The sequence below is a fragment of the Pristiophorus japonicus genome, chromosome 22 (assembly GCF_044704955.1).
Source record: "Pristiophorus japonicus isolate sPriJap1 chromosome 22, sPriJap1.hap1, whole genome shotgun sequence".
Taxonomy (NCBI): Eukaryota; Metazoa; Chordata; class Chondrichthyes; family Pristiophoridae; genus Pristiophorus; species Pristiophorus japonicus.
In genome coordinates, this window is record NC_091998.1 from 1,008,247 (window position 1) to 1,132,326 (window position 124,080).

The 124,080-nt window shown below is 52.1% G+C and overlaps 1 long non-coding RNA gene and 1 pseudogene across 1 annotated transcript; one reads left to right on the forward strand and one right to left on the reverse strand.

The window, feature by feature from the left end:
• The first annotated feature begins 55,122 nt into the window (after nucleotides 1-55,122).
• On the forward strand, nucleotides 55,123-110,792 carry LOC139234579 (uncharacterized). Its single transcript, XR_011588319.1, has 6 exons — nucleotides 55,123-55,220; nucleotides 62,834-62,980; nucleotides 66,130-66,179; nucleotides 83,218-83,313; nucleotides 109,985-110,034; nucleotides 110,268-110,792. It is a non-coding gene; the product is annotated as an uncharacterized lncRNA (long non-coding RNA).
• LOC139235238 (U2 spliceosomal RNA) lies at nucleotides 66,643-66,801 on the reverse strand (annotated as a pseudogene).
• Nucleotides 110,793-124,080: the final 13,288 nt, after the last annotated feature.

Sequence of the window (124,080 nt, forward strand, 5' to 3'; positions counted from 1 at the left end):
GGGACACTGGGACACGGAGATACAGAGACACTCGAACACTGGGACACTGAGACACTGAGACACAGACACACGGAGACACTGTGACACTGTGACACTGGGACATGGTGACACTGGGATACTGGGACACTGGGACACTGGGACACGGAGACACGGAGACACTGAGACACTGAGACACAGAGACACTAGGACACGATGACACTTGGACACAGGGACACGGAGACACAGAGACATTCAGACACTCGGGCACTAGGACACTGGGACACTGGAACACTGGGACACTAGGACACTGGGACACAGAGACACTACGACACTGGGACACTGGGACACAGAGACACAGAGACACAGAGACCCAGGGACACTAGGGCACTAGGACACTGGGACACTGGAACGCTGAGACACTAGGACACTGGGACACAGAGACACTACGACACTGGGAAACTGAGACACTAGGACACTGGGACAAAGGGACAGTGGGACACGGAGACACAGCGACACCATGACACCGGGACACTGGGACACTGGGAAACTGAGACACGGAGACACAGAGACAACGTGACACTGTGAAATTGGGACACTGGGGTGCGGGGTCACGGAGACACAGAGACACTAGGACACTGGGACACTGGGACACTGTGACACAGAGACACTGAGACACATAAACACTAGGACTCTAGGACACTGGGACACTGGGACACGGAGATACAGAGACACGGAGACACTGTGACACTGTGACACTGTGACACTGGGACATGTTAACACTGGGATACTGGGACACTGGGACACGGGGACACGGAGACACGGAGACACTGAGACACTGAGACACAGAGACACTGGGACATGGTGACACTGGGATACTGGGACACTTGGACACAGGGACACGGAGACACAGAGACATTCGGACACTCGGGCACTAGGACACTGGGACACTGGAACACTGAGACACTAGGACACTGGGACACAGAGACACTACGACACTGGGACACTGGGACACTGGGACACTGGGACACAGACACACAGAGACACAGGGACACTAGGGCACTAGGACACTGGAACGCTGAGACACTAGGACACTGGGACACAGAGACACTACGACACTGGGACCAGATACACTACGACACTGGGACACTGAGACACTAAGACACTGGGACACAGGGACACAGGAACACGGAGACACAGAGCCACTAGGACACTGGGACACTGGAACACTGGGACACTGGGACACAGAGACACTAGGACATTAGGACACGAGGACACTGGGACACGGAGACACAGAGACACAGAGACACAGATACACTAGGGCACTAGGACACTGGGCCACTGGAACGCTGAGACACTAGGGCACTGGGACACAGAGACACTACGACACTAGGACACAGAGACACTACGACACTGGGACACTGAGACACTAGGACACTGGGACACTGGGACATTGGGACACGGAGACACAGCGACACCATGACACCGGGACACTGGGACACTGGGAAACTGAGACACGGAGACACAGAGACACTGTGACACTGTGAAACTGGGACACTGGGGTGCGGGGTCACGGAGACACAGAGACGCTAGGACACTGGGACACTGGGAGACTGTGACACAGAGACACTGAGACACATAAACACTAGGACTCTAGGACACTGGGACACTGGGACACGGAGATACAGAGACACTCGGACACTGGGACACTGGGACACTGGGACACTGAGACACGGACACACCGAGACACAGGGACATTGAGACATGATGACACAGGGATACTGGGACACTGGGACACTGGGACACGGAGACACTGAGACACTGAGACACAGAGACACTAGGACACGAGGACACTTGGACACAGGGACACGGAGACACAGAGACATTCGGACACTGGGACACTGGGACACTGGAACACTGGGACACAGAGACACTGGGACACTGGGGCACTGGGACAGGGAGACACAGAGACACATAGACACTCGGGCACTAGGACACTGGGACACTGGAACACTGAGACACTAGGACACTGGGACACAGAGACACTACGACACTGAGACACAGAGACACTATGACACTGGGACACTGAGACACTAGGACACTGGGACACAGGGACACAGGGACACGGAGACACAGAGACACTGGGACACTGGGACACTGGGATACGGAGACACAGCGACACCATGACACCGGGACACTGGGACACTGGGAAACTGAGACACGGAGACACTGTGACACTGTGAAACTGGGACACTGGGGTGCGGGGTCACGGAGACACAGAGACACTGGGACACTGGGACACTGTGACACAGAGACACTGAGACACATAAACACTAGGACTCTAGGACACTGGGACACTGGGACACGGAGATACAGAGACACTCGGACACTGGGACACTGAGACACTGAGACACTAGGACACGAGGACACTTGGACACTTGGACACTGGAACACTGGGACACAGAGACACTAGGACACTGGGGCACTGGGACACGGAGACACAGAGACACATAGACACTAGGGCTCTAGGAAACTGGGACACTGGAACACTGAGACACTAGGACACTGGGACACAGAGACACTACGACACTGGGACACAGAGACACTACGACACTGGGACACTGAGACACTAGGACACTGGGACACAGGGACACAGGGACACGGAGACACAGAGACACTCGGACACTCAGACACTGGGACACTGGGACACTGGGACACGGAGACACAGCGACACCATGACACTGGGTCACTGGGAAACTGAGACACAGAGGCACAGAGACACTGTGACACTGTGACACTGTGAAACTGGGACACTGGGGTGCGGGGTCACGGAGACACAGAGACACTAGGACACTGGGACACTTGGACACAGGGACACGGAGACACAGAGACATTCGGACACTGGGACACTGGGACACTGGAACACTGGGACACAGAGACACTGGGACACTGGGGCACTGGGACACGGAGACACAGAGACACATAGACACTCGGGCACTAGGACACTGGGACACTGGAACACTGAGACACTAGGACACTGGGACACAGAGACACTACGACACTGAGACACAGAGACACTATGACACTGGGACACTGAGACACTAGGACACTGGGACACAGGGACACAGGGACACGGAGACAGAGAGACACTGGGACACTGGGACACTGGGATACGGAGACACAGCGACACCATGACACCGGGACACTGGGACACTGGGAAACTGAGACACGGAGACACAGAGACACTGTGACACTGTGAAACTGGGACACTGGGGTGCGGGGTCACGGAGACACAGAGACACTAGGACACTGGGACACTGTGACACAGAGACACTGAGACACATAAACACTAGGACTCTAGGACACTGGGACACTGGGACACGGAGATACAGAGACACTCGGACACTGGGACACTGAGACACTGAGACACTGAGACACTAGGACACGAGGACACTTGGACACTTGGACACTGGAACACTGGGACACAGATACACTAGGACACTGGGGCACTGGGACACGGAGACACAGAGACACATAGACACTAGGGCTCTAGGAAACTGGGACACTGGAACACTGAGACACTAGGACACTGGGACACAGAGACACTATGACACTGGGACACAGAGACACTACGACACTGGGACACTGAGACACTAGGACACTGGGACACAGGGACACAGGGACACGGAGACACAGAGACACTCGGACACTGGGACACTGGGACACTGGGACACGGAGACACAGCGACACCATGACACTGGGTCACTGGGAAACTGAGACACAGAGGCACAGAGACACTGTGACACTGTGACACTGTGAAACTGGGACACTGGGGTGCGGGGTCACGGAGACACAGAGACACTAGGACACTGGGACACTGGGACACTGTGACACAGAGACACTGAGACACATAAACACTAGGACTCTAGGACACTGGGACACTGGGACACGGAGATACAGAGACACTTGGACACTGGGACACTGGGACACTGAGACATGGACACACGGAGACACTGTGACACTGTGACACTGGGACATTGAGACATGGTGACACTGGGATACTGGGACTCTGGGACACTGGGACACGGAGACACTGAGACACATAAACACTAGGACTCTAGGACACTGGGACACTGGGACACGGAGATACAGAGACACTTGGACACTGGGACACTGGGACACTGAGACATGGACACACGGAGACACTGTGACACTGTGACACTGGGACATTGAGACATGGTGACACTGGGATACTGGGACTCTGGGACACTGGGACACGGAGACACTAGGGTACTGGGATATTGGGACACTGGGACACTGAGACACTGAGACACAGGGACACTGAGACACTGGGACACTGGGACACAGAGACACTAGGATACTGGGACACTGGGACACTGGGACACTGGGACACTGAGACACAGGGACACTGGGGCACTGGGACACTGAGCCACTGAGACACAGAGACAGTAGGACACTGGGACAAGGAGACACGGAGGCACAGGGACATTAGGACACTGGGACACTGAGCCACAGAGACACTGGGACACGGTGACTCGGAGACACTGCGACACTGGTACACTGAGACACTGGGACACTGAGATACCGAGACGCTAGGACACTGGGACACAGAGACACTAGAACACTGATACTCTGAGACAGTGAGACACAGATACACTGGGGCCCTGGGGCACTGGGACACTGAGGCAGAGAGCCACTAGTACACTTGGAGACTGGGACACTGAGACACAGTGACACAGAGACACTGGGACACTGGGGCACTGGGACACTGTGACACTGTGACACTGTGACACTGTGTCACTGAGACACTAGGACACTGGGACACTGAGACACAGAGACACTGAGACACAGAGACAATAGGACACTGGTACAATGAGACACAGAGACACAGAGACACTGTGACACTGGGGCATTGGGACATTGGGACACTAAGACACAGAGACGCAGAGACACTAGGACCCTGGGACACTGGGACACTGAGACACAGACACAATAGGACACCGGGACACTGGGACACTGAGACACAGAGACACAGAGACAGAGAGACACTGGGACACTGGGCCACTGGGCCACTGAGACACAGAGACACAGACACAGAGACACAGACACAGAGACACAGACACAGAGACACTGGGACACCGGGACACTGGGACACTGAGAAACTGAGACACAGAGAAACTGAGACACAGAGAAACTGAGACACAGAGACACAGAGACACAGAGACACTGGGATACTGGGACACTGGGACACTGGGACACTGGGACACAGAGACACTGGGATACTGAGACACAGGGACACGAGGAAACTGGGATACTGGGGCACAGAGACACTGGAACACAGAGGCACTGGTTCACTGGGACACTGGGCATTGGGGCACTGGGGCCCTGGGGCACAGAGACACTAGGGCACTGGGACACTGAGACACAGGGACACAGAGACTCTGGGGCACTGGGACACTGTGACACTGTGACACTGTGACACTGTGTCACTGAGACACTAGGACACTGGGACACTGAGACACAGTGACACAGAGACACTGGGACACTGGGACACTGGGGCACTGGGACACTGTGACACTGTGACACTGTGACACTGTGTCACTGAGACACTAGGACACTGGGACACTGAGACACTGAGACACTGAGACACAGAGACAATAGGACACTGGTACACTGAGACACAGAAACACAGAGACACTGTGACACTGAGACATTGGGACATTGGGACACTAAGACACGGAGACGCAGAGACACTAGGACCCTGGGACACTGGGACACTGAGACACAGACACAATAGGACACCGGGACACTGGGACACTGAGACACAGAGACACAGAGACAGAGAGACACTGGGACACTGGGACACTGAGAAACTGAGACACAGAGACACAGAGACACAGAGACACAGGGACACTGGGACACTGGGACACTGGGACACAGAGACACTGGGATACTGAGACACAGGGACATGAGGAAACTGGGATACTGGGGCACAGAGACACTGGAACACAGAGGCACTGGTTCACTGGGACACTGGGCATTGGGGCACTGGGGCCCTGGGGCACAGAGACACTAGGGCACTGGGACACTGAGACACAGGGACACAGAGACTCTGGGGCACTGGGACACTGGGACAGTGGGGCACTGAGACACAGAGACATTGGGACACTGGAACACTGGGACGCTGGGATCCTGAGACATCAAGACACTGTGACAATGGACACTGGGACACTGAGGTGCAGAGACACTCGAACACTGAGACACTGGGAAACTGAGACACCGAGACACAGAGACACTGTGACACTCGGATACTGGGACACAGAGACAGAGAGACAGAGAGACAGCGTGACACTGGAACACTGGGACACTGGGACACTGAGACACAGAGACACAAAGGCACAGAGACACTGGGACACTGGGACACAGAGACACAGAGACACTAGGAAACTGGGACACTGGGACACTGGAACACTGAGGCACAGAGCCTCTGGGACACATAGACACTGGGACACTCGGCACTGTGGCACTCGGACACTGGGACACTGGGACATTGGGCACTGGGGCACAGAGACACTGGGACACTGGGACACTGAGACACAGAGACTCTGGGACACTGGGACACAGAGACACTGGGAGACTGGGTCTCTGGGACACTGGGAAATTGAGACACAGAGGCACTAGGACACTGGGACATTGGGACACAGAGATACAGAGACATAGCGACACTGGGACACTGAGACACCGAGGCACCAGCACACTGGGACATTGGGACACAGAGATTCAGAGACACAGAGACTCTGGGACACTGTGACAGTGGGACATTGGGACACTGAGACACTAGGACACCAGGACACTGGGGCACTAGGACACTGAGACACTGAGACACTGGGACACAGAGACACTAGGGCACCAGGACACTGGGCCACTGAGACAGAGAGACACTGAGACGCAGAGACACTAGGACACGAGGACACTGGGACACTGAGACACTGGGACACTGAGACACAGAGACACAGAGACACAGAGACACTGGGACACTGGGACACTGGGACACTGAGACGCAGAGACACTAGGACACTAGGACACTGGGACACTCGGACACTGAGAGACAGAGACACTGGGACACTGAGACGCAGAGACACTAGGACACTAGGACACTGGGACACTCGGACACTGAGAGACAGAGACACTGGGACACTGAGACGCAGAGACACTAGGACAATGGGACACTCGGACACTGAGACACAGAGACACTGGGACACTGGGACACTGGCAATACTGAGAGAGCGCCGCATTGTCGAAGGTGCAGTACTGAGGGAGCGGCGCACTGTTGGAGGGGCGGTACTGAGGGAGCGCCGTACTACGCTGTCGGAGGGGAAGTACTGATGGAGCGCCGCACTATCGAAGGTGCCATCTTTCGGATGAGATGTGAAACCAAGGTCCCGTCTGCCCCCTCAGAAGTAAAAGATTCCACGGCCACTATTTCGAAGAAGAGCAGGGTAGTTATCCCCGGTGCCCTGGGGCCAATATTTATCAATATAACAAAAATTGATTATCTTGGACATTATCACATTGCTGTTTGTGGGAGCTTGCTGTACAAAAAGGCTGCTGTGTTTCCCACATTACAACAGTGACTACACTTCAATAAGTACCTCCTTGGCATTGAAACGTCCAATGGTCGTGAAAGGCGCTATATAAATGCAAGTCTTTCTGCCTTTTATATTTATGCCACACTATTCAGCCTCCTAAGGACCCATTTTAAGAGTGGAAGCAAGTCTTCCTCGATACTGAGGGACTGCCTATGATGATGGCTTGCTGTACCTGCATGTTAACTTTCTGTGATTGGTGTACAAGGACATCCAGGTCCCTCCGAACACCAATATTTCCCAATCTCTCACCATTCAACAAATATCTCAATCCCCCTCCTGGTGTCTCCCTGTGTCATCATCATCATAGGCAGTTCGGGGCCTGGAACGTCAGGACCCTCATGGACAATCCCAACAGCAACAGGCCGGAATGCCGCACCGCCATAGTTGCCCGGGAACTCAGATGTTTTGACATCGACATCGCCGCCCGAAGCGAGACCCGACGGGCAGGGGAAGGCCAGTTGAAGGAACATGGTGGAGGTTGCACCTTCTTCTGGAAAGAGAAAGCAGAGGCAGAACGCCACCTTCATGGAGTCAGCTTTACCGAGAATGAGCCTCAAAGACTCCCCGTGTGGGGTCAACGAACGCCTCATGACTCTTCGTATTACCCTATCTCGGAACCAATGTGTCACAGTCTTCAGTGCGTATGCCCCCACACTCGATACAACGGATGAGGCAAAAGAGGGTTTTTATTCTAACCTTGAGAATCCTTGTCCCGTGTCCCCACGGGCGACAAATTGATCCTTCTGGGTGAATTTAATGCCAGGATTGGCAAAGACACAGCCCACTGGGGAGGCGTGATTGGCAGAGAGGGGGTAGGGAAAGCCAACTCCAGCGGTACCCTGCTCCTGACAAAATCTAGAACATGAACTCCTCATTACCAACATGCTGTTCCGCCAGAGGGACAAATACAAGGCATCGTGGCAACGCCCTCGCTCCAAACACTGGCACCTACTCGACCATGTCATCGTCCGAGCCAGGGATCGCAAGGATGTGCGCATCACCCACGCCATGACAGGAGCTGACGACTGCTGGACGGACCACCGCCTAATCCGATCCATCATCAACATTAACATTGCCCCAAAGCAGAGGGGACAGCAGAAGCAGTGCCGCAAAAAAGTGCCGGGGCACTTAGAGACCCAGCTAAGAGAGCCCTGTACAGCCAGCGCCTCACAGCCAATCTGGCGTGCCTTGATGACCCTGAGATGCTGAATTCCCAAGCGCTTGGTCTGCCCTCCAGGCCTCGATAACCAGTGTCTGTGAAAAGACTCTTGGTCACTCAACCAGAAAACATCAGGACTGGTTTGATGAAAATGATCAGGAGATCGAAGAACTAGTAGATCGCAAGCGCAAAGCATTTCTGAGCCTCAAGCAACAGCCCAACTCGGGAACCTCAAAGCTGTCATGTATTTTACCATCTTACAGTGACAATAGTTATGTAACTGTAACTCATGCACACTGTACCTGTACCCTTGAAATGCACACCCTGACCACAGAGGGTGAGCTTGCAGGAGACACTCCTCACCTGGGTTTCCAGGTATAATAGGGGAGATCCCACCCCGGGTCAGCACTCCTTGGTCCTGGCAATAAAGTGAAGGTCACAGAGTGACCGTGTCTGATATATCTATGCCTCGTGTGAGTTTGTAACAAGGTGCAGAGACACTACATTTGGCGACGAGAAACGGAAATCACCACACCACGAGGATGGCCACCGGTGGCACAGAGGAACGTTACTGTGTGGGTGAGGACTGGGACGATTTTGTGGAAAGACTCCAGCAGAGCTTTGTCACAAAGGACTGGCTGGTAGAGACAGCGGCTGACAAGCAGAGGGCGCATCTACTGACCAGCTGTGGTCCACAGACGAATGCGCTGATGAAAGATCTGCTCGCACCCCAAAAGCCAGTGGACAAGTCCTTCGTCGAGCTCAGTCAGCTGATCAGTGAGCATCTCAAACCGGCAAGTAGCGTACACATGGCCAGGCACCGGTTCTACTCTCACTGGCGTCGGGAGGGTCAAAATATCTCGGGCTTCGTGGCGGAACTGCGGTGTTTGGCCAGTCTCTGCAAGTTCTCCGATGCCTGCAGGGGGGAGATGTTAAGGGAATTTTTCATCAAGGGCATTAATCATGCCGGCATTTTCAGGCAGCTCATAAAGACTAAGAACTTGACTTTAGAAGGGGCGGCATTGATAGCTCAGACCTTTGTGGCAGGGGAAGAGAAGCCCAAGCTAATTTACGCATGCAGCCCTGGTTTTAACGTTGCGATGAACCAGGGAGTCAATGTTGTAAAAGTGATACAGAACCCCGCAGGCAGGGAAGGGCAATTCGACACCACCCAGGCAGGCAGGCAAGGGCAATTCGACACCGCCCAGGCAACAACAAGCTCCAGGGTGGGCCCGCAACAGGGACAATGGAAAGGGGATTGGCAATTCACGCCATCATGAGGAACAATGCATCCCGTGATGGGACCATTCAGAGTGCTTAGAAACAGCCAAATGGGCCATCAGGGAGGAATGCCTGGGAATAGTCCTTTTGTTAACAGAAATCTCAGCTCATGTTAAAGGTGTGGGGGTAGACACACTGCCAAAAGCTGCAGGTTCCAGCTTTATACCTGTAGGATTTGTAATGTCAGTGGACACTTGGCCAGGATGTGCAAAAAGGCAGTAGCAAGGCTAGTCTGCGAGACAGAGGAACCAGACGAGGGGTCTGCAATGCAGGATGAGGCCTGGGGAACAACCATGGATGCTGAAGTTCAGAGAGTTCACGTGGCTGACGTTCACAGCTCATACACTAAAACGCCACCCATGATGATGAAAGTCTTACTGAATGGCATCCCGGTGCACATGGAGCTGGCTATGGGAGCTAGCCAGTCACTCATGAGCGCCCAACAATTTGAGAGACTATGGCCACACAGAGCTAGCAGATGTACACCAAAGAGATCATCTTAGTGCTGGCCAGTGCAAACTTGGTGGTAACACATAATGGATTACAGACCGGCTGCCACTCTGGATTGTTCCAGGAAATAGCCCCGCGCTTTTGGGGAGGAGTTGGCTAGCTGAGATGAATTGGAAATGGAGGGATGTGCACACCATTTCATCCGTGGGGCGAAGTTCATGCTCACAGGTATTGCAAAAATTAGAGTCACTCTTTCAACCCGGTGTCGGAACGTTCAAGGGCACTAAAGTAGTGATACGCATCGCTCCGGACGCCAGACCAGTGCACCACAAAGCCAGAGCGGTGCTGTACGTGATGCGTGAGAAAATTGAAAGTGAACTGGACAGGCTGCTCAGAGAGGGCATAATTTCAGCCGTTGAATTCAGCGACTGGGCAAGTCCCATTGTTCCCGTCCTCAAAGCAGATGGCTCGGTTACGATTTGTGGCGACTACAAAGCCACCATCAACCGAGTGTCACTGCAAGACCAATACCCGCTTCCAAGAGCGGAGGACCTCTTTGCCACGCTGGCAGGTGGCAAGCTGTTCACTAAGCTGGACCTCACTTCGGCCTACATGACTCAGGAACTGGCGGAAGGTTCCAAGCTTCTGACCACCATCACGACGCACAAAGGATTATTTGTTTACAACAGGTGTCCGTTTGGCATTCGTTCGGCAGCGGCTATCTTTCAGAGAAACATGGAAAGCTTGTTCAAGTCCATCCCTGGAACGATCATATTCCAAGACGACATCCTTATAACGGGTCGAGACACCGAGGAACACCTCCACAACCTGGAGGAGGTGCTACGCCGATTGGACCGGATAGGCTTGCCGCTGAAAAAGGCCAAGTACGTGTTTTTGGCCCCAGTGGTTGAGTTCCTGGGCAGGAGGGTTGCCGCAGACAGGATCCGGCCCACTGAATCAGAAACTGAAGCGATTCGCCGGGCGCCCAGGCCCGGCAACACGGCGGAGTTGCGATCATTCCTGGGACTTTTGAACCATTTTGGGAACTTTCTGCCGAACTTAAGCACATTGTTGGAGCCGTTACACATGTTCCTGCGTAAAGGGTGTGAATGGTTTTGGGGGGATTGTCAAGAAAGGACTTTCAATCAGGCGAGGAACCTGCTGTGTTCCAACAAACTGTTGACTTTGTATGACCCCTGTAAAAAACTGGTTTTAACATGCGATGCGTCATCCTACGGGGTTGGGTGTGTATTGCAGCAGGGTAACGATGACGGCCGACTCCAACCGGTGGCTTACGCCTCCAGGTCGCTCTCCCAGGCAGAGCATGGATACAGCATGGTCGAGAAGGAGGCACTCGCGTGTGTGTACGGTGTGAAAAAGATGCAGCAGTACCATACAGCGATGGGCCCTCATGCTGGCTGCGTATGACTACACAATATGGCACCGGCCAGGCACCGAAAATTGCGCTGACGTACTCAGCAGGCTTCCACTGGCCACCACCGAGGGGGCGTCGGAGCAGACCGCCGAGAAAGTCATGGCCGTTGAGGCTTTTGACACTGCGGGCTCCCCCATCACAGCCCGACAGATCAAACTCTGGACCAACAGGGACCCCCTCCTATCCATGATAAAGAAATGTGTCCTGACTGGGGATTGGGCGCCCGCACACAGGGTGTGCCCCGAGTAAGTCAGGCCGTTTCAGAGTCGGATGGATGAACTCTCCATCCAAGCCGACTGCCTGTTATGGGGCAGCCGGGTAGTCATGCCCCAGAAAGGAAGGGAAGCGTTCATCAGGGAACTATCAGCGAACACCCTGGCATCGTGTTAATGAAGGCCATTGCCCGGTCACACATGTGGTGACCGGGGATTGACTCAGACCTGGAACACTGGGTTCGCAGGTGCACGACGTGTGCCCAGCTGGGCAATGCCCCCAGGGAGGCTCCACTCAGCCCGTGGCCCTGGCCCACCAGGCCATGGTCATGCATTCACATAGACAATGTGGGCCCGTTCATGGGGAAAATGTTCCTGATTGTTGTCGATGCATACTCGAAATGGATCGAGTGCATCATATTGAACTCGTGCACGACATCAATCACTGTGGAGAGTCTGCGTACGGTTTTCAGGACCCACGGCATGCCAGACATCCTGGTCAGCGACAATGGCCCGTGTTTTACCAGCCACGAATTCCAGGAGTTTATGTCGGGCAATGGGATCAAGCACGTCTGGACAGCGCCGTTCAAGCCGGCTTTCAATGGCCAGGCGGAACGGGCGGTCCAAGTCATAAAGCAGGGCATGCTACGCATCCAAGGACCCTCCATTCAGTACCGCCTATCGCGCATCCTGCTGGCCTACAGGTCCCGGCCGCACTCACTCACGGGAGTCCCGCCAGCGGAAATCCTCATGAAATGCACGCTCAAGACGCGGCTGTCCCTCATTCACCCAGACCTGGCAGATATTATTGAGGGCAAGCGCCAGTCCCAAACCAAGCTCCATGATCGAGGTTCAAGGGGAAGGTGTATGGAAATAGATGACCCGGTATTTGTTCTTAACCATGCTTTGGGACCTAAATGGCTTGAGGGCACCGCAATTGGCAAAGAAGGAAACGGGGTCATGGTGGTCAGACTAAACAATGGGCAGATATGCCGCAAACACTTGGACCAAGTAAAGACAAGGTTCAGTGCAGACGTGGAGGAACCGGAAGAAGAGCATGATGAGATAGCACCCACACCACTGCCAGCGCATGAGCAACAAGGACAGCCCTCAGCATGCACAGTCCCGGCGGCCAGCCCGGACAGGCCGGAATCACCAGAGCCACAACTGCGGCGCTCCACGAGAGAGCGGCAACCACCCGATAGACTTAACCTCTGAAACTAAAAGACTTAAGGGAGGAGGTGATGCCATGCATTTCACCATCTTGTAATGACAATAGTTATGTAACTGTAACTCATGCACACTGTACCTGTACCCTTGAAATGCATACCCTGACCTGAGGGGGTGAGCTTGCGGGAGACACTCCTCACCTGGGTTTCCAGGTATAAAAGGGGAGGTCCCACCCAGGGTCAGCACTCCTTGGCCCTGGGAATAAAGTGAAGGTCACAGAATGACCGTGTCTGATATATACATGCCTCGTGTGAGTTTGTAACAAGGTGCAGAGACACTACAAAAGCAACGTTACAGATGTCTCAAAGCTGAGGTCCAACAAAAAACCCTGGACCTGAAGAACAGGTGGTGGATGGAGAAACATAGAAAGCACAGGAGATCCAACAACTGGTCGACAGCCATGATATGCGAGGATTCTTCACTGCAGTCAAGGCCACCTACGGTCCAAACTCTCAAGGCCCCAGCCCACTCCTGGCCAAGAACGAGGAAACACTCATCAAGGACACCGAGGCTGCCAGGGCCCGCTGGAAGGAGCACTTTGAAGATCTACTCAATCGAGACGCAGCCTTTGTCTCGAGTGTTCTCGACTCCATCCCGCAGCATGCCATCCGCCACTAACTCAGTGAAACTCCAACGCTGCACGAGGTTGGCAAAGCCATAAAACAGCTCAAGAATAACAACGCTACGGGTGCTGATGGAATCCCTGCTGAGGCGCTAAAATATGGCGGAGAGGCGCTGTTGGCGCGGATACATCACCTCATCTCTCTCATCTAGAGGGAGGAGAGCATGCCGGGAGATCTCAGAAATGCAGTGATTGTGACCATCTTTAAAAAGGGGACAAGTCCGACTGCGGCAACTACAGGGGATTCTCCCTGCTATCAGTCACTGGGAAAGTTGTCGCTAGAGTTCTCCTCAATCGTCTTCTCCCTGTGGCCAAGGAGCTCCTCCCGGAATCACAATGCGGATTTCGTCCCCTACGGGGCACAACAGACATGATCTTTGCAGCGCGCCAGTTGCAGCAAAACTGCAGGGAGCAGCGCCAGCCCTTATACATGGCCTTCGATCTTACAAAGGCTTTTGACACTGTCAACCGTGAGGGTCTATGGAGCGTCCTCCTCCGTTTCGGATGGCCCCCAAAACTTTGTCAACATCCTTTGCCTGCTCCACGACGACATGCAGGCCGTGATCCTTACCAACGGATCCATTACAGACCCAATCCACGTCCGGATCGGGGTCAAACAGGACTGCGTTATCGCTCCAACCCTCTTCTCAATCTTCCTCACCGCCATGCTCCACCTCACAATACACAAGCTCCCCGATGGAGTGGAATTAAACGACAGAACCAGTGGGAAGCTGTTTAACCTACACCGCCTCCAGGATCACTCCAACCTCTGGCGTTGAGCTGCAGTATGCGGGCGATGCTTGCATCTGTGCACATTCAGAGACTGAACTCCAGGATATAGTCAATGTATTCACTGAGGCATATGAAAGCATGGGCCTTACGCTTAACATCCGTAAGACAAAGGTCCTTCACCAGCCTGTCATCGCTGCACAGCACTGTCCTCCAATCATCAAGATTCACGGCGTGGCCCTGGACAACGTGGACCATTTCCCATACCTCGGGAACCTCTTATCAACAAAGGCAGACATTGATGCGGAGATTCTGCATCGCCTCCAGTGCGCCAGTGCAACCCTCGGCCGCCTGCGGAAAAGTGTGTTTGAAGACCAGGTCCTCAAATCTACCACCAAACTCATGGTCCACAGGGCTGTAGTAATACCCGCCCTCCTGTATGGGTCTGAGGCATGGACGATGTACAGAAGGCACCTCAAGTCGCTGGAGATATATCACCAACGATATCTCCGAAAGATCCTGCGAATCTCCTGGGAGGACAGGCGCACCAACATCAGTGTCCACGACCAGGCTAACAGCCCCAGTATTGAAGCACTGACCACACTCGATCAGCTTCGCTGGGCAGGCCACATAGTCCGCATGCCAGATACGAGACTCCCTAAACAAATGCTTTATACGAAGCTCCTTCATGGTAAACGAGCCAAAGGAGGACAGCGGAAATGTTATAATGACGCCCTCAAAGCCTCCCTGGTAAAGTGCGACATCACCACTGACACCTGGGAGACCCTGGCCGCAGACCGCCCGAGGTGGAGAAAGTCCATCCGGGAGGGTGTTGAGCTCTTCGAGTCTCGACGCAAGGAGCATGAAGAGGCCAAGCGCAGGCAGCGGAAGGAGCGCGCGTCAAACCAGCCTCACCCACCCCTTCCCCTGACCAATGTCTGTCCCACCTGTAACAGGGTCTGTGGCTCTCGTATCGGACTGTTCAGCCATCAAAGAACTCACTTTGGGAGTGGAAGCAAGTCTTCCTCGATTCCGAAGGACTGCCTATGAGTCCCTGTCACAGGTGGGACAGATAGTCGTTGAGGGAAGGGGTGGGTGGGACTGGTTTGCCGCAGGCTCCTTCCGCTGCCTGCGCTTGATTTCCGCATGCTCTGATGACGAGACTCGAGGTGCTCAGCGCCCACCCGGATGCACTTCCTCCACTTAGTGGCATTGAAAGTTGGCATGGAGGTACAGCAGGCGGTGAAGAAAGCAAATGGTATGTTGGCCTTCATAGCGAGAGGATTTGAGTATCGGAGCAGGGAGGTCTCACTGGAGTTGTACAGGGTCTTAGTGAGGCCTCACCTGGAATATTGTGCTCAGTTTCAGTCTCCTAATCTGAGGAAGGACATAGAAACAGAGAAAATAGATGCAGAAGTAGGCCATTCGGCCCTTCGAGCCTGCACCGCCATTCAACAAGATCATGGCTGAACATGCAACTTCAGTACCCATTCCTGCTTTCTCGCCATACCCCTTGATCTCCCTAGTAGTAAGAACTACATCTAACTCCTTTTTGAATATATTTAGTGAATTGGCCTCAACAACTTCCTGCGGTAGAGAATTCCACAGGTTAACAACTCTCTGGATGAAGAAGTTTATCCTCATCTCAGTCCTAAATGGCTTACCCCTTATCCTTAGACTGTGACCCCTGGTTCTGGAATTCCCCAACATTGGGAACATTCTTCCTGCACCGAACCTGTCTAAACCCGTCAGAATTTTAAACGTTTCTATGAGGTCCCCTCTCGTTCTTCTGAACTCCAGTGAATACAAGCCCAGTTGATCCAGTCTTTCTTGATATGTCAGTCCTGCCATCCCAGGAATCAGTCTGGTAAACCTTCGCTGCACTCCCTCAATATCAAGAATGTCCTTCCTCAAGTTAGGAGACCAAAACTGTACACAATACTCGAAGTGTGGCCTCACCAAGGCTCTGTACAACTGTAGTAACACCTCCCTGCCCCTGTACTCAAATCCCCTCGCTATGAAGGCCAACATACCATTTACTTTCTTAACCGCCTGCTGTACCTGCATGCCAACCTTCAATGACTGATGTACCATGACAACTCGTTGCACCTCCCCTTTTCCTAATCTGTCACCATTCAGATAATAATCTGTCTCTCTGTTTTTACCAGCAAAGTGGACAACCTCACATTTATCCACATTATACTTCATCTGCCATGCTTTTTCCCACTCAAATAACCTATCCAAGTCAATCTGCAGCCTCATAGCATCCTCCTCGCAGCTCACACTGCCACCCAACTTAGTGTCATCCGCAAATTTGGAGATACTACATTTAATCCCCTCGTCTAAATCATTAATGTACAATGTAAACAGCTGGGGCCTCAGCACAGAACCTTGCGGTACCCCACTAGTGACTGCCTGCCATTCTGAAAAGTACCCATTTACTCCTACTCTTTGCTTCCTGTCTGACAACCAGTTCTCAATCCACGTCAGCACACTACCCGCAATCCCATGTGCTTTAACTTTGCACATTTATCTCTTGTGTGGGACATTCTTGCTATTGAGGGAGTGCAGCGAAGGTTCACCAGACTGATTCCCGGGATAGCGGGACTGACATATGAGGAAAGACTAGATCAACTGGGCCTTTATACACTGGAGTTTAGAAGGATGAGAGGGGATCTCATAGAAACTTACAAGATTCTGACGGGACTGGACAGGTTAGATGCGGGAAGAATGTTCCCGATGATGGGGAAGTCCAGAACCAGGGGTACAGTCTTAGGATAAGGGGTAGGCCATTTAGTACTGAGATGAGGAGAAACTTCTTCACTCAGAGAGTTGTTAACCTGTGGAATTCCCTACCGCAGAGCGTTGTTGATGCCAGTTCATTGGATATATTCAAGAGGGAGTTAGATATGGCCCTTGCGGTTAAAGGGATCAAGGGGTATGGAGAGAAAGCAGGAAAGGGGTACTGAGGTGAATGATCAGCCGTGATCTTATTGAATGGTGGTGCAGGCTCCAAGGGCAAAATGGCCTACTCCTGCACCTATTTTCTATGTTTCTATGTTTCTATGTTAGGGTGGTCTTTGGCCAGTGACTCCCAAGTGCCGGTGGGGATGTTACACTTTATCACGGAGGCTTTGAGGGTGGTCCCTGTAATGTTTCCTCTGCCCACCTGGGTCTCGCTTGCCCTGAAGGAGTTCCGAGTAGAGCGTTTGCTTTGGGAGTTCGGTGTCTGGCATGCGGACAATGTGGCCTGCCCAACGGAGCTGGTCGAGTGTGGTTAGTGCTTCGATGCTGGGGATGTTGGCCTGAACGAGGACGCTAACGTTGGTGCGCCTGTCCTCCCAGGGGATTTGCAGGATCTTGTGGAGACATCGTTGGTGGTATTTATCCAGCGATTTGAGTAAATTCAAGGCAGAGATCAATAGATATTTGAGCACTGAGGAAATCGAGGGATATGGGGATCGGGCAGGGACGTGGAATTGAGGTAGAAGATCAGCCATGATCTTATCGAATGGCGGAGCAGGCTCAAGGAGCCATATGACCGACTCCTGCTCCTAATTCTTGTTCTTGTGTGCCAACATCCTCGACTGGAACTGGTGGACAACCAGCACCCTCTGCTGAAACTACATAGAATTACAACAACAACATTTCTGTCTTGCTGAAAGCTGCGTCACTTTTTCCGACTGCCATTACGTTGTCCCTAATCAGTACAGTGACTTCACCTGCCCTTCCCCCCTCTTTATCGTTTCTTAATATGTTATACAATGCAGTCATAGAATCATAGCGAAGTTTACAGCATGCAAGGAGGGCATTTCATAGAGGCTTCCATAGAAACATATAAAATTCTGACGGGATTGGACAGATTAGATGCAGGAAGAATGTTCCCGATGACGGAGAAGTCCAGAACCAGGGGACACAGTCTAAGGATAAGGGATACGCCATTTAGACCGAGACGAGAAGAAACTTCTTCACTGAGAGAGTGGTGATCCTGTGGAATTATCTACCGCAGAGAGTTGTTGAGGCCAGTTCATTGGATACATTCAAAAGGGAATTAGATGTGGCCCTTACGGCTAAATGGTTTCAGGAGGATGGAGAGAAAGCAGGAATGGGGTACTGAAGTTGTATGATCAGCCATAATGGTGGTGCAGGCTCGAAGGGCCGAATGGCCTCCTCCTGCACCGATTTTCTATGTTTCTATGTTTCCGAAGGTGACCGAAGGCTGCACTGGAGGCGGTGTTGGACTTTGCCTTCAATGTCTGCTCTTGTTGATAAGATTTTCCCGAGGTATGGGAAATGGTCCGCGTTGTCTAGGGCCGCGCATTGCGTGGGCCCAACAGCTGGTAGCGGTGTTTGTGGAGGACTCCATGGACCTGCAATGCAGGGGCCCACCAGCCGGTGGCGGTGGCGCTGTTTGTGGAGGATTCCCTGTGGACCTGCAGTGCGGGGGCCCAGCAGCCGGTGGCAGTGTTTGCGGAGGACACCATGGACCCGCAATGCGGGGGCGCACCAGCCGGTGGCGGTGTTTATGGAGGACTCCATGGACCTGCAGTGCCAGCGCCCAGCAGACGGTGGCGATGTTTGATGTGGCTTCCATGGACCTACAGTGTGGAGCCCACCAGCCGGTGGCGGTGTTTATGGAGGACTCCCTGTGGACCTGCAATGCGGGGGCGCACCAGACGGTGGCGGTGTTTTTGGAGGACTCCCTGTGGACCTGCAGTGCCGGCGCCCACCAGACGGTGGCGGTGTGTGTGGAGGACTCCCTGAGTACCTGCAATTCGAGGGCCCACCAGCCGGTGGTGGTGTTTTTGGAGGACTCCATGGACCTGCAGTGCGGGGGCCCACCAGCCGGTGGCGATGTTTGTGGAGGACTCCATGGACCTGCAGTGCGGGGGCCCACCAGCCGGTGCCGGTGGCGCTGGAGGACTCCATGGACCTGCAGTGCGGGAGCCCACCAGCCGGTGGCGGTGTTTGTGGAGGACTCCCTGTGGACTTGCAGTGCCGGCGCCCACCAGACGGTGGCGGTGTTTTTAGAGGACTCCATGGACTTGCAGTGCGGGAGCCCACCAGCAGGTGGCGGTGTTTTTGGAGGACTCTATGGACCTGCAGTGCCGGCGCTCACCAGACGGTGGCGATGTTTGTGGAGGACTCCATGGATCTGCAGTGCGGGCCCCCACCAGCCGGTGGCACTGCTTGAGGAGGACTCCCTGTGTTGCTGCAATGCGGGGGCGCACCAGCCGGTGGCGGTGTTTTTGGAGGACTCCATGGACCTGCAGTGCCAGTGCCCAGCAGACGGTGGCGATGTTTGAGGACGACTCCATGGACCTGCAATGCGGGGGCGCACCAGCCGGTGGCGGTGTTTTTGGAGGACTCCATGGACCTGCAGTGCCGATGCCCACCAGACGGTGGCGGTGTGTGTGGAGGACTCCCTGAGTACCTGCAATTCGAGGGCCCACCAGCCGGTGGCGGTGTTTTTGGAGGACTCCATGGACCTGCAGTGCGGGGGCCCACCAGCCGGTGGCGATGTTTGTGGAGGACTCCATGGACCTGCAGTGCGAGAGCCCACCAGCTGGTGGCAGTGTTTGTGGAGGACTCCATGGACTTGCAGTGCGGGGGCCCACCAGCCAGTGGTGGTGTTTTTGGAGGACTCCATGGACCTGCAGTGCGGGGGCCCACCAGCCGGTGGCAGTGTTTGTGGAGGACTCCATGGACCTGCAGTGCGGGCCCCCACCAGCCGGTGGCGATGTTTGTGGAGGACTCCCTGAGTACCTGCAATTCGAGGGCCCACCAGCCGGTGGCGATGTTTGTAGAGGACTCCATGGACCTGCAAATAGGGGGCCCACCAGCCGGTGGCGGTTTTTGTGGAGGACTCCATGGACCTGCAATGCGGGAGCCCAGCAGCCGGTGGCACTGTTTGTGGAGGACTCCCTGTGGACCTGCAATGTTGGCGCCCACCAGCCGGTGGCAGTGTGTGTGGTGGACTCCATGGACAAGCAGTGCGGGGGCCCACCAGCCGGTGGTGGTGTTTGTGGAGGACTCCCTGTGGACCGTCAATGCGGGAGCCCAGCAGCCGGTGGCAGTGTTTGTGGAGGACTCCATGGACCTGCAATGCGGGAGCCCAGCAGCCGGTGGCAGTGTTTGTGGAGGACTCCATGGACCTGCAATGCGGGAGCCCAGCAGCCGGTGGCAGTGTTTGTGGAGGACTCCATGGACCTGCAATGCAGGAGCCCAGCAGCCGGTGGCGATGTTTGTGGAGAACTCCATGGACCTGCAGTGCGGGAGCCCACCAGACGGTGGCGGTATTTTTAGAGGACTCCATGGACCTGCAGTGCGGGAGCCCACCAGCCGGTGGCGGTGTTTTTGGAGGACTCCATGGAGCTGCAGTGCCGGCGCCCAGCAGACGGTGGCGATGTTTGTGGAGGACTCCATGGACTTGCAGTGCGGGCCCCCACCAGCCAGGGGCGGTGTGTGTGGAGGACTCCCTGAGTACCTGCAATTCGAGGGCACACCAGCCGGTGGCGCTGTTTGTGGAGGACTCCCTGTGGACCTGCAGTGCGGTGGCCCACCAGCCGGTGGCGGTGGCGCTGGAGGACTCCCTGTGGACCTGCAGTGCGGTGGCCCAGCAGCCGGTGGCGCTGTTTGTGGAGTACTCCCTGTGGACCTGCAGTGCGGGGGCCCACCAGCCGGTGGCGGTGGCGCTGGAGGACTCCATGGACCTGCAGTGCAGGAGCCCAGCAGCCAGTGGCGGTGTTTTTAGAGGACTCCATGGATCTGCAGTGCGGGGGCCCACCAGACGGTGGCGATGTTTGTGGAGGACTCCCTGTGGACCTGCAATACGGGGGCGCACCAGCCGGTGGTGGTGTTTTTGGAGCACTCCAAGGACCTGCACTGCCGGCGCCCACCAGACGGTGGCGATGTTTGTGGAGGACTCCATGGACCTGCAGTGCGGGCCCCCACCAGCCAGTGGCAGTGTGTGTGGAGGACTCCCTGTGTACCTGCAATTCGAGGTCCCACCAGCCAGTGGCACTGTTTGTGGAGGACTCCCTGTGCTGCTGCAATGCGGTGGCCCAGCAGCCGGTGGCGGTGTTTTTGGAGGACTCCATGGACCTGCAGTGCCAGCGCCCAGCAGACGGTGGCGATGTTTGAGGAGGATTCCATGGACCTGCAATGCGGGGGCGCACCAGCCAGTGGCGATGTTTTTGGAGGACTCCATGGAACTGCAGTGCCGGCGCCCACCAGATGGTGGCGGTGTGTGTGGAGGACTCCCTGTGTCGAGGAAATATTTAGCTTAAATTAACTCAGGCGGAGACTTTCAGAAGTGCACCTCGAGAGAATTTATTTTAAAAAGCGAGATATATCCCGGAGAGCCTGCTTGCACTGTACCAAGGCAAAAACTCTGTCGTACAAGCAAATTGCACTTATCTTTATACAGAAATTGAATACAGAAATAGAAAAGGAATCTTATTCATTCGTCCCGCGAGTACAAAGGTCGTCTCAGGAGGTACACACTCTATCTATCCTTGCATAGTTTCTCTCTGTTCACAGTCTGATAAGCAAAGGCAAAAGGAGACTCCCTTTTAATACCAGATGGTCATTTAATTGCATCTCTAAGTTTCAAGGCTAAAAAGCGTGGCTATTTTTCTAGTCCTATTATTTCTTTAAGCATAGCAAAAACAGAATTTAACCCTTCCCTTTTCCATAAGCCATAGATTCATAGATTCTTTCTTCCACAATTCCCTCCTTGTTGATCTTTTTATTTTTTTTTCGATCAACACAATTTCCTGTGTTCTCTTCTTGAGCAAAAGGGGGTGTATACCCTTCAGGATAGGGTCGCATTTGGAGATAGTCGTCTTCATCAACCTTTTCCTCTAAGCGACTTAACTTTCCTTTCATGTATATACCTTTTCTTTCTATTTCGGAGAGCAGGCCTATTACTTGACTAATTACATTTTTTAATTTTATCCACATTCCGCAAAGGATTATTAATAATACAAGCATAACCACACCTACGATTACTATGGGGTGTATAGCAAGCTTCAGTACTGCTGTAGCTTTTGGGGACCATCCGGTAAACACATCCCACCAGTGGTGTACTGTCAAAGAGGTGACTTCATCTGCGATTCTCACTAGTCCCCTTCTTGTAACTCATTTCGACTCTAAATTGGTGGATGTCTCTGCCTTGTTTTGACAGAGCTTCCTCAATTTTCTTGTCATTCCGTATCAAATTGTGCAGTCTGGTCACATTAATTACAGGGGGTAAGGGTTCAATCTTGTGCATAGACAGATATTTTTCTACATTTTGCCACTGCCCAAAGGTATAAGTTCTTTTTACTTCAGGGTCATACAGGGTGTAGACTCTTCTCACGCATTTATTAATGGGGGATTTATACAAAATTCCATCCAGATAGACAGGTTTATTTCCTGTCACACAGATCTCATTCTGTCCTATTTCCATTATCAGTGTCATTTGTTACCTTTAATTCCCATTTACATACTCCAATGGAGTGCTGCAGTGAGCATGGTTCGTATATGGCGGTCTGATAGGGACATACCATTCCGAATGGCCACCTAGCACATCCCCTCTGGTGATGTGTCATATTCTTCTCATCGACCCAATCTCCTTTAAATTCTGGGTTCCAGAAGTTCTGTTCAAACAGCTGGGGCATTACTTGGAACTGACACCAAATTTATTTTCGTGTCATACTTACTATCTCCATAGTAACGTTACATCCTTTTGAATTACAACTGGTATATCTTTTTTGAGGGCTAATGGTTAAATTAAGAAGCTTATCTCTTTTGTTAATTTCCAGCAACCTTTCCCATGTGTTAGAATGGAAGGATAATATTTTCCTTTCTAACTCGGCTCTTAATAGCTGTCTGATCATTCCTTTAAACAGGCAATGGGTGTACTTGTTTACTCCCTGTTGTTCTTTCATTAGGTTCTCTATTTCCTTCTCTATCCCTTCATTCTGTTGCCAGGTCATTTCATTTATGTCGAGGAAACTTAGCTTAAATTAACTCAGGCGGAGACTTTCAGAATTTGCTTCGAGAGAAGTTTATTACTAAAACTAGCAAGATATCTTGGAGAGCCCGCTTAGTCCGTACCAAGGCAGAACTCTGAAGTTAACAGGCAAATGTGCTCTATTCTTATACTATTGAAACAGGAAGTTTATCTGTAACTTACCACTCAAGTACATTATTCATACATTCTTTGTCAATGCCATCAAAGCAAGAACTTTATCTAAAACTCGACACATAAACATTATTCATATATCCCGTGAGTACAAAGGTCATCTATTATACATGAGCATTATTCATACATTACAAAGGTCATCCCGGTAGGCACATTTTATCTCTTTCTTGCATAGTTTCTCCCTGTCCTTCTTTTGATACCCAGCTATCTGGATACTCATGTAAACACCAGATAGTCATGTATATAGAATTTTCTGTTCTTTGAGGTTGATAAGGTTCGGTAATTCTCTCCAGCTTCGTGAATTGTACAGAGTCAGCAAAAGTGAACTTAACCCTTCCTTTAACCTAGGACAAGGATTGGGTTTTTCTTTTCTTCTACAATTTATGACGTAACCTGATATCTGTAATTGCTGTAATCCTTCATCCCAGGCATTTCTGATTTTTATATCTTCCCCTACCAGTCCTCCGACAGCCTGGATTTTATTTTGTAGGGTCTCGATATCCATGGAGTTCAATGCTCCTATTCCTGCTCCCATTCTACCTAACACAGTCTCTAATACATCCCGTTTCTTTCTTTGGGGTCTTTCTTTTTCAAAAGATATCTTAACACTGGTTGTGTGGCAACCATCTTCTTTCTTTGGGGGATATTTAATTCGTATTGTTAGATGTACCCCCATCTCTTGTTTTTCCCTGTGCTCCCGGTACACTTCATCCACACATCGGCCTGGTATTCTATGAACAACTGATACTCTTTCCCCAATATAAATTGGAACTCCCCTCTTTCTTCCTTCATTCCACATGCCTCACATCGTGCCGTAAAATTCCCTACCTTACAACTTTGGCCTACTGGGCATATAAAATTGCCTTGCTGCCTTATACTATTACTTCTTTCCCATACCATATCTCCCTTCCATACTCTTCCTTCTTTTAGGACTTCTTCCTCCTGCCGGGAGTTCCCTGTCGCTAAAATGATCAGTATACCTAACGTCCATTTATAATTTTTCCAAGAGTCCCTTCCCATCTTCCCTTTCTTGTTTGTTTCTATACCACTCTTGAAATAAGTCGTTACAATAACAACACGTCCACACGATAGTAACAGTGACCCAAATAATAAAGGCCCAAACTGGCACACAAATGAGCTCTGACATCCGTCCGTGAATTTTGGGCAATATTTTCAAGTCCAAATATTTAATACAAGAGCAGGTACAGTTCTTCAGTGAGAAGATGGCTGTTTTCTTAGTCGGGCGACCGTAGTATGTCCTGGTTCAATGCCTTTTCCTTCGGCTGTAATTCGTCGGGGAAATAATATTTACAGCGGGTTGCATGCACCCAGTTCGGGTGCTTTTCCAACTTCAAAGCGGTTCGTGTTGTGAGAATTATCTGATACGGTCCTTTCCACCGAAGAAAAAAGGATTCTTTATTTAATGTTTTTACTAACACTTGATCTCCAGGTCTGAAAGGTGCATATTTCCTTCCGACGGGGGCACCTGTGTCTGCTTTATTTGTTCATGCAGACTTCTTGCTATTTCACACATGGCCTGAGCATACTTTAGTGATTTTTCATCATTCCAAATTAATGCTATTTTTTCATCTGCCAGTGGTGGTTTTATGCCAGTAGGCATTGGTCTTCCCAATAAGGCTTCATGTGGTGTCAAATCAGTGTTTCGGTTTTTCTGGTTTCTCATTGTATACAATACTAATGGTAAGGCTTCTGGCCACTTCAGTCCAGTCTCCTGACATACCTTGGTAAGGGTAGATTTTATTATCCCATTTACTCTTTCTACCATTCCCGAGGACTGTGGCTGATATGGTATATGTAACTTCCACTGGAACCCTAACGCTTCTGCAAGGTTTTGCACTATTTTTCCGGTGAAGTGGGTTCCCCTGTCACTGTTGATTCCCATAGGTATCCCATATCTTGGTACTATAGAATTTTTACTACTGTTCAGGCATCGTCTTTCCTAGTGGCGTACACTTCTACCCACCTTGTGAACATATCTACTATGACTAATAGATACTTAAGACCTGATACTGGAGGCATGTGGACAAAGTCAATTTGCAAATTTTCAAAGGGCATACTTGGTTGGGGTAGATGATCATATCCAGCAGGTGTTTTACCTCTGTTATTTTGTTGACAAATTTGGCATGTCCTAGCAACTTTCTCAATTACTACTGTTATTCCTGGTGCATACCACTGTGCATTAATAGCATGTATCATCCCTCCTTTGCCCATGTGAGCCTGACCGTGTACTAGGCGAGACAGGGGCAAAAATAGAGATCTAGGGCAAACAGTTCGCCCATCAGGGTGATACCAAATGTCGTTTTTTAGAAAACAACCCTGGTTTTCCCAAGTTCTTCCTTCCTGCATGGTAACTTGTTGTTGGGCTGTTTGAAGTAGTTGGATGTCAAGTACCTGTGGAGGGGAGACTGAGACTGCTTGAAGGCAGTCTGCCTGTGCCGAAGCGGCCTGTTTGGCTGCCTCGTCAGCCCTCCTATTTCCTACTGATACTTCATCCTCACCGGTTGTGTGAGCTGCACATTTGATAACGGCTACCTTACTTGGCAACTGAATGGCGTCTAATAGATTAAGCACCAGTTTAGAGTGCTTAATATGCTTTCCACCAGAGGTGATAAAGCCTCTGTTTTTCCACAGTTGTCCAAAATCATGGACCACACCGAATGCATATCTAGAATCAGTATAGATATTAGCAGTATGGTCTTTAGCTATTATACAAACTCTAGTGAGGGCAAACAATTCAGCAACCTGAGCCGAGCTTCCGGGAGGCAGGGCGAATGCTTCAACAGTTTTGTGGGGATTTACAATAGCATAGCCTGCCAAAAACAAATCATCCGACGGCCTATGTGATGATCCATCCATATAGAGAATAAGATCAGGATTGTCCATGGGCTCTGTGAGCAAATCTGGTCTTGGTAAGGTGGCTACTTCCACCATTAACAGACAATCATGCTGGTCTGGATCCTCTACTTCTTTAGTAGGAAGAAAGGTGGCTGGGTTCACTACCGGTTCACGTCGAAAGGTATAGTTAGGGTGTGACAGCAGTAATACTTCATAACCTGCTCTTCGAGACGCTGTAAAATGTTGTGTGGCAGCTGAATCCAAAAGTAATAACACAGCATGGGCTGTAATGACAGTACATGGATGATCCAAAACAATAGGTACCGACTTCTCCACCATGACCGCAGTAGCAGCTACAGCACGTAGACACGCGGGCATTCCCCTTACTACTGGAGGCAGCAAAACCGAATAATAAGCAACTGGTCTATTTCCCCCACCATGTTCTTGGGTTAGTACTGCTGTTGCAAATCCTTCTTTCTCATTCACATACATCTGAAAAGGTTTACCATAATTCGGAAGTCCCAACGCCGGAGCATTAGTAATGGCTTTCTTTAACTGTTTAAATGCCTCCTCTCTCTCTGGGGTCCACTCCACCTTGGGTGGGGCATCATTCAGGACAGCTGATCTTAGGACCGCATCCCATTCTCGATAATCGGGGATCCATTGTCTACAGTACCCAAACATCCCCAAAAATGACAAGATATCCTTCTTTGTCTTTGGTATGGTGGCCCTTTGAATTGTCTGAATTCTTTCTGGTCCTAGCTGCCTCTGCCCTTGAGATATGTGAAAACCCAGGTACTGGACTTGAGTCTGACAAAATTGTAACTTTGGTAACGACACTCGGTGCCCTCTTTCACATAGGTGCTGTAACAGTTTCAGGGAGTCTTGCATGCACCTGTATCCGTGGCTAGAAGCCACAAGCAAATCGTCCACATACTGCAGCAGTACAGACTGGTCTGATAATGAACAGTCTTCGAGGTCTCTTTTTACTGCTGCTGCATATACTGCGGGGCTTTCGGTGTATCCTTGGAGCAACCTGGTCCATGTGTACTGTTGCTTCTTGTGGGTGAAAGCAAACAGATACTGACTTTCTTGATTTAATGGGATGGAGAAAAAGGCTGAACACAGGTCTATCACAGTAAAGACAGTTGCTGTTGGTGGTATAGCAGATAGTATAATGTTGGTGTCCGGTACCACAGGGGTGATAGGGACTACTATCTTATTTATAGCTCTCAGATCTTGCACAAATCTCCATTCCTACAATCATCGGACCCATATCTTTAGGTTTCGCTGGTGGTTTTACAGCCAATGTCAGATGGGGTATCGAGTTTGTTTCTCTAAACCGCTGTTGCTGTAAGGGTGTCAAATCGATGGCTACCCCCAATCCTTCTGGTCCAAAATAAATGCGGGGCGTAGCTTCTACTATTTCTTCTCTATTTAAAAAGGATTGTACCAAACACTGGTAAGTTTCAGCTTTTTGGCGAGTGTACCAGGCTGTACAGTGAAGCTGAACTGCCTCAAAGCTTGTCAAAATTATATACATCAATTCTTCAGTATTAGAGTCAAATTTAGCTTTTAAGTTTTGTATAACTTCATGTATCAAGGGGGAATAGAAGTTGCCATTCAATTGCCAACAATAGAGGGCAGCCTTTTCTTTGTTATCCTCCCTTTTCTCTTCTTTAATCCCATTAAAGAACTGATGAATATTATTTGGAGGGAGCTCCATGAACATTCCTTCCTTTGTGCAATAAATTGTGGCTCCTAGTTTGCACAAAGTCTGTCTTCCCAATAAAGGGAGAGGTGCCGTTTTAGAGACTTTCAAAGTCTCATCATTAACTGATTGTCCTTCAATTATCAATTTGGTAGGTTCAGATAAAAATTCTTTCATGGGGATACCGGCCACACCCATACTTAAGACGGTGGTGTTGCTTACAGGTAATCCCACAGAGGATGGTACAGAAGACATTGTAGCACCGGTATCCACCAGGAACTTCACAAGTGTCTCCTACTTTTACTACTGCCAGAGGGTTTTCTTCTATGTCTGCCGATAAGCGGAGGGCTGCCGCCTGTACCACTAAGCCTCCGGGGCATCCCTATGCTGATTTACTGACCTGCTGTTTTAGCCTTATTTTCCTTATAGGTAAATAGTCCCTCTCTATCCATGTTAGCCAGTACTGTAACTGTCACTTTCCAACTTTTTCCTTGCCAGTCCAAAATCTTTATTTTGTATGTTCTTGCTTGTTGTGGCAACATACAATTTAATAAGGTTTGCACTGCCAAAGGTTCATCTTTTACCCCTTGCCAAGAGGACCCATATGCTGCCTGCAGTAATAATTTCACATCTCTGGGGAGGGGGTTATAAATGGTACAGGTTTGCTCAAGCCAGTTGTGAAAGGCTACTGGCTTCTTAACAGGATTAGGGGCGGCTGATATTTTGTTTTAAAACAATTCTCCATATAATCTTTATCCCAAGTGGGGTCCCCTGTCCCATTTTTGGTGGTCTGTCTCCATTCCTCAATTAAGGACAATTTAAAACTTCCTCCATATGGCCAATCCCCATCAGACCAACCGTACAAATCGCTACTAAACGTTACCGCGTATCTGTCGTCTCCTGTTTCTTTAATTACAGTGTCCGCCGGCGAGCCGGGCGGCACAATGGGATCTCCTACCTTCTCTCGTTGCTTTACTACCTTACGGATTCTTTTCTCAGTCTTAGGATGTACTTTCATTCTTTCAGTTGAGAGGTCGTCCTTCTTTCCTTTTCTAGGAGCTGGGCGCGAGCGCCCGGCTCGACTAGAGCCGTTTCCCATTCTTCCGGGTGCAACGTCTCGCGATCTTTTCTGAAATGAGAGTTAAGACAATCCTACAAAATATACAATAATTTACAAAGCGCTCACCGGTGTTCTCTTTTCCGCTCAGCTCGGGGTCTCCTTTTGCCTTTTTGTTATTTTAGCTTCTTTGCGGTAGCTACCTTAAATGCCTCACCGCCCCCAGGGGATCTCGGCGGCCCGTCCCCCTTTCAGCTAGGACGGCCTAGGCACCTTCCTCCTTTCAGCTAGGAAGGTCCTTAAAATTCCTCTTTTCTCTTTAAAAGTTAAATTTAGTTCTTTTGGATCTCGTTTTTTTTAGAGATCCTGCCGACTACGCCAGAATCTGTCGAGGAAATATTTAGCTTAAATTAACTCAGGCGGAGACTTTCAGAAGTGCACTTCGAGAGAATTTATTTTAAAAAGCGAGATATATCTCGGAGAGCCTGCTTGGACCATACCAAGGCAAAAACTCTGTTGTACAAGCAAATTGTCCCTATCTTTATACAGAAATAGAATACAGAAATAGAAAAGAAATCTTATTCATTAGTCCCGCGAGTACAAAGGTCGTCTCGGGAGGTACACACTCTATCTGTCCTGGCATAGTTTCTCTCTGTTCACAGTCTGATAAGCAGAATATCAGGACACTCCCTTTTAATACCAGATAGTCATTTAATTGCATCTCTAAGTTCAAGGCTAAAAAGCGTGGGTGTTGTTCTAGTCCTATTCTTTCTTTAAGCATAGCAAAAACAGAATTTAACCCTTCCCTTTTCCATAAGCCATAGATTCATAGGTCCTTTCTTCCACATCCTGAGTACCTGCAATTCGAGGGCCCACCAGCCAGGGGCGATGTTTATGGAGGACTCCATGGACCCGCAAGGCGGGAGCGCACCAGCCGGTGGCGGTGTTTTTGGAGGACTCCATGGACTTGCAGTGCAGGCCCCCACCAGCCAGGGGCGGTCTGTGTGGAGGACTCCCTGAGTACCTGCAATTCGAGGGCCCACCAGCCGGTGGCGGTGTTTTTGGAGGACTCCATGGACCTGCAGTGCGGGCCCCCACCAGCCAGGGGCGGTGTGTGTGGAGGACTCCCTGAGTACGTGCAATTTGAGGGCCCACCAGCCGGTGGCGGTGTTTTTCGAGGACTCCATGGACCTGCAGTGCGGGGGCCCAGCAGCCGGTGGCGCTGTTTGTGGAGGACTCCCTGTGGACCTGCAGTGCGGGGGCCCACCAGCCAGTGGTGGTGGCGCTGGAGGACTCCATGGACCTGCAGTGCGCGAGCCCACCAGCCGGTGGCGGTGTTTTTGGAGGACTCCATGGACCTGCAGTGTGGGAGCCCACCAGACGATGGCGATGTTTGTGGAGGACTCCATGGACCTGCAGTGCGGGCCCGCACCAGCCGGTGGCGATGTTTTAAAGGACTCCATGCACCTGCAATGTGGAGCCCCACCAGCTGGTGGCGGTGTTTTTGGAGGACTCCATGTGGACCTGCAATTCCGGCGCCCACCAGCCAGTGGCGGTGTTTTTAGAGGACTCCATGGACCTGCAATATGGAGCCCACCAGCGGGTGGCGGTGTCGGTGTGTGTCTGTAACTGTGTGTGTGTGTGTGAGAGAGAGAATGTTTCTGTCTCTATCTGCCCTCCCTTTGCCCCTGTGTGTGTGTGTCTCTGTGTGTATGTGACTCTCTGCCTATGTCTGTGTGTGTCTGCCTCAGCCTTCGGTCGCTTGAGAGTGTTTGAAGACCAGGACTTCAAATCTGGCACCAAGCTGATGGTGTACAGGGCTGTAGTAATACCCGCCCTGCTGTATGGCTCAGAGATATGGACTATATACAGCAGACATCTCAAAACACTGGAGAAATACCACCAACGCAGACTCCGCATCAACGTTAGTGTTCTCGCTCAGGCCAACATCCCCAGCATCGAAGCATTGACCACACTCGACCAGCTCCGCTGGGCAGGCCACATCATCCGCATGCCCGACACGAGACTCACAAAACAAGCGCTCTACTCGGAGCTTCGACATGGCATGCGAGCCAAAGGTGGGCAGAGGAAATATTACAGGGACACCCTCAAAGCCTCCCTGATAAAGTGCAACATCCCCACCGACACCTGGGAGACCCTGGCCCAAAGACCAGTCCGTCCTAAGTGGAGGAAGTGCATCCGGGAGGGCGCTGAGCACCTCGAGTCTCGTCACCGAGAGCATGCAGAAAACAAGCGCAGACAGAGGAAGGAGAGTGCGGCAAACCAGGCCACCCTTACCTTCAACCACTGTCTGCCCCACCAGTGACAGAGGCCCCAAGTTTCCACATGATTTGCTCCTGATTTTTAGGAGCAACTGGTGGAGAACGGAGTATCTTAGAAATCGGAATTCTCCACATTTAGGGCCCAAGTTTCCACAAGAAAAAAAACGGGCGCCTAAAGAAATCCTCGGTATTCTCCACCTACTTACAGGTCCTCTGGCCCTCGGCGCAGCCAGCACGAGCTGTGGGGGAGGCGGAGCCAGGTCCCTGCGCTGAAAACAGTGCCGGGACCTCTGCACATGCGCGCTACAGTCGGCACGCAAGTGCAGTAGCTCCAGGCGCTGAACTGTGTGGGAGGGGCCCGAAGCACGCAGCCCCTAGCCCTGGCCCAATGGCCTCACTGGGGCTGTGTGAACAAGGCTCCTCCCACGGCCAGCTCCTGCTCCCCCCGCCCCCCCCCCCGACACCCGCTCCGCCCCCCCCCTCCGACCAGACCCGACCCGACACCCGCTCCCCCCCCCGCTGACCAGACACCCACTCCCCTCCCCCCCCCCGCACCCCGCCGACCCGACCCGATCCGCCCCCCACTGGACCCGACTCCCGACTCCCGGACTGGATCCGATCCGACCTGACCTCTCCCTTCCCCACCCACCCCCTCTCTCTCCCACCATCCCCCCCCGCTCTCTCTCTCCCCCCCGCTCTCTCTCTCCTCCCTCCCTCCCCCCCTCCCCCCCTATCTCTCCCCCCCCCCCACCGCTCTCTCTCTCCCTCCCCCCCCTCTCTCTACCCCCCCCCCGCTTTCTCTCCCCCCCCCCGGTCTCTCTCTCCTCCCTCCCTCCCCCCCACCGCTCTCTCTCTCCCTCCCCCCCTCTCTCTCCTCCCTCCCTCCCCCCCTCTCTCTCCCTCCCTCCCCCCCCTCTCTCTCCCTCCCTCCCACCCTTCTCTCTCCTCCCTCCCTCCCCCCCTCTCTCTCCCTCCCTCCCCCCCCTCTCTCTCCCTCCCTCCCCCCCCCCTTCTCTCTCTCTCCCTCCCACCTCCCTCTCTCTCTCTCCCCTCCCGCTCAGCGGCACGAACGGCTGCAGAATTCTCCCTGGCTGAAGCACTTTCACACAGGTAGGAAGATGGTTTATTTAATCTTTTCTTGGCTTATAATTGTTTACTCAGGTTGGATTTATTTGTATAATATTTGAAGAAGTTTAAATAAGGATTTATTGTCGAATTTAATGAGTTCCCTTCCCCCCCACCTCGTTCTGGACGTCTAATTTGTAACCAGCGCCTGATTTTTTAATGTGTAGAACAGGTTTTTTCAGTTCCACAAAAATCTTCACTGATCTTTATGTGTCTCTCCCTTCGCCCATGAGTGCACGTGTATGCGAGAGTCTGTGTGTGTATGTGTCTCGGTATCTGTGTGGGTATGTGTGCCTATGTCTGTCTCTCTCTCTCTCTCTCTCTCTCTCTCTTTAAGATTATTAATATTTAATTCATGGCTTTGGTTCCTGATGCAGACCCGGGAGGCTGGGGATTGACTGGATTATTTCTGAGTGGCAGTCGGTGAGATGAGGCTGAGGGACTGGGACCTGGGTGGCTGGGATAGTGAGGGTGCAGTCCAAGCTGGGAGCAAGGAGAGAGTCCTGGGGGGTGGGTGAGTGTCTCAGGCCAGAGAGGCCGCAGGTCCCGGTCAAAGTTGGGACTGATGCAGTGTTGCACGAGTTTCCATTGAGATTTAAACCCTCTGGGTGGAGTTTTTCTGTCATGTATTCAACCAGCATTGTAACCCATGTATAATCTGACTTAAGTTGTACACTGTGAGAACACTGACCACTAGGTGGGAGACACTCCTAACCTGGACCTTCAGGTACAAAAGGGGAAGCTCCACCCACCTTCATCACTTGAGTGCTAAGGAATAAAGGACAGGTCACAGACTGACCTTCTCTCAAGCATGGGCCTCATGTGCATTTATACTATATAGTAAGGACCTATCAATGGCGACGAGAAACTGGGATTTAAACCACGCGAGCATGGCCACTAGCAGAACAGACGAGAGGTACTGTGTTAAGGAATGGTTGGGACAGAGATTTAACATTGTTAAAGCAGCACACAGTTCTCCAGGCAGACAAGGGCAGTCAGGCATGCCCCAACATGTAGTCGAACCCAGAGGGGAAGTTCGACAGAGACAATGGCAAGCTGAACGGCGATTCAAGCCATTGCAAGAGACAATGCGGCCAGTAATGGGGCCATCAACACCTGTTAATGACGCATTCAAGGACAATAACAGGGGCAGTCAGGGACGATCGACTGGCAAGGGACCTTTTATTTCCAACAACAGCTCATGCTGGAGGCGTGGAGGCACACACTCAGCCGGAGTTTGCAGAGATGAGCAAAATACCTGCAGAAATTGCAGAAATGAACGCTGGGGGAAATCGCTGGAAGCTGAAGTTCAGCGAGTTCATGTGGAGCACGTATACAGTTCATACACCAGGATGCCACCGATAATGATAAAAGTTCTCCTCAATGGCATCCCAGTATCAATGGAGCTAGACACAGGGGCCAGCCAGTCCCTGATGGATTTCAAACAGTTCGAAAAGTTGTGGGCGTCCAAGGCCAGGAGGCCAAAATTATCGCCGATTGATGCACAGCTACGGACTTACACAAAGCAGATCATTCCGGTGCTAGGCAGCACCACTGTAGTTGTGACCCACAAAGATTCGGAGAACAGGTTGCCACTCTGGATTGTCCCAGGGGACGGTCCCGCACTACTGGGGAGGAGTTGGCTTGCTGTCATGAACTGGAAATGGGGCGATGTCAATGCAATTTCCTCTGTGGAGCGAGTATCATGCTCACAGATCCTGGACAAATTTGACTCATTATTTCAACCCGGCATCGGCACTTTCATGGGGGCCAAGGTAGTGATTCACATAAACCCGGACGCCAGGCCAGTACACCACAAGGCCAGAGCGGTGCCGTACGTGATGCGGGAAAAGATAGAAGGCGAATTGGACCGCCTGCTGAGGGAAGACATCATCTCGCCAGTCGAATTCAGTAACTGGGCGAGCCCGATCGTGCCGGTGCTCAAGGCGGATGGGTCAGTCAGGATTATGTGGTGATTACAAGGCCACCATCAATCGGGTGTCACTCCAAGACCAGTACCCGCTACCGAGAGCGAAGGACCTCTTTGCAACGCTATCCGGTGGCAAACGTTTTTCAAAATTGGACCTGGCCTCAGCTTACATGACCCAGGAGCTGGCGAGTGAGTCGAAGAAGCTGACCACCATCACGACACACAAGGGGTTGTTTGAGTACAACAGATGTCCGTTCGGGATTCGCTCGGCCGCCGCGATCTTCCAACGAAATATGGAAAGCCTCCTCAAGTCGATTCCAGGGACGGTGGTTTTTCAGGACGACATCCTCATCACGGGTTACGATACTGAAGAACACCTCCACAATCTGGAGGAGGTGCTACGCAGACTGTACCTGGTAGGGCTGCGACTGAAAAAGGCGAAGTGCGTCTTCCTAGCTCCAGAGGTAGAATTCCTGGGGATGAGGGTAGCAGCAGACGGGATCAGCCCTACTGCGTCCAAGACGGAAGCGATCCAGAGAGCACCCAGACCCCGTTACACGACGGAGCTGCGTTCGTTCCTGGGGCTCCTGAACTATTTTGGTAACTTTCTTCCCAAATTGAGCACGCTGCTAGAGCCGCTACACATGCTCCTACACAAAGGTGGCGAATGGGTCTGGGGGGACAGCCAGGAAAGGGCTTTTAATAGAGCACGCAATTTGTTATGTTCCAACAATCTGTTAACGCTATACGACCCATGTAAGAAACTTGTGTTAATGTGTGATGCGTCGTCCTATGGTGTCGGGTGTGTGTTGCAGCATGTCAATGTCAAGGGTCAGTTACAGCCGGTAGCTTATGCCTCCAGAAGTCTGTCCCATGCAGAAAGGGGTTACGGGATGGTAGAAAAGGAGGCGCTCGCATGTGTATGTGCGGTAAAGAAAATGCACCAGTGCCTGTTTGGCAGGAAATTTGAGCTGGAGACAGATCACAAACCCCTAACGTCCATTTTGACTGACAACAAGGCCATAAATGCAAACGCATCGGCCTGCATACAGAGGTGGGCACTCACGTTAGCCGCCTATGACTATACAATTCGGCACAGACCGGGCACCGAAAACTGCGCCGATGCACTCAGCAGGCTCCCACTCGCCACCACTGAGGGGGCTACCGAGCATGGTGCTGAGATGGTCATGGCTGTTGAAGCTTTCGGAAGCGAAGGCTCACCTGTGACAGCCCGTCAGATTAAAGTCTGGACAAATAGAGACCCGCTATTGTCTCTAGTCAAGAAATGTGTCCTGAATGGGGACTGGGCAGCCAATGGACTGAGGAATTTAAACCATTTCACAGGCGCAGGGATGAACTCTCGATTCAGGCTGATTGCCTACTGTGGGGAAACCGCGTAGTCATGCCCCAGATGGGCTTGAGAGGTGTTCATCAGAGAACTCCACAATGAGCACCCGGGCATTGTCACGATGAAGGCAATTGCCAGGTCACACGTTTGGTGGCTAGGGATAGACGCAGATCTGGAACTTTGTGTTCGCAGGTGCAACACGTGTGCCCAGCTGGGCAATGCGCCCAGGGAAGCCCCCCTTAGCCCCTGGCCATGGCCCGTCAAGCCTTGGTCACGCATCCATGTGGACTACGCTGGTCCTTTCATGGGAAAAATGTTTTTGGTTGTAGTAGATGCCTACTCCAAATGGATCGAGTGTGACATTTTAAATTCAAGCCCATCCTCTGCCACGGTAGAAAGTCTACGGGCAATGTTCACCGCCCACGGTCTACCGGACATCTTGGTCAGCGACAATGGCCCGTGCTTCACAAGCACTGAATTCCAGGACTTCATGGCAGGCAATGGAATTAACCATGTTAGAACGGCACCGTTCAAGCCGGCCTCAAACGGCCAGGCGGAACGAGCAGTGCAGATAATCAAACAGGGGATGCTCAGAATCCAAGGGGGTTCCCTACAAAGACGCTTATCACGCCTCCTGTTGGCCTATAGATCCCGACCACACTCGCTCACAGGGGTTCCACCCGCAGAGTTGCTAATGAAAAGGACGCTCACAATGACATGCAGGCCGTGATCCTTACCAACGGATCCATTACAGACCCAATTCACGTCCAGACCGGGGTCAAACAGGACTGCGTTATCGCTCCAACCCTCTTCTCAATCTTCCTCACCGCCATGCACCACCTCACAATACACAAGCTCCCCGCTGGAGTGGAATTAAACGACAGAACCAGTAGGAAGCTGTTTAACCTACGCCGCCTCCAGGATCACTCCAACCTCTGGCGTTGAGCTGCAGTATGCGGGCGATGCTTGCATCTGTTCACATTCAGAGACTGAACTCCAGGATATAGTCCATGTATTCACTGAGGCATATGAAAGCATGGGCCTTACGCTTAACATCCGTAAGACAAAGGTCCTTCACCAGCCTGTCATCGCTGCACAGCACTGTCCTCCAATCATCAAGATCCACGGCGTGGCCCTGGACAACGTGGACCATTTCCCATACCTCGGGAGCCTCTTGTCAACAAAGGCAGACATTGATGCGGAGATTCTGCATCGCCTCCAGTGCGCCAGTGCAACCCTCGGCCGTCTGCGGAAAAGAGTGTTTGAAGACCAGGTCCTCAAATCTACCACCAAACTCATGGTCTACAGGGCTGTAGTAATACCCGCCCTCCTGTATGGGTCTGAGGCATGGACAATGTATAGAAGGCACCTCAAGTCGCTGGAGATATATCACCAACGATGTCTCCACAAGATCCTGCAAATCTCCTGGGAGGACAGGCGCACCAACATCAGTGTCCTCGACCAGGCTAACAGCCCCAGTATTGAAGCACTGACCACACTCGATCAGCTTCGCTGGGCAGGCCACATAGTACGCATGCCAGATACGAGACTCCCTAAACAAATGCTTTATACGAAGCTCCTTTATGGTAAACGAGCCAAAGGAGGACAGCGGAAATGTTATAATGACGCCCTCAAAGCCTCCCTGGTAAAGTGCGATATCACCACTGACACCTGGGAGACCCTGGCCACAGACCGCCCGAGGTGGAGAAAGTCCATCCGGGAGGGTGTTGAGCTCTTTGAGTCTCGACGCAAGGAGCATGAAGAGGCCAAGCGCAGGCAGCGGAAGGAGCGCGCGTCAAACCTACCGACCCCTTCCCCTGACCAATGTCTGTCCCACCTATAACAGGGTCTGTGGCTCTCGTATCGGACTGTTCAGCCATCAAAGAACTCACTTTGGGAGTGGAAGCAAGTCCTCCTCGATTCCAAAGGACTGCCTATGAGTCCCTGTCACAGGTGGGACAGGTAGTTGTTGAGGGAAGGGGTGGGTGGGACTGGTTTGCCGCACGCTCCTTCCGCTGCCTGCGCTTGATTTCCGCATGCTCTGACGACGAGACTCGAGGTGCTCAGCGCCCTCCCCGATGCACTTCCTCCACTTAGTGGCATTGAAAGTTGGCATGGAGGTACAGCAGGTGGTGAAGAAGGCAAATGGTATGTTGGCCTTCATAGCGAGAGGATTTGAGTACAGGAGCAGGGAGATCTTATTGGAATTGTACAGGGCCTTAGTGAGGCCTCACCTGGAATATTGTGCTCAGTTTCGGTCTCCTAATCTGAGGAAGGACATAGAAACATAGAAAATAGGTGCAGGAGTAGGCAATTCGGCCCTTCGAGCCTGCACCACCATTCAATGAGTTCATGGCTGAACATGCAACTTCAGTACCCCATTCCTGCTTTCTCACCATACCCCTTGATCCCCCCAGTAGTAAGGACTACATCTAACGCCTTTTTGAATATATTTAGTGAATTGGCCTCAACAACTTCCTGTGGTGAAGAATTCCACAGGTTCACCACTCTCTGGGTGAAGAATTTTCTCCTCATCTCGGTCCTAAATGGCTTACCCCTTATCCTGAGACTGTGACCCCTGGTTCTGGAATTCCCCAACATTGGGAACATTCTTCCTGCATCTAACCTGTCTAAACCCGTCAGAATTTTAAACGTTTCTATGAGATCCCCTCTCATTCTTCTGAACTCCAGTGAATACAAGTCCAGTTGATCCAGTCTTTCTTGATATGTCAGTCCCGCCATCTCGGGAATCAGTCTGGTGAACCTTCGCTGCACTCCCTCAATAGCAAGAATGTCCTTCCTCAAGTTAGGAGACCAAAACTGTACACAATACTCCAGGTGTGGCCTCACCAAGGCCCTGTACAACTGTAGCAACACCTCCCTGCCCCTGTACTCAAATCCCCTCGCTATGAAGGCCAACATGCCATTTGCTTTCTTAACCGTCTGCTGAACCTGCATGCCAACCTTCAATGACTGATGTACCATGACACCCAGGTCTCATTGCACCTCCCCTTTTCCTAATCTGTCACTGTAAAGTCCTGTCCCCTCAGTACAGATTCACACGAGGCATGTAGTGAAGTCAAGGTCACTCTGGACCTGCACCTATATTTCACAGCTCTGGAATGCTGCACTTGCCTGAGACCTGTCCTTATATACCTGTCTCTTGCAAGTGCACCCCTGGTGGTAAGGTATGCTGGTGGTTACAAGTCATATCTTGTTACAGTCATGTATAGCATGTAAGGATACAGTTATATATAATAATGTAAGATACATGACAGTTACCATTCAGATAATAGTCTGTCTCTCTGTTTTTACAACCAAAGTGGATAACCTCACATTTATCCACATTATACTTCATCTGCCATGCATTTGCCCACTCACCTAACCTATTCAAGTCACTCTGCAGCCTCATAGCATCCTCCTCGCAGCTCACACTGCCACCCAACTTAGTGTCATCCGCAAATTTGGAGATACTACATTTAATCGCCTCGTCTAACTCATTAATGTACAATGTAAACAGCTGGGGCCCCAGCACAGAACCTTGCGGTACCCCACTAGTCACTGCCTGCCATTCTGAAAAGTACCAATTTACTCCTACTCTTTGCTTCTTGTCTGCCAACCAGTTCTCAATCCACATCAGCACACTACCCGCAATCCCATGTGCTTTAACTTTGCACATTAATCTCTTGTGTGGGACGTTCTTGCTATTGAGGGAGTGCAGCGAAGGTTCACCAGACTGATTCCTGGGATAGCGGGACTGACATATGAGGAGAGACTGGATCAACTGGGCCTTTATACACTGGTGTTTGGAAGGATGAGAGGGGATCTCATAGAAACTTACAAGATTCTGACGGGACTGGACAGGTTAGATGCGGGAAGAATGTTCCCGATGTTGGGGAAGTCCAGAACCAGGGGCACAGTCTTAGGATAAGGGGTAGCCATTTAGTACTGAGCTGAGGAGAAACTTCTTCACTCAGAGAGTTGTTAACCTGTGGAATTCCCTGCCGCAGAGAGTTGTTGATGCCAGTTCATTGGATATATTCAAGAGGGAGTTAGATATGGCCTGTGCGGTTAAAGGGATCAAGGGGTATGGAGAGAAAGCAGGAAAGGGGTACTGAGGGAATGATCTGCCGTGATCTTATTGAATGGCGGTGCAGGCTCGAAGGGCCTAATGGCCTACTCCTGCACCTATTTTCTATGTTTCTATGAGCCCAAGTTTCGAGCCGCGCCTAGAACGGTGCAGTCCCGACCTGGACGCCCGTTTTTCGCACCACAAAGTGCGCCTAAAAAAAACTTCCAGATTCTCCAGCTCCCTGCAGGTCCTCTGGCCCTCGGCGCGGTGCAGCAGGAGGTGTAGGGGGCGGAGCCAGGTCCCTGCGCTGAAAACAGTGCCGGGAGCTCTGCACATGCATGCAGCAAACTGTGTGGGAGAGGCCCGAAGCACGCAGCCCCTAGCCCTGGCCAAATGGCCTCACTGGGGCTGCGTGAATAAGGCTCCTCCCACGGCCAGTTCCTGCTTCCTCCCGACCCGACTCGACTCCCGCTTCCCCCCTCCTCCCCCCGCCCCCGGACCGATCCCGACCCGACTCCCGCTTCCCGCCCCCCGCCTCCGGACCTGACCCGACATCGACACCGACCCGACTCCCGCTTCCCCCCCTCCCCCCCGACTGGACCCGACCTGACCTCCCTCCCCCCAACCTGACCTCCCTCTCCCCGACCTGACCTCCCTCTCCCTCCCTCCCCCCGACCCGAACCGAACCGACCTCCCTCCCACCACCCCCCCGACCCCGACCCGCGCTCCCCCCGACCCGACCCAACGCCACCTACCTGTAAATCTGGTGCTGGGGACGGGCCCTGCCCGAAGTCTCGGGCCCGACCCGTTCAGCCTCCCTCCCCCTTCTGGTTTCCCCCCCCCTTCTTCTTCCCCCCCCTTTTTCTTTCCCCCCCTTTTCCTCCCCCCCTTTTCCTCCTCCCCCTTCCCCTTCTCATCCTCCCCCTCCCTCTTCTCCCCCTTCTCCCCCATCCCTCCCCCTTCCCTCCCTCTGCTCCCCCCCTCTCTCCCTCTACCCCCCTCCTCCCCCTCCCCTCGCTGTCAGAAACACAGACACTGACAGACAGAGAATGAGAGACACACACAGACAGACAGACAGAGAGAGTGATCAAGACACTGACAGAGACACACTTTGGAGGGGGGGGGGGATCCCAGCACGCTGTTGGAGGGCCCCCGGTGCTGCAGTTGGTAAGTAGAAAATGTTTTATTTATTTAAAAAAAAAATATATTTCTTATTAATTTTTTTTGATTGATTTATTGGTTGATTTATTGATGTTTTTATCATTTATTATTGATGATGGCTCTTTATTTGTAAAACTGAAGTGTTTAATGTTTGTAAACTTCCCTTTAAACACCCCCCCCGGCCCCCCATTCCCTACGCCTGATTTGTAACCTACGCCTGATTTTCTAAAGTGTAGACAAGTTTTTTTCGAGCGTACAAAAATCTTCACTTACTCCATTCTAAGTTAGTGCCGAAACTTTGAAAACAGGCGTAAGTGGCCGGACACGCCCCCTTTTGAAAAAAAAATTCTGTTCCAAAGTGAAACTGTTCTAACTGACTAGAACTGGAGCAAACTAAATGACGAGAATTCCGATTTCTAAGATACTCCATTCTACACCAGTTGCTCCTAAAAATCAGGAGCATATCATGGCGAAACTTGGGGCCTATGTTTCTATGTTAGGGTGGTCTTTGGCCAGTGACTCCCAGGTGCCAGTGGGGATGTTGCACTTTATCACGGAGGCTTTGAGGGTGGTCCCTGTAACATTTCCTCTGCCCACCTGGGTCTCGCTTGCCCTGAAGGAGTTCCGAGTAGAGCGTTTGCTTTGAGAGTTCGGTGTCTGGGACATGCGGACAATGTGGCCCTGCCCAGCAGAGCTGGTCGAGTGTGGTTAGTGCTTCGATGCTGCGGATGTTGGCCTGAACGAGGACGCTAACGTTGGTGCGCCTGTCCTCCCAGGGGATTTGCAGGATCTTGTGGAGACATCGTTGGTGGTATTTATCCAGCGATTTGAGTAAATTCAAGGCAGAGATCAATAGATATTTGAGCACTGAGGAAATCGAGGGATATGGGGATCGGGCAGGGAAGTGGAATTGAGGTAGAAGATCAGCCATAATCTTATCGAATGGCGGAGCAGGCTCAAGGAGCCATATGACCGACTCCTGCTCCTAATTCTTGTGTTCTTGTGTGCCAACATCCTCGATTGGAACTGGTGGACAACCAGCACCCTCTGCTGGAACTACATAGAATTACAACAACAACATTTCTGTCTTGCTGAAAGCTGCGTCACTTTTTCCGACTGCCATTACGTTGTCCCTAATCAGTACAGCGACTTCACCTGCCCTTTCCCCCCTCTTTATCGTTTCTAAATATGTTAAACAATGCAGTCATAGAATCATAGCGAAGTTTACAGCCTGCAAGGAGGGCATTTCATAGAGGCTCCCATAGAAACATATAAAATTCTGATGGGATTGGACAGTTTAGATGCAGGAAGAATGTTCCCGATGACGGGGAAGTCCAGAACCAGGGGTCACAGTCTAAGGATAAGGGGTAAGCCATTTAGGACCGAGACGAGAAGAAACTTCTTCACTCAGAGAATTGTGAACCTGTGGAATTCTCTACCGCAGAGAGTTGTTGAGGCCAGTTCCTTAGATATATTCCAGAGGGAGTTAGATGTGGCCCTTACGGCTAAAGGGATCAAGGGGTATGGAGAGAAAGCAGGAAAGGGGTACTGAGGGAATGATCAGCCATGATTTTATTGAATGGTGGTGCAGGCTCGAAGGGCTGAATAGCCGACTCCTGCACCTATTGTCTGTGTTTCTATGTTTCCTCAGGCGACCGAAGGCTGCACTGGAGGCGGTGCTGGACTTCGCCGTCAATGTCTGCTCTTGTTGATAAGAGGCTCCTGAGGTCTGGGAAATGATCCGCGTTGTCCAGGGCCGCGCATTGCGTGGGCTCACCAGCTGGTGGCGGTGTTTGTGGAGGACTCCATGGACCTGCAATGTGGGGGCCCACCAGCCGGTGGCGGTGGCGCTGGAGGACTCCATGGACCTGCAGTGCGGGAGCCCACCAGACGGTGGCGATGTTTGAGGAGAATTCCATGGACCTGCAGTGCGGGGGCCCACCAGCCGGTGGCGGTGTTTATGGAGGACTCCATGGACCTGCAGTGCCGGCGCCCACCAGGGGGTGGCGATGTCGCTGGTGGACTCCATGGACCTGCAGTGCTGGCCCCCACCAGCCAGGGGCGGTGTGTGAGGAGGACTCCCTGAGTACATGCAATTCTAGGGCCCACCAGACGGTGGCGATGTTTGTGGAGGACTCCATGGACCTGCAATGCGGGGGCGCACCAGCCGGTGGCGGTGTTTATGGAGGACTCCATGGACCTGCAATGCGGGAGCCCACCAGCCGGTGGCAGTGGCGCTAGAGGACTCCATGGACCTGCAGTGCGGGAGCCCACCAGCCGGTGGCGATGTTTGCGGAGAATTCCATGGACCTGCAGTGCGGGGGCCCACCAGCCGGTGGCGGTGTTTATGGAGGACTCCATGGACCTGCAGTGCGGGAGCCCACCAGACGGTGGCGATGTTTGCGGAGAATTCCATGGACCTGCAGTGCGGGGGCCCACCAGCCGGTGGCGGTGTTTATGGAGGACTCCATGGACCTGCAATGCGGGGGCCCACCAGCCTGTAACGGTGGCGCTGGAGGACTCCATGGACCTGCAGTGCGGGAGCCCACCATACGGTGGCGGTGTTTGTGGAGGACTCCATAGACCTGCAGTGCGGGGATCCACCAGCCGGTGGCGGTGATTGTGGAGGACTCCCTGTGGACCTGCAGTGCGGGGATCCACCAGCAGGTGGCGGAGTTTGTGGAGGACTCCATGGACCTGCAGTGCGGCGGCCCACCAGAAGGTGGCGATGTTTGTGGAGGACTCCATGGACCTGCAATGTTGGAGCCCACCAGCCGGTGGCGGTGTTTGTGGAGGACTCCCTGTGGACCAGCAATTCGATGGCCCACCAGCCGGTGGCGGTGTTTGTGGAGGACTCCATGGACCTGCAGTGCGGCGGCCCACCAGAAGGTGGCGATGTTTGTGGAGGACTCCATGGACCTGCAATGTTGGAGCCCACCAGCCGGTGGCGGTGTTTGTGGAGGACTCCCTGTGGACCTGCAGTGCGGCGGCCCACCAGAAGGTGGCGATGTTTGTGGAGGACTCCATGGACCTGCAATGCGGGAGCCCAGCAGCTGGTGGCGGTGGCGCTGGAGGACTCCATGGACCTGCAGTGCGGGGGCCCACCAGCTGGTGGCGGTGTTTGTGGAGGACTCCCTGAGTACCTGCAATTAGAGGGCCCACCAGCGGGTGGCGGTGTCGGTGTGTGTCTGTAACTGTGTGTGAGAGAGAGAGAGAATGTTTCTGTCTCTATCTGCCCTCCCTCTGCCCCTGTGTGTGTGTGTCTCTGTGTGTATGTGACTCTCTGCCTATGTCTGTGTGTGTCTGCCTCAGCCTTCGGTCGCTTGAGAGTGTTTGAAGACCAGGACTTCAAATCTGGCACCAAGCTCATGGTCTACAGGGCTGCAGTAATACCCGCCCTGCTGTATGGCTCAGAGACTTGGACTATATACAGCAGACATCTCAAAACACTGGAGAAATACCACCAACGCAGACTCCGCACCAACGTTAGTGTTCTCGCTCAGGCCAACATCCCCAGCATCGAAGCTTTGACCACACTCGACCAGCTCCGCTGGGCAGGCCACATCATCCGCATACCCGACACGAGACTCACAAAACAAGCGCTCTACTCGGAGCTTCGACATGGCATGCGAGCCAAAGGTGGGCAGAGGAAATATTACAGGGACACCCTCAAAGCCTCCCTGATAAAGTACAACATCCCCACCGACACCTGGGAGACCCTGGCCAAAGACCAGTCCGTCCTAAGTGGAGGAATTGCATCCGGGAGGGCGCTGAGCACCTCGAGTCTCGTCGCCGAGAGCATGCAGAAAACAAGCACAGACAGAGGAAGGAGCGTGCGGCAAACCAGGCCACCCTTACCTTCAACCACCATCTGCCCCACCAGTGACAGAGACTGTAGGTCCCGCATTGGTCTCATCAGTCACCTGAGAACTCACTTTTAGAGTGGAAACAAGTCATCCGCGCCTCCGAGGGACTGCCGATGATGATGGTGATGTGTGTGTGTGTATCTTTTTGTGTCTCTGCATCTGTGTGTGTCTCTGTATGTGTCTCTGTCTCTCTCTGTGTGGCTGTCTCTGTATCTGTGTGTGGGTGGGTGTGTGTGTGTGTGTGTGTCTCTCTCTCTGTATCTCTGTGTGTATGTGTGTGTGTTTATCTCTCTCTGTCTGTGTGTGTATGCATGTGTCTCTATCTCTGCGTGTGTGTGTGTTTATCTTTGTGTATGTGTATTTGTATCTGTGTGGGAGTGTGTGTGTGTCTATCTCTCTCTGTGTGTATGTATGGGTCTATGTATCTCTGTGTGTGTGTTTATCTGTGTGTGTGTGTGTATGCGTCTCTGTATTTGTGTGGGTGTGTGTGTGTGTTTCTCTCTGTATATGTGTGTGTGTTTGTGTGTGTGTGTGTCGCTCTCTCTGTAAATGTGTGTGTCTCTCTCTGTATATGTGTGTGTGTCTCTCTCTGTCTCTGTATATGTGTGTGTGTGTCTCTCTCTCTATCTCTGTCTCCGTATATATGTGTGTGTGTATCTCTCTGTATATGTGTGTGCATCTCACTCTCTCTCTGTATATGTGTGTGTCTCTCTCTGTATATGTGTGTGTGTCTCACTCTCTCTCTGTATATGTGTGTGTATCTCTCTGTATATGTGTGTGTCTCTCTCTGCATATGTGTGTGTTTCTCTCTGTATATGTGTATGTGTCTCTCTCTCTCTGTATATGTGTGTGTGTCTCTCTGTGTAAGCGAGAGAGAGAATCTGTGTCTCTGACTGTCTCTGTATGTGTCTCTCCTTTTGCCCGTGAGTGCACGTGTGTGCGAGAGTCTGTGTGTGTCTCGGTTTCTCTATCAGTGTGTGTGCCTATGTCTGTCTCTCTCTCTCTCTCTGCCTTTGTCTGTCTCTCTCTCTCTCTCTCTCTCTTTAAGATTATTAATATTTAATTAATGGCTTTGGCTCCTGATGCAGACCCGGGAGGCCAGGGATTGACTCGATTATTTCTCAGTGGCAGTCGGTGAGATGAGGCTGAGGGACTGGGACCTGGGTGGCTGGGATAGTGAGGGTGCAGTCCAAGCTGGGAGCAGGGAGAGAGTCCTGGGGGGTGGGTGAGTGTCTCAGGCCAGAGAGGCCGCAGGTCCCGGTCAAAGTTGGAACTGATGCAGTGTTGCACGAGTTTCCATTGAGATTTAAACCCTCTGGGTGGAGTTTTTCCACTGCGGAGATGCTGTTTAAAGGCAATCGTTTGAGAATGAATGCATTTTTAACACACAGCTGGGGTGAGGAATCTGGGTGGGAATTGTGCCTACATATTTATAAATTATCTCTTTTTCAGTGTGAGTCAGTGAGAATAATCTCCTCCAGCCTTGGCTCAATGGGCTGCACTCCCTCCCCTCTGACTCAAATGTTGCGAGTTCCAGTCCCACTCCAGAGACCTGAACACAGAAATCTAGGCCGACATTCCCAATGTTAGTACCGAGGGAGTGCCGCACTGTCGGAGGGGCAATACTGAGGGAGTGCTGCACTGTCGGAGGGGCAATACTGAGGGAGTGCCGCACTGTCGGAGGGTCAGTACTGAGAGAGTGCCGCACTGTCGGAGGGGCAGTACTGAGGGAGTGCCGCACTGTCGGAGGGGCAGTACTGAGGGAGTGCCGCACTGTCGGAGGGGCAGTACTGAGGGAGTGCCGCACTGTCGGAGGGGCAGTACTGAGGGAACGCCGCACTGTCGGAGGGACAGTACTGAGGGAACGCCGCACTGTCGGAGGGGCAGTACTGAGGGAACGCCGCACTGTCGGAGGGGCAGTACTGAGGGAGCGCCGCACTGTCGGAGGGGCAGTACTGAGGGAACGCCGCACTGTCGGAGGGGCAGTACTGAGGGAGCACCGCACTGTCGGAGGGGCAGTACTGAGGGAGCCCCGCACTGTCGGAGGGGCAGTACTGAGGGAGCGCCACACTGTCGGAGGAGCGGTACTGAGGGAACGCCGCACTGTCTGAGAGGCAGTACTGAGGGAACGCCGCACTGTCGGAGGGGCAGTACTGAGGGAGTACTGCACTGTCGGAGGGGCAGTACTGAGGGAACGCCGCACTGTCAGAGGAGCGGTACTGAGGGAACGCCGCACTGTCGGAGGGGCAGTACTGAGGGAGCGCCGCACTATCAGATATTTTTAGTATAAGGGGTGTTGCAGAGATGTGGGGCAGACTGGTTGGGCTGGGTGCTCTTTGCCTTTCCGTCATTGTTCATGGATTTGTATGTAACCTTGAGCCTGCTGACCGAGGGCCGTGCGGCTCTTTGTCGGCCGGCGCAGACACGATGGGCCGGAATGGCCTGCTTCTGCCCTGTAAATTTCTATGTTTCTATGTTTCTATCTCTGTAACCTCCTCCAGATCCTCCACCCCTCCCTAACCTCCTCCAGCCCCAAACCCCTCTCTATCTCTGTAACTCCTCCAGCCCCAAACACCTCCCCATCTCTGTAACCTCCTCCAGATCCTCCACCCCTCCCTAACCTCCTCCAGCCCCTACACCCCTCCCTATCTCTGTAACCTCCTCCAGCCCCTACACCCCTCCCTATCTCTGTAACCTCCTCCAGCCCCAAACCCCTCCCTATCTCTGTAACCCCCTCCAGCCCCAAACCCCTCCCTATCTCTGGAACCTCCTCCAGCTCCTCCATCCCTCCCTAACCTCCTCCAGCCCCAAACCCCTCCCTATCTCTGTAACCTCCTCCAGCTCCTCCATCCCTCCCTAACCTCCTCCAGCCCCAAACCCCTCCCTATCTCTGTAACCTCCTCCAGCCCGGACACCCCTCCCTATCTCTGTAACCTCCTCCCGCCCCAAACCCCTCCCTATCTCTGTAACCCTCTCCAGCCCCGACATCCCTCCCTATCTCTGGAAACTCCTCCAGCCCCAAACCCCTCCCTATCTCTGTAACCCACTCCAGCCCCTACACCCCTCCCTATCTCTGTAACCCCCTCCAGCCCCTACATCCCTCCCTATCTCTGTAACCCCCTCCAGCCCCGACACCCCTCCCTATCTCTGTAACCCCCTCCAGCCCCTACACCCCTCCCTATCTCTGTAACCCCCTCCAGCCCCTACACCCCTCCCTATCTCTGCAACCTCCAGCCCCTACACCCCTCCCTATCTCTGTAACCTCCAGCCCCTACACCCCTCCCTATCTCTGTAACCTCCTCCAGCCCCGACACCCCTCCCTATCTCTGTAACCCCCTCCAGCCCCGACACCCCTCCCTATCTCTGTAACCCCCTCCAGCCCCTACACCCCTCCCTATCTCTGTAACCCCCTCCAGCCCCTACACCCCTCCCTATCTCTGTAACCCCCTCCAGCCCCAAACCCCTCCCTATCTCTGTAACCTCCTCCAGCCCCAAACCCCTCCCTATCTCTGTAACCTCCTCCAGCTCCTCCATCCCTCCCTAACCTCCTCCAGCCCCTACACCCCTCCCTATCTCTGTAACCTCCTCCAGCCCGGACACCCCTCCCTATCTCTGTAACCTCCTCCAGCCCCAAACCCCTCCCTATATCTGTAACCCCCTCCAGCCCCGACACCCCTCCTTATCTCTGTAACCTCCTTCAGCCCCAAACCCCTCCCTATCTCTGTAACCCCCTCCAGCCCCGACACCCCTCCCTATCTCTGGAACCCCCTCCAGCCCCTACATCCTTCCCTATCTCTGTAACACCCTCCAGCCCCGACACCCCTCCCTATCTCTGTAACCCCCTCCAGCCCCTACACCCCTCCCTATCTCTGTAACCCCCTCCAGCCCCTGCACCCCTCCCTATCTCTGTAACCCCCTCCAGCCCCGACACCCCTCCCTATCTCTGTAACCCCCTCCAGCCCCTACACCCCTCCCTATCTCTGTAACCCCCTCCAGCCCCTACACCCCTCCCTATCTCTGTAACCTCCAGCCCCTACACCCCTCCCTATCTCTGCAACCTCCTCCAGCTCCTCCATCCCTCCCTAACCTCCTCCATCCCCTACACCCCTCCCTATCTCTGTAACCTCCTCCAGCCCGGACACCCCTCCCTATCTCTGTAACCTCCTCCAGCCCCAATCCCCTCCCTATCTCTGTAACCCCCTGCAGCCCCGACATCCCTCCCTATCTCTGTAACCTCCTCCAGCCCCAAACCCCTCCCTATCTCTGTAACCCCCTACAGCCCCTACACCCCTCCCTATCTCTGTAACCCCCTCCAGCCCCTACATCCCTCCCTATCTCTGTAACCCCCTCCAGCCACGACACCCCTCCCTATCTCTGTAACCCCCTCCAGCCCCTACACCCCTCCCTATCTCTGTAACCCCCTCCAGCCCCTACACCCCTCCCTATCTCTGTAACCCCCTCCAGCCCCTACACCCCTCCCTATCTCTGTAACCTCCAGCCCCCACACCCCTCCCTATCTCTGTAACCTCCAGCCCCTACACCCCTCCCTATCTCTGTAACCTCCTCCAGCCCCGACACCCCTCCCTATCTCTGTAACCCCCTCCAGCCCCGACACCCCTCCCTATCTCTGTAACCCCCTCCAGCCCCTACACCCCTCCCTATCTCTGTAACCTCCGCCAGCCCCTACACCCCTCCCTATCTCTGTAACCCCCTCCAGGCCCGACACCCCTCCCTATCTCTGTAACCCCCTCCAGCCCCGACACCCCTCTCTATCTCTGTAACCCCCTCCAGCTCCTACACCCCTCCCTATCTCTGTAACCCACTCCAGCCCCTACACCCCTCCCTATCTCTGTAACCCTCTCCAGCACTGACACCCCTCCCTATCTCTGTAACCCCCTCCAGCCCCTACACCCCTCCCTATCTCTGTAACCCCCTCCAGCCCCAAACCCCTCCCTATCTCTGTAACCTCCTCCAGCCCCAAACCCCTCCCTATCGCTGTAACCTCCTGCAGCTCCTCCATCCCTCCCTAACCTCCTCCAGCCCGAAACCTCTCCCTATCTCTGTAACCTCCTCCAGCTCTTCCATCCCTCCCTAACCTCCTCCAGCCCCTACACCCCTCCCTATCTCTGTAACCTCCTCCAGCCCGGACACCCCTCCCTATCTCTGTAACCTCCTCCAGCCCCAAACCCCCCCTATCTCTGTAACCCCCTCCAGCCCCGACACCCCTCCCTATCTCTGTAACCTCCTCCAGCCCCAAACCCCTCCCTATCTCTGTAACCCCCTCCAGCCCCTACACCCCTCCCTATCTCTGGAACCCCCTCCAGCCCCTACATCCCTCCCTATCTCTGGAACCCCCTCCAGCCCCGACACCCCTCCCTATCTCTGTAACCTCCAGCCCCTACACTCCTCCCTATCTCTGTAACCTCCAGCCCCTACACCCCTCCCTATCTCTGTAACCTCCTCCAGCCCCGACACCCTTCCCTATCTCTGTAACCCCCTCCAGCCCCGACACCCCTCCCTATCTCTGTAACCCCTCCAGCCCCTACACCCCTCCCTATCTCTGTAACCTCCTCCAGCCCCTACACCCCTCCCTATCTCTGTAACCCCCTCCAGCCCCGACACCCCTCCCTATCTCTGTAACCCCCTCCAGCCCCGACACCCCTCCCTATCTCTGTAACCCCCTCCAGCCCCTACACCCCTCCCTATCTCTGTAACCTCCAGCCCCTACACCCCTCCCTATCTCTGTAACCTCCAGCCCCTACACCCCTCCCTATCTCTGTAACCCCCTCCAGCCCCTACACCCCTCCCTATCTCTGTAACCCCCTCCAGCCCCTACACCCCTCCCTATCTCTGTAATCTCCTCCAGCCCCTACACCCCTCCCTATCTCTGTAACCCCCTCCAGCACCTAAAACCCTCCCTATCTCTGTAACCCTCTCCAGCCCCGACACCCCTCCCTATCTCTGTAACCTCCAGCCCCTACACCCCTCCCTATCTCTGTAACCCCCTCCAGCCCCTACACCCCTCCCTATCTCTGTAACCTCCTCCAGCCCCAAACCCCTCCCTATCTCTGTAACCCCCTACAGCCCCTACACCCCTCCCTATCTCTGTAACCCCCTCCAGCCCCTACATCCCTCCCTATCTCTGTAACCCCCTCCAGCCCCGACACCCCTCCCTATCTCTGTAACCCCCTCCAGCCCCTACACCCCTCCCTATCTCTGTAACCCCCTCCAGCCCCTACACCCCTCCCTATCTCTGTAACCTCCTCCAGCCCCTACACCCCTCCCTATCTCTGTAACCCCCTCCAGCCCCTACACCCCTCCCTATCTCTGTAACCTCCAGCCCCCACACCCCTCCCTATCTCTGTAACCTCCAGCCCCTACACCCCTCCCTATCTCTGTAACCTCCTCCAGCCCCGACACCCCTCCCTATCTCTGTAACCCCCTCCAGCCCCGACACCCCTCCCTATCTCTGTAACCCCCTCCAGCCCCTACACCCCTCCCTATCTCTGTAACCTCCGCCAGCCCCTACACCCCTCCCTATCTCTGTAACCCCCTCCAGGCCCGACACCCCTCCCTATCTCTGTAACCCCCTCCAGCCCCGACACCCCTCTCTATCTCTGTAACCCCCTCCAGCTCCTACACCCCTCCCTATCTCTGTAACCCACTCCAGCCCCTACACCCCTCCCTATCTCTGTAACCCTCTCCAGCCCCGACACACCCCCCCCTATCTCTGTAACCCCCTCCAGCCCCTACACCCCTCCCTATCTCTGTAACCCCCTCCAGCCCCAAACCCCTCCCTATCTCTGTAACCTCCTCCAGCCCCAAACCCCTCCCTATCTCTGTAACCTCCTCCAGCTCCTCCATCCCTCCCTAACCTCCTCCAGCCCGAAACCTCTCCCTATCTCTGTAACCTCCTCCAGCTCTTCCATCCCTCCCTAACCTCCTCCAGCCCCTACACCCCTCCCTATCTCTGTAACCTCCTCCAGCCCGGACACCCCTCCCTATCTCTGTAACCTCCTCCAGCCCCAAACCCCCCCTATCTCTGTAACCCCCTCCAGCCCCGACACCCCTCCCTATCTCTGTAACCTCCTCCAGCCCCAAACCCCTCCCTATCTCTGTAACCCCCTCCAGCCCCTACACCCCTCCCTATCTCTGGAACCCCCTCCAGCCCCTACATCCCTCCCTATCTCTGTAACCCCCTCCAGCCCCGACACCCCTCCCTATCTCTGTAACCCCCTCCAGCCCCTACACCCCTACCTATCTCTGTAACCCCCTCCAGCCCCGACACCCCTCCCTATCTCTGTAATCCCCTCCAGCCCCTACACCCCTCCCTATCTCTGTAACCCCTCCAGTCCCTACACCCCTCCCTATCTCTGTAACCTCCTCCAGCCCCTACACCCCTCCCTATCTCTGTAACCCCCTCCAGCCCCGACACCCCTCCCTATCTCTGTAACCCCCTCCAGCCCCGACACCCCTCCCTATCTCTGTAACCCCCTCCAGCCCCTACACCCCTCCCTATCTCTGTAACCTCCAGCCCCTACACCCCTCCCTATCTCTGTAACCTCCAGCCCCTACACCCCTCCCTATCTCTGTAACCCCCTCCAGCCCCGACACCCCTCCCTATCTCTGTAATCCCTCCAGCCCCTACACCCCTCCCTATCTCTGTAACCTCCTCCAGCCCCTACACCCCTCCCTATATCTGTAACCCACTCCAGCCCCGACTCCCCTCCCTATCTCTGTAACCCCCTCCAGCCCCGACACCCCTCCCTATCTCTGTAACCCCCTCCAGCCCCTACACCCCTCTCTATCTCTGTAACCCTCTCCAGCCCCAACACCCCTCCCTATCTCTGTAACCCCCTCCAGCCCCTACACCCCTCCCTATCTCTGTAACCTCCTCCAGCCCCTACACCCCTCCCTATCTCTGTAACCCCCTCCAGCCCCGACACCCCTCCCTATCTCTGTAATCTCCTCCACCACAACCTACCCCGAGATCTCTGCACTCCTCTAATTCTGCCCTTGACCAGGGACACCCTCAAAGCCTCCCTGATAAAGTGCAACATCCCATTCTATTAAGCTCCACCGCTTCCGTCCAGGCTTGCTAAATACATTATATTCTGAAGCAATTTGATGCCAGTGGAGTGGGCTGATTCTCTGAGAGTTAGATCTTTACTTCAATGATCACAGATCGACTGCAGTAAGCGGGAAATAAACTCCGTCCCCCACCCCCCCCCCCCCAAGCTCTGGAATTCACTCCCTAAACCTCTCCTATCTCTCTCTCTCTCGCTCTCCTCCTTGAAGACGCTCCTTAAAAGCGACCCCTTTGAGCAGGTTGTTGGACACCTGCGCCAATATCTCCACATATGGCTCGGTGGGTGAGGATAGGGGGCACTTGGGGTTCGGGTTTGAAGTCAGGATTAGGGTTTGCTCTCAGGGTTGGGAGCAGACTTTGTGATTTGCATGTTAGGGTTAGGATAACGTTTGTGAATATGATTCTGACTACTCGATTAGAGTGGAGTTTAAAAGCTGGGATAAAGAGACCAGAACTGTAACCAGTACTCCAGGTGTGGCCTCGACAGAGCCCTGTATAGTTGGAGTAACATTTCTTTGCTCTTATACTCCAATCCCTTTGTAACACAAGCTAACATACCATTTGCCTTTCTCATTGCTTGCTGTAACAAACGCTTGTGTTCGAAGATCAGGCCCTGAAATCTGGCACCAAGCTCATGGTCTACAGGACTGTAGTGATACCCGCCCTCCTGTATGGCTCAGAGACGTGGACCATATACAGTAGACATCTTAAATCGCTGGATAAATACCATCAACGATGTCTCCACAAGATCCTTCAAATCCCCTGGGAGGACAGATGTGCCAAAGTTAGCGTCCTCGACCAGGCCAACATCCCCAGAATCGAAACACTGACCACACTCGACCAGCTCCGCTGGGCAAGGCCACATTGTCCGCATGCCTGACATGTGACTCTCAAAACAAGCGCTCTACTCGGAGCTTCGACACGGCATGCGAGCCAAAGGAGTTCAGAGGAAACGTTACAGGGACACCCTCAAAGCCTCCCTGATAAAGTGCAACATCCCCAATGACACCTGGGAGTCCCCGGCCAAAGACCAGTCCGCCCTAAGTGGAGGAAGTGCATCCGGGAGGGCGCTGAGCACCTTGCGTCTTGTCGCCAAGAGCATGCAGAAACCAAGTGCAGGCAGCGGAAGGAGCGTGCGGCAAACCATTCCCACCCACCCCTTCCCTCAACCACTGTCTGTCCCTCCTGTGATAGGGTCTGTGGTTCCCGTATTGGACTGTTCAGTCACCTGAGAACTCACTTTTGGAGTGGAAGGAAGTCTTCCTCAATACTGAGGGACTGCCTATGATGATGGCTTGCTGTACCTGCATGTTAACTTTCTGTGATTGGTGTACAAGTACATCCAGGTCCCTCCGAACACCAATATTTTCCAATCTCTCACCATTCAACAAATATCTCACTCCCCCTCCTGGTGTCTCCCTGTATTACAGCTCATTCCTAAATCCATTGAGACAGAGAGAGAGGGAGGGAGGGAGGGAGAGAGAGAGAGAGAGGGAGGGACAGAGAGAGAGAGAGAGAGAGAGGGAGGGACAGAGAGGGAGGGAGGGACAGAGAGAGAGAGGGATGGACAGAGAGAGAGAGAGACAGAGAGAGGGAGGGAGGGAAAAAGAGAGAGAGGGAGGGACAGAGAGAGAGAGGCAGAGAGAGGGAGGGAGGGAGAGAGAGAGAGAGAGAAGGAGGGACAGAAAGAGAGAGAGAGAAAGGACACAGAGAGACAGACTGTGTCCCTGAGAGGACGAAAACTTGGATAAGAGGCTTTGATCGATGCAGTGAGTTTTATTTCTCAGCAATGCCAATTATTCGGACAGAGGTTTTACAGGGTCGGGGGTCGCGGGGCCTACACAATCAAACGGAGCCTGAATTCTGAATTACAGAGTGATGACAGACTGTTCTATAGAAGTAACATAGGAACAGGAGGAGCCCATTCAGCCCCTCGGGCCTGTTACATTAGGTACAGGAGGAGGCCGTTCAGCCCCTCGAGCCTGTTACATTAGGAACAGGAGGAGGCCTTTCAGCCCCTCGAGCCTGTTACATTAGGAACAGGAGGAGGCCATTCAGCCCCTCGAACCTGTTACATTAGGAACAGGAGGAGGCCGTTCAGCCCCTCGAGCCTGTTACATTAGGAACAGGAGGAGGCCTTTCAGCCCCTCGAGCCTGTTACATTAGGAACAGGAGGAGGCCTTTCAGCCCCTCGAGCCTGTTACATTAGGAACAGGAGGAGGCCATTCAGCCCCTCGAGCCTGTTACATTAGGAACAGGAGGAGGCCATTCAGCCCCTCGAGCCTGTTACATTAGGAACAGGAGGAGGCCTTTCAGCCCCTCGAGCCTGTTACATTAGGAACAGGAGGAGGCCATTCAGCCCCTCGAGCCTGTTACATTAGGAACAGGAGGAGGCCATTCAGCCTCTCGAGCCTGTTACATTAGGAACAGGAGGAGGCCGTTCAGCCCCTCGAGTCTGTTACATTAGGAACAGGAGGAGGCCGTTCAGCCCCTCGAGTCTGTTACATTAGGAACAGGAGGAGGCCGTTCAGCCCCTCGAGCCTGTTACATTAGGAACAGCAGGAGGCCATTCAGCCCCTCGAGTCTGTTACATTAGGGACAGCAGGAGGCCGTTCAGCCCCTCGAGCCTGTTACATTAGGAACAGGAGGAGGCCATTCAGCCTCTCGAGCCTGTTACACAGGAACAGGAGGAGGCCATTCAGCCCCTCGAGCCTGTTACATTAGGAACAGGAGGCCATTCAGCCCCAGCAGCCTGTTACATTAGGAACAGGAGGAGGCCATTCAGCCCCTCGAGCCTGTTACATTAGGAACAGGAGGAGGCCATTAAGCCTCTCGAGCCTGTTACATTAGGGACAGGAGGAGGCCGTTCAGCCCCTCGAGCCTGTTACATTAGGAACAGGAGGAGGCCATTCAGCCCCTCGAGCCTGTTACATTAGGAACAGGAGGAGGCCATTAAGCCTCTCGAGCCTGTTACATTAGGGACAGGAGGAGGCCATTCAGCCCCTCGAGCCTGTTACATTAGGAACAGGAGGAGGCCGTTCAGCCCCTCGAGCCTGTTACATTAGGAACAGGAGGAAGCCATTCAGCCCCTCGAGCCTGTTACATTAGGAACAGGAGGAGGCCATTCAGCCTCTCGAGCCTGTTACATTAGGGACAAGAGGAGGCCATTCAGCCCCTCGAGCCTGTTACATTAGGAACAGGAGGAGGCCGTTCAGCCCCTCGAGCCTGTTACATTAGGAACAGGAGGAGGCCGTTCAGCCCCTCGAGCCTGTTACATTAGGAACAGAAGGAGGCCGTTCAGCCCCTCGAGCCTGTTACATTAGGAACAGGAGGAGGCCATTCAGCCCCTCGAGCCTGTTACATTAGGAACAGGAGGAGGCCATTAAGCCTCTCGAGCCTGTTACATTAGGGACAGGAGGAGGCCATTCAGCCCCTCGAGCCTGTTACATTAGGAACAGGAGGTGGCCATTCAGCCCCTTGAGCCTGTTACATTAGGAACAGGAGGAGGCCTTTCAGCCCCTCGAGCCTGTTACATTAGGAACAGGAGGAGGCCATTCAGCCTCTCGAGCCTGTTACATTAGGAACAGGAGGAGGCCATTCAGCCTCTCGAGCCTGTTACAGTAGGAACAGGAGGAGACCATTCAGCCCCTCGAGCCTGTTACATTAGGAACAGGAGGAGGCCATTCAGCCCCTCGAGCCTGTTACATTAGGGACAGGAGGAGGCCATTCAGCCCCTCGAGCCTGTTACATTAGGAACAGGAGGAGGCCGTTCAGCCCCTTGAGCCTGTTACATTAGGAACAGGAGGAGGCCATTCAGCCTCTCGAGCCTGTTACATTAGGAACAGGAGGAGGCCATTCAGCCTCTCGAGCCTGTTACAGTAGGAACAGGAGGAGACCATTCAGCCCCTCGAGCCTGTTACATTAGGAACAGGAGGAGGCCATTCAGCCCCTCGAGCCTGTTACATTAGGGACAGGAGGAGGCCATTCAGCCCCTTGAGCCTGTTACATTAGGAACAGGAGGAGGCCATTAAGCCTCTCTAACCTGTTACATTAGGAACAGGAGGGGGCCATTCAGCCCCTCGAGCCTGTTACATTAGGAACAGGGGGAAGCCATTCAGCCCCTCGAGCCTGTTACATTAGGAACAGGAGGAGGCCATTCAGCCTCTCGAGCCTGTTACATTAGGAACAGGAGGAGGCCATTCAGCCCCTCGAGCCTGTTACATTAGGAGCAGGAGGGGGCCATTCAGCCTCTCGAGCCTGTTCCGCCTTTCAATCCCATCATGGATGATCTGTGACCTCAGATTCCCTGCAGTCGAGGGATATTTTTGAGGCTGCACTTCAATGTGAGTTTGTTAAAGGGGAAGTGACGAGGATATTTCTCCTCCTGACAGCCCAAATTTACCCCCTCTTCCCCCCCCCCGCCCCCTCCCCCAACCCCCACCGCTCTTCCACCTTCCATCACGAAGTTGTCCAACAAATGTAGCTGAATTTAGCAGCTTTCTCCGAGGGACAGGGGAAGCTAATGTTGCCCCTCCCTTGGGTAAAGATTGGAGGGGGGGGGGACGGGGAGGTGGGGTTGGAGGAGGGAGAAATCAGTCAAGGTATTCCACTCCGAACCGCCTACTCGTGCCGCAATGTGCACATTAGGGTGGGGCAGGTGTCCGAGGGAGGGTCTCCGGTGATCAGCGAGGCCTCGCACAGTCAAATAGTGCAAAGCTTTCCCCCCTATGCCTTGAGCTCGCAGGCCGGGGGGGAGATGGTGTCTGTCGAGGGGCAGAGGGGGAGAATGTCTGGTGAAGGGTTAGTCCCCGCACCGTCGGGCCCCGGGCCGTTCCCTGGTGTCCTGTGCCAAGCGGTTTATCCGGGTTTGGGGGGTTGTGTGAGTGTGTCAGCAATGGCTCAGTGGGCAGCACCTCACAGGGAGCCCCTCACTGTTGGACGGTCAGTACTGACGGAGCACCACACTGTCGGAGGGGCGGTACTGAGGGAGCGCCTCACTGTCGGACGGTCAGTACTGAGGGAGAGCCGCACTGTCGGAGGGGCAGTACTGAGGGAGAGCCGCACTGTCGGAGGGGCAGTACTGAGGGAGAGCCGCACTGTCGGAGGGGCAGTACTGAGGGAGCGCTGCACTGTCGGAGGGGCGGTACTAAGGGAGCGCCGCACTGTCGGACGGTCAGTACTGAGGGAGCGCAGCACTGTCGGAGGGGCAGTACTGAGGGAGCGCCTCACTGTCGAAGGGGCGGTACTGAGGGAGCCCCTGACTGTCGGACGGTCAGTACTGAGGGAGAGCCGCACTGTCGGAGGGACAGTACTGAGGGAGAGCCGCACTGTCGGAGGGGCAGTACTGAGGGAGAGCCGCACTGTCGGAGGGGCAGTACTGAGGGAGCGCTGCACTGTCGGAGGGGCGGTACTAAGGGAGCGCCGCACTGTCGGACGGTCAGTACTGAGGGAGCGCAGCACTGTCGGAGGGGCAGTACTGAGGGAGCGCCTCACTGTCGAAGGGGCGGTACTGAGGGAGCCCCTGACTGTCGGACGGTCAGTACTGAGGGAGCGCCTCACTGTCGGAGGGGCAGTACTGAGGGAGCGCCTCACTGTCGGAGGGGCAGCACCTCACAGGGAGCCCCTCACTGTCAGAGAGGCAGTACTGAGGGAGCGCCGCACTGTCGGAGGGGCAGTACTGAGGGAGCGCCTCACTGTTGGAGGGGCAGTACTGAGGGAGCGCCTCACTGTTGGAGGGGCAGTACTGAGGGAGTACCGCACTGTCGGAGGGGCAGTACTGAGGGAGAGCCGCACTGTCGGAGGGGCAGTACTGAGGGAGAGCCGCACTGTCAGAGGGGCCGTCTTTCAGATGAGGTGTTAAACCGAGGCCCCGTCCTGGATCAATCTGAAACTAATCCCACTGCCCCGCTCTCTCGCCATAGCTCTTCCAACAGTGCGGCGCTTCCTCAGTACTGCTCCTCTGACAGCGCGGTGCAGCGCTGGGGAAGTCCAGAACCAGGGGTACAGTCTAAGGATAAGGGGTAACCCATTTAGGACCAAGATGAGGAGAAACTTCTTCACTCAGAGAGTTGTTAACCTGTGGAATTCCCTGCCGCAGAGAGTTGTTGATGCCAGTTCATTGGATATATTCAAGAGGGAGTTAGATGTGGCCCTTACGGCAAAGGGATCAAGGGGTATGGAGAGAAAGCAGGAAAGGGGTACTGAGGTGAATGATCAGCCATGATCTTATTGAATGGTGGTGCAGGCTCGAAGGGCAGAATGGCCTCCTCCTGCACCTATTTTCTATGTTCCTATGTTTCTATGCTCCCTCAGTACTGCCCCTCCGACAGTGAGGCGCTCCCTCAGTACTGCCTCTCCAACAGTGAGGCGCTCCCTCAGTACTGCCCCTCTGACAGTGAGGCACTCCCTCAGTACTGCCCCTCCGACAGTGCGGCGCTCCCTCAGTACTGCCCCTCCGACAGTGCGGCGCTCCCTCAGTACTGCCCCTCCGACAATGCGGCTCTCCCTCAGTACTGTCCCTCCGACAGTGCAGCACTCCCTCAGTACTGCCCCTCCGACAGTGCAGCGCTCCCTCAGTACCGCTCCTCCGACAGTGCGGCTCTCCCTCAGTACTGCCCCTCTGACAGTGCAGCGCTCCCTCAGTATTGCCCCTCCGACAGTGCGGCGCTCCCTCAGTATTGCCCCTCTGACAGTGCGGCGCTCTCTCCGTACTGCCCCTCCGACAGTGCGGCGTTCCCTCAGTACCGCCCCTCCGACAGTGCGGCGCTCTCTCAGTACTGCCCCTCCGACAGTGCGGCTCTCCCTCAGTACCGCCCCTCCGACAGTGCGGCTCTCCCTCAGTACCGCCCCTCCGACACTGCGGCTCTCCCTCAGTACCGTCCCTCCGACAGTGCGGCGTTCCCTCAGTACCGCCCCTCCGACAGTGCGGCGCTCTCTCAGTACTGCCCCTCCAACAGTGCGGCTCTCCCTCAGTATTGCCCCTCCGACAGTGCGGCTCTCCCTCAGTATTGCCCCTCCGACAGTGCGGCTCTCCCTCAGTACTGCCCCTCTGACAGTGCGGCGCTCCCTCAGTACTGCCCCTCCGACAGTGCGGCTCTCTCTCAGTACTGCCCCTCTGACAGTGCGGCGCTCCCTCAGAACTGCCCCTCTGACAGTGCGGCGCTCCCTCAGTACTGCCCCTCCGACAGTGCGGCTCTCCCTCAGTACTGCCTCTCTGACAGTGCAGCGCTCCCTCAGTATTGCCCCTCCGACAGTGCGGCTCTCCCTCAGTATTGCCCCTCCGACAGTGCGGCGCTCTCTCCGTACTGCCCCTCCGACAGTGCGGCGCTCCCTCAGTATTGCCCCTCCGACAGTGCGGCGCTCTCTCCGTACTGCCCCTCCGACAGTGCGGCGTTCCCTCAGTACCGCCCCTCCGACAGTGCGGCGCTCTCTCAGTACTGCCCCTCCGACAGTGCGGCTCTCCCTCAGTACCGCCCCTCCGACAGTGCGGCTCTCCCTCAGTACCGCCCCTCCGACACTGCGGCTCTCCCTCAGTACCGTCCCTCCGACAGTGCGGCGTTCCCTCAGTATTGCCCCTCCGACAGTGCGGCTCTCCCTCAGTACTGCCCCTCTGACAGTGCGGCGCTCCCTCAGTACTGCCCCTCCGACAGTGCGGCTCTCTCTCAGTACTGCCCCTCTGACAGTGCGGCGCTCCCTCAGAACTGCGACTCTGACAGTGCGGCGCTCCCTCAGTACTGCCCCTCCGACAGTGCGGCTCTCCCTCAGTACTGCCTCTCTGACAGTGCAGCGCTCCCTCAGTATTGCCCCTCCGACAGTGCGGCTCTCCCTCAGTATTGCCCCTCCGACATTGCGGCGCTCTCTCCGTACTGCCCCTCCGACAGTGCGGCTCTCCCTTAGTACTGCCCCTCCGACAGTGCGGCTCTCCCTCAGTACCGCCCCTCCGACAGTGCAGCTCTCCCTCAGTACAGCTCCTCCGACAGTGCGGCTCTCCCTCAGTACCGTCCCTCCGACAGTGCGGCTCTCCCTCAGTACAGCCCCTCCGACAGTGAGGCTCTCCCTCAGTACTGCCCCTCCGACAGTGCGGCTCTCCCTCAGTACCGTCCCTCCGACAGTGTGGCCTTCCCTCAGTACCGCCCCTCCGACAGTGCGGCGCTCTCTCAGTACTGCCCCTCCGACAGTGCGGCTCTCCCTCAGTATTGCCCCTCTGACAGTGCGGCTCTCCCTCAGTATTGCCCCTCCGACAGTGCGGCTCTCCCTCAGTACTGCCCCTCCGACAGTGCGGCTCTCCCTCAGTACTGCCCCTCTGACAGTGCGGCGCTCCCTCAGTACTGCCCCTCCGACAGTGCGGCTCTCTCTCAGTACTGCCCCTCCGACAGTGCGGCTCTCCCTCAGTATTGTCCCTTCAACAGTGCGCCACGCCCTCAGTACTGCCCTCAAACAGTACGCCGCTCCTCTGACCGTGCGGCGCTCCCTCAGTACTGCCCCTCCGACAGTGAGGCACTCCCTCAGTACTGCCCCTCCGACAGTGCAGCGCTCCCTCGGTACCACCCCTCCGACAGTGCTGCTCTCGCTCAGTACTGCCCCTCCGACAGTGCAGCGCTCCCTCAGTACTGCCCCTCTGACAGTGCGGCGCTCTCTCAGTATTGCCCCTCCGACAGTGCGGCGCTCTCTCCGTACTGCCCCTCCGACAGTGCGGCGCTCCCTCAGTATTGCCCCTCTGACAGTGCGGCGCTCTCTCCGTACTGCCCCTCCGACAGTGCAGCGCTCCCTCAGTACTGCCCCTCCGACAGTGCGGCTCTCCCTCAGTACTGCACAGGGAGTGTCAGCCTAGATTTTTGTGCTCGAGTCCCTGGAGTGGGATTTGAACCCACAACCTTCTGACTCAGAGGCGAGTGCTGCCCACTGAGCCACGGCTGACAGTTGTAGCTGGTAATCAGCAGGAGGTGTCCTTGCCCATGCTTGACCTGAAGCCATGAGACTTCGTGGGGTCTGGAGTCAATGTTGCGGACTCCCAGGGTCACTCCCTCCCGACTGTACTGACTGTATACCACTGTGCCCCACCCCTGGTGGGTCTGTCCTGCCGGTGGGACAGGACGTACCCAGGGATGGTGATGGAGGAGTCTGGGACATTGGTGGAAAGGTGTGATTCTGTGAGTATGACTGTGTCAGGCTGTGGTTTGACTAGTCTGTGGGACAGCTCTCCCAATTTTGACACAAGTCCCCAGATCTCCCATTCTCTGGACCAATAGTGCAGTGACATGAGCACTGTGCTACTCTCCCTCAATGGTCTCAGTCCCTCTGTAACACCTGCTTGCTCAGTGTTACAGTGTGTGTGTGAAAAGGCCCAGCCCCCAATAAACTCCACAACCTCCTTTCTCCCCAGATTGCCGAAGCTGTCAATCCCCGTGCGTGAGCACCAGTGTACAAGGAAGTTACTCGAAGCGACTATAGACCCATTGTCTATTCTGTGTCGGGCTGATTTTTGAATCCCTGTGGCTAACGGATTTGAATGTTGCATGCTGTGTTGCAGGTAGGACAATGCCTGGCTTCAAAAAGGTGGGAGCTTGTTGTTTGTCAGAGGATGCTGAGAGACTGAGAACAATGCACTGTTCAAGTCAGAAGCACGGATATGTTCTGCTAATGGCCACTGGAGCACATTTCACAACTAATGCAAAGTAGAGTGTAGAGAGAGAATTCTGAGAGTCATAGCAACACGGAAACAAGGGAACAGGAAGGGGCAACTTAACCCTTTCAGCTTACTCCAGCATTCAATTCGACCATGGCCCATCTGTACCTTTTACCCATCGACCTGCCTAGTTCCATAACCTTTTATTTCCTTACCCAACAAAAAGCTATCAATCCCACATTTGACTATTTTCCATTGAACCCCAGCCTCAGCAGCATGGCGAGGGATAGAGAGGTCCAGATTCCCACTTTGTGTGAAGAAGTGCTGTCTGACATCACCTCTGAACAGCCGGGCTCTAATTCTGAGCTCCTGCTCCCTTGTCCTGGTCTCCCTCACGAGAGGAAACAGTTTCTCTCTGCCTACCCCCAACTCATTTAATCATCTTACACACCTCAATTAGTTAATCGTTTAATCTTCTAGAGACTACAAGGTCAGTCTATGGAACCTACCAAAAGCAAAATATTTTTTGTAAATGTTGGTATTCAGAGGAATCTGGGGGTCCTTGCACACGAATCATAGAAACTTAACATGCAGGTACAGCAAGTAATTGGGAAGGCAAAGGGTATGTTGGGTTTTATTGCAAAGGGGTTGGAGTATAATAGTAAGCAAATCCCGCTCCAATTATACAGGGCTTTCGTGAGACCACACTGGAGCACTGTTCGATCTCCTTACTAAGGAAGGATATACTTCCCTTGGAAGGAGTGCAATGAAGGTTTGCTAGATTGATCCCTGGGTTGAGAAATTGAGTAGATTGGGCCAATATTCTTTGGAGTTTAGAAGAATGAAATTTGATCTCGTTGAAACATATAAACTTCTTCGAGGACTTGACAGGGTTAATGCTGAGAGGTTGTTTCCTCTGGCTGAGGAGTCCAGAACTAGGTGTTGGACAATCAGGACTGAGATGAGGAGAAATGTCTTCACAGGGGGTGGTGAATCTTTGGAATGTTCTACCCCAGAGGGCTGTGGATCTTCAGTCGTTGAGTATATTCAAGGCTGATATTGATCGATCTTTGGGCACGAAGGGACCCAACATATTAGGGGATGGTGCGGGAAGGTGGAGTTGAGGTAGAAGATCAGCCAAGATCTTACTGAAGGGCGGAGCAGGCTCAGGGGCCCTGTTTTTTAAAATTCGTTCCAGAATGTGGGTATCTCTGGCAAGGCCGGCATTTATTGCCCATCCCTAATTGCCCCTTGAGAAGGTGGTGGTGAGCCGCCTTCTTAAACCGCTGCAGTCCGTGTGGTGAAGGTGCTCCCACAGTGCTGTTAGGGAGGGAGTTCCCGGATTGTGACCCAGCGACGATGAAGGAACGGCCGATATATTTCCAAGTTGGGATGGTGTGTGACTTGGAGAGAAACGTGGAGGTGGTGGTGTTCCCATACGCCTGCTGCCCTTGACCTTCTAGGTGATGGAGGTCGCGGGTTTGGGAGGTGCTGCCGAAGAAGCCTTGGCGAGTTGCCGCAGTGCATCTTGTAGATGGTACACACTGCAGCCACGGTGCGCCGGTGGTGGAGGGAGTGAGTGTTGAAGGTGGTGGAGGGAGTGAACGTTGAAGGTGGTGGAGAGAGTGAACGTTGAAGGTGGTGGATGGGATGCCGAGCAAGCGGCTGCTTTGTCCTGGAAGGGGTCGAGCTTTTTCAGTGTTTTTGGAGCTACACTCATCGAGGCAAGTGGAGAGTGTTCCATCACACTCCTGACTTGTGCCTTGTAGATGGTGGAAAGGCTTTGGGGAGTCAGGAGGTGAGACACTGGCCCTCCAGTAATGGAGGGGGTCTACACAGGGCGACTGGATCTAGAGACAAGGTATTGGTGTTTATCAAGGACATGTAAGGAGGTGGAGCTCAGCACTGTCTGTTAGGTCCCAGTGAGGGAGAGAGATAGAGCTCACCTCTGTCTGTAGCGTCCCAGTGAGGGAGAGAGATAGAGCTCACCTCTGTCTGTAGGGACCCAGTGAGGGCGAGATAGAGCTCACCTCTGTCGGTAGGGTCCCAGAGATGGAGAGAGGGAGAGCTCACCTCTGTCTGTTAGGTCCCAGTGAGGGAGAGAGATAGAGCTCACCTCTGTCTGTAGCGTCCCAGTGAGGGAGAGAGATAGAGCTCACCTCTGTCTGTAGGGTCCCAGTGAGGGAGGGAGGAAGAGCTCACCTCTGTCTGTAGGGTCCCAGTGAGGGAGAGAGGGAGAGCTCACCTCTGTCTGTAGGGTCCCAGTGAGGGAGGGAGGAAGAGCTCACCTCTGTCTGTAGGGTCCCAGTGAGGGAGAGAGATCGAGCTCACCTCTGTCTGTAGGGTCCCAGTGAGGGAGGGAGGAAGAGCTCACCTCTGTCTGTAGGGTCCCAGTGAGGGAGAGAGGGAGAGCTCACCTCTGTCTGTAGGGTCCCAGTGAGGGAGGGAGGAAGAGCTCACCTCTGTCTGTAGGGTCCCAGTGAGGGAGAGAGATCGAGCTCACCTCTGTCTGTAGGGTCCCAATGAGGGAGAGAGATAGAGCTCACCTCTGTAGGGTCCCAGTGAGGGAGAGAGGGAGAGCTCACCTCTGTGTGTAGGGTCCCAGTGAGGGAGAGAGGGAGAGCTCACCTCTGTGTGTAGGGTCCCAGTGAGGGAGAGAGGGAGAGCTCACCTCTGTGTGTAGGGTCCCAGTGAGGGAGAGAGGGAGAGCTCACCTCTGTGTGTAGGGTCCCAGTGAGGGAGGGAGGGAGGGCTCACCTCTGCACTGGGAGTGTGAGCCTGGATTTATTTCTCGAGTCCCTGAAGTGGGGCTTGATCCCACCACCTACTGACTCAGAGGCGAGTGCTGGTCACCGAGTCGTGGCGGGCAATGCCTTCGGGCAGTTTGAGGGCTGTGGTGGGGCGGAATATGGAGTTTATATCAAAAGTCTGTCGGTGTCCCAGTGAGGGAGAGAGGTGTATAAATTGATATACCCACCTGTCCAACTCCCTGTTTAAAGTTCCCTCTGATCTTCCAACTCTCTCTAATAATAATTCCTTGTGTTCACTTCCAGAATATCCCCCAGTACGATGAGGACTCTGCTGCTGATTCTGGGTTACCTGAGTAAGTCATTTTCATTATAAACAAACTGCACTGTGTTTATTTAATGTCTTTATGTAGAAAAACTTCCCAAGGCACTTCTGGTTTGTGACTTGCATCAGGGCAGTTTCAGGGCTGTGGCAGGGGCGGAAATCTGAGTGGGAAGGTTCAAACATGGAGTTTAAAGTGAAATTCTGACATTCTTATTATTTATACTTTTAATTACTGATCAGATTGAGAACCTTTGGATTTGTGATAGGTATTCCATGGTTTCTGTGCGCAGTTTTGGTCTCCATATTACACAAAAAGGATGTCGAGGCACTGGAGAGGGTGCGATGAAGGATTGCCAAGATGATACCAGAACTGAGATGTTTTTTTTTAATTCGTAGCCAATCTTTCCAATTCTTTGTCAAATCACAAATGCCAGAGGTCACCTTGCACACATCAAGGATCACTCTGCGCCAATGCTCTTAGCCAAAAGGCCTAGAGCCACTGCACCGTTCCTGGAAGTACTGCAATACCAGGTTCGTGCCATGGAGGTGGATGGGTCAGGCCCCCCACACACCTCCTATTTCCAAAAAGCATAGGATTAAACTGATAAGAACAGATACTACACTTGATCTTAGCCAAAAGGCCGAGGTTATAACTCTCAGCAAAGACTGAACTGGTGGGGGCTCTTTTCTCTGGTAAGGAGAAGGCTGAAGGGGGGGAACCTGATGCAGGTCTTTAAAGTGATGGCGGTAAACGTATAGGAGATGTTAGGGGCGAGACGAGATCTCGGGAGCCACCAATATAAGATCATCACTGATAAATCCAGTGGGGAAATTCGGGAGAAACTTCTTTACCCAGAGAGGGGTGAGAATGTGGAGCTCGCCACCACACAGAGAGGCTGAGGCGAGAGGCAGAGATTATTCATGGCTGAGCTCCATGAACACACAGATGGAAAGGAATAGAAGGAGATGTTGATAGGGTTCGATGTAGACTGGTGGGAGGAGGCTCGTGGGGAACATAAACAGCGTTAGGACCAGTTCGGTAAAATGTTCTCTTTCTGTGCTGTAAATTCATCATAATTCCATGCTGTACATAATTACACAATATTATACATGTATTCTTAATTGCTGAACAGATGTAAACATTCAGCATTTGTAATATAGCATTAATATTTGCATTCTTGATATTACTTATTATGCCTTTATTACAGATATTTAATACTTGCATTATTGATTGTCAGACTGCTTGTCTGACATCGAGTACTGGATGAGCAGAAATTTTCTCCAATTATTGGGAGGACCGAAGCCATTGTCTTCTGTCCCCGCCACAAACTCCCTTGCCACTGACTTCACCCTTCTCCCGAGCATCTGTCTGAGGCTGAACCAGACTCTTCGCAACATTGCTGTTATTTTTGACCCTGAAATGAGCTTTCGACCACATACCCGCGGAATAACTAAAAGCCCCATTTCCACCTCCGTAACATCGCCCGCCTCCACCCGTGCCTCAGCTTATCTGCTGCTGAAACCCTCATCCATGCCTTTATTAAATCTAGACCTGACTGCTCCAAAGCACTCCTGGCTGGCCTCCCACATTTTACCCCACGTAAACTAGAGGTGATCCAAAACTCGGCTGCCCCGCCGTGCAGCAAGCAAACCTGAGCACTGGGAGACATTCAGAATTCAGCAGAGGAGGACTAAGGGTTTAATTAGGAAAGGGAAAATAGATTATGAAAGAGTAAGCTGGCAGGGAACATAAAAACTGACTGCAAAAGCTTCTATAAATATGTGAAGAGAAAAAGATCAGTGAAGACTAATGTAGGTCCTTTGCAGTCAGAATCAGGTGAATTTATAATGGAGAACAAAGAAATGGCAGACCAATTGAACAAATACTTTGGTTCTGCCTTCACTAAGGAAGACACAAATAACTTCCCGAAAATACTAGGGGACCGAGGGTCGAGCGAGAAGGGGGAACTGAGGGAAATCTATATTAGTCTGGAAATGGTGTTAGGAAAATTGAAGGGACTGAAGGCCGATAAATCCCCAGGGCCTGATAGTCTGCATTCCAGAATACTTAAGGAAGTGGCCCTAGAAATAGTGGATGCATTGGTGGTAATTTTCCAACATTCCATGGACTCTGGATCAGTTCCTATGGACTGGAGGGTAGCTAATGTAACCCCACTTTTTAAAAAAGGAGGGAGAGAGAAAATGGGCAATTATAGACCGGTTAGCCTGACATCGGTAGTGGGGAAAATGTTGTAATCAATTATTAAAGATGAAATAGCAGCACATTTGGAAAGCAGTGACAGGATCAGTCCAGGTCAGCATGGACTTATGAAAGGGAAATCATGCTTGACAAATCTTCTAGAATTTTTTGAGGATGTAACTAGTAGAGTGGATAAAGGAGAACCAGTAGGTGTGATGTATTTGGACTTTCAAAAGGCTATTGACAAGGTCCTACACAAGAGATTAGTGTGCAAAATCAAAGCACATGGTACTGGGGGTAATGTATTGACGTGGATAGAGAACTGGTTGGCAGACAGAAAGCAAAGAGTGGGAATAAACGGGTCCTTTTCAGAATGGCAGGCAGTGATGCAGGGTTCAGTGCTGGGACCCCAGCTATTTACAATATACATTAATGATTTAGACGAAGGAATTGAATGTAATATCTCCAAGTTTGCAGATGACACTAAGCTGGGTGGCAGTGCAAGCTGAGAGGAGGATGCTAAGAGGCTGCAGGGGGACTTGGACAGGTTAGGTGAATGGGCAAATGCATGGCAGATGTGAGGTTATCCACTTTGGTGGCAAAAACACGAAGGCAGATTATTATCTGAATGGTGACTGATTAGTAAAAGGGGAGGTGCAACGAGACCTGGGTGTCATGGTACATCAGTCATTGAAGGTAGGCATGCAGGTACAGCAGGCAGTAAAGAAAACAAATGGCATGCTGGCCTTCATAGCGAGAGGATTTGAGTACAGGAGCAGGGAGGTCTTGCTGCAGTTGTACAGGGCCTTGGTGAGGCCTCACCTGAAATATTGGCCCCAAGTTTCGGCCCGCGCCGAAAACGGCGCACCTCCGAGCTGGACGCCTGTTCTTCGCGCCTAAAAGTGCGCTAGAAAAAAACTTCGATATTCTCCGGCTCCTCGGAGCTCGATCTCAGCTTGGCGCGTCGCGCAACTTCACAGCGGGGGGCGGAGCCAAACACTCGCGCCGAATCTGTAAGTAGTGGGTCCAATTTAAATGAGCCAACGTGGTGCCGGCAACCCTGCGTGTGCGCGTTGGAGCGTGTGCGCTTTGGAGCGTGTGCGTTGGAGCGTGTGTGCGTTGGAGCGTGCGCGTTGGAGCGTGCGCATTGGAGCGTGTGCGTTGGAGCGTGCGCGCACGCGCAGTGTCAAACAAACATTGGCACTCGGCCATTTTTAAAAGGACTGGAGAAAAAGTGAAGATTTGTCTCTTGTACCCTTGCAAAGGCTTGTAATTTAATTTTTGTGATATTTCTGTGTGTGAGGGAGTGCTTTTAGCAGCACTGTTGAATAAATCACCTGCTGAAATCAGTGAATTCAGCTTTTCACTGCTAAACTTGCACAACCGGTGCTGCATTGGTGCATGCAAATTAAGGACTGTGTGTTTTGAGAAATAAGAGTGCCAATTCAACTTTGCAATGGATCAACGTCCACCAAGAACAAAGAATTTCTTGCATGAGGAAGTAGAGATATTAGTCAACGTAATTGAGCAGAGATGGCAGGGGCGAGATACCAGCAACAGAGGTCGCATAAAAGTGCCACCAAAAGAAATGAAGAAACGCTGGAACCAAGTTGCAGAAGATTACCAGGAGATCTGGAAGCCAGTGTAAAAAGAAATGGCACGACCTTGGTCAAGTAGTTAGTGTAAGTAATATTTCCCATTTTTAATTCAATCGTAATTGTAACCTGTCCCACCTTGCAGACTGACACACTCTGTAAAAAGTTATATTTTACTCTTTGCAGAAGAAATTGGCCCACAACAAAAGGGAGGCAACTCGGACAGGTGGAGGCGTGCCCAATCTGCATCCACTGACACCCTTGGAACAAAGGGTAGCTGCGATGATGAGTCGTACATGGAGTAAAGCAATCAGTACAGCACAAGCTGGGCCCGCACGCGAGGAAGAGGGTAAGTTCTGAAAATGCATCGTGGCCCTTTAAATCAACCTGCTGCCTAACCTGCTATGTGTGAGAGTACTCATGCCACCCATCCGGCCCCCTCCCTTACTGTTAAACATTTGACTGTTCTGATGCATTTTGCAGAACATGATGATGATGATGATGACGATGATGACGATGATGATGCTGCTGCCAACCCTGAGGATCCTGAGGGTACAGAACAAGAACCAGTACAACCAGCTGCGGACGATCCAGACTGGATGATGGCAGCGATGACTGAAATGTCTGCAGGGGAGAGCTTCCAATTTAATGTTTATGAGCCCCCATCAAGGGGCATCAGAGTTTCAACCCCGAGCATAGGTCTTGGTTCCACCTTCCATGCTTTCGCTTCCGATGTTGCGGGTCCCAGTGGTGCTGCTGGTATAATGCAGCATTCTACAGTCAGTGCACTACCGTCCGATCCTGCGCCTCCCTCTCGCATAGATTCTGGTTCCACCTACTATGGTTTTGATTCCGACGCTTCGGGTCCCAGTGCTGCTGCTGATATCATGGAGCAGTTTACACCCATTCGTCCAACATCCCAGCCCATGGCTCGCACTCGAGTGCTGTCGTCTGGAACACCGAGCGCCCCACCATCCCAGCCCGAGCCTCCCCCTCTAGTACTGCCGTCTGCAACACAGAGCGTCCTACCGTTCCAGCCCGAGCCTCTCCCTCTAGTTCTGCCGTCTGGAACACAGAGCATCCCACCATTCCAGCCCAAGCCTCTCCCTCGAGTACTGCCGTCTGGAACACAGAGCATCCCACTGTTCCAGCCCGAGCCTCTCCCTCCAGTTCAGCCGTCTGGAACACAGAGCGTCCCACAGTCGCAGCCCGTGCCTCCCTGTGTAGCGGTGCCACGAGGCAGATCCAGGCAGAGGAGAAGGAGATTGGAGACACGCTCTCCTGAGATGCAGCGTGCAACAGATGCGACTCAGGTTGTGGCATTGGGTATGGAGACCAATGAGCTTACCTGATCACTCATCGGTGGCGTCAGTGCAGTGAGTGAAGAGTTGACGGTCCTGACGGGAGAAATAGCAGTAATGACATGGGAACTTAGGGAGGGAATGTCCGAGGGAGTGCAATCGACGGCACAGGCCATCAGGGAGGGCCTGGTTGAGGTAGCTGCTGCAATAAGGGCACACAGCCCAGCCAATCAAATGACACCCCCATGAGGAAGTGAACATTCACTGAGATGTGGATGAGACATGGTTGCAGCCTTTCTTTGCTGCTTTTGTTCTTGTTCTTGGTGTAACTGTAGTAGAGTTTTTCAAATAGAAATTGTTTTGTAAGTTTTGTAACTTTACAACTTATAAGGGATCTTATGGTTTTTAAGTGATCTTATAGTGTAAATGCTCTCACATTGTTTTGTATCTTATTTAATTTTGCACCTAAAAAGTGATCCTGAAGTTTAAGTGTTCTTCAGAGTGTAAGATTTTTCACAATGAAACTGTTTTGTAAGTTTTGTAACTTAACAACATATAAGTGATCTCAGGGTTTTCAAGTGATCTTATAGTGTAAATGCTCTCACATTCTGTAAATTATTTAATTTTGCATCTAAAAAGTGATCTTGAAATGTAAGTGATCTTAGAGTGTAAAATTTTTCACATAGAAAGTGTTTTGTAACTTTTGTAACTTTACAAGTTTATAAGTGATCTTCAAGAGTCATATTAAAAAGTATAGTTTGATACAACAAATATTTTATTAGAGTGGCGTTAACTTTTCAATAAAATATTTTTTCATTAAAACTGTTTCATGTTTCATTAACACAACACAACGTAGGAACAACTGCAAAGAATAAACATGTCCATACGCAAAAGTGGTCGCAGAGCCCTCAGGCATCAGTAGTTGAAGCGTTCATGGATGAGCTGTTGGCGCAAGGCTCGAGCAATCGTTAAAGGGGCACGATGGACGGCCCTCCTCCGACCTCGTGCTCCAGCATCAGGCACTTGCATGCTTTCCTGATCGTCGTTATCATCCACATCCTGCTCTTCCGTAATACTATCATCATGCACTGGACCCTCACGTAGGTCTTCTGGTTCCACTACCAGCTCCTGCTGCCTCTTGATGGCTAAGTTATGAAGCATGCAGCACACAACAGTGAAGTGACCGACCATCTGAGGAGAGTATAGCAACTGTCCTCCGGAATGGTCCAGGCATCGGAATCGCTGTTTCAATATGTCAATGGTCCTCTCAATGATGCTGCGCGTCGCAATGTGTGCCATGTTGTATTGACGGTCAGCTTCTGTCCGTGTCACGCGTAGGGGCGTCATGAGCCAGGTGGTCAGGCCGTACCCTTTGTCTCCCAGTAGCCAGCTCTGCCCTTCTGGCTGCTGCTCAATCATGTCAGATAGAACGCTGTCTTGTAGGATGAACGCATCATGGGTGCTGCCAGGGTATCTCACATCAACTGACATGATGTGCTGCTTGTCGTCACACACGAGCTGCACATTGATAGAGTGGAAACCTTTCCTATTTCGGTACTGCTCAGATTCCTCCACAGGTGCTCGCAAGGCTATGTGGGTACAATCAATGCAGCCCTGTACCTTTGGGAAGCCGGCAATCCTGAAGAAGCCTACAGCCCTCTCATGGATCGTTTGTGCAGTCATTGGGAAATTGATGAAGTCATTCCTTCGCGCATACAGTGCAGCTGTGACCTGGTAAATGTAGGCATGTATTGCATGTTGAGAGATGGCACAACATCTCCAGTTGTAGCCTGAAACAATCCCGAGGCATAGAAAGAAAGTGCAGCTGTTACCTTCACTGCAACAGACAGGGCAGTTGGCGTTCTGCTTCTGGGCTGCAAATCTGCTCTCACCATATCACAGATCTCAGTGACAACTTCTCTTAGAAAACGCAGCTTTTTCACACAATCAGCCTCGCTCATGTCCAGGTACGAGCGCCTGGCTCGATATTGTCGACGTGGGTAAGGTCTCCTGCCCATCAACCTACGGGCTACGACATTCCTGGTGCGGTGAGCTCTAATCAATTCTCTCCTATGCAGTGAATTGATGGCGAACCATTGCATAATACGTGGTGTTGACAATGCAGCACCCATTCTGCAAATTTAAGTATAAAACTGTCTATGTGGCTGCCTCTCCCTGTACAAATGGCCTCAGTACCCCTCACAGCTCGAAGGCTGCTGCTGTATCTTCGGCTGCCGTCGAGCCACTGACGCCGCCCCTAAAGCGTGGCCGAATGGCCTTAAGCACCTTAAAGAGCTGCGTGTGTCCTGTGTTGATCCTTCAGCTGCCGGCCAGCCACTGACGCCACTGCTATCCCATGGCCGAATGGCCTCAACCCCCTTGAAAAGCTGCATGCGTCCAGTGTTGATTCTTCGGCTGCCGGCCAGCCACTAACAGAATGAAGGCCTACCTGCAGCACCGCAGCTCAGCTCGAAGGCTGCTTGCTGCCGCTGTTGGGGTTGCCGTCGAGACACTGACGCCACACTGCTGCCTGTCTCCAACATGAAAGGCCTGCCTGAAGCACAGCAGCTCGAAGGCTGCTGCTGTTTCACACAGGTAGGAACATGGTTTATTTAACTTTGCTTATAAATTTTTATTCAGGTTGGATCTATTTGTATAATATTTGTATAAGTGTAACTAAGGATTGATTGTAAAATTTACTGACTTCCCTTCCCTTCCCCCCCCCATTCCCGACGCCTAATTTGTAACCTACGCCTGATTTTCTAAAGTGTAGACAAGGTTTTTTCGAGCGTACAAAAATCTTCACTTACTCCATTCTAAGTTAGTTTGGAGTAAGTTTTCACTGCCGAAATTTTGAAAACAGGTGTAAGTGGCTGGACACGCCCCCTTTTGAAAAAAAAATTCTGTTCCAAAGTGAAACTGTTCTAACTGACTAGAACTGGAGCAAACTAAATGCCGAGAATTTGAATTTCTAAGATACTCCGTTCTACACCAGTTGCTCCAAAAAATCAGGAGCAACTGAGGCCGAAACTTGGGCCCATTGTGTGCAGTTTTGGTCTCCTAATCTGAGGAAGGATGTTCTTGCTATTGAGGAAGTGCAGCGAAGGTTCACCAGACTGATTCCCGGGATGGCAGGACTGACATATGAGGAAAGACTGGATCGACTGGGCCTTTATTCACTGGAGTTTAGAAGGATAAGAGGGGATATCATAGAAACGTATAAAATTCTGACGGGACTGGACAGGTTAGATGCAGGAAGAATGTTCCCGATGTTGGGGAAGTCCAGAACCACGGGACACAGTCTAAGGATAAGGCATAAGCCATATAGGACCGAGATGAAGAGAAACTTTTTCACTCAGAGAGTTGTGAACCTGTGGAATTCCCTACCACAGAAAGTTGTTGAGTCCAGTTTGTTAGATATATTCAAAAGGGAGTTAGATGTGGTCCTTATGGCTAAAGAGATCAAGGGGTATGGAGAGAAGGCTGGGGTGGGGTACTGAGGTTGAATGATCAGCCATGATCATATTGAATGGCGGTGCAGGCTCGAAGGGCCGAATGGCCTACTCCTGCACCTATTTTCTATGTTTCTAACTGGCACCAAGTCCCGTTCACCCATTATCCCCTGTGCTCGCTGACCAACATTGGCTTCCGGTTAAGCAACGGCTCAATTTCAAAATTCTCATCCTTATTTTCAAATCCCTCCATGGACCCTCCCTATCTCTGTATCCCCTCCAGCCCCTACACCCCTCCCTATCTCTGTCACCTCCTCCAGCCCCTACACCCCTCCCTATCTCTGTAACCTCCTCCAGCCCCACAATCCCCCGAGATGTCTGCACCCCTCTAATTCTGCCCTTGACCATCCCTGATTATAATCGCTCCACCATGGATGACCGTGCCTTCAGCTGCTTGGGCCCCAGCTCCAAATCCCCTCCCTAAAGCTCTCCACCTCTGTTGCTCTTTTTCCTTCTTTAAGACGCTCCTTAAAACTGACCTCTCTGACCAAGCTTTTGGTCACCTGGTTATTTGGCTCGGTGTCGAATTGTTGTCTTATAACAACTTGTGAAACATCCTGGGAGGTTTTACTCTATTAAAGGCGCTGTATAAATACAGGCTGTAGTTGTAGTTGTTGATATTTATCATTGATTTGTAATCGATATTTAATATTTGCATTACTGATTCATATTATATAATATGCATTTTTAATACACCATTAATTTTGGCATTACTGATTGATATAATTTATTAATCCTTTGTAATATATCTTTAATATTTTCATGACTGATTTCTGTTATTTATTATGCATTTGTAATCTACCTTTAATTTTGGCATTCCTAATTCATGGTATTTATTATACATTTGTCATAGAAATGTTTTATTTGCAATTCTGATTGGTATTATTTATTATGCATTTGTAAAACTTTAATACTTGCATTATTGATTCATGTTATATAATAAGCATTTTAAATATATCTTTAATATTTGCATTATTGATTTATATTATTTATTTATTATGCATTTGTGATAGACATTTAACACTTGCATTGTTGATTTATATTAATTATTGTGCACCTGTAATAGTATTTAAGATTTGCATTACTGATTAATATTAATTATTATGCATTTGTAACATATCTTTAACTTTTGCATTTCAGGTTGATATAATTGATTTTACATTTGTTATATATCTTTATTTTTTTCATTACTAATTCATATTATGCATTTGTAATGATTCTTGAATATGTTCAGCATTGATTCATATTATTTATAATGCATGTGTGATAGATGTTTCACATTTTCATCTTTGATTTATATTAATTATGATGCATTTGCTATAGTATTTAATATTTGCAATACTGTGATATTATTTATTATGCATTTGTGATCTATCTTTAATTTTTGCATAACTAATTCGTGGTATTTTATGCATTTGTAATAGATATTTAATATTTGCAATTCTGATTGATATTATTCATTATACATTGATAATAAAGCTGAAATATTGCATTATTGATTGATATAATTTATTATTCCTTTGTAATATATCTTTACTATTTGCATTGTTGATTTATTTTATTCATTATGCATTTGTAATATATCATTAATATTTAGATTATCAATTCATATTATTTATTATGCAGTTGTAATAGAGCATAAGAACATAAGAAATAGGAGCAGGAGTAGGCCATACGACCTCTCGAGCCAGCTCCGCCATTTAATACGATCATGGCCGGTCTGATCATGGACTCAGCTCCACTTCCCCGCCCGCTCCCCAGATCCCTTCACTCCCTTATCGCTCAAAAATCTGTCTATCTCCGCCTTAAATATATTCAATGACCCAGCCCCCACAGCTCTCTGGGGCAGAGAATTGCACAGATTTACAACCCTCTGAGAGAAGAAATTCCTCCTCATCTCCGTTCTAAATGGGCGACCCCTTATTCTGAAACTATGCCCCCATGATTGATATTATTTATTATGGATTTGCAACAGATAGTTAATATTTGTATTATCGATTCATATTATGTATAATGTATTTATGATGGATATGTAATATTTGCATTGTTGTTTGATATTATTTATTCCCCTCCTTCCTGGAGTCTGTTTACACCTCAAGAGATTTGAGAATGTTTTCTATCTTTAAGATGCCCTTAAATCATTGATCTTTATTTGCACAGAAACGGATATTTACTGTAAATATTATAGTTATATTCACACAATTCTTTCTAATATTTAGACAGTTGCATTTGTTTTTTTTAATGTAATACTGATACTTAAGTATTGTGTACGTTTAAATTCTCATTTACATCCGTATGTTTGTTTATATTTTCCATTGTCATTAATTTGTCATCTTTACATTCAGTTTTTAAATTTATCTTAAAATTTAGATTTCAAATTCATGAGTTGCGTCCCAGCTGAAGAATTGTGTCCAATTCTGGGCAGCACACTTTAGGAAGCACGTGAAGGCTTTGGAGAGGGTGCAGAGAGATTTACTCGAATGGGTACCGAGATGTGGGATTGTCATTACGTTGATAGACTGAAGAAACTGAGGTTCGTCTTAGAGTAAAGAAGGCGAAGAGGAGATTTGAGAGAGGTGCTTAAAATCATGAAGGATTTAGATAGAACGATTTAAACATTCTCTCCCTCCACCACCGGCGCACCATGGCTGCAATGTGCACCATCTCATCATCACAGGCAGTCCCCCGGAATCAAGGAGGACTTGCTTCCACTTCCAAAGTGAGTTATTTGATGGCTGAACAGTCCGATACGAGAGCCACAGACCCTGGTCAGGGGAAGGGGTCAGTAGGTTTGACGCGCGCTCCTTCCGCTGCCTGCGCTTTGCCTCTTCATGCTCCTTGCGTCGAGACTCAAAGAGCTCAACACCCTCCCGGATGGACTTTCTCCACCTCGGGCGGTCTGCGGCCAGGGTCTCCTAGGTGTCAGTGGTGATGTCGCACTTTACCAGGGAGGCTTTGAGGATGTCCTTATAACATTTCCGCTGTCCTCCTTTGGCTCGTTTACCATGAAGGAGCTTCGTATAAAGCATTTGTTTAGGGAGTCTTGTATCTGGCATGCGTACTCTGTGGCCTGCCCAGCGAAGCTGATCGAGTGTGGTCAGTGCTTCAATACTGGGGATGTTGGCCTGGTCGAGGACACTGATGTTGGTGCACCTGTCCTCCCAGGGGATTTGCAGGATCTTTCGGAGATATCATTGGTGATATATCTCCAGCGACTTGAGGTGCCTTCTGTATATCGTCCATGCCTCAGACCCATACAGGAGGGCAGGTATTACTACAGCCCTGTAGACCATGAGTTTGTTGGTAGATTTGAGGACCTGGTCTTCAAACACACTTTTCCGCAGACGGCCGAGGGTTGCACTGGCGCACTGGAGGCGATGCAGAATCTCTGCATCAATGTCTGCCTTTGTTGATAAGAGGCTCCCGAGGTATGGGAAATAGTCCACGTTGTCCAGGGCCACGCCGTGAATCTTGATGATTGGGGGGCAGTGCTGTGCAGCGATGACAAGCTGGTGAAGGACCTTTGTCTTACGGATGTTAAGCGTAAGGCCCATGCTTTCATATGCCTCAGTGAATACATTGACTATATCCTGGAGTTCAGTCTCTGAATGTGCACAGATGCAAGCATCGCCCGCATACTGCAGCTCAATGCCAGAGGTTGGAGTGATCCTGGAGGCGGTGTAGGTTAAACAGCTTCCCACTGGTTCTGTAGTTTAATTCCACCCCAGCGGGGAGCTTGTGGATTGTGAGGTGGAGTATGGCGGTGAGGAAGATTGAGAAGAGGGTTGGAGCGATAACACAGCCCTGTTTGACCCCGGTCCGGACGTGGATTGGGTCTGTAATGGATCCGTTGGTAAGGATCACGGCCTGCATGTCATCGTGAAGCAGGCAAAGGATGTTGACAAACTTTTGGGGGCATCCGAAACGGAGGAGGACGCTCCATAGACCCTCACGGTTGACAGCGTCAAAGGCCTTTGTAAGATCGAAGGCCATGTATAAGGGCTGGCGCTGCTCCCTGCAATTTTCCTGCAACTGGCGCGCTGCATGTCTGTTGTGCCCCGTAGGGGACGAAATCCGCATTGTGATTCCGGGAGGAGCTCCTCGGCCACAGGGAGAAGACGATTGAGGAGAACTCTAGCGACAACTTTCCCAGTGGCTGATAGCAGGGAGATTCCCCTGTAGTTGCCGCAGTCGGACTTGTCCCCTTTTTAAAAATGGTCACAATCACTGCGTCTCTCAGATCTCCCGGCATGCTCTCCTCCCTCCAGATGAGAGAGATGAGGTCATGTATCCGCGCCAACAGCACCTCTCCGCCATACTTTAGCGCCTCAGCAGGGATTCCATCAGCACCCGTAGCCTTGTTATTCTTAAGCTGTTTTATGACTTTGCCTACCTCGTGCAACGTTGCAGTTTCACTGAGTTGGTGGCGGATGGCATGCTGCGGGATGGAGTCGAGAACACTCGAGTCAAAGGCAGAGTCTCGATTGAGGAGATCTTCAAAGTGCTCCTTCCATTGGACTCTGACAGCCTCGGTGTCCTTGATGAGTGTTTCCCCATTCTTGGCCAGGAGTGGGGTGGGGCCTTGGGAGTTTGGACCGTAGGTGGCCTTGACTGCAATGAAGAATCCTCGCATATCGTGGCAGTCGACCAGTTGTTGTATCTCCTGTGCTTTCACCATCCACCACCTGTTCTTTAGGTCCCACGTTTTTTGTTGGACCTGAGCCTTGAGCTGTCTGTAATGTTGTTTTGCAGCTCCCGAGTTGGGCTGTTGCTTGAGGCTCAGAAATGCTTTGCGCTTGCGATCTATTAGATGCACTGCAGCAACTCGCCAAGGCTTCTTCAGCAGCACCTCTCAAACACGCAACCTCGACCACCTATAAGGACAAGGGCAGCAGGCGCATGGGAACACCACCACCTTCACGTTCCCCTCCAAGTCACACACCATCCTGACTTGGAACTATAATCGGTCGTTCCTTCATTGTCGCTGGGTCAAAATCCTGGAACTCCCACCTTAGCAGCACTGTGGGAGCACCTTCACCACACGGACCACGGACTGCAGCAGTTCAAGAAGGCGGCTCACCAGCACCTTCTCGAGCGCAATTAGGGATGGTCAATAAATGCCGGCCTTGGCTGTGACGCCCACATCCCAGGAACAAGTAATAGAAAAGTTGGAATGCACTGCCCGATAGGATGATGGAAACAGATTCAATAGTAACCTTCAAAAGGGAATTGGATGAAAAGTGGAAGGAGAAAAAAGTGCAGTGATGTGGGGAAAGAGCGGGGAGTGAAACTAACGGGATTTCTGTTTAAAAGAACAAGCACAGATTCGATGGGCCGAATGGCCTCCTGTGTGTACTATTCTATGATTCTATGATTCATATACTCAAAAATTCTATCAGTATATTTATCAGACAATTTGTATAATATATTATGAAAATACTTTTGATAGTCAGCCACCAATTGATTTATATATTCAGTATTAATATTTACATTATTCACATATATACAAAAATAGTTTTATCAATGAAGAACCAAGAACAGCAAATTATTTCTAATCTAATTTCACCCCAGGACTGAGCCACTGATCATTGAGTGTTCCCACCATCTACACTCAGTGTTCACCCGGGGACTGAGATACCCCATGGTATCTCCCACTGACCATCCAATGTCCCCACCCTCTACACTCAGTGTTCACCCAGGGACTGAGATACCCCATGGTATCGCCCACTGACCATTGAGTGTCCCTGACCATCTACACTCAGTGTTCACCCAGGGACTGAGATACCCCATGGTATCTCTCACTGACCATCCAGTGTCCCCACCCTCTACACTCAGTGTTCACCCAGGGACTGAGATACCCCATGGTATCGCCCACTGACCATTGAGTGTCCCTGACCATCTACACTCAGTGTTCACCCAGGGACTGAGATACCCCATGGTATCTCCCACTGACCATCGAGTGTCCCCACCCTCTACACTCAGTGTTCACCCAGGGACTGAGATACCCCATGGTATCTCTCACTGACCATCCAGTGTTCCCACCATCTACACTCAGTGTTCACCCAGGGACTGAGATACCCATGGTATCTCCCACTGACCATCCAGTGTCCTCACCATCTACACTCAGTGTTCACCCAGGGACTGAGATACCCCATGTTATCTCCCACTGACCATTGAGTGTCCCCACCATCTACACTCAGTGTTCACCCAGGGACTGAGATACCCCATGTTATCTCCCACTGACCATCGAGTGTCCCCACCCTCTACACTCAGTGTTCACCCAGGGACTGAGATACCCCATGGTATCTCTCACTGACCATCCAGTGTTCCCACCACCTACACTCAGTGTTCACCCGGGAACTGAGATACCCTGTAGAATACAGGGGCAGGGAGGTGTTGCTACAGTTGTACAGGGCCTTGGTGAGGCCACACCTGGAGTATTGTGTACAGTTTTGGTCTCCTAACTTGAGGAAGGACATTCTTGCTATTGAGGGAGTGCAGCGAAGGTTCACCAGACTGATTCCCGGGATGGCGGGACTGACCTATCAAGAAAGATTGGATCAATTGGGCTTGTATTCACTGGAGTTCAGAAGAATGAGAGGGGACCTCATAGAAACGTTTAAAATTCTGACGGGTTTAGACAGGTTAGATGCAGAAAGAATGTTCCCAATGTTGGGGAAGTCCAGAACCAGGGGTCACAGTCTGAGGATAAGGGGTAAGCCATTTAGGACCGAGATGAGGAGAAACTTCTTCACCCAGAGAGTGGTGAACCTGTGGAATTCTCTACCACAGAAAGTAGTTGAGGCCAATTCACTAAATATATTCAAAAGGGAGTTAGATGAAGTCCTTACTACTCGGGGGATCAAGGGTTATGGCGAGAAAGCAGGAAGGGGGTACTGAAGTTTCATGTTCAGCCATGAACTCATTGAATGGCGGTGCAGGCTAGAAGGGCTGAATGGCCTGCTCCTGCACCTATTTTCTATGTTTCTATGTTTCTATCGCCCACTGACCATCGAGTGTCCCCACCATCTACACTCAGTGTTCACCCAAGGACTGAGATACCCCATGGTATCCCCCACTGACCATCCAGTGTCTCTGACCATCTACACTCAGTGTTCACCCGGGGACTGAGATACCCATGAGGTCTGTCTGTGAGCAGTGAGTTGGAGGGGAGGCTGAGCTGGGAGACAGATGGAAACCTGGTTTAGAGAAGGAGGAAAGGATCCAGGTTTGATTTGGGGGATTTACTACTAGGGCGGAGAGTGAGCCTGAGGTTATTGGTGCTTCAGGGGTACATGCCGCTGTGTAACATTAACTGTGCTTTATATTAACATTAAATATCTTTCTGTCACTCAGTCGCAGACTCCGCACTCACTGACCCGTGTGTAAATCACACAGTCCTGGACTAGTCCTGGAGGAGCACGAATTGTAATGGGACTGAGTGCATCGGAACCCTTCAGTGTGATGGGGATCTTGTCCAAGGATGGTACAGATTTAAAAGATAACGTGAGGGGAAAATGACAGATAAAGGAGTAAATGTAGAAAAGAGAGCAGAGTGTGGGATTAGGAAGCGGTTGTGTAGAGAGAGCGGGATCATCAGTCAGAGCAATGGGGCAGGGTGTGAGTGGAGACAGGGAAAGGGGAACGGCTTCTCTCAGTTGATCATTGAATCAGTTCAGGGGCTGACTCTGATTGTTGTTTCAGTTCTGGCGGATGGAAGATTCCGGAGACTGTGGTCTCAGACACTCATTGCTCCACATGGGCCCCAGGCTGGTTAAACGGTACTGTCAGACTTTATAATCTCAGATTTACATTCACTGACCAGCACTGTTCACCTCGGTTACATTCTTCAATATTTATAATCCTCATTTCTGGAGCTCATCCCACCGTGGGCCAGGGAGAAGCGACGAGGACAGTTTGTTTTAACTGGGCTGGAAATCGCTGCTTCAAGACCTGGGAGATAAAGATCAAAAACTGCACCAGTTACTACGTTTACCAGTTGAAGCTGACAAGCATCGGTTGCGATGCTTATTGCACAGGTACATTGCGGAATGTGAATGGCCCAGAAGAGTGACTCTGGGATGTCCCGTGTCATCCCCCCCCCCCCCACAGTTACACACGGCGGACCTCCCCTGGTTGTAAGGGACACCGCGGAGGAAAGGACCTGAAACATAAAGTGGTCTTTTCACCAAAGCTCCAGGGAGCTGAATCAGACACTGTTCTCTGTGTGTGTCGGACACGGTTCCCTGTGGTGTCCACTGATGGTGATAGACCCCCAGTGTAGACCTGGGTACCCCACCCTCCCTCTCCAGGCGTTACAGGTCACGGGGAGTGGGATTGGGATATTTGGGGTTATAGAAAGACTGGTGTCTGGCAATCTCGGGGTTCTAGTACCAGTCTTATGACCTGATCTGGTGTTCTCCACTCTGCACGCTTCCAAGTCTCTCTTCCTTTATTACAGACCCAGGGACATCTCCAACTCAGGGGCCCGAGGAACAATCGACTCGTGAAACCACTGACCATCCATCCACTATCCCAGCGGGGCCTACACCCTCAGGTATCTGCCTTGTGGGGTCCATTCTACACAGACTGCTCACCCGGTGTGACTGCTGAAATCCTCAGTCCCAGAGATTCATCCATCTGTAACTGAGGGGAGTGGCTTGCAGTGACTGAGGGGCGAGGGATTGTAATATGGGCAATGGCAGATATTTAGAGACCGCATGGATGAAATACAACAATTGTACATCCGTGTCTGGCGTAAAAATAAAAAAGGGAAGGTGGCTCAACCGTGGCTATCAAGGGAAATCAGGGATAGTATTAAAGCCAAGGAAGTGGCATACAAATTGGCCAGAAATAGCAGCGAACCCGGGGACTGGGAGAAATTTAGAACTCAGCAGAGGAGGACAAAGGGTTTGATTAGGGCAGGGAAAATGGAGTACGAGAAGAAGCTTGCAGGGAACATTAAGATGGATTGCAAAAGCTTCTATAGATATGTAAAGAGAAAAAGGTTAGTAAAGACAAATGTAGGTCCCCTGCAGTCAGAATCAGGGGAAGTCATAACGGGGAACAAAGAAATGGCAGACCAATTGAACAAGTACTTTGGTTCAGTATTCACTAAGGAGGACACAAACAACCTTCCGGATATAAAAGGGGTCAGAGGGTCGAGTAAGAAGGAGGAACTGAGGGAAATCCTTATTAGTCGGGAAATTGTGTTGGGGAAATTGATGGGATTGAAGGCCGATAAATCCCCAGGGCCTGATGGACTGCATCCCAGAGTACTTAAGGAGGTGGCCTTGGAAATAGAGGATGCATTGACAGTCATTTCCCAACATTCCATAGACTCTGGATCAGTTCCTATGGAGTGGAGGGTAGCCAATGTAACCCCACTTTTGAAAAAAGGAGGGAGAGAGAAAACAGGGAATTATAGACCGGTCAGCCTGACATCGGTAGTGGGTAAAATGATGGAATCAATTATTAAGGATCTCATAGCAGCGCATTTGGAAAGAGGCGACATGATAGGTCCAAGTCAGCATGGATTTGTGAAAGGGAAATCATGCTTGACAAATCTTCTGGAATTTTTTGAGGATGTTTCCAGTAGAGTGGACAAGGGAGAACCAGTTGATGTGGTGTATTTGGACTTTCAGAAGGCTTTCGACAAGGTCCCACACAAGAGATTAATGTGCAAAGTCAAAGCACATGGGATTGGGGGTAGTGTGCTGACGTGGATTGAGAATTGGTTGTCAGACAGGAAGCAAAGAGTAGGAGTAAATGGGTACTTTTCAGAATGGCAGGCAGTGACTAGTGGGGTACTGCAAGGTTCTGTGCTGGGGCCCCAGCTGTTTACATTGTGCATTAATGATTTAGATGAGGGGATTAAATGTAGTATCTCCAAATTTGCGGATGACACTAAGTTGGGTGGCAGTGTGAGCTGCGAGGAGGATGCTATGAGGCTGCAGAGTGACTTAGATAGGCTAGGTGAATGGGCAAATGCATGGCAGATGAAGTATAATGTGGATAAATGTGAGGTTATCCACTTTGCTGGTAAAAACAGAGAGACAGATTATTATCTGAATGGTGACAGATTAGGAAAAGGGGAGGTGCAACGAGGTGTCATGGTACATCAGTCATTGAAGGTTGGCATGCAGGTACAGCAGGCGGTGAAGAAAGTAAATGGCATGTTGGCCTTCATAGCGAGGGGATTTGAGTACAGGGGAAGGGAGGTGTTACTACAGTTGTACAGAGCCTTGGTGAGGCCACACCTGGAGTATTGTGTACAGCTTTGGTCTCCTAACTTGAGGAAGGATATTCTTGCTATTGAGGGAGTGCAGCGAAGGTTCACCAGACTGATTCCTGGGATGGCAGGACTGACATATCAAGAAAGACTGGATCAACTGGGCTTGTATTCACTGGAGTTCAGAAGAACGAGAGGGGATCTCATAGAAACGTTTAAAATTCTGACGGGACTGGACAGGTTCGGTGCAGGAAGAATGTTCCCAATGTTGGGGAATTCCAGAACCAGGGGTCACAGTCTAAGGATAAGGTGTAAGCCATTTAAGACCGAGATGAGGAGAAACTTCTTCACCCAGAGAGTGGTGAACCTGTGGAATTCTCTACCACAGAAAGTTGTTGAGGCCAATTCACTAAATATATTCAAAAAGGAGTTAGATGTCGTCCTTACTACTAGGGGGATCAAGGGGTATGGCGAGAAAGCAGGAATGGGGTACTGAAGTTGCATGTTCAGCCATGATCTTATTGAATGGCGGTGCAGGCTCGAAGGGCCGAATTGCCTACTCCTGCATCTATTTTCTATGTTTCTATGTCCTTCCTCAGATTAGGAGACCGAAACTGAGCACAATATTCCAGGTGAGGCCTCACTAAGGCCCTGTACAATTCCAGTAAGATCTCCCTGCTCCTGTACTCAAATCCTCTCGCTATGAAGGCCAACATACCATTTGCCTTCTTCACCACCTGCTGTACCTCCATGCCAACTTTCAATGCCACTAAGTGGAGGAAGTGCATCCGGGAGGGCGCTGAGCACCTCGAGTCTCGTCGTCAGAGCATGCGGAAATCAAGCGCAGGCAGCGGAAGGAGCGTGCGGCAAACCAGTCCCACCCACCCCTTCCCTCAACAACTACCTGTCCCACCTGTGACAGGGACTCATAGGCAGTCCTTCGGAATCGAGGAAGACTTGCTTCCACTCCCAAAGTGAGTTCTTTGATGGCTGAACAGTCCGATACGAGAGCCACAGACCCTGTTACAGGTGGGACAGACATTGGTCAGGGGAAGGGGTCGGTAGGTTTGACGCGCGCTCCTTCCGCTGCCTGCGCTTGGCCTCTTCATGCTCCTTGCGTCGAGACTCGAAGAGCTCAACACCCTCCCGGATGGACTTTCTCCACCTCGGGCGGTCTGCGGCCAGGGTCTCCCAGGTGTCAATGGTGATGTCGCACTTTACCAGGGAGGCTTTGAGGGCGTCATTATAACATTTCTGCTGTCCTCCTTTGGCTCGTTTACCATGAAGGAGCTTCATATAAAGCATTTGTTTAGGGAGTCTCGTATCTGGCATGCGGTCTATGTGGCCTGCCCAGCGAAGCTGATCGAGTGTGGTCAGTGCTTCAATACTGGGGCTGTTAGCCTGGTCGTGGACACTGATGTTGGTGCGCCTGTCCTCCCAGGAGATTTGCAGGATCTTGTGGAGACATCGTTGGTGGTAAATCTCCAGCGACTTGAGGTGCCTTCTGTACATCGTCCATGCCTCAGACCCATACAGCAGGGCGGGTATTACTACAGCCCTGTAGACCATGAGTTTGGTGCCAGATTTGAAGTCCTGGTCTTCCTCAAGCGACCGAAGGCTGAGGCAGACACACACAGACATAGGCAGAGAGTCACATACACACAGACACACACACACACAGGGCAGAGGGAGGGCAGATAGAGACAGAAACATTCTCTCTCTCTCTCACACACACACAGATACAGACACACACCGACACCGCCACCCGCTGGTGGGCGCATGCACTGCAGGTCCACAGGGAGTCCTCCACACACACCGCCACCCGCTGGTGGGCTCCAACTTTGCAGGTCCATGGAGTCCGCCACAAACATCGCCACCTTCTGGCGGGCGCCGTCACTGCAGGTCCATGGAGTCCTCCACAAACACCGCCACCGGCTGCTGGGCGCTGGCACTGCAGGTCCACAGGGAGTCCTCCACGCACACCGCCACTGGCTGGTGGGCCCCCGCATTGCAGCAACACAGGGAGTCCTCCACAAACATCGCCACCGGCTGGTGGGACCTCGAATTGCAGGTACTCAGGGAGTCCTCCACACACACCGCCCCTGGCTGGTGGGGGCCCGCACTGCAGGTCCATGGAGTCCTCCTCAAACATCGCCACCGTCTGGTGGGACCTCGAATTGCAGGTACACAGGGAGTCCTCCACAAACACCGCCACTGGCTGGTGGGCTCCCGCACTGCAGGTCCATGGAGTCCTCCAGCGCCACCGCCACCGGCTGGTGGGCCCCCGCACTGCAGGTCCATGGAGTCCTCCACAAACACCGCCACCAGCTGGTGGGCCCACGCAATGCGCGGCCCTGGACAACGCGGACCATTTCCCAGACCTCGGGAGCCTCTTATCAACAAGAGCAGACATTGACGGCAAAGTCCAGCTCCGCCTCCAGTGTAGCCTTCGGTCGCCTTCGGAAACATAGAAACACAGACAATAGGTGCAGGAGTCGGCCATTCGAGCCTGCAACACCATTCAATGAGTTCGTGGCTGATCATACAACTTCAGTACCCCTTTCCTACTTTCTCTCCATACCCCTTGATCCATTTAGCCGTAAGGGCCACATCTAACTCCCTTTTGAATATATCCAATGTACTGGCCCCAACAACTCTCTGTGGTAGAGAATTCCACAGGATCACCACTCTCTCAGTGAAGAAGTTTCTTCTCGTCTCGGTCCTAAATGGCGTATCCCTTATCCTTAGACTGTGACCCCTGGTTCTGGACTTCCCCGTCATCGGGAACATTCTTCCTGCATCTAAACTGTCCAATCCCGTCAGTTCTCCAAAGCAAGTATATCCCGTCAGTTCTCCAAAGCAAGTATATCCTTTCGTAAATATGGAAGTCAAAACTGCTCACAGTATTCCCGGTGTGGCTCCACCAATACACTGTATAACTGTAGCAATACTTCCCTGCTTTTAAACTCCATCCCCTTTGCAATAAAAGCCAAGATACCATTGGCCTTCCTGATCACTTGCTATACCTGCATACGAACCTTTTGTGTTTAATAGAAACATAGAAAATAGGTGCAGGCGTAGGCCAGTTGGCCCTTCGAGCCTGCACCACCATTCAATAAGATCATGGCTGATCATTCCCTCAGTACCCCTTTCCAGCTTTCTCTCCATACTCCTTGATCCCTTTAGCAGTAAGAGCCATATCTAACTCCCTCTTGAATATATCCAATGAACTTGCATCAACAACTCTCTGCGGTAGGGAATTCCACAGGTTAACAACTCTCTGAATGAAGAAGTTTCTCCTCATCTCAGTCCTACATGGCTTACGCCTTATCCTTAGACTATGTCCCCTGGTTCTGGACTTTCCCAACATTGGGAACTTTCTTCCTGCATCTAACCTGTCCAGTCCTGTCAGAATTTTATATGTTTCTATGAGATCCCCTCTCATCCTTCTAAACTCCAGTGAATACAGGCCCAGTCGATCCAATCTCTCCTCATATGTCAGTCCTGCCATCCCGAGAATCAGTCTGGTGAACCTTTGCTGCACTCCCTCAATAGCAAGAACGTCCTTCCTCAGATTAGGAGAACAAAACTGAACACAATATTCCAGGTGAGGCCTCACTAAGGCCCTGTACAACTGCAGTAACACCTCCCTGCTCCTGTACTCAAATCCCCTAGCTATGAAGGCCAAAATACCATTTGCCTTCTTCACCGCTTGCTGTACCTGCATGCCAACTTTCAATGACTGATGTACCATGACACCCAGGTCGTTTTGCATCTCCCCTTTTCCTAATATGCCGCCATTCAGATAATATTCTGCCTTCGTGTTTTTGCTACCAAAGTGGATAACCTCACATTTATCCACATTATACTGCATCTGCCATGCATTTGCCCACTCACCTAACCTGTCCAAGTCACCCTGCAGCCTCTTAGCAGCCTCCTCACAGCTCACATCGCCACCCAGTTCAATGTCATCTGCAAACTTGGAGATATTACACTCAATTCCTTCATCGAAATCATTAATGTATATTGTAAATAACTGGGCTCCCAGCACTGAGTCCTGTGGCACCCCACTAGTCACTGCCTGCCATTCTGAAAAGGACCCGTTTATCCCAACTCTCTGCTTCCTGTCTGACAACCAGTTCTCAATCCACGTCAGTACATTACCCCCAATACCTTGCGCTTTAATTTTGCACACCAATCTCTTGTGTGGGACCTTGTCAAAAGCCTTTTGAAAGTCCAAATACACCACATCCACTGATTCTCCCTTGTCCACTCTACCAGTTACATCCTCAAAAAATTCCAGAAGATTTGTCAAGCATGATTTCCCTTTCATAAATCCATGCTGAATTGGACCGATCCCATCACTGCTTTCCAAATGCGCTGCTATTTCATCTTTAATAATTGCTTCCAACATTTTCCCCACTACTGATGTCAGGCTAACCGGTCTATAATTACCCGTTTTCTCTCTCCCTCCTTTCTTAAAAAGTGGTGTTACATTAACTAGTCTCCAGTCCATAGGTTCAGATCCAGATTCGATAGACTGTTGGAAAATGATCACCAATGCATCCACTATTTCTAGGGCTACTTCCTTAAGTACTCTGGGATGCAGATTATCAGGCCCCAGGGATTTATTGGCCTTCAATCCCATCAATTTCCCTAACACAATTTCCCATCTAATAAGGATTTCCTTCAGTTCCTCCTTCTCACTAGACCCTCGGTCCCCTAGTTTTCCGGAAGGTTATTTGTGTCTTCCTTCGTGAAGACAGAACCAAAGTATTTGTTTAACTGGTCCGCCATTTCTTTGTTCCCCATTATAAATTCACCTGAATCTGACTGCAAGGGACCTACGTTTGTCTTCACTCATCTTTTTCTCATGCACAAGTACCCCCAGGTCCTGTTGTACTGCGGCACTTTGCAATCTTTCTCCATTTAAATAATAACTTGCTCTTTGATTTTTTTTCTGCCAAAGTGCATGACCTCACACTTTCCAACATTATACTCCATCTGCCAAATTTTTGCCCACTCACTTAGCCTGCTATGTCCTCTTGAAGATTTTGTGTGTCCTCCTCACACATTGCTTTTCCTCCCATCTTTGTATCGTCAGAAAACTTGGCTACGTTACACTCAGTCGCTTCTTCCAAGTCGTTAATATAGATTGCAAATAGTTGGAGTCCCAGCACTGATCCCTGCGGCACATCACTAGTTACTGATTGCCAACCAGAGAATGAACCATTTATCCCGACTCTCTGTTCTGTTAGTTAGCCAATCCTCTATCCATGCTAATATATTACCCCCAACCCCGTGAACTTTTATCTTGTGCAGTAACCTTTTATGTGGCACCTTGTTGGGCCTATACTCTTTGGAGTTTAGAAGAATGAGAGGTGATCTTATTGAAACATATAAGATAATGAGGGGGCTCGGCAGGGTAGATGCTGAGAGGATGTTTCCCCTCGTTGGGGAATGTAGTACCAGGGGGCTTTGTTTCAGAATAAGGGCTCGCCCATTTAAGATGGAGATGAGGAGGAATTTATTCTCTCAGCGGGTTGTGAATCACTGGAACTCTCTGCCGCAGACTGATTATTGCACTATAGAGGAGTTAAAGGTTATGGGGATGGCGCGGAGAAAAGTGGACTTGAGGCCCAGATCCGATCAGTCACGATCTTATTGAATGGCAGAGCAGGCTCGAGGGGCCAAATGGGCTACTCCTGTTCCTATTTCTTATGTTCTTAAGGGGCATAACCTCAAAAATTAGAGCTAGGCCGATCAGGGGGTGATGTCAGTCAAAACTTCTTCACACAAAGTGTAGTTGAAATCTGGGACTCTCTCCCCACAGAAACCTGTTGGGGCTGGGGGTTCATTGCAAATTTCAACACTGAGAATTTTGTTGGGTGAGTGTATCAAGGGATATGGGACCAAGGCAGGGAGACGGAGTTAAGTTACAGATCAGCCATAATCTCATTGAGTGGGGGAACACGCTCGAGAGGCTAAACCGCCTACTCCCGTCCCTATGTCTCAGTGTCAGCCATTTTGAGTGAGATGGATCAGCCAAGGTGAGCACAATACAATGGGGAGGGGCACACTGAGTGCTGGGATGGACAGACCCCTTCCACCGGTTACACTGGGGGGGGGCACTGGGTGCTGGGGCTAGACCCCTCCCACTGGTTACACTGGCGGGGGGGGGGCACTGGGTGCTGGGGATGGACAGACCCCTCCCACCGGTTACACTGGGGGGGGGGCACTGAGTGCTGGGGATGGACAGACCCCACCCACCGGTTACACTGGGTGGGGGGGAATAGACCCCACCCACCGGTTACACTGGGGAGGGGGGGCACACTTGGTGCTGGGGATGGACAGACCCCACCCACCGGTTACACTGGGGGGGGCACTGGGTGCTGGGATGGACAGACCCCACCCACCGGTTACACTGGGGGGGGCACACTGGGTGCTGGGGATGGACAGACCCCGCCCACCGGTTACACTGGGGGGGGGGCACTGAGTGCTGGGATGGACAGACCCCTCCCACCGGTTACACTGGGGGGGGGGCACTGAGTGTTGGGGATGGACAGACCCCACCCACCGGTTACACTGGGTGGGGGGGAATAGACCCCACCCACCGGTTACACTGGGGGGGGCACACTGGGTGCTGGGGATGGACAGACCCCACCCACCGGTTACACTGGGGGGGGGCACTGGGTGCTGGGATGGACAGACCCCACCCACCGGTTACACTGGGGGGGGGCACACTGGGTGCTGGGGATGGACAGACCCCACCCACCAGTTATACTGGGGGGGGGGGTGGACAGACCCCACACACTGGTTGCACTGGAGGGGGGGGGAATAGACCCCTCCCACTGGTTACACTGGGGGGGGGGAATAGACCCCACCCACTGGTTACACTGAGGGGGGGAATAGACCCCACCCACCGGTTACACTGGGGGGGGGGCACACTGGATGCTGGGGATGGACAGACTCCACCCACCGGTTACACTGCGGGGGGCACTGGGTGCTGGGATGGACAGACCCCACCCACCGGTTACACTGGGGGGGGGCACACTGGGTGCTGGGGATGGACAGACCCCACCCACCGGTTACACTGGGGGTGGGGGGGATGGACAGACCCCACACACCGGTTACACTGGGGGGGGGGGGTGGACAGATCCCACACACCGGTTACACTGGAGGGGGGGGAATAGACCCCTCCCACTGGTTACACTGGAGGGGGGGGAATAGACCCCACCCACCGGTTACACTGGGGGGGGGGCACTGGGTGCTGGGATGGACAGACCCCACCCACCGGTTACTGTGACATCCCATCTGACCCCAGCCTTCCTCCACCAATCACTGGACAGCGAGCGTTCCTTACCGGGGGAAAAACACTGACTTTTCCTGATCAGCTGATCCCGCCATTCCTCCCAGATCAATAAGCTTCTTGACACGTGCAGGTTAAGTGTTGGTTGATTTATTGAGCGGTACAGACCATGCAGTAGCACTTAAACACACACTAAACAGATGGGGCTTACAGACACAGCCGATGGGCGGGGGCTGAAAGGGGCTTCCAGTTCTGGGCTCAGTATTCTGGCCCCACAAACCCTGACAGTACAATGCCCCACTCCCGTCCCCCACTTTATTGCTCCTTTCTCAGCTCCAGGTTCCCCCTTGTCCAAATATCCATCAACGGGAGCTACACCTGTCCTGACCATTTCTGGCTCACGTCTGCAGCTTTCCACCGTCACACCACAGAACGGGGAACAACCACTGGGGCATTTCCACAACACGTCTGTTCACTGACGTGGGGCAAGATGCAAACCTCTGGCTTTCCACTTCCTCAGGAATAAATCTCCGTGTCAGGAGAATCTCACTGAATCCACCCGTTACCAGTAACTTCGGTTAATAAAGCTGGCTCCCTTACCTATTTTACACTGAGCTCATGAACTCGGTATAACTTAATTCCTCCCTCATCTTATCAAAACGTTTAGCTTTTGTCTCATATAATTGCTGTTCCACCAAAGAAAATCTTTATTATAAGTCTATAATTAATTCTGTAAGCACCACAACCAACTACTTGCCCCCACTCTAGAGAAACCCCAATGATAAACATAAGAACATAAGAATTAGGAACAGGAGTAGGCCATCTAGCCCCTCGAACCTGCTCCGCCATTCAACAAGATCATGGCTGATCTGGCCGTGGACTCAGCTCCACTTACCCGCCCGCTCCCCATAATAACCCTTAATTCCCTTATTGGTTAAAAATCTATCTATCTGTGATTTGAATACATTCAATGAGCTAGCCTCAACTGCTTCCGTGGGCAGAGAATTCCACAGATTCACAACCCTCTGGGAGAAGAAATTCCTTCTCAACTCGGTTTTAAATTGGCTCCCACGTATTTTGAGGCTGTGCCCCCTAGTTCAAGTCTCCCCGACCAGTGGAAACAACCTCTCTGCCTCTATCTTGACTATCCCTTTCATTATTTTAAATGTTTCTATAAGATCACCCCTCATCCTTCTGAACTCCAACGAGTAAAGACCCAGTCTACTCAATCTATCATCATAAGGTAACCCCTCATCTCCGGAATCAGCCGAGTGAATCGTTTCTATACCCCCTCCAAAGCTAGTATATCCTTCCTTAAGTAAGGTGACCAAAACTGCACGCAGTACTCCAGGTGCGGCCTCACCAATACCCTGTGCAGTTGTAGAAGACCTCCCTGCTTTTGTACTCCATCCCTCTCGCAATGAAGGCCAACATTCCATTCACCTTCCTGATTACCTGCTGCACCTGCAAACTAACTTTTTGGGATTCATGCACAAGGATCAAAAAGAGTTTCATTTTTTTATCAAAAAGAGTTTCATGCACAAGGACCAATTGTGGAGCAGTGGAGGCGTGTCCTGCACAGTTGGAGCTGAGCTGCAGAGAGAGGAGCAGCTACCAACTTTTGCTCCTGCCTGGAAGGCCTGAGACCAGCCCAGGAAGAGAAGGAAGGAAGGGGCTTCACCACCAACTTTCACCCAGAGGGAGAGGAGGAGAAAAGAAAACTTTGAACAACTTTTACCATTCTGCAAAGAGTTGGAGAGAGGGGGAAAGACCAAAACAACATCCAGTGTGGAAGGAGGGAGACTCTACATCTTCTACAGGTGGGTGTGGGTGCATTTCCCAAAAAGACTTTGTTATATCGGTGGGGGGAGGAAAGAAGACCACTGAGGGCCGGAACATCGCGGGGTGTGTGTGTGTGTGGAAGTGTGTGTGGGGGCCTTGCTTACAACTAGGCCCCACACACAACTGAACCCCCCCCCCAATTGCCTAGCCTGGGATAGCTGGAGCTACCAGGCTGAAGATTTCTTTAATCACCCACTGAACATCGTTAGGAGTGTGTGCCTGGTGGCTCTAGCTGCCCCAGGTGAAGACGTCTTCTCCCCCCACCTGAAGACCAATCCAAAGACTGTGTTTTTGTGTTTTGCCATCTGGGGAGTGCACCCACCCACAGCTGCGAGGGGAGACCTGCCCTCGCAGTTACCCCCCCCCTTCCCACCCCCCTCTCTCTTTCTCCGTTACTCTCTGTTTCTCCCCTCTCTCTCTGAGACCCCTTCCTCCTAAATTAAAAAAAAACAAGAAAACAATTGAGACAACTGAGCAGAGGGAGCAAGGCCCCTCCCCAATTGCCAACTAGGGGAGAGGTGTGCCTCGTTAAGAGCTCCTCTGCTCAGTCAAATCAAACGAGGCCAATAAAGACCATTAAGGCCTGTGACTTTGGGGTGGGTGTAGCCCTTAAAGGGACCCCATGATGGCGACCCCATCCATGCCGGTGGCAGGGACAGCAAGGACATATGCGCAGGTGGCAACCGCTTCCACGGCACCTCCTGCGCCACCTGCTGCCCTGCCACCATTCAGACTTATAACCAGGAAACACGGGGTCAAGAGCTACACTCACCCCACAATGAGCATCGAGGAGTGCGTGCGGGCGATGGCTGGGGCAGTCGGCCCCTCGGCCATTGTCGCAGCCTCCAAGATGTCTGGGAAGGCTGTGTTCTTTCTGGTGTCGGAGCGAGCGGTGTCCCTGGACCTCGAAAAGGGGCTCACGGTGGGCGGGACGTTCCTGCCGGTGGATCCTCTCGAGGCCACCGCGCAGAGGGTCATCGTGTCGAACGTCCCGCCCTTTGTTCCCGCTGAGCTCCTCCTCCCTCACCTACAACAACTGGGGGAGGTAAGGTCAGGGATCAACCCCATACCGCTCGGCCTCAGGGAGAACAGCCTGCGCCACGTGTTCTCCTTCCGCCGCCAGCTCTTTGTCCGGCTGGCGCGGGAGGACACGACGGAGGGTAGTTTTAATGTGGTGCACGAGGGGACTGCCTACTGCATCTTCTGGACGTCGGACGGCGTGCGGTGCCATGCTTGTAGGGAGGTGGGGCATGTTCGTAAGAACTGCCCCGCCTCCAAGGCCACCAAACCACCGAAGGCGGCCAAGGCTGGCGCCGCCGCCACCCCTCCCCCTAGTTGCGTCCGCGTGCCTGGAGCCATAGGTGCGCGGGCATCGTCGGAGGCCTTTGTTTTCAGGGCCTCCGGCGGGGGGGAGGGAGAGCGTCCGAACGGAAAGAAGGCGCGGAACAAGGAGGAACATCTAGAGGCGGGTACCCTCAGTGCGCCAGAAAGATTGACCACCGCGCTCGGCCCAACCCAGCCACCGGCGAGCGCGGGGTGCCCTGAGCCCGTGCCCGAGCCCTTGAACAACACCGCAGAGGGGCCCGGGCGCGGGCAAGAAAAGGAAAAGGGGGGGGCGGAGCGGGAGGCCTCGGCAGACATGGAGGTCTCCCTGCCTCAGCGCACCTCCAGCAACAAAAGGAGGCGCCGCTCCGTTGAGGCGGAGGGGGAACAACATCCCTCCGCGGAGGAGTCGGTGCCCGCCGCGTGTCCCGCGTCCCCCACCAGCGCCCCCAAGCAGCGCCGTAGGCGGGAGGAGTCTGTCCCCGGGGAGGGTGAGACAGTCGAGGCTGCCCAGCCTCTGCCTCCCGGGGATGGCGTGGAAGATCTGCCTGTCGTGGGGGGCGTGGGGACCGCGGAGGAATGCATTGCCGCCGGGCCGGGCGTCCCAGGGACTGAGGCGGGCGGGGCCGAAAAGGCCGAACCTGAGCCCGCCCAGCCAATACCCAACTTCCCCCGGGAGTCGCTCGACCCGGCAGAAAATGAAACGAATGATTTTTATGACACTGTAGATGCTGGGCCGAGGGGTGGCAGCGGGGAGGGGGAGGAACACCCACCCTTGCCCCTTGCTTTGGAGCTGGAGCACTTGGGAAGCCTGGGGATTTCCTATGGCCGGGTCTCTCCTTGTTCCCCGGTTCCTGGGGCGGAGGGGGAACCCCTTCCGCTGTCATTTCCCGACCCAGCACCATTGTTAAAAGAGCCCAGTGGGGACTCCTCTGCCGACGATCCTGGGGGTGGGATCGGGGCAGAGCCAGGGCCGGTTGGAGCGGCCGGGTCATTTGCCGTACCTTGTGCGGTCGATGGGCCGGCTGCTGGCGGCCACCTCCCGGAGGAGGACGGGGACTCGGTGGGGGACGCGGGTGAAAATCTAGAGACCACCGCCAGCGAGGCGGTGGATCTGCTCGCGGCTGCCGCCGAGACCATCCTCATTCCTGCAAAGGAACTCCGGGACTTTTTGGCCCAGAGCCGGGGTCGCTGCAACCAAGCCCGACTGGCCCTGGAAAAATGGTCCGAGCCAGAGCTGATCAAGGGGTCTGTCCGCGCCGCCGTTAAAACCTTGGCCGCGGGCGGGCCCTTGACAAAGGAGCAACACCTTGAGCTGCGCGAGCTCGAGGGACTCCTCGCTGGGCTGCGGAGGGAGTGGAGTTCAACAAAAGACTCTGCTCCCCCCCCACAATAGGTTAAGGTAGAGGTTGCACTATGCTTTTGCCATGAAGATAACCATAGCCAGCCTCAACATCAACGGCGGCAGAGGGGCACGCCGTAGATTTGACAATTTTTCGCTCCTGCAGGAGGGGAAATATGCGGTGTGCTTCCTGCAAGAAACCCACACCGTTCCGGGAGACGAAGCCACGTGGCTCCTGGAATGGCAAGGAGAGGTCCGCATGAGCCACCTCACCACCATTTCTAGTGGGGTGGCCATCTTGCTGGGCCCGCATTTTCAGCCGGAGATCTTGGGGGTCGAGGAGCCCGTGCCAGGCCGCTTGCTGCACGTAACGGTTCGCCTGGGGGACGTGCCGCTCCATCTCGTGAACGTGTACGCCCCTCAGCCCGGCCCGCAGCAAACGCGCTTCTTTGAAGAGGTGTCCGCTCTTCTTGGCTCCGTTGACGTCGGCGACTGCATTGTCCTCGGGGGGGATTTTAACTGCACCCTCGAGGCGAGGGACCGCTCCGGTGCCCCTCAGTGCATGACGGCGATGGAGAAGTTGAGGGACCTGGTCGGGTCCTTCGACTTGGTGGACGTCTGGCGAAATCTCCACCCCGACTCCAGCGCCTTTACTTGGGTGAGGCCTGGAGTAGGATGGTCCAGAGTCGACCGCCTTTACGTGTCTCGGGCATACGTTTCCTGCGTCCCGGCGGCCTCCATGCGGCCGGTGCCGTGTTCGGACCACCACCTGGTGTGGGCGGAGCTCGCTTCGCTCCGCGCGAGGACGGGGTCCGCGTACTGGCACTTTAACAACCGGCTGCTGGAGGACGTGCGGTTCCAGGACTCGTTCCGTCGATTCTGGTCCGACTGGAGAAGGAAGCAGGGGGGCTTCCCCTCCTTGAGGCTATGGTGGAACGTGGGCAAGGCTCACGTCCACGTCTTCTGTCAAGAGTACGCGAGGGGGTCGACCAAGAGGCGGGCGGCCAGAGTCGGGCGCCTAGAAAAAGAGGTGCTTGACCTGGAAGCCCGTCTCGGTCAAGTCGTCCAGGACCCGGCCCTGCGGACGGTGTACGAAGCAAAGAAGGCCGCGCTGAAGGACCTGCAGCTTGTCGGGTCCCGAGGCGCGTACGTGAGGTCGCGGATCCGGTTCCTGTGGGATCTGGACCGCGGCTCCCCCTTCTTCTACTCGCTGGAAAAAAGGCAGAGTGTCCGTAAGCAGCTCTTGACGCTGTTGGCCGACGACGGCTCTCTCGTCTCGGATCCGGAGGGCGTCAACAACAGGGCCCGTGAATATTACGGGGCTCTGTTCTCTCCGGATCCGTCCAGCGAGGAAGCGCGTAGAGTTTTGTGGGAGGACCTGCCGAAGGTCAGCCTGAAGGGCGGCGAGAATCTGGAAGCTCCGCTAAGCCTGGCGGAGCTGACCGGTGCCCTCGACTGGCTCTCGAGGGGAAAATCCCCGGGGCTGGACGGGCTGACCGTGGAGTTCCACAGGGCGTTCTGGGACGTCCTGGGGAGCGACTACGCGCGGGTCCTGGGGGAAAGTCTGGCGACCGGGGAGATGCCCCTCTCTTGGCGCAGGGCAGTCATCGTCCTGCTGCCTAAGAAGGGCGATCTCCGCCTCCTTAAGAACTGGCGCCCGGTCTCCCTCCTCAGCACGGACTACAAAATCTTCGCCAGGGTGATGTCTGCTCGCCTTGGTGCCGTGCTGGACCACATGATCCACCCCGACCAGTCCTACACGGTCCCGGGCCAGACAATCCACGATAACATCCATCTGGTCCGGGACCTCATCCATTGTTCCCAGGAGGCTGGTCTGTCGGTCGCCTTCGTATCCCTCGACCAAGAGAAGGCGTTCGACAGGGTGGATCACGACTATCTGCTCGGAACTCTGCGCGCTTTTGGGTTCGGGACGCATTTCGTCGCCCAGATCCGACTTTTGTACGCCGCCGCGGAGTGTCTGATTAAGGTTAACGGGTCCTTGACGGCGCCCCTTCGCTTTAGGAGAGGGGTGCGCCAGGGATGCCCCATGTCCGGCCAGTTATACGCCGTTTGCGTGGAGCCTTTCCTGTGCCTCTTGCGGACGAGGTTGACGGGACTGGCTCTGCAAGGGCCGGGCGTGGAGGTCGTCCTCTCGGCTTACGCCGATGACGTGCTCCTCGCGGTAGAGGATCCCGCTGACCTGCGGAGGATGCGTGAGTGCCAGGAGATTTACTCGGCCGCGTCCTCCGCCAGGATCAACTGGGAGAAATGTTCCGGACTCCTGGTGGGTCAGTGGCGGGTGGACTCCCTGCCGGAGGAGCTCAGGCCTTTTGCCCTGAGCACGACCCATCTCCTCTATCTGGGAGTCTACCTTAGCCCCGACGAGGGAGCCTGGCCGGTGAACTGGCAGGAGCTGGAGGCCAAGGTCGCCGCTCGCCTAGGGCGCTGGACAGGACTGCTCCGAGTGCTGTCCTACAGGGGTCGAGCGCTAGTCATAAACCAGCTGGTGGCCGCAATGTTGTGGTACCGGCTGGTCACTTTGACCCCTCCCCCTGCGTTTGTCGCCAAGATATAGAAGAAGCTGGTGGACTTCTTCTGGAACAACAGGAAGCACTGGGTCTCTGCTGCGGTCTTGAGTCTCCCGCTTGAGGAGGGCGGTCAGTCGTTGGTGTGCGTCAGCGCCCAGCTCGCGACTTTCCGTCTTCAGACCCTGCAGAGATACCTTTACGTCGAGCCCCCTCCTAGGTGGTGCGCTCTGGCGATGTATTTCTTCCGCCAGCAGCGCGACCTCAATTACGACACGCAGCTCCTGTTTGTGAATTTGGTGGGTGTCAGGACCACCCTCCGGGAGCTGCCTGTCTTTTACAAGGAACTCATCAGGGTCTGGAACAAAGTCTCCACCAAGTGCAGCTCTCCGCCGGCTGGAGTGGCGGCCGTCCTGCAGGAGCCGCTGCTCGGGAATCCGTACCTCCACGACCGAGGTTTTATGTGGCGGTCGGAAGAGAGGGCTGTGGCTGGTGAGGTGACCAGGGTCAGGGACCTGCTCGATGGCGGAGGAGCGGGCTGGATGGCGCCAGACACGCTGGCGCGGCACCTAAATTCTGCCAACGTCCGCCACGTGGCCGATGCCATCGAGTCGCTAAAAACAGCTCTGGGCCCTGACTCCGTTTGGTGCATCGAGGAGGCTCAAGCACGTGGGGAGATCCCGTCCGAACTGACCCCCGTCCAGACGGAATTCCTCATCGGCGCCAAACCCCGGAACCTCCCTCGGGGGCCGGCGCCTCACAACTTGAGCCGCCTCGGGGAAATCCCCTCCGTGCCCTTCAGTTCCGCGCGGAGGGGTTTCCTGTACGGGCTGCTCCTGCACACTCTCAACTTTGCCATCCTCGCCTGCCGTCCGGACACGCCATGGCGTACCATCCTGCCGTCCGGAGGAGGCAGGGGTCCCCGATGGAGGGCACTCTACGCAGGGGTCCTCCCACTATTCATCGGGGACTTGGCCTGGAGGGTGGTGCACGGAGCAGTGCTTTGCAATAAATTTTTAAGCCGGTTCACGGACTCCCAGGCCGCCTGCAATTTCTGCGGTCTGGAGGAGTCCGTGTTCCATGTTTTTATTGAATGCACGAGGTTGCAGCCCCTGTTCCATTATATGAAGGGGCTGCTCCTGAAATTCTGGCTGCACTTCAGTCCCACTCCCCTGATCTTTGGGCACCCTGTGCGGAGGGGAGCGGGTAGGTCCGAAGGCCTCCTCGTAGGACTGCTCCTGGGCACGGCCAAGGGTGCCATCAGCCGGTCCAGGCAGCGGGCGGTCGAGGGGGTCATTCAACCTGACTGCCTGCCTCTCTTCCGCTCTTACATCCGGTCCAGGGTATCCTTGGAGATGGAGCACGTGGTGTCCACTGGTACGCTCGCGGCCTTCCGCGAGAGGTGGGCACCGGAGGGACTGGAGTGCATCATCACGCCCGGCAACCAAATTTTAATTTGATTTTACGTTTTAAAGTTTAATTTGATTTAATTGCCGGTGCTTTTAGTGTCCCCCTTCCCTTTTATAGGGGGCACTGGGGAAAAATTGTGATTTTAGTGCCCAAAAAAAAAAAAAAAACACAAAAGAAAAACCAAAAAAAGGAGAAAAAAAAAAAGGGGCCTTGTAAATGTCTGGTGTGTCACCCAGGTCGGGTGGCACGGTTTAATGTTTTTTGTTTTGCAGATAAACTCCAAAAAGAGTTTCATGCACAAGGATCCCCAGGTCCCTCTGCACTGCAGCATGTTGTAATTTCTCCCCATTCAAATAATATTCCCTTTTACTGTTTTTTTCCCCAAGGTGGATGACCTCACACTTTCCCACATTGTATTCCATCTGCCAAACCTTAGCCCATTCGCTTAACCTATCTAAATCTCTGTGTCCTCTACACAACCCGCTTTCCCACTAATCTTTGTGTCATCTGCAAATTTTGTTACACTACACTCTGTCCCCTCTTCCAGGTCATCTATGTATATTATAAACAGTTGTGGTCCCAGCACCGATCCCTGTGGCACACCACTAACCACCGATTTCCAACCCGAAAAGGACCCATTTATCCCGACTCTCTGCTTTCTGTTCGCCAGCCAATTCTCTATCCATGCTAATACATTTCCTCTGACTCCGCGTACCTTTATCTTCTGCAGTAACCTTTTGTGCGGCACCTTATCGAATGCCTTTTGGAAATCTAAATACACCACATCCATCGGTACACCTCTATCCACCATGCTCGTTATAGCCTCAAAGAATTCCAGTAAATTAGTTAAACATGATTTCTCCTTCATGAATCCATGTTGCGTCTGCTTGATTGTACTATTCCTATCTAGATGTCCCGCTATTTCTTCCTTAATGATAGTTTCAAGTATTTTCCCCACTACAGATGTTAAACTAACCGGCTTATAGTTACCTGCCTTTTGTCTGCCCCCTTTTTGTAAACAGAGGCGTTACATTAGCTGCTTTCCAATCCGCTCGTACCTCCCCAGAGTCCAGAGAATTTTGGTAGATTATAACGAATGCATCTGCGATAACTTCCGCCATCTCTTTTAATACCCTGGGATGCATTTCATCAAGACCAAGGGACTTGTCTGCCTTGAGTCCCATTAGCCTGTCCAGCACCACCCCCCTAGTGATAGTGATAGTGAGGGAGAGAGGGAGAGCTCACCTCTGTCTGTAGGGTCCCAGTGAGAGACAGAGGCAGAGCTCACCTCTGTCTGTAGGGTCCCAGTGAGGGAGAAAGGGAGAGCTCACCTCTGTCTGTAGGGTCCCAAGGAGAGAGAGAGACAGAGCTCACCTCTGTGTGTAGGGTCCCAGTAAGGGACAGAGGGAGAGCTCACCTCTGTCTGTAGGGACCCAGTGAGGGAGAGTGGGAGAGCTCACCTCTGTCTGTAGGGTCCCAGTGAGGGAGAGAGGGAGAGCTCACCTCTGTCTGTAGGGTCCCAGTAAGGGAGAGAGATAGAGCTCACCTCTGTCTGTAAGGACCCAGTGAGGGAGAGAGGGAGAGCTCACCGCTGTCTGTAGGGTCCCAGTGAGGGACAGAGGGAGAGCTCACCTCTGTCTGTAGGGTCCCAGTGAGGGAGGGAGGGAGAGCTCACCTCTGTCTGTAGGGTCCCAGTGAGGGAGAGAGATAGAGCTCACCTCTGTCTATAGGGTTCCAGTGAGGGAGAGAGATAGAGCTCACCTCTGTCTGTAGGGTCCCAGTGAGGGAGATATAGAGCTCACCTCAGTCTGTAGGGTCCAGTGAGGGAGAGAGGGAGTGCTCACCTCTGTAGGGACCCAATGAGGGAGAGATAGAGCTCACCTCTGTTTGTAGGGTCCCAGTGAGGAAGAGATAGAGCTCATCCCTGTCTGTAGGGTCCCAGTGAGGGAGAAAGGGAGAGCTCACCTCTGTCTGTAGGGTCCCAGGGAGAGAGAGAGACAGAGCTCACCTCTGTGTGTAGGGTCCCGGTGAGGGAGAGAGATAGAGCTCACCTCTGTCTGTAGGGTCCCAGTGAGAGACAGAGGCAGAGCTCACCTCTGTCTGTAGGGTCCCAGTGAGGGAGAAAGGGAGAGCTCACCTCTGTCTGTAGGGTCCCAAGGAGAGAGAGAGACAGAGCTCACCTCTGTGTGTAGGGTCCCAGTGAGCGAGAGAGAGAGAGCTCGCCTCTGTCTGTAGGGTCCCAGTGAGGGAGAGAAGGAGAGCTCGCCTCTGTCTGTAGGGTCCCAGTGAGGGAGAGAGAGAGAGGTCACCTCTGTCTGTAGAGTACAAGTGAGGGAGAGAGGGACAGCTCACTTCTGTCTGCAGGATTCCAGTGAGGGAGAGAGTGAGAGCTCACCTCTGTCTGTAGGGACCCAGTGAGGGAGAGCTCACCTCTGTCTGTAGGGATCCAGTGAGGGAGAGAGATAGAGCTCACCTCTGTCTGTCGGGACCCAGTGAGGGAGAGAGATAGAGCTCACCTCTGTCTGTAGGGACCCAGTGAGGGAGAGCTCACCTCTGTCTGTAGGGTCCCAGTGAGGGAGAGAGATAGAGCTCACCTCTGTCTGTAGGGACCCAGTGAGGGAGAGAGTGAGAGCTCACCTCTGTCTGTAGGGATCCAGTGAGGGAGAGAGTGAGAGCTCACCTCTGTCTGTAGGGACTCAGTGAGGGAGAGAGGGAGAGCTCACCTCTGTCTTTAGGTTGCCCCTGAGGGAGAGAGGGAGAGCTCACCTCTGTCGGTAGGGTCCCAGTGAGGGAGAGATAGAGCTCACCTCTGTCTGTAGGGTCCCAGTGAGGGAGAGAGATAGAGCTCACCTCTGTCTGTAGAGTCCCAGTGAGGGAGAGAGGGAGAGCTCACCTCTGTGTGTAGGGTCCCAGTGAGGGAGAGAGATAGAGCTCACCTCTGTCTGTAGGGACCCAGTGAGGGAGAGATAGAGCTCACCTCTGTCAGTAGGGTCCCAGTGAGGGAGAGAGGGAGAGCTCACCTCTGTCTGTAGGGTCCCAGTGAGGGTGATAGGAAGAGCTCACCTCTGTCTGTAGGGTCCCAGTGAGGGAGTGAGATAGAGCTCGCTTCTGTCTGTAGGGTCCCATGAGGGAGAAAGGGAGAGCTCACCTCTGTCTGTAGGGTCCCAGTGAGGGAGAGAGATAGAGCTCACCTCTATCTGTAGGGTCCCAGTGAGGGACAGAGGGAGAGATCACCTCTGTCTGTAGGGACCCAGTGAGGGAGAGAGGGAGAGCTCACCTCTGTCTGTAGGGTCCCAATGAGGGAGAGCTCCCCTCTGTCTGTAGGGTCCCAGTGAGGGAGAGAGGGAGAGCGCACCTCTGTCTGTCGGGTCCCAGTGAGGGAGCGAGGGAGAGCTCACCTCTGTCTCTAGGGACCCAGTGAGGGAGAGAGGGAGAGCTGACCTCTGTCTGTAGGGTCCCAGTGAGGGAGAGAGATAGAGCTCACCTTTGTCTGTCGGGTCCCAGTGAGGGAGAAACGGAGAGCTGACCTCTGTCTGTAGGGTCCCAGGGAGCGAGAGACAGAGCTCACCACTGTGTGTAGGGTCCCAGTGAGGGAGAGAGATAGAGCTCACCTCTGTCTGTAGGGTCCCAGTGAGGGAGAGAGGGAGAGCTCACCTCTGACTGTAGGGTCCCATTGAGGGAGAGATAGAGCTCACCTCTGTCTGTTAGGTCCCAGTGAGGGAGAGAGGTAGAGCTCACCTCTGTCTGTAGGGTCCCAGTGAGGGAGAGAGGGAGAGCTCACCTCTGTTTGTAGGATCCCAGTGGGGGAGGTAGTGAGAGCTCACCTCTGTCTGTAGAGTCCCAGTGAGGGAGAGAGGGAGAGCTCACCTCTGTCTGTAGGGTCCCAGTAAGGGAGAGAGATAGAGCTCATCTCTGTCTGTAAGGACCCAGTGAGGGAGAGAGGGAGAGCTCACCGCTGTCTGTAGGGTCCCAGTGAGGGACAGAGGGAGAGCTCACCTCTGTCTGTAGGGTGCCAGTGAGGGAGGGAGGGAGAGCTCACCTCTGTCTGTAGGGTCCCAGTGAGGGAGAGAGATAGAGCTCACCTCTGTCTATAGGGTTCCAGTGAGGGAGAGAGATAGAGCTCACCTCTGTCTGTAGGGTCCCAGTGAGGGAGAGATAGAGCTCACCTCAGTCTGTAGGGTCCAGTGAGGGAGAGAGGGAGTGCTCACCTCTGTAGGGACCCAATGAGGGAGAGATATAGCTCACCTCTGTCTGTAGGGTCCCAGTGAGGAAGAGATAGAGCTCACCCCTGTCTGTAGGGTCCCAGTGAGGGAGAAAGGGAGAGCTCACCTCTGTCTGTAGGGTCCCAGGGAGAGAGAGAGACAGAGCTCACCTCTGTGTGTAGGGTCCCAGTGAGGGAGAGAGATAGAGCTCACCTCTGTCTGTAGGGTCCCAGTGAGAGACAGAGGCAGAGCTCACCTCTGTCTGTAGGGTCCCAGTGAGGGAGAAAGGGAGAGCTCAACTCTGTCTGTAGGGTCACAAGGAGAGAGAGAGACAGAGCTCACCTCTGTGTGTAGGGTCCCAGTGAGCGAGAGAGAGAGAGCTCGCCTCTGTCTGTAGGGTCCCAGTGAGGGAGAGAAGGAGAGCTCGCCTCTATCTGTAGGATCCCAGTGAGGGAGAGAGAGAGAGATCACCTCTGTCTGTAGAGTACAAGTGAGGGAGAGAGGGAGAGCTCACTTCTGTCTGCAGGATCCCAGTGAGGGAGAGAGTGAGAGCTCACCTCTGTCTGTAGGGACCCAGTGAGGGAGAGCTCACCTCTGTCTGTAGGGATCCAGTGAGGGAGAGAGATAGAGCTCACCTCTGTCTGTCGGGACCCAGTGAGGGAGAGAGATAGAGCTCACCTCTGTCTGTAGGGACCCAGTGAGGGAGAGCTCACCTCTGTCTGTAGGGTCCCAGTGAGGGAGAGAGATAGAGCTCACCTCTGTCTGTAGGGACCCAGTGAGGGAGAGAGTGAGAGCTCACCTCTGTCTGTAGGGATCCAGTGAGGGAGAGAGTGAGAGCTCACCTCTGTCTGTAGGGACCCAGTGAGGGAGAGAGGGAGAGCTCACCTCTGTCTTTAGGTTGCCCCTGAGGGAGAGAGGGAGAGCTCACCTCTGTCGGTAGGGTCCCAGTGAGGGAGAGATAGAGCTCACCTCTGTCTGTAGGGTCCCAGTGAGGGAGAGAGATAGAGCTCACCTCTGTCTGTAGAGTCCCAGTGAGGGAGAGAGGGAGAGCTCACCTCTGTGTGTAGGGTCCCAGTGAGGGAGAGAGATAGAGCTCACCTCTGTCTGTCGGGACCCAGTGAGGGAGAGATAGAGCTCACCTCTGTCTGTAGGGTCCCAGTGAGGGAGAGAGGGAGAGCGCACCTCTGTCTGTAGGGTCCCAGTGAGGGAGAGAGGAAGAGCTCACCTCTGTCTGTAGGGTCCCAGTGAGGGAGTGAGATAGAGCTCGCCTCTGTCTGTAGGGTCCCATGAGGGAGAAAGGGAGAGCTCACCTCTGTCTGTAGGGTCCCAGTGAGGGAGAGAGATAGAGCTCACCTCTATCTGTAGGGTCCCAGTGAGGGACAGAGGGAGAGATCACCTCTGTCTGTAGGGACCCAGTGAGGGAGAGAGGGAGAGCTCACCTCTGTCTGTAGGGCCCCAATGAGGGAGAGCTCCCCTCTGTCTGTAGGGTCCCAGTGAGGGAGAGAGGGAGAGCGCACCTCTGTCTGTCGCGTCCCCGTGAGGGAGCGAGGGAGAGCTCACCTCTGTCTCTAGGGACCCAGTGAGGGAGAGAGGGAGAGCTCACCTTTGTCTGTCGGGTCCCAGTGAGGGAGAGATAGAGCTCACCTCTGTCTGTACGGTCCCAGTGAGGGAGAAACGGAGAGCTGACCTCTGTCTGTAGGGTCCCAGGGAGAGAGAGAGACAGAGCTCACCACTCTGTGTAGGGTCCCAGTGAGGGAGAGAGATAGAGCTCACCTCTGTCTGTAGGGTCCCAGTGAGGGAGAGAGGGAGAGCTCACCTCTGACTGTAGGGTCCCATTGAGGGAGAGATAGAGCTCACCTCTGTCTGTTAGGTCCCAGTGAGGGAGAGAGGTAGAGCTCACCTCTGTGTGTAGGGTCCCAGTGAGGGAGAGAGGGAGAGCTCACCTCTGTTTGTAGGATCCCAGTGGGGGAGGTAGTGAGAGCTCACCTCTGTCTGTAGAGTCCCAGTGAGGGAGAGAGGGAGAGCTCACCTCTGTTTGTAGGATCCCGGTGAGGGAGAGAGATAGAGCTCACCTCTGTCTGTAGGGTCCCAGTAAGGGACAGAGGGAGAGCTCACCTCTGTCTGTAGGGACCCAGTGAGGGAGAGTGGGAGAGCTCACCTCTGTCTGCAGGGTCCCAGTGAGGGAGAGAGGGAGAGCTCACCTCTGTCTGTAGGGTCCCAGTAAGGGAGAGAGATAGAGCTCATCTCTGTCTGTAAGGACCCAGTGAGGGAGAGAGGGAGAGCTCACCGCTGTCTGTAGGGTCCCAGTGAGGGACAGAGGGAGAGCTCACCTCTGTCTGTAGGGTCCCAGTGAGGGAGGGAGGGAGAGCTCACCTCTATCTGTAGGGTCCCAGTGAGGGAGAGAGATAGAGCTCACCTCTGTCTATAGGGTCCCAGTGAGGGAGAGATAGAGCTCACCTCAGTCTGTAGGGTCCAGTGAGGGAGAGAGGGAGTGCTCACCTCTGTAGGGACCCAATGAGGGAGAGATAGAGCTCACCTCTGTCTGTCGGGTCCCAGTGAGGAAGAGATAGAGCTCACCCCTGTCTGTAGGGTCCCAGTGAGAGACAGAGGCAGAGCTCACCTCTGTCTGTAGGGTCCCAGTGAGGGAGAAAGGGAGAGCTCACCTCTGTCTGTAGGGTCCCAAGGAGAGAGAGAGACAGAGCTCACCTCTGTGTGTAGGGACCCGGTGAGCGAGAGAGAGAGAGCTCGCCTCTATCTGTAGGGTCCCAGTGAGGGAGAGAAGGAGAGCTCGCCTCTGTCTGTAGGGTCCCAGTGAGGGAGAGAGAGAGAGGTCACCTCTGTCTGTAGAGTACAAGTGAGGGAGAGAGGGAGAGCTCACTTCTGTCTGCAGGATCCCAGTGAGGGAGAGAGTGAGAGCTCACCTCTGTCTGTAGGGACCCAGTGAGGGAGAGCTCACCTCTGTCTGTAGGGATCCAGTGAGGGAGAGAGATAGAGCTCACCTCTGTCTGTCGGGACCCAGTGAGGGAGAGAGATAGAGCTCACCTCTGTCTGTAGGGACCCAGTGAGGGAGAGCTCACCTCTGTCTGTAGGGTCCCAGTGAGGGAGAGAGATAGAGCTCACCTCTGTCTGTCGGGACCCAGTGAGGGAGAGAGTGAGAGCTCACCTCTGTCTGTAGGGATCCAGTGAGGGAGAGAGTGAGAGCTCACCTCTGTCTGTAGGGACCCAGTGAGGGAGAGAGGGAGAGCTCACCTCTGTCTTTAGGTTGCCCCTGAGGGAGAGAGGGAGAGCTCACCTCTGTCGGTAGGGTCCCAGTGAAGGAGAGATAGAGCTCACCTCTGTCTGTAGGGACCCAGTGAGGGAGAGATAGAGCTCACCTCTGTCTGTAGAGTCCCAGTGAGGGAGAGAGGGAGAGCTCACCTCTGTGTGTAGGGTCCCAGTGAGGGAGAGAGATAGAGCTCATCTCTGTCTGTAGGGACCCAGTGAGGGAGAGATAGAGCTCACCTCTGTCTGTAGGGTCCCAGTGAGGGAGAGAGGGAGAGCTCACCTCTGTCTGTAGGGTCCCAGTGACGGAGAGAGGAAGAGCTCACCTCTGTCTGTAGGGTCCCAGTGAGGGAGTGAGATAGAGCTTGCCTCTGTCTGTAGGGTCCCATGAGGGAGAAAGGGAGAGCTCACCTCTGTCTGTAGGGTCCCAGTGAGGGAGAGAGATAGAGCTCACCTCTATCTGTAGGGTCCCAGTGAGGGACAGAGGGAGAGATCACCTCTGTCTGTAGGGACCCTTGTGAGGGAGAGAGGGAGAGCTCACCTCTGTCTGTAGGGTCCCAATGAGGGAGAGCTCCCCTCTGTCTGTAGGGTCCCAGTGAGGGAGAGAGGGAGAGCGCACCTCTGTCTGTCGGGTCCCAGTGAGGGAGCGAGGGAGAGCTCACCTCTGTCTCTCGGGACCCAGTGAGGGAGAGAGGGAGAGCTCACCTTTGTCTGTCGGGTCCCAGTGAGGGAGAGATTGAGCTCACCTCTGTCTGTACGGTCCCAGTGAGGGAGAAACGGAGAGCTGACCTCTGTCTGTAGGGTCCCAGGGAGAGAGAGAGACAGAGCTCACCACTGTGTGTAGGGTCCCAGTGAGGGAGAGAGATAGAGCTCACCTCTGTCTGTAGGGTCCCAGTGAGGGAGAGAGGGAGAGCTCACCTCTGACTGTAGGGTCCCATTGAGGGAGAGATAGAGCTCACCTCTGTCTGTTAGGTCCCAGTGAGGGAGAGAGGTAGAGCTCACCTCTGTTTGTAGGATCCCAGTGGGGGAGGTAGTGAGAGCTCACCTCTGTCTGTAGAGTCCCAGTGAGGGAGAGAGGGAGAGCTCACCTCTGTTTGTAGGATCCCGGTGAGGGAGAGAGATAGAGCTCACCTCTGTCTGTAGGGTCCCAGTAAGGGACAGAGGGAGAGCTCACCTCCGTCTGTAGGGACCCAGTGAGGGAGAGTGGGAGAGCTCACCTCTGTCTGTAGGGTCCCAGTGAGGGAGAGAGGGAGAGCTCACCTCTGTCTGTAGGGTCCCAGTAAGGGAGAGAGATAGAGCTCATCTCTGTCTGTAAGGACCCAGTGAGGGAGAGAGGGAGAGCTCACCGCTGTCTGTAGGGTCCCAGTGAGGGACAGAGGGAGAGCTCACCTCTGTCTGTAGGGTCCCAGTGAGGGAGGGAGGGAGAGCTCACCTCTGTCTGTAGGGTCCCAGTGAGGGAGAGAGGGAGAGCTCACCTCTGCACTGGGAGTGTGAGTCTGGATTTATTTCTCGAGTCCCTGGAGTTGGGCTTGAACCCAGCACCTACTGACTCAGAGGCAAGTGCTAGTCACCGAGACGTGGCGGGCAATGCATTCGGGCAGTTTGAGGGCTGTGGTGGGGCGGAATATGGAGTTTATGTCGAAAGTATGTCGGTGTCCCAGTGAGGGAGAGAGGTGTAGGTCCCCGATTATAAATTGATATCCCCACCTGTCCAACTCCCTATTTAAAGTTCCCTCTGATCTCCCAACTCTCTCTAATAATAATTCCTTGTGTTCACTTCCAGAATATCCCCCAGTACGATGAGGACTCTGCTGCAGATTCTGGGTTACCTGAGTAAGTCATTTTCATTATAAACAAACTGCACTGTGTTTATTTAATGTCTTTATGTAGAAAAACTTCCCAAGGCAATTCTGGTTTGTGACTTGCATCAGGGCAGTTTCAGGGCTGTGGCAGGGGCGGAAATCTGAGTGTGAAGGTTCAAACATTGAGTTTAAAGTGAAATTCTTACACTTATTATTTATACTTTTAATTACTGATCAGATTGAAAACCTTTGGATTTGTGATAGGTATTCCATGATTTGGTCTCCATATTACACAAAAAGGATGTCGAGGCACTGGAGAGGGTGCGATGAAGGATTGCCAAGATGATACCAGAACTGAGATGTTATAACTCTCAGCAAAGACTGAACTGGTGGGGTCTCTTTTCTCTGGTAAGGAGAAGGCTGAAGGGGGGGAACATGATACAGGTCTTTAAAGTGATGGCGGTAAACGTATAGGAGATGTTTCCACTTAGGGGCGAGATGTGATCTCGGGAGCCACCAATATAAGATCATCACTGATAAATCCAGTGGGGAATTTGGGAGAAACTTCTTTACCCAGAGAGGGGTGAGAATGTGGAGCTCGCCACCACACAGAGAGGCTGAGGCGAGAGGCAGAGATTATTCATGGCTGAGCTCCATGAACACACAGAGGGAAAGGAATAGAAGGAGATGTTGATAGGGTTCGATGTAGACGGATGGGAGGAGGCTCGTGGGGAACATAAACAGTGTTAGGACCAGTTCGGTAAAATGTTCTCTTTCTGTGCTGCAAATTCATCGTAATTCCATGCTGTACATAATTACACAATATTATACATGTATTCTTAATTACTGAACAGATGTAAACATTCAGCATTTGTAATATAGCATTAATATTTGCATTATTGATATTATTTATTATGCCTTTGTTACAGATATTTAATATTTGCATTATTGATTGTCAGACTGCTTGTCTGACATCCAGTACTGGATGAGCAGAAATTTTCTCCAATTATATATTGGGAGGACCGAAGCCATTGTCTTCTGTCCCCGCCACAAACTCCCTTGCCACTGACTTCACCCTTCTCCCGAGCATCTGTCTGAGGCTGAACCAGACTCTTCGCAACTTTGGTCATTTTTGACCCTGAAATGAGCTTTCGACCACATACCCGCGGAATAACTAAAAGCCCCATTTCCACCTCCGTAACATCGCCCACCTCCGCCCCTGCCTCAGCTTATCTGCTGCTGAAACCCTCATCCATGCCTTTGTTAAATCTAGACCTGACTGCTCCAAAGCACTCCTGGCTGGCCTCCCACATTTTACCCCACGTAAACTAGAGGTGATCCAAAACTCGGCTGCCCCGCCGTGCAGCAAGCAAACCTGAGCACTGGGAGACATTCAGAATTCAGCAGAGGAGGACTAAGGGTTTAATTAGGAAGGGGAAAATAGAGTATGAGAGTAAGCTTGCAGGGAGCATAAAAACTGACTGCAAAAGCTTCTGTCGATATGTGAAGAGAAAAAGATCAGTGAAGACTAATGTAGGTCCATTGCAGTCAGAATCAGGTGAATTTATAATGGAGAATAAAGAAATGGCAGACTAATTGAACAAATACTTTGGTTCTGCCTTCACTAAGGAAGACACAAATAACCTCCCGATAATACTAGGGGACCGAGGGTCTAACAAGAAGGGGGAAGTGAGTGAAATCTTTATTAGTCAGGAAATGGTGTTAGGAAAATTGAAGGGACTGAAGGCTGATAAATCCCCAGGGCCTGATAGTCTGCATCTCTGAGTACTTAAGGAAGTGGTCCTCGAAATAGTGGATGCATTGGTGATCATTTTCCAACATTTCAAGGACTCTGGATCAGTTCCTATGGACTGGACTGGAGGGTAGCTAAAGTAACTCCACTTTTTAAAAAAGGAGGGAGAGAGAAAACGGGTAATTATAGACCAGTTAGCTTGACATCGGTGGTGGGGAAAATGTTGGAGTCAATTCTTAAAGATGCAATAGCAGCGCATTTGGAAAGCAGTGATGGGATCGGTCCAAGTCAGCATGGATTTATAAAAGGGAAATCATGCTTGACAAATCTTCGAGAATTCTTTGAGGATGTAACTCGTAGGGTGGACAAGGGAGAACCAGTGGATGTGGTGTATTTGGACTTTCAAAAGGCTATTGACAAGGTCCTACACAAGAGATTAGTGTGCAAAATCAAAGCACATGGTATTGGGGGTAATGTATTGACGTGGATAGAGAACTGGTTGACAGACAAGAAGCAAAGAGTGGGAATAAACAGGTCCTTTTCAGAATGGCAGGCAGTGACGCAGGGTTCAGTGCTGGGACCCCAGCTATTTACAATATACATTAATGTTTTAGACGAAGGAATTGAATGTAATATCTCCAAGTTTGCACATGACACTAAGCTGGGTAGCAGTGTGAGCTGTGAGGAGGATGCTAAGAGGCTGCAGGGGACTTGGACAGGTTAGGTGAGTGGGCAAATGCATGGCAGATGTGAGGTTATCCACTTTGGTGGCAAAAACATGAAGGCAGATTATTATCTGTATGGCGACAGATTAGTAAAAGGGGAGGTGCAACGAGACCTGGGTGTCATGGTACATCAGTCATTGAAGGATACCATGCAGGTACAGCAGGCAGTGAAGAAGGCAAATGGCATGCTGGCCTTCATAGCGAGGGAATTTGAGTATAGGAGCAGGGAGGTCTTGCTGCAGCTGTACAGGGCCTTGGTGAGGCCTCACCTTGAATATTGTGCACAGTTTTGGTCTCCTAATCTGAGGAAGGACGTTCTTGCTATTGAGGGAGTGCAGCGAAGGTTCACCAGACTGATTCCAGGGATGGCTGAACTGACATATGAGGAAAGACTGGATCAGCTAGGCTGAAATTCACTGGAATTTAGAAGAATACGAGGGGATCTCATAGAAACATATACAATTTTGACAGGACTGGACAGGTTAGATACAGGAAGAATGTTCCCGATGTTGGGGAAGTCCAGAACCAGGGGACACAGTCTAAGGATAAGGTGTAAGCCATTTAGGACCGAGATGAGGAGAAACTTCTTCACTCAGAGAATTGTGAACCTGTGGAATTCTCTGCCACAGAAAGTTGTTGGGTCCAGTTCATTTGACATATTCAAAAGGGAGTTAGATGTGGCCCTTACGGCTAAAGGGATCAGGGGGTATGGAGAGAAGGCTGGGGTGGGGTACTGAGGGAATGATCAGCCATGATCTTATTGAATGGCGGTGCAGGTTCGAAGGGACGAATGGCCCGCTCCTGCACCTATTTTCTATATTTCTATGTTTCTAACTGGCACCAAGGAGCGAGAGAGGAGGGGGAGTGATAGAGGACGGGAGAGCGAGGTAGGAGGGGGGAGCGAGAGAGAAGGGAGGAGTGAGAGAGAGAGAGGAGGGAGATGGGGAGCGAGAGATGGAGGAGCGATGGTGAGATGAGGGGGGAGCGAGAGAGAGATGGGGGAGCAAGAGAGACAGGAGGCGGGGAGCGAGAGAGAGGAGGAGGGGGCGAGCGAGACAGCCAGAGAGAGATGAGCGGAGAGAGCCAGAGAGAGAGCGGGAGGGGGAGAGAGCGAGAGACTCATGCGGGGGGGAGAGAGAGAGGGAGGAGCGGGTAGAGACAGAGACAGAGAGAGAGGGAGAGAGCGAGCGGGTGGGAGAGAGAGACTGCAGGAGTGAGCGAGGGAGAGAGAGAGAGAGAAAGAGAGAGCACGGGAGAGAGAGAGAGAGAGAGGGAGAGACAGCAGGGGAGAGAGAAAGCGAGAGAGAGAGCGGGAGAGAGAGAGAGTAGGGAGGAGCGAGGGCGGAGGGGGGGTGCGAGAGAGGAGTTGCGGGGCGAGAGAGGAGGGGGTAGTGAGAGAGGAGTGGGGTAGTGAGAGAGGAGGGGAGAGGGGAGGGGGGAGCGAGAGAGAAGGTTGGAAGAGAGAGGAGGGGGGAGCGAAAGAGGAGGGGGGAGTGAGGGAGAGATGAGGGGGAGTGAGAGAGAGAGGAGGGGGTTAGCGAGAGAAAGATGAGGGAGGAGCGAGAGAGAGAGAGGAGGGAGATGGGGAGTGAGAGATGAGGGGGGTGAGAGAGTAGAGGGAGCGAGAGAGGAGAGGGGAGCAAGAGGAGGGGAGCGAGAGAGGAGGGGGAGCGAAGGGGGGGAGTGAGAGAGGAGAGGGGAGTGAACGGGAGTGGAGGGGGGAGCGAGAGAGAGAGATAAGGGGGGAGTGAGAAAGAGAGAGGAGGGGGGAACAAGAGAGAGAGAGGAGGGGGGTGGGGAGCGAGAGATGGAGGGGAGGGCGAGAGAGGAGGGGGGCGCGAGAGAGAGATAGGGGGAGCGATAGAGAGGAGGGGGAGCAAGGGAGAGAGGAGGGGGAGCGAGAGAGGGAGGCGGGGGAGCGAGAGAGAGGGGTGAGCGAGAGAGAGAGAGGAGGGGGGAGCGAGAGAGAGAGGAGAGGGGTGGAGCGAGAGAGAGAGAGAGGAGGGGCGAGCGACAGAGCAAGAGAGGAGGGGGGAGAGTGAGAGAGCGAGAGAGGAGTGGGGCGAGCGAGAGAGGGAGGAGTGGAGTGAGAGAGAGAGAGAGAGAGAGAGACATGCGGGTGGAGAGAGAGAGACATGCGGGTGGAGAGAGAGAGAGAGAGGAATGTGTAGGGAAAGAGAGAGCGCGAGAGAGGTCGCGAGAGAGAGAGTGCGCGGGAGGGAGAGAGGGAGGGGGAGAGAAAGTGCACGGCAGAGAGCGAGAGAGAGCACACGAAAGGAGGGGGGAGAGCGAGAGAGCGAGTGAAGGAGGAGCAGAATGAACCAGAGAGCAGGAGGGGAAGAGGGAGAGAGAGAGAGAGAGAACACGGCAGAGAGAGAGAGAGAGCAGAAGAGAAAGAGAGAGAGAGGGCGGGGGGGCGGAGAGAGAGAGAGAGAAAGAATGGGGGAGAGAGTGCGAGCGGGGAGAGAGAGAGCGGGGGGAGAGAGAGAGAGCCATAGGGGGAGAGGGAGAGAAATAGAGAGAGTGGGAGGGAGAGAGAGAGAGAGAGAGAGGAGTGGGCGGAGAGAGAGAGAGAGAGCGGGGAGAGAGAGAGTGGGGTGTATTGTATGGGGTTAATCACATAGGGTTAATTATGATATTTAGTCATCCATAGGGTGTCTCTGCTCCCATGCCCTGTAGAATGTTGTTGCTATTTCGAGAGAGAGAGGGAGCGACCTTGAGACGCACACCAGCTTGTTATGAGATGGTCCGTGGCTTGAGCTCTCATTCTTTGTGGACAAGCACCTGGGGCCTTACAGATTAGGAGTTGGCCATAAGCCACATGCACCCATGTTTTGTTCAATAGTATGTTTATTTGATAGTATAAAGGTACAGCACTGTCCCGTAGCTCTTCAAACTTCACCTTGGACCGTGATTCGCGAGCGGTGCCGGGACCCCCAATGCTCCAGACCAGCCGTCGCTTGTGGAGTTCCCGACGGGTGGAAGGCCGTGAGCATTGTTGCATCTTATCATACTTCTCTTTTCTTTGTAAACTGTATTATTAATGTTTCTTTTCTCTCAGTAAACTGTGTTTTATTCTTTACTTCATTTGTCTTGTCTCTTATTTAACATTCATCCAGATCCTGAACCTGGGTCTATTATTATTGATCCAAAACATGGGGGGAGAGAGAGAGCAGGAGGGAGAGAACAAGAGAGAGAGAGGGGGAGAGAGCGGGGGCGAGAGAGAGAGAGAGGAGCGGGCGGAGAGAGAGAGAGAGAGCGGGGGGAGAGTGGGGGGAGAGAGAGAGAGCATGAGGGAGAGAGAGAGAGCGGGAGGGAGAGAGAGAGAGAGCGGGAGGGAGAGAGAGAGAGGAGCGAGCAGAGAGAGAGAGAGAGTGGGAGGGAGAGAGAGAGAGTGTGAGAGAGAGAGAATGGGAGGGACTGTCTTTTGAATTTGTTCGTGGAAAGGGAAAGTTTCTTTTCGTGGTGTACCTTGAAAATTAAAGTTATTGAGGTTAATTAACCAATGAAAATCCAACTTTCATTGTGGTCATGGTGAAATTCTGGTTATTTCAAAGTGTGAATGTCTCTGGTTCTGGAAATGAGACTTTCACATTGAGGAGAAAATAGACACCTTATGATTTTTTTGCTAGAACAACTAAAAGATGGCGTTTGGTTGTTTGGAGAAAGTTTTTCTTAATTTTACGTGAAATTAGGGGGAGGCAGGGGGAGGCAGTGAGGTGTAACAGCTGTGATATAGGGAGACACCAGAGGGGGAGGCAGTGAGGTGTAACAGGTGTGATATAGGGAGACCCCAGCAGGGGGAGGCAGTGAGATGTAACAGGTGTGATATAGGGAGACACCAGCAGAGGGAGGCAGAGATGTAACAGGTGTGATATAGGGAGACCCCAGCAGGGGGAGACAGTGAGGTGTAACAGCTGTGATATAGGGAGACCCCAGCAGAGGGAGGCAGTGAGGTGTAACAGGTGTGATATAGGGAGACCCCAGCAGGGGGAGGCAGTGAGCTGTAACAGCTGTGATATCCTTTCTTGTGCTGTTCCTTTTATCGTTTTCCAGTTCACTCTTGTATTTCTCTATTCTCCCTATTTCTCTTTGCCTCTCTGGATTCTATTTCTCTATCGCATTTCTTTCTCCCTTTAGAAACATAGCAACATAGAACATAGAACATACAGTGCAGAAGGAGACCTTTTTGGCCCATTGTGTCCACGCCGGCCGACAAAGAGCCGCATGGCCATTGGTCAGCAGCCCTAAAGGTTACATATAAACCAATGAACAATGACAGAAAGGCAAAGAGCACCCAGCCCAACCAGTCCGCCCCACACTACTGCGACACCCCTTATACTGAAAACATCTACATTCCACCCCAACCGGAGCCATGTGATCTCCTGGGAGAGGCAAAAACCAGATAAAAACCCAGGCCAATTTAGGGAGAGAAAAATCTGGGAAAATTCCTCTCCAACCCATCCAGGCAATCAAAACTAGTCCAGGAGTTCACCCTGGTCGTATTCTATTCCCTGCAGTACTTACCATATCTGTGCAATCCAACAAAAGGTAATCCAGTCTAATCCCAATTAGCAGCTCTAGGTCCGTAACCCTGCAGGTTACGGCACTTCAAGTGCCCATCCAACCATCTCAAAAGTGGTGAGGGTTTCAGCATCCACCACCCTTCCAGGCAGCGAGTTCCAGATCCCCACAACCCTCAATGTAAAGAAGCCCCCCCTCAAATCCCCTCTAAAGCTTCCACCAACCACCTTAAAACTATGCCCCCTCGTAATAGACCCCTCCATCAATGGAAATGAACCCTTACTATGCACTATGCCCAGGCCCCTCAATATTTTGTACACCTCAATGAGGTCTCCTCTCAACCTCCTCTGTTGTAATGAGAACAAACCCAGCCTATCCAATCTGTCTTCATAACTAAGATTCTCCATTCCAGGCAGCATCCTAGTAAATCTCCTCTGCACCCTCTCTAGTGCAATCACGTCCTTTCTATAATACGGCGACCAGAACTGCACGCAGTATTCCAGCTGTGGCCTAACCAAAGTATTGTACAATTTAAGCATAACCTCCCTGCTCTTATATTCTATGCTTCAGCCAATAAAGGCAAGCATTCAGTATACCTTCTTAACCATGTTATCCACCTGGCCTGCTACTTTCAGGGATCTGTGGACAAGCACTCCAAGGTCCCATTGTTCATCTATACTTAGTGGCCTACCGCTTAATGTGTATACCCTTTCCTTATTAGCCCTCCCAAAGTGCATCACCTCACACTTCTCTGAATTAAATTCCATTTGCCACTGCTCTGCCCACCTGACCAGTAGATTGATATCCTCCTGTAGTCCATGACTTTCCTCTTCATTATCAACCACACAGCCAATTTTAGTGTCGTCTGCAAACGTCTTAATCATACTCCCTATATTCAAATCTAAATCGTTGATATATATCACAACAAGCAAGGGACCCAATATTGAGCCCTGCAGAACCCCATTGGAAACATCTTTCCAGTCACAAACATCCATCAATCATTACCCTTTGCTTCCTACCTCTGAGCCAATTTTGGATCAAACTTGCCACTTTGCCCTGGAACCCATGGGCTTTAACCTTGACCAGTCTACCATGCGGGACCTTATCAAAAGTCTTGCTAAAGTCCATATATACTACATCATATGCACTACCCTCATTGACCCTTTTGGTTACCACCACAAAAAATTCATTCAGGTTAGTCAAACATGATCTTCCCTTAACAAATCCATGATGACTGTTCCTAATTAATCCTTGCCTATCCAAATGCAGATTTATCCTGTCTTTCAGAGTTTTTTCCAATAATTTTCCCACCACTGAGGTTAGGCTGACAGGCCTGTAATTACTCGGTATATCCCTTTTCCCCTTCTTAAACAAGGGTACTACATTAGCAGTCCTCCAATCCTCCGGCACCATGCCCATATCCAAAGAGGACTGGAAAATGATGGTCAAGACTTCTGCTATTTCCTCTTACTTTGCTCAACAGCTTGGGATGCATTTCATCCGGGCCTGGGGACATATCAAAGCTGCTAAACCCCTTAATACTCCCCCCCTCCACTATTTATTTCATCAAGAATATCACACTCCTCCTCTATAGCAGTATCTGCAATACCTCTTTGTGAAAACAGATGCAAAGTGTTCATGAAGAACCCTACCAACATCTTCCACTTCCACACAAAGATTACCCTCGTGGCCTCTAATAGGCCTGACCCTTTCTTTAGTTCCCTTCTTACTCTTAATATATTTATAGAACATCTTGGGGTTTTCCTTTAATTTTACTGGCGAAGAATTTCTCGTGCTCTCTCTTAGCATTTCGAATATCCTTGTTAATTTTGCCTCAACTTTCTATATGCTGCAGATTCTAAAGTATTTAGCTGTAATGACATAAGTGTCCTTTTTCTTAATCCTCTTTCTCCCTTTCTCTCTCCATTCTTCCTGTTTCATTCCTTTTCTCTTACACTTTCCCTCCGACCTTTCTCTCTTTTCTATCTCCTCTCTCCATTCTATTATATTTTTGTTTCTCTCTTTGCCCTCCAATTTCTCCTTTCACTCTTCCACTTTTCCCCTCTCTCTCCATTGTCCTTCCTTCTCTCCTTCTCTCTTTTTCCTGTTATACACCCGTCCCCTATACAAGAGAGGGAGAGATGCCCTCTGGGAATGCGCAGTTTTCTGCTTTTAAGATGGCAGAACCTACAAATTGACTAAATCCTAATAACGTGGTATACCTTGCAGGCCAAGAGCCTTTTTGTTCAACTTTAATAAGTACAGACAAGTGAAGTGAATTCCAATGAGTAGAGGCGCGACCTTTCCTCATGTCAACCCCTTCATCTCTGGAATCAACCTGGTGAACGTTCTCTGAACTGCCTCCAAAGCAAGTTTATCCTTAAATATGGAAACTAACTATATGCAGTATTCCATGTGTGGCCTCATCAATACCCTGTATAACTGTAGTAAGACTTCCCTGCTTTAATACTCCATCCCCTTTGCAATAAAGGCCAAGATACCAATGGCCTTCCTGATTACTTGCTGTACCTGCATACGAACCTTTGGTGTTTCATGCACCAGGACCCCAGGTCTTGCTGTACTGCAGCACTTTACAATTTTTCTCCATTTAAATAATAACTTGCTCTTCGATGTTTTCTGCCAAAGTGCATAACCTTACATTTTCCAACATTATACTCCATCTGCCAAATTTTTGCCCAATCACTTAGCCTGTATGTCCTTTTGCAGGTTTTGTTACCTCAACCATTGCTTTTCCTCCCATCCTTATCGTCAGCAAACTTGGCTACACTACACTTGGCCCATTCATTCAAGTCATTAAATAGATTGTAAATAGTTGGGTTGAATTCAATTAGAAAAGTCGAAACGAACAAAGTACTGTTTTTCAATGTGGTTGCAGAAAGGAAATGTTTCTGTATTTGCACGGTGTCCTTTGAAAATTAGTGTCTCCACGGGTGAAAAAACCAATAAACGTTATTCAAAGTTAACATTTTTTAGGTACTAAGTGTAGTGCATAGGGTTAATTTTATAATGGGCGGTCAGGTCACCTGACTATATGGGAGGAGCTTATTGAGCTTAAATACCGAGCTCTGGGACTTGTTTGCTCAGATGACTTCCGGAGGCAGAAGGGGAGCAGCGGTAAAACAGTGAGTTGGGTCGGCGTGCTGCATTTTTTGCTGTTGGGACTTTTTCCATTCTTACTAAAACCTAATCGTTCCTAAACCTCATCCTCCCAGAAACCCTTTTTTGGTCTCTGATGAGCCCTAGAAGGGGCGAAACACACCGGGCCTATTCCTTTCCTAAATCAATCCCGAACCCTAAACTCAGTGGGTTACTTCAGATAGTGCTATTTTTAGCATTTAAAAAAACAAATCTAAAGTTTGTGAGAAGGTAGACAGACAGAGGACGGTTTGGTCAACATGCGACAGGGACGGGCCTGGGGCACTTGGTTCCTTCTTTCAGATGCCACTGTTCATGGACCTTGCGTGGTCTTGGCTTGCAGCCCTTTCGACGTTGGTCTGGTCTGTTCTGTGCCTGCCTGTGGCGAAGGGTGTGAGTTAAGTTAAAGGTGATATGAGTTAGGGCTCAGAGATAAAAGGTTGGCTAAGGCAATTGAAAGTCTGAGTAGTAAACTTTGGGCATCGTGAGCCGATCAAAAGTGGCAGTTATGGATTCTGGAAAATCCCAGGGGTGGTGGGGTTACCCCGCTGTCCATCGCATTGCAACAGATGTCTGGGTCCAAATGGTCTGGATAAGGGTTTGCTGTGTAGGTTATTTTTTTTGTAGTCTTCTGGTCTGGTGTCACGGAATTCCAGAATAATGTTTGGTTGTGATTGACCTGGATGGTGGTTTCTCCATCCAGGGTGATGGCTGTAATCTGCAGTCTTTATCCTGTCTAATGACATGGAATTCCGGTATGATGTCATGTTGCTACAAGTATCCGGATCCAAATGGCCCGGAGAACGGTTTGTCTGGGCGAGGGATAAAGAACAGACTTTATCACGTCTGTGGGGTCGTGGACCTGGTGCGCAGTAATCAACAAATCCATAACTCTCTCTCTCTCTCTCTCTCCCTTCCCCCAAGTGTGAGGCACCCTCCCCTGGTGACAATTGTTGCAACCTTGGCCCATTTGGCTTTATCCCGGTTGGTGATAGGTGAATTCTAAAGATGCTAACTGGGTCTAAGTCTGGACTATCGCTCCCAAAAGGAACAACCCGAGAATGTTACGATCCTCCCGATCACTTTTTTAAATAAAGTTTAACCTGATTGCAATTATCTTTGATATTGTAAGGGACCGGGCTCTCGTAATGTACCTTCACCAAAAGTGTGCTTGACATGTGGTTTGTTATTGGTGCACTGATTTCAAAAAGAGTTATTTAAAGAACTGATACAATCTATAGTTGGTGAGTCAGTCAATTGCAACATTAACAGTTCTAAACAATGAAATACAATCTTATTTGTTGAGAATTTTACTTCTAAATCTCAACTTTTACAGTATTAGTCCTTCACATTGTTTAAGCAGGATATTCATCAGTTATCAACGTAGCAGTTGCCTTCAATCCCCGTGAAGTAGGTGACCACAAAAGCACGATGCCTTTTGCCTTGCCCTGTAATCGCCAAACTCTGCACCAGGGAGATGCGCCCCTCATCGGCCTGTGCGACCCCCTCTGCGGGATTATTTTAACTGGCGAGCAGGGCACCTCCAGAACTGTGAAGCCTAAAAGGGAAGTCTGAGGTTCCACCGTGAAAACGATTTCAACCTACTTGCAAGGAGTTGCTTTGATATGTAACCACGCAGATGAGGCATCTCCAGGAAAGGTTCATACCGTGCATGGGTGGAATCGTAAGGAAACCCAGGCATGAAGAGACTGCGCCAAGCGCAAATATTCACCTTAAAGGATGTTTTAAACTTTTTTTTTGTGTGGCAATTGTCAATGTTTGTTTGGGGAGTTCAAGAATCTTGTCTAAAAGCCTGTATTTAAAATAAATGTCTTTGCTTCAGTTGTGGCCACCTTTTCGGATGTTTTTAAACCCTTTCTTGTACTGGAAGTAGGCAGTTTCCTGATTGTGCAGCTATTATTGAATGACGTTGAGTTAGAAACTTGGGTGTATTGTTTTGATTATGATTGAGTAACAAATTGCACAAGATCTATTGTGCAGAAGGGACGCTTTACCCTTGAAGTTAGATGCTATGAACTTGATTAGAAAAATCGAACCATAATAATTTGGTTGTGGAAAGGAAAGTCTATCTGTGGTATCCCTTTAAAATTAAAATGGAGTTTTTCATGCATATGAAAACGCAACTTTCATTGTGGACACTGAAATACTAGTTCTGTGAATGTCTCTGGTTCCAGACATGAGACTTTCACATTGAGAAGAAAAGGAAAACTCCATGTTTTTTCTAGAAAAATTGCCGTTTGATTGTTTGGAAACATTTTTAAATGTGTGACTACTTAATAATAATGTTTTGCTCTGCCTTTTAAATCTAAAGAATTAATCCTTTCCACTGGTAAGTATTCTTTCTGCAATTAATGTTTTAATTCTCTTGAATTGTAGAATTGCATTTAGAAGATATTGGACACTGTTAAATTCCTTCAAATTTAAGTGAATATTTGGACCATGTGGCAGAAGGAATGTTATGCTTTGACAAAATAACCCCTTGGGCTCTGAAAACAGAATCGATTGCCACTATGCTTAAGTTGGTCGAAAAGCTGTGCCAAATCTAAATAGACTCTAGGAGTAAAATGTTCTAAATTTAAACCGAAATAGAGAACCCAGCCCTAAAACTTAATCTTAATCTTAACTTAAAGCAAATGCAGGCCATGACACTAAAACGCAAACCAAACTTAAAACTAAGTAGACAGACACGAGAACAAATGCTGGCCCTAGATTAAAGCTAAATGGACATACCCAAAACAAACTGTTGCCCTAGATCCTAAACATATGCAGGAAGACCATCAAATAGAACCTAAACCTAACTTTAACTTAAATGCATGTAGGCAGGCCCGAGAACAAAAACCGCACCTGAACATGACCTGAGAATGGAACCTGGCCTAGGGTTAAGTGTAGGGTTGTTTAAGTGAAGTGTAGGGTTGTTTAAGTGAAGTGTAGGGTTGTTTAAGTGAAGTGTAGGGTTGTTTAAGTGAAGTGTAGGGTTGTTTAAGTGAAGTGTAGGGTTGTTTAAGTGAAGTGTAGGGTTGTTTAAGTGAAGTGTAGGGTTGTTTAAGTGAAGTGTAGGGTTGTTTAAGTGAAGTGTAGGGTTGTTTAAGTGAAGTGTAGGGTTGTTTAAGTGAAGTGTAGGGTTGTTTAAGTGAAGTGTAGGGTTGTTTAAGTGAAGTGTAGGGTTGTTTAAGTGAAGTGTAGGGTTGTTTAAGTGAAGTGTAGGGTTGTTTAAGTGAAGTGTAGGGTTGTTTAAGTGAAGTGTAGGGTTGTTTAAGTGAAGTGTAGGGTTGTTTAAGTGAAGTGTAGGGTTGTTGAAGTGAAGGGTTGTTGAAGTGTAGGGTTGTTGAAGTGTAGGGTTGTTGAAGTGTAGGGTTGTTGAAGTGTAGGGTTGTTGAAGTGTAGGGTTGTTGAAGTGTAGGGTTGTTGAAGTGTAGGGTTGTTGAAGTGTAGGGTTGGGGTTGTTGAAGTGTAGGGTTGTTGAAGTGTAGGGTTGTTGAAGTGTAGGGTTGTTGAAGTGTAGGGTTGTTGAAGTGTAGGGGTTGTTGAAGTGTAGGGTTGTTGAAGTGTAGGGTTGTTGAAGTGTAGGGTTGTTGAAGTGTAGGGTTGTTGAAGTGTAGGGTTGGTTGAAGTGTAGGGTTGTTGAAGTGTAGGGTTGTTGAAGTGTAGGGTTGTTGAAGTGTAGGGTTGTTGAAGTGTAGGGTTGTTGAAGTGTAGGTTGTTGAAGTGTAGGGTTGTTGAAGTGTAGGGTTGTTGAAGTGTAAGGGTTGTTGAAGTGTAGGTTGTTGAAGTGTAGGGTTGTTGAAGTGTAGGGTTGTTGAAGTGGGTTGTTGAAGTGTAGGGTTGTTGAAGTGTAGGTTGTTGAAGATGTAGGGTTGTGGAAGTTAGGGTTGTTGAAGTGTAGGGTTGTTGAAGTGTT